Source organism: Centroberyx gerrardi, chromosome 8 (genome assembly GCF_048128805.1).
Source record: "Centroberyx gerrardi isolate f3 chromosome 8, fCenGer3.hap1.cur.20231027, whole genome shotgun sequence".
Taxonomy (NCBI): Eukaryota; Metazoa; Chordata; class Actinopteri; order Beryciformes; family Berycidae; genus Centroberyx; species Centroberyx gerrardi.
Window position 1 is genome coordinate 10,962,553 of NC_136004.1, and position 101,094 is coordinate 11,063,646.

A 101,094-nucleotide genomic window follows, 5' to 3' on the forward strand; every position below is an offset into this window, starting at 1 on the left:
CCTCCTTCTCCTGAAGTCTGCTCAGGTGCAGACTCAAGACAGTTCTTGATTTGGATTTCCCATAATTCTTTGTGAATTAAAGGTGTAAAGCAGCCTAATTTATTTTTCTTGGCTGATGGTGAATATGGAAGGAGGCAAAACTATCTCCAAATGCAAGTGATTTTAATCTTTACTCCATATAAAATACTTCTGTAATGAAATTAGTATGGATACAAATTATTTAGTTAAAGAGCAAATGGCTTCAAGAGACTCAAATTCACGACATTATCTCAGTCAGGTACATTCAGAATAAATCAATTTATTCATTACAAACATATAAAAATGACAAAAACAAACAGATGAACAAGATATAAAATTTTTCAGTTTGTACAAAACATCCAAAACCATCATTAGAAATGCATGCTCACTCCATATGAAGATTTCCAGCTGGATTATTTAAGTAAATATAATACAAGTGTTGACTCTTTCCAAGGTATAGCTACAAAAATTGAAGATTCACTGATGTTCTAATCTCTCTTGGTCACTGTAAAACAGTTTGCCAGGGAAAGTACAAAAGTACAAGTTTTGTCATCTCGCAGTAAAAAAAAAAAAAAATCAGTAGGCTGATGGGCATAAAATGAATAACAAGAGACTTGCAATTCAAACATAGAATTAGAAGTCAGCTTAATGAAATATTCACAGTGTTGCCTCCACATCAATAATGTGAATTGTAAACATTGTTGCATATCATAACCCCTAATAAATACACAGAAATCCTCAATCATGCCAGCAGAACTCATGTAAAAAAGGTGCACATGAAAAAAAAAAGTTTTATCCTGTGATAAATTTTTGTTTTATTATAGCTTGTGAGCTCAACCTCCCTATGGTCAATCAACTAGTTTATTTGTGACATTTACAAATATAAGGCAAAAATCATATTTTTTCCCTGTGTTTCACGAAGGATATTCTCTCTAGCTTTTCAAGTTTTATCATTTCTGATTTAATTATACAGGCGAGGTTTGACCAGTCCAGGAGGAGTAAAGTAGCATTTCTCATATGATGAAATGGTGAACATTTACTAATGGAAAATATACAAGGACAGGGTTGATTGATGTTAGGGTACATATAAACATTTGTACATATTTTTAACAGAGAATACTGGGATGTTATTTTAAGTGATTAGTTTTAAAAAGTCTCAGGAGGGGAATGCTATGGTGACAGATATTCTGTGGAAAACAGGAAATAATTTTAGGAAACTGAAATCAGGTAAATCAAAGTAACAGATAAAAATATTTTTTTTTAATTACAGTAGATTGTTGTTTGGAATAATTAACTTATGTAACATGAATTCCTTTGGAAAGAAATGGTTGTTATGGTCAAAATTTGTATTCTAATGCATAAAAAGTTACCTAATTACGTGATAAAAATCTTTCAAGTCCCACTGTTGAGTGCTTATGCCATTTACAATGGGAGATGGTGGCTCTAAAGTGAAAATGCTGTTGGTGTCAAGTACTGTTTGATTGGGAACGTAGACATTATTACAGATACAGACATTTCAACAAACAGATGTTATCTTGGACCATATACCTACATATTTATCATTACCTCCGTTTTTTAAAATGTTTTTTTTTTTAATTGTTTTTATTACTAAAGGGCAGTGTTTTATGTGATAGGCATTGACAAATTTCAGACATTAAACTTGAAATACAGTTTCAAAGCTCTTCAGCTCTTCACATAGCATCCAGCTGCTTTTATAAAGCATGCTGTTGGCAACTTTGTGTAAACAGATCTTCAAGGGTGAGCTTGTCTTTTCTAATGGGGGCCCTCTGTATGTGATTGTCAAGGTATACCAAAAGCCCCAAAACATTGTACTTGCTTCTTTGAAAAATAAATAATCCCTTCTCATCTTCAGTACCCAAAGCACATTGGAAAAAGTACAAGAAAATGAATATCCAGCATCTGATAAGAGCTTCAATTGAATAACAAGTATCATCGGGACAACTGAGCAATTGTAGTCTGTGGCAATTGATGGCATATAGAATATGGGTATTGTCTCTTTAAATTGGTTGGACTTTAGTCCGTTGTAACAGAGGATCAAATAAAGTTAAACAATGAGGTGTTTCAATATGACAAAGCTCCAGTGAGGTGAAACAGTGTGTCCAGGACCACAGTGCCGTCTTCTGTGCATTAAAAATGTCTATTTGGTTTCTTTCTTAGAAATACCTGTAAAAGAGAAAGACAGAGCAGTACACAATTAGAGAATTATCTTCAGACAGACAAATTTAGTAGTAGCATCATGATTTCATCAGCTTTAATACGCATGTACAAATGCACTGCACATGGATGGTAAAGTAGCAGGCAGGGAAAGGAGAGAGGCAGGCAAGCAGTGAGAGGTGAAAAAAAAGGTCAGAGGGTGAGAGGGCAGGCAGAATAACGGACCAAGGTAAGCTGCTAGAGCAGTGCTGAGTTGGAGTCAGAGTCTGAATCGGGGCCAGGGGTGAGGCAGGGCTCACGGGAACAGATGGATTCCTGAGCCCGCCTGTACTCTTGGTACTCCAGGCGGAGAGCGTTGAAACGCGCCTCACTTAGGGAGCGGCTGTACTGGCAGCGAGGTGGGTTGGAAACTGGTGGGCTGACTGAGGGAGACGGGCCTGGGAAGGGCAGCAGGGAGACGAGATGCATGGATGGGAATGTCATGGGCTAAGCTCACAATAACCACAGCACAAGGGCACAAGATGAACACATGCAATACCAAGAAGCATTACACTCACTAAGAACACATGCAACATGAAGACATTATACAAACAAAATGAGCATGAAAAAAAAAACAGTTCTTACCTTTCTTTCGTCGGTCCTGGAGGCCACCAGTAGAGTAAGATCGATCATATCTGAGCTCCCCCCTGCCTTTCCTAAAACCCATTTGTGATTGATCGAACTTCATGGCCTCCAGGACCTCCGAGTCCACACAGGCATCAGCAGAGTCCCACTCATAACTCTCATCTACTGATGTGTTCCTTCTAATGACAGACATACAAAACAAGCGGTTAGATAATAGCAAAGACAATAGAAATGAAGAACTACAAAATACATAACATTTTGGCAACATCCATAAATCCCTCTGCCAAGAAAACACTCCAGTGTGTTTGGTGTTATTGGCTAGGTGTGGTAGTGTTTCACCTTTTCGCTCTTCTCTCACGTAGCTCCATCTCAGCTCTGTATCGCTCACTCTCTTCTGTGGTTTCGGGGGAGCTGAGGAGGGTGGGAGTGATGGACAGGGACTGTCGGAGGAGACCGACGCTACCCCTGCCACTGCTTTGGCTAGCGTAACTGGCCCTCCCTCCCTCTCTGCCCTCCCGGATCTCAGTCTCCCCTCCCCTCCCTAATACCCTCTCCATTTCTCTGTGACTCTCTACCTCCCTTGGTGGGAAGGGGGCATGGTAGGGTGAGGGCCAGCTGTTACCCCTGGGCAGGTAGGACCTGGGAGGGCCCCTCCTGGGGTCCATGGGTCTCATACTGTCCCCTCTGGAGCCTGGCCTGTGTTGGTACTGGGGTACAGGGATGGCGGAGGGCATGGGGACATATTTATGCTGAGCAGACCTCAGGTTGTCTTGATAAGTGGCATGCCACCTGGAGGACTCAGGGAAAACAGTGGCCTGTCGTCGTGGATCGGAGGGTTCCAGCCTACTGGAGATTGAGGTTTGTCTGGGAGGGTACATAGAAGGAGTGAGGTAGGAAGGGCTAGCTAAAGGTCTTTGTGCATGGTGAGGCCTCTCCAAGCTCCCAATGCTGGGGCGCCTGAATGGAACATATTCCCTCCAGGAGGGGCCTGGCCTGGGAAGGGAAGACGGATTGTGACCCAAACTATAGGACTTTGCCCTGACATCTGGGTTTGGGAACTCATCCCAGTAACATTTCTCTGAGATGTATGTCCTTGGGCTCTCAAAGTGTTCCCATTTTTGTGAGCCTAAACTAATGGATTTCTTTAGGAAAGGACGAGGCTGTCCCATACCTGAGAGGGTTCTACAGGGACCTATGCTTAAGGATTTCTTCAGAAATGGCACAGGAGCTTGACATATTCGTGATGCAATATTATTAGTCCTTCTGCCCTGAGAAGCTTGTCTTTGGGATTGCTCTGTGACAGACTCACAACTGTCTACAAAACTCTGTGAGTGTTTTGACACTATATCTGCCATGCCTTTAGCTGCACTAAACAAGGTGTGGGCTGAACTGGATCCAAGTCTTGACTGAGGTCTGTCTGTGCTTTTAGTGTTATTACCAAGTGGAACTCGTGATTTCTGATAATAAAGTTGCTTGCTAGTTTTTTCTGGACCAAGTGATTGTGGTTTTGTCTTGTCTGGAAATCTTACTTGGACTGAGTGTCTATAGTCTGGCTCTTCACTAGCATCTAAGCTTGCCTCTGCACCACCTACAGAATGAGTTTTCTCAAAGGAAACTGCCTTTTGTCTTGAGTCCGTTTGTAGTTTTTCCTGAAAATGAACCTCCCAGTTAGGAACTACGTCTGGCTTAGCCACCAGAGGTTTTTCTGGCTGTACTTCTGAACTTTGCCCAGTAGTGTCTGTGACTCCCCCCTCATCCACAGGTTCATCCACACTCATTTCAATGAAACCTGGTAGGCTCAGGTATTCAAGAATTGCACTTGTCTGCAGTGGGGACATTTTGGGAGATGGGGCTGCAGGCTTGGCCTTAAAGGACTCTGACATTCTAGGAACAGAAAATTGGGACTGGTCACTCTCACATTCCTCTACAAGAGTTAATGGAGAGATAGGGCTGGGACTATCAGAGAAAAGACATTTATCACTCCTCCTGGAGCGTGTTCTCACCCCCTCTCTCTCTAAATCAGTGTAAAACCCTGAACTCCGACGGTCATCCCTGCCTTGATCCTCTCTGTCTTTGGCCTTTGCCCCTCCTTCATTGTGTTCATAGGGTAAGGTAGAATAACTTGAAGGACTAGGATCCCTTCTATCTGTGTAATCTATTTCTCCTGTTCTCTCAGGCTGATTATATGGTGCAGCATCAGTGTAAGGCCGGGCTGGACTTGCAGGTCTCTCACTGTCTACTGGAGGAGTTCTGACAGCTGAGTCCCGATGCTGAGAACCACAAGCATATGACCTTCTGGGACTTAAAGCAACACCTCCACCCTGTGTCTTTTCCCTCCAGCCCTCCTCAGTCATGGATTTCCTGCGACATGTAGCTGGTTCACTGGGACTCTTTGACCTGGCTCTGTCAGGCGTTCCTAGACAAAGAACAGGGAGGCTTTCTGAGGTAACATTAGGGGAAAGCATGGGTAGGGAAGTGTTCTGAGTGACTGGAGAGTGTGACGACTCAACAAGGAGAGAGTCATCTGTAGTTTCCCTAACACCACGTGTGTGAGGATGTTGGTGCCTGGGTGTGGTGGTTTCCCGTGGGCTCTGTACTGGAATGAGGCTGGTGACAGATGTAACAGGGCTAATGTCCCACTGTATACGAGAGGTAGGGAGCCGGTCCATAGGACTGCTAGTATTCCCAAAGTAGCAGGCCCTCCTATAGTCGGACACCCGAGTTGTCTGACCTGAGGGCCTGTGTTTTTGTCTGAAGGTAACATCTTGTGGTTTCCATACAGGATCATCCTCTGACCTGGCCACATCCTTGTGAGGGCTTTCTGTCTTATTGGACTGACGATCCTCTCTCCCTCGAGTCCTCTGATTGGCTGTATAGCTCTCCAGTTCCCTCTCCATTTCTTCCCTCTCCTTTGCCAGTTTGACACACTTGCTAATACTATCCCTCTCCAGCTCACTGTCTAGTTGTGAGACTAGGGTGCTAGCATTGGTCAGCCGGCTCTCTCTCTCCATAGGCTGGTAGCCTGAAAAATGTGGCCTATCTCTCTCCCTATCTATCAGCCTGGTTCTCCTGCCCAAACTGGGGAATAGGTCTTCAGTGTGGCCAGGTATGCGATACCTTCTTATGGAATCAGTTGGTTTTTTCTCACTGTTGTCTGAATAAAAGCTGGCTCTTTCCAGTAGTGCCTCTGAGCCCTGCTCGTCATCAGAGTAAAAGCAGCCGTGACGGGAGAAGTTTCTGGCCATTGCCTTAACTCTCCCAGGGGAGGAGGGAGGCCTGCTCAACTCTGGGACATCCACAGTAAGTGGAGAATCCTTTCTCTCATCCCTCTCAGAGCTCAAGATGCTTGACTTTGGAGAGTCCCTGAATGATGTCCGGTTGCTCCCTGTGCCACTCGCCCCACCATTACTTTGTAGGATATCCTTTTTGAAGTTTTTCTTATTGGAGGGGCTGGAACCCTCTGGCAAAGGTTGGACAATGAAGCGTCCATCTGGGCCTCTGGAGATGGACTCCAGAGCGGTTGGTGAGGGGGCCTGAGACCCAAGGTGACTCTCAAAGAGAGTGTAATGGGGTGGTGGAGATGAATTGGACAGCAGTTGCTTCCGCTGATCCTGGTATTCCCCACGGCTGCCTTTATCAAAGGAGGAGCGGTCAGACTGCGAGGAGGAGGTGTTAGGGAAGAAGGGAAGGGGAGGACACAGCTTCAGCTTTAGGACACTGTCGGGGCTGTGAGAAGGCGAGCGAGCTCTGAGGATAGAAAGAGAAAAAAACACAAAAGAATCAAAACATTTGTTACTTCAAAAAAAACATGGCTATGAATAAGTACCTGTTAAAATCAAAATACACAAATATAAATGGAAGTTGATTTGTGAGAAGATAGAAAATGTCATGAGGGACAGGTGCTGGCCTGGTAAAGATGGACACTTACTCTGGAGATGAACTCTTCTGGAAGGCTGAAGGGAGATCTGAAAAGGTGAGGGGAGGGTTAAAGGTCAAACAATGGCACATGGCAAATGGGATGATTAAAATGCATTTAACTTAAAACTCAATCAAAATATGATGGCAGTTAAAAGCTTATCAATGGTGCTTTCAGCTGACCAATTGTAGTATTCCTATACATTCAAATATATGTTTATATGTCTTCATTTTATCATCACATCTACTCTTTATGACAAGCCATCAGATATCAAAATACTTGAGATTTAACAATAATTACATTATTCTGAAAAATAATAATTTGTGTTTTCCAATCTTATTCTTTACCTTCTCTTCTCTTTCTACGCCGACGTTGTCTCCTGTGACTCATAAAACATGCCGTCACCAAGGAGAGGATGATGGCCACAAACAGGAAGCACACTCCACCCAACACACCAGCCAATAGGGGCTCAGGAACAAACTCCAGGAAACTTGGGCGTAGGGGGTACATCTCCATCCCTGTAATTAGATCAGACACTGAGTCAGTAATGGTGGCCCACAAATCCTGGTGCTACTGAAATCTAATGATAAATTGTTGAGGATCCTTTTATATAATTATACCTAAACCTTAAAATATGTTGTGTACATGGTATTTTACTGAACTAAGCTACTTACCCGTGGTGGACACATTGACCGACTCACTGGGCTCACTAAGTAGTTTGTTGCTGCGAGACATCAGCCTCAGATCATAACTGGAGTCCTGTGAGGAAGAAAGATCAGGAGTTCAATGCACTCAATTCTGAGGCAAAAAATGAAACAGTATGCTCGTTGTGAGGGAAATGCATATGTCGCAAAAAAACATAAAAAAAATAAAACCCAAAACAAGAATCTTGTAGATTACCACTTTAAATCTTACAGAGAAACTGATCCTTACCCTCAGCAGTCCTTTCACTAGTATGTCACTCTGGTTGGCACTGACATCGCTGCTGAGGATAACCCACTGGCCTTGGTCCCTGCGGGCCTGCAGCACATAGCCAGTCAATGGAGAGGACGGAGCCTCAGGGGGCGCCCACTGCAGGAGAACGCCTCGACCGGTCCGGTTGGCTGACAGGAGTATGGGAGGATCCAGGATTGGGAGAGTGGTGACCACTGTAGGTGCTTCTGTTGGCACAGCTGATGAGAATATCCAAGATGAGCTCACACTTGTGCAGTATATTCAGCAAAACAAACACAGAGTGTTGGATACAGGAAAAGTAAAATCAAATAGAACATTCTTTAACATGCACAGACCTTGGGTTCGCACAGAAACGATTTCGCTGAAGGGCCCAGAGCCGAGTTTGTTCTGAGGTAGGACACTAAACTGGTAGCTGGTGCCAGCTAATAGCCCAGTCACCAGCAGGTTGTTTTTGGATGTGGGCACAGGCAAAGATGCCCATTCATGTTTCCCTCTGGATGCCTGCTTGACCCTGGAAAGAGGAGTAAAAAACAAATATATAAACACCAGGTTACAGAACAGAAAGGGCAGTATGATTGTTTGTTGACAACTGAGAAGATGTGGTATGTGTGGTATGTTACTGACCAAACAGTGAACTTTTGGGTGTATCCACCATCAAAGCCAGGCACCCAGGACACGTTGGCCTGGTTCATCTCAGTGCTGACAGATACTGAGGCCACAGCATGAGGACTGGTTCCTGAAAGGAAGAAAAGCAGAGTCATTCCTCCAGATCAGTGCATTTTAAGTCCATATTTCAATATAATTTATGTAAAATGTTTACCAACACTACATTCAAAATGCTTGTTCTAAATTATTACATAGAGTAAGTGACAATTAATTTGTAAGAAAATGTTAAATTAACATGCACTGAATGATCTAAAACTCTGGTCCTGTAGATAATACATGCATACATGCAAATAAAGTGTCAGTCAGATCTAGTGCCACATATACTGTAACTATGCAAAGAAGAAGTCGGCCCACTCACCCAGCACCATGACCACAGTGCCTGCACTAACAGTGGCTACACGATTAGTGGCCAGGCACTCCCAGCCCCCGTGGTGGTCTTTACTGAGTGGCTGCAGCAGGAGGGAGCCATTAGCCAACACAGAGTACGGGGAACGAGGAGTGGGGCCAATCTGTGAGCAAGAAGACAAGAACACATAAGAATAAATGGACAGATATAATGGGTGTGTATACACAGACAGTTTAGGCAGCTCCTCTAACTATATCTGCGTGGAATGTCCCCTCCTCTACCTTGCTCCAAGTTACATTCGGGGCGGGGTCTCCATTAGCTTCACAGGGGATGATCAACTCTCTGCCCACTTCCTGCAGATACTCAGCGTGAGGGGGCAGTTGGAAGGACGGGGGGTCCTGGGAGGGGGAGAGAGAGATTTACGTCTACCCATGTATCACTGTGCGCATTCATAGGACACGTTTTCTCTCTTACTGAAGTTTGAGTCGTGATGGACAGCCTTACCTTCAGAATGACCTGGGTGGGATCAGACTGGCCCATGGTGCCATAACTGTTATAGGCAGTACAGGTGTACATGCCTACAGCATTATCGTTGGCTGTAGCTATAAAAACTGAGCCCTCAGCATTCACCATCCAACCTGGGAACTGGACAGGCCAAAAGAGAGAATTTGTGATTATAAGTGATTCACGCAGTCTCGGTTTAGTTATGTGTCAATTTTCATTGATTGAGACAATTGTATCCATGCCTCATAACTTACATTGTCAAGGTTCAAATTGTTCCCATCTTTGGTCCAGTTGACATAAAGCACAGGGGGATCAGCCTGGATGGGGCAGACAATGACCCCCTCCATGCCGGCAGGTAAGTATGTTTCCCTGGACATTCGGCCCACCCGCGCAGGGTCTAAGACAAAAGAAGAACAAGGAGGGTAAGCTACAATAAATAGCTAAACAGGTGCTGCTCCTTTTAGCAAACTAAACCCTTACGTTTCACTTTCAGATGAGCGGAGGCAGAGGGCGGGGTCAATATCCCATTAGTTGGAATACAGGTGTAATTGCCAGCATCTTCTGGGATGAGATTAGGGATAAGGAGTGTTCCATCCACCAAAATCTTCACCCGGGACTTTAGGGACCTAAAGCCGGAAGACACAAGACACAGTACGCTTTACATCTTTAACAGGTGATTTAAGAAATGTCCTTTTGGCCATCTAAACTAAAGCATGGACATTAAAATACATACTTTTTTGAGAATAAAAATTGTTTATAATGGTTATATATTAGAGCATGACCTTGGAATGATGCCACCTTAATCTGAACATCAATCTCCTTTGTCTAAGGTTTATAGGGCGGCCGTGTCCCTATCTTATAATTGACTTACAAACAATCTAATTAGACCCCATTGTATTGGCAGCTGCTTTGGAAAAACACCTGTGATTGATCCGATATGCTTGGTACAAGAACATCCATACAATTCAATAGGCTTCATTTAAATATCCTTTACAGCATTCCACTGAAGTGAACTATGTTTATTTATTTGACCACATTATGGACCTTGGGCTTATGGATAACGTAAAGACCTTGACTCACTCAATATGGTAAACATTCCGCCCTTGTTTCGACCATTCATAGGTGAGGTTGGAGGGATAGGCGTCGGCTTGGCACTGCAGAACAGCATCCTGGGACATGTTGAGAGTGGTGTCCTCTGGGGAGATGATGATGATAGGAGGACCTGTTTTGGCAAGTTGGGAGAAAATATGAGTCACCCTGACGCAAACATTACGCCTCTCTATAAGCTATCTGTAAACCAAGCTGAATCATATGAATGTACGTCAATGATGCAGTCAGTCATGGTGAGGATTAATGAAGAGATCAATGCTTAGTGTAGGTAGGTCTTCTGAGTCAATTATGGCAAAGGCAAGGGATGGACTGTAGGTGGCAGTATAGACTATGTGATCCAGATTATCAAACTATTCACTCAGTTTGCAGTAATACATGTCAAGATGTTAAAACCTTTGAACAGGACAGGGGATGAAGAGACAATGACATTTAATCTGTCTGGACAGATTTTGTGTCCCAGTAAAACATATTAGGCAGATGTTGCTTTTTAATAAACTAATGCTTTCTCTTTACCTGCACATCACAGTGCATGCTTAACATGAGATAAGCAGAGATCCCGCCTCTCCTAGATGGCTAGAGGATGGTTCAACACTGACCTTTGACCTGCAGCTGTGTATAATGGGTCAGGTTCCCCTCTGAGTTGGACACGTGGCATTTGTACACTCCTGAGATATTTCTTGTGGCGGTGGCCAAAGACAAGGTACCATTGAGCACCTAAAAGAGGGGGAGGGGGTGGTGAGAAAATAGTAAGAGGACCGGAAAGAAGGTGAAAGAGAAAGGGTGGAGAGAGCTCATGTAGCTGTCATGTAGTAATTAACTTCTGGGCAGGACACATCTAGAGGAAAACGAGATAAGCCCTAACCCCAACCCTAGTACAACAAAATAGTTTGCACAGGAATATCAAAGCTACAACTACAGAAAGTGCTAATTTTATAGTATTTTATCATGGTGCTGCAATCTGTTTATCTGCCTCACCTTTATTTTTTCATGTCTCTCGATTGGGCTCTCATCTTTATGCCAGACAACAGTTGGTCGAGGGTTGCCATGGGCTCCGCAGCTGAGAGTCAGGGAGTCCCCAAGCAGAACTTCCACAAAGGTCGGTGGTGTCTTGATAAACACAGGTGGTGCTAGAACAAGGAAAGGCACAGATGAAGCACTTCTAAAATATACATTTTTAATATATACTCAAAACGGGACACGGAGCACAATTAGAGAACTAACATGATCTTTGACCCTGGTTGCGGTAACTGAATGGTTAAAGACGCTGCGCTTTACCTGGAAGAACCTGATCCCAGCATCTGCCAGTAGGACAGTGTCTTAAATTACATCATGAAGCACATTCTGCCCACGGTCCAGTGGGTAGAGCCTGGATCTAACACTGCCAGGGTTAGCAGTTTGTTTCCCACTGGGGCTATCTATGCTAAACATGTATGCACTCATTGTACTGTGAGATGCTTTGGATACAAGTGTCCACCAAGTGGCCTATATCATGTGTCATCATTCTCTATCTGCAAGTCTCTGTGGCAAGTGTGGCTTTGGGATTACCAAACACATTCTGGGGTAAAATGTATGCAAATGTAACACAATACGTGCACTGATGTAATGCTATTATGTGCAAGAAAGGTGTCCAGTGTCCATCTGCAACCTGGTGCAACACATGTAAGGCTTTCACTCGTTCTAGTACAATCGGATCAAATCCCTACTTCCCACTCCCCATAGAACTTCAAACTATAAAATCACCTGGGGCATGACTGGTGTGAATGTGTGTGTGTGCGTGTGTGTGTGGGAGAGAGAGGGAGAGGGAGGGAGAGAGAGAGAGAGAGAGAGAGAGAGAGAGAGAGAGAGAGAGAGAGAGTATTTAACATTTAATCTTCAGCCCACACAGGCCAGGCCACATTCGCTGTCTGAATCTATGCTTGCTGCTCCTACGTTGACATCCGCTCACAGTGGGCCGGGCACAGACAAAGACAAGATGTGATCACCGTATGCAACACAGAACATTAGGCAGTACCCCCTGACACACTGCAATAATACCCCTCAGGAAATGCTGCATGCCAGGCCCTTCCGAGTCCCAGCCCCATGCTGTGGCTGTTCTAAACAAGGACGGCGCCAGAGACGAGCAGCAAAAGGAGCAGCTCCCGAGTCCCCAAAACCCTGCGGTGCTGCACCTGTGATGGAGAGGAAGGTCCATGTGCCGTTGCGAAACTCGTCGGTTTTGCTGTCCAGGAGCAGGATGCGGCATTCAAACCAGCCCTCGTCCTCCAGGGTCAGCCGCTCCACCAGCAGAGAGGCACCCCGGGTCAGAGACACACGGCCTGGTGGAGGAGGGGTGAGGAGGGGGGGCAAAGAGGAAGGGACAGAGAGAGAGGGAGAGAGAGAGAGAGAGAGAGACCTCGGGGTCAGCACACACACACACACACACACAGCCAGACAGGCAGAGTCAGCACATGCAGGCAGAGGGCTTACCATGCAGAGGACACAGGCATCCAGTGTCACAAAGGCCACAGTCAAAGTCAAACCCTAGAGACTTTATGGTAGCACACACATCCATGCACAGTGTGCACATACACTACGGCTTTCATGTGTGTAGCAAATAACCACATAACGACTTCAGATTTTTTTGGTCACATTATGAAAATGGGAGAGGTGGCGGGCAAATTACGCAGTTTAGAAGATGAGAAGCCAGTGGCTTTGGGTTGGAGAAGTGCAAACACATGAATCACTCATGTGATGGTTGTAATGATGTGCGAGATTATAGCTGAAGAAGATGTCCTATCATTTAGGCTTCATGTTGTGGAGGGAAGAGCCAGGATGAGCATGATAGGAATGCTTGAAGGCAGCGTTATGAAATTACTAAAATAGCAAATGTGTTTTTTTAGTGTAGCGTTTATTCCCTTCATATTTCATAAAAGTTTTCAGCTGAAGATGGATTTCTAAAAGAGATGCGTTATGAAATGAGCCACCTGTTTTTGTTTATCAAAGAGGGACATTTGGCAGAGACAAACACCGCGGAGCACAGCAGATGCACAGTATGAACTCGTGCACGCACACACGCACACACAGAGGGTGCGCGCGCACACACACTCAAACACACACGCCTTTCTATCACACACTCATACCCCACCCTCTCTCCCCCTCTTTCTATACTTCTTACAACTCCTTGTCAGGCTTTGAAACTTGATCTGTTGGTTGCCTGGTGACTGCAGTCTGGTTTTCAGGGTACTGAAGTTACCCTTCCCTACCCGCCCCCTTCCTTTTATTCTGTCTCTCAATGAACTCTTTTTCCCCCTTCAATCTCAGGGCTTTAAACGATAGGAGGATGCGTGCGAGGGGGAAACACACACGTTGCTCATACCAGGCCCGAGCCAAAGGAGTTTGAAAGTAAACAAGGTAGCTGTGGAGAAATCTCCGGCATCCCACCATTCTACGAACAAGCAGCTTAGAGGATATAGGTTCACATGTTGGTCAGAGGCAGACACATTCTTCTACCCAAAGTAAATGAAACACTGATTAAATACATTCAAGTAAAAAAAAAAAATCATGCACATTATTTTGAAAGGGACCTCTCAATAGGGCCAATGAATAACCATGAGTTAGAAAATGAAATTACATTCTGTTCATTGAATCTTTTCTCTGTGCATCTTGGAGTTCAGCACCTGAGGTCATCTCCCCGTGGAGTTAAATGACAGGAGAGATTTCTTGAATGTACTTCGACCTTGAAATTATGCCGCCAAGAATATCACAATAAACATTAGATCCTCACTATTCAGATTGGTTTCCCTTCAGACAGCAGTGGCTGGAACAGAGTCTGAGAGGTACGAAATTCATTTAGCTAAACACATAACCTCAAGACAGGGTGAAACACCGCACTGTGGTTAAAAAAGAGACAACAATGGCTAACAATTAACCCTGCATTCCTGACTGGGGCTGTTGCTGTGCTTAATAGTTGGGTTTAATGATTGACTGACCTCCTAAAAGACAGGCCAAGCCTTTGATGGGCGGTGTTCAGTTAGAGTTTCCATAAAAGACGGCCTCTGATTCCAGGTCAGCATCATTTAAACAACTGGGCAGGGCTCTGAGAGAGGAAATGTGCACACACATGATAACAGGTGTGGGGAAAACTTCAGGCATTTTCTCTTATCTCTCTATGAGGGATCCTCCCTAAGCTGAGCTGCTCATTTCCTATGCGCCCTTTTCCAATCGGACATGGAATTAACTCTACGCTGCGGGGAAGAAGAAAAACACTTTCACGTGCAACACCACACACACCCTCTTTAAAACACACCTAATCCCCATGCGGCTAAATATTGTGGGATATTTTAAGCTCATTATGGCCAACAGTACCTCTTGTAATAGTTTGTAATACGAATAAAATACAACCTATGGAAATCCCAGTGGCTGACTGAGCCTCTCACTGGCCTTGTGGGTTCAAAAGCACGTGGGTGTGTGTACACGTTGATTTTCAAAATTCGGTGTGTGCCCTGCCCTCTGGGTCTCCGCAGGGGAATTCTGGTTTCGCCGTCGAACACTTAACCCTTTCCCTCGGCCTCCCTCCTGTCCATCACTACAAAGAGACGGCAGCCCCCCACTCCTCATTCTCTCAGGTTGCCATAGTGATCAGACCAAGAAAAACCCCGGGCCGGGAGTTTAGATTTGAATTCAGTTGCTGTAGAAACGCAACGGGGCCAAACATGGGTAGGGGAGGGTCGATCACACAGGGGGTGGGTTTGTACTGCCGGAGATTTGAAAAATTACAAGTGGAAAAAACATGTTTAGATTTAAATAGAGACAAATGGCTTGTGACATCCAGCAGCACAAAGAGGCAAAAGGAGAGAGAGAGAAATAAATGAGAGAAAGAGAGGACCTCGTTTTCATTTCAATCTGTGGACAGACAAAAGGTTGACACTGAGTGACAAATGCTGTTTTATTTGAATTTGAATATTGCATCTCTGGACTCTCTGGAATCTCAAAAGGCACTCAGCAGGTGCTCTGCATTGAGGTGGTAAAGAACGCCCTGGTATGCACATCAGCATAACATCTATTTTATCTTCAAAATATTTAACCACATATGCCAATATATTGCAATAACTGAACACAAGAGTTGAAAAATGATTAACTGAATCAATAAAACCAACACTGGTTTCATTCCAAGAGGAATTGAACGAGAGGTTACGGAGAGGTTACCCAGAATGTGTGCATTGATAATCCACTGACGACAACCAATGAGAGGCTGACCTTTCTGACCTCAGAGAGCCGTAACCCTCCAGCAGACACATTCATCACTCCCCCTTGTTTTACACTAGCACAATGTCCACGAGTCCTCTCCAAGAGCCCCACATCACTGGACTATGGGGACACAGAGGTTGAAACAATAGCTTGCTGCTGCTGCTCCTTTCTCGTGCCGATCCTGCTCACTGTTTTTCCACCAGCAGCTATCACATGACAGCTCCAGTCTACCTTAAAATGAGCCCTTGTTCCAACAGGTCTAGCTGCAGTGCAGCCAAGGGTAGAAAATGGAAACGCTAATCCACTAGCGCGCTGTGTGAACCTCTAAGACGCACCCTCTTCATATTAGCAAGAGTCAGGTTCTCTCCCAGTGGGTGGCAGGTTAGGAATCACTCAGCTTTCAGAGCGGAGCCGCTGGCAGAGAGTTGGCCTAGTCTTGTGGTTTCTGTTCTCCAATAACAGTTTTTTTATGTTGACAAGATGAACGAGGCTTTTTATGATGAACTTCTGTGGATGAAATCACTGCAATGCATACTGAGCACAATTTACATCACGTCAATTTTACTCACATGATTCCCCTCAACCTGGGTCGCACTGACAACACTTCCGCTGCATGTAGAGACAGTGTATTGTTATATTGCTTATTGTGGTTTTCCTGAGTTGATCCAGTCCATTTTTGTTTCTGCAGCTTCTCACCAGTAAAGCTCTGAGATAAGGCTTTTATTGTTCCAAGGAAATGTGATTTTTGTGGGGGTGGTTCCCACTGCTACTTATTGACATATAGTAATGCGTGGGGTATACTGAATTTCATATGATACAATAGCAGCGGCAACTATGGAGGAAGACAGATATATTCTGTTTGGAGAGGCATCACCGTTGTTTTTCTTTGTCCATCCCTATGTGCATAAGAGAGCCAGGCAGAGGTGCATTATGGGATGTGTTTTGATTTGAATACAATCATAAGTCTGGGGCCGGCCCCCTGCCTCTGACAGCCCACCCCTCCCTCTCCCCCAAATTTCTCTCTTCAATCCTCCTGTCTCCCTAATCAGTTTAACCCTCTTATGAATAGCTCTTTGTCGTGTGATAGATTACAGTTAACTCTGCCCCTCTCACTCTGTCCGGCTCCGTTAACCCCTGCAACAACAAGCACACACAGCTCACATGCCAGTTCCACTACAGGAGCAACTCAACTAAACACTGGCAGAAGTAGACAGCGTCTTAATAGTATAGCAAGCACAGAACAAGGTATTCATGTGAATACTTTGAAAATACTGAAATATGAAGTGAGGTATGGGTCCAGAGTGACTAACAGGAATGTTTGACAGCATGTGCATGTGTTTCATAAGATTTGTTTTCTATAGGAAGAGATGGTTAATAATTAATTGCCAGTCGCCTAAAACATATGCTGTAGTTACTCAGTTGGATCATCAATCATCAGGAATATGCCTACAATCGCCAAAGATAATCCTTGTCCTTAGTGCAGGTCAAGCACGTTTTACTGTCCAACAAATCATAAGCCATGTTTATTAGATAAACCCCACCTTTGAACATTATTCAATAATCTTGCAGGAGTAGATATGTGAGACCCTGGATTGACAACTATCACCTGACAGTCACACTGCATCCCCAAAGTAGAGCAGACTTTAATATAAATGCATACAGACTGGAACTGATCTCATCCTGTTCCTATGAATCTGGCCCACATGACGCACCTAAGGCCCTGTGAGATGAGGTAACAGGGCCTTTGTAATGACCTGCTGCTCTGAGCAGGAGAACATGAGATTCCCAGGTTGCAGCCATCCATTATTCTCTCATTGTGTCACTGTTTGGTGCAAATCTCCCTGGTCCAGTCGTAGCAGAAAAACTGGTTGGTGACAGATAAAGGTGATCAGTTTCAGCTGCCACCTTTCTATTGGGCTATTTCCTGCTTTCGGTGTTGTCAAACAGACTCATGTTTGCAAAAGCACAGTTGGCCAATATTAAATTCCAGTTCAGTCTGTGGAAGAGGCGGTCATAGAGTTCAGTGTTTGGGTGCGCGTGCATGCATTCAACTGTGTGTGCCTGTATGTGAGTTTGCGCATGTGTGTGGTAAATCCAGGCCTTAACTTCTCCAGTGTTCAGAGCTCATACTGAGAGAGTGATGGAGGCCTGCTGAGATCTAGGGGTTTGCCCATTGTGGTTCTGGCCTCAGGTCAGAGTCCCCTCCTCACAGTCTCTACCGATTTACTTCAGCACACAGGAGACATTTGATCTAGCCCTACAACAGTAACCCGCCCTGACACTGCAAGACTTGACTCAAGCAGACTATAACAGTGTGTCAGTCAGAATTTATTTGGCTGCTGCCTCTTTGTCGTGAGTTGACTGATGTTCAGCCCTCCAGGCCGTGCTGGATGTGAGACACAGACAGAGAGGAAGGGGGATGTGGGTGCTAATACCTTCCTGAGTCACTGTAAAACTGTAGCTTTGCAGCCAGCAGACAACAGAAACACTCTAGGACTTAGACAGGCTGGTGTCTAATGGGGTCAACAGAAGGACAATGCTCTGTGGCACTGACACAGCAAACACTCCCCAAGTACAGAGTGCAATCTCAAATACACCTGATATCATATCGAAAAATTGGAGGGTAAATGGATGACTTAAATGTACTCACTCATCCAAGATAAGGCTTCCTCTGATTCTTTCATCTGACACTCTATAAATGGACAGTAGCATCAGTGAGCTTGAGACAAAGCAGCAGACTTGAGACAGATAGTATTACTAAATGCTTTTTATGGTTTATTTTAGCCTATTAAATGTGGGGTTTGCAATGCAACAAGTGCCACAAAGTTAAGGAAAATACTTAAGGTCAATTTAGTATTAGTCTACTACACTATCTGTGACTGACAACTTACTTGCTGCACTCTCAATCTTAATCAGACCTAATGCTATAAAGGTCCGCAAGGAAGTACAGCTCTCTACAATGCCCATAATTCATTTTCATGATCTTGAAACTGTTGAGCTTTGCAGTGTAAATCGTCTCGGCTCTCTCGTCCCTGATCTCAGGCAAGCCGAGACAAAGATCAAGAAATGGTCGCCTACCCTGCACCCTGTCTCGTGGTTAAATCTAAAATCCCCCTACATTTTAATTTGAGGGTAGAATACATTAGACCCACAGCGCTGACACGCTTCACATGCTGCCATCTGCCTCTAGTGGGAGGGGAGATATGAGGATCTGAGGCAGACAGTAATGCCCACACCAGACAAGTACACACCAGGGATGGATATGAGGTATCAAAACAGTGTTCTACTCCGAACCATGTCTCTAGAATGTTGTTTACTTCATTATGGCTGCTGGTGCATCAGATGACTGCCCTTAAACAATGACATGGTTAACGGCCTACAGCAGGGTTAACATGCCAGACGCATGTATCCCAACAGGCAGGCGGAGGGAGCCTGTTTGTGGCTCGACACCACGCCCCTGTTGGTCTTCAGTGTGAATCCTGAGTCACGAATCCATCCATGTGTTCCTACAGAGTTGTTCGTCATGATGCTGCATGCATGCTGCTGTCTCTCTTAAAATAGCGACTTTCGGTCTCAGCAGGACTACCTGTTTAAATCAAGGTTTTAAGTAAGGGTCCCTGTCGGTTTCAGTGACCCAGTTGGGAGCGTATGGGATTTTGGATGTCCCAGTAGTTGTGTTGGCTTTGGCAGAGGAAGGGGTGGCTGCGATCGCCCTCTTTCTCTTTTGTTCTCCGGTAGACAATGACAGGATTATAGCGCTCCAGCAAGAAAACTCCATTATTCCCAATGCTTCATCCATCCTCCTTCCAGCAAAACAATCTCCCCTTACTGGGTCACCCCTCAGAATACTAATAAAACACTGTCATCAGACCACCAAGCCCCCACCTCCTCCAAGCCTCCCTAAGTTCCCACTCTCTTTAATCCAGACGCACACACACACACACACACACACACACACACACACACACACACACACCCAACCACGGTGTGCCGGTACCCCCCTCTTCTCTCTCAGCCACCCCACCCCCCCCTTAACTGCCTCCATTATTCTCGCCCATCCCCTTTTCCTTGCATTACCGCTGTAGTCTGGAAGCACACAGGCTCAAACACCCACAGTAATTACAGGGCTCGTGGTTTGGATGGATTACCTATTTGGGGTATTGTTTCAGCCAACTCCCCCCCCCCCACACACACACACCCCAAACCTTCATAAATACCTCCTTCTGCCCACTGCTACTCCCACAGGACAGCTGTACGTAACTCATGTTCCCAGCTATGCGCTTGTCTCAGGGCAAAGAAAACCTCAAGAGGAAATAATTGAAAGTTGCCACGTGAACCCCCACCCCCACCCCCCACCCCCAACACACACACACTCACACACACCTACCCACTCCTCGAAATCACTTGAGCCATAATCACAGAAACCTGTCTTTTCCAGGTTTGTCTCTTCACTCCTTTCAGCAACACAAACTGTTATGGTAGTGGCTCTAGGTTACCAAAGTTCAGCTCCTCTTTGTCCTAACCCTCTGCCCTGCTCTGTTAAATGTACTGAGAAATGTTTTCAAAGCCCACACTAGGCTTTGTGTGCAGTCAAACTGCTCCCAATAAAGCAATGGGACAAAAGACTGAATTGCAACAAGGTCTTACAGGTCTAATTCAAAAGGTTTGAACTTTCAATTAAGTTACACATACAGTTACAGATTCACGTCTTTCATCAGTTTTTTGAAAGGCATGTGTGATTGAACACACACAGTTCTTACCCTTGTAGTTTGGATGCACACGAGGAGCATAAACTCCAAATTTGATGAGGATGGGAACGCTGTAACCGAGGCGCACCCACTCCACCACATGCAGAGGAAAGAGGTTTGGGGTGGTGGCTGCTTTGGAAGACGGGGTGAGGCTGCAGCCCAGCTCGGCAGAGCTGCCCACTCTGGAACGCACCAACGACGCCACCCCTTGAGACACACCTGCAAAGAGAACAGCATGTCAACATCATAAAGTACAAGACTTGCTGTGGACATTTGCTGATAGCATCGAAGGCAATAAACACTAAAAGACCGTGCACACACACATAAATCAAGTTCTGCAAGGGCCCGAAAAATGTGGACCATGAAATATGGCCGGATTGACCTCTCTGGAATTTGTTGATTGCTGATTCCAGTGAAAATTGTCCTATTTGCTATGCGGAGAACAGATAAAACTTTAGTTTGGTTGTCTTAAGACAGTGTGAGGAGGGAGAAAGACAGGAGAGGGAGACGCCGAGACACAGAAATGCTGGAGGGAAAGAGATAGTCAAAGGAGAACTAAGCATCTGATGCATGAATGCTTTTATGTTGAACTGGAGCCGGGATATGGCAACGACTACGATCTCCCCAGCGTGTTCTCCGTTTAAAGCCGGCCACTCAGGGGGCATGTAAAACAATGATGCTCCATTTGGTGACAAGATCGAAGAGCTGCAAAGCCCGCAGACACATTGCAATCCCATTAGTGACACCTGGGGCAGTCTCTCCTCTCTCTATCTCTCTGTCTCTCTCCCGGTCATGTGCTCATGTGGGTGGGTGTGTGCAACTGGGTGCCAGTGTTTGCTCTGCAACTCATCTGGCCTGGTGATTACACTCTAATCTCAGAGGGGGGGGGGGGGTACTCTCTGATGCAGGGCAGCAGCAGGCCTCTCTGCACTCCCCTCCCACCCACCTCCCACCACCCCCTGGGGTACACACATGGTCTGCGGACCAGCACAATCCCCTTCCCCCCCGCCGAAGCGTGCCTTGGGTTGGGGGTAGCATAAATCCCAGATTGATCTAAATCCACACCCGCAGTTATTATTTAAGTCGGATTTTGTCCCCATTCTCTCTTGTCCACTTGTGTCTAACCCGTAACCCCTCCTCTTTACTTTCGCCGATGCAAGCCAAGGGGAACGCTGCCAGATGCATCATGGTCTCTCTCACACTGTGTGTAGGCAGTATACATACAGCAACATATGCCCACTGCTTTTAAATGCTTCGTCATAACACAAGGGATATAGGTCTCTTTGATGTAGGTAAACAATGAACTTTTGGTGAAGCAATGCAAACAAAAGACAGAGAGACAAATGGTGGAAAAACAGCTGCTAGCCTTTAAGACTGACAAGGAAGCCCAGTGAGAAAAACATGAGAAAAGCATAATAGGTTTGTTTATATGCCCCGATATCACTGAAAAAAACAAACATCTTATATCATACCTCACACATTTTTACTGTCTGAATTATGGTAGCAGTGAGAGAATGTAAAAATTAAAAACTCAACAAGGACAAATGAATTATGTAAATGCAATGTAAATGTATGTAATGTATCCAGATTAGCATTAGCATACTTACATAGCAGACAGAGGGCTACAGCAGTGGTGACAGCCTGAAGCCACCGTCTCTCCAATCCCATGGCCGTCCTCACACTCCTTCACACATCTCCCAACCTGAAACACAACATCACACATCCCTTTTACTCTGCAGCAGAACACTCTGCACATCACTGCTGCACAAGGACATTCCTCAGACAAATGTAATCCTTCAAGTTAACATCAACCCATAATCCAAGAACCACACGACATTCCAGATGCTTCTTGGTTAATAAATAACTGCATTCTTTGAATACTCTTAATCCACTGGAAAATTGCATGTCTGATGTGTGGCTGGATTAAGGCAAATAAACTATTCCAACAAGTGCTAGGAATAGACAGTAGGGCATGAGAGTGATAGGCGTATGCATGCTGTAGAGGTGTGCCTGTATAGGAGTGTGTGCGTGTGTGTGTGTGCGTGCGTGTGTGCGTGTGTGTGTGTGTGTGTGTCCGTGTCCATACAACAGACCTGTGGGAGGTTCTAAGTGTATGGAACAGATTAGCCTGATGCGTGTGATTGGTCCAGCTCATCCAGCAGGTCTTGTCTCAAGCTAAATAGGCCAACAGCAATGGACAGGTGACATATGCAATAGTGAAAAGACGGGTCTGTCTCCCTGCCTCCAGATGTTATCTTATTACCAGCGCTTAAATGCACTTAACTGATATAAATAAACTGCCATTAGACAATTCGGTTTCAAATCGACTGAAATGACGACTACTACCAACACAGTACATATCAAGCAGCCTGACTATGAAATGTGCAAATAGCACATGAAAGCCCACAAGCACGATTCAATGATTTTCCTCTCATATTACCTTACAAACAAGACTCCACTCACACAGAATGTGGGCCTATTGCAAAGTCTGAACAATGGGAACAAGCTGCAGCACTGTGATGCTAAACCTGTGAGGGCCTAACCTCAAATTGGATTGGAGGCACAAATTGAAGTTATTGCCCTTTAAACATAATGGAATGACCTCCCTCCCTTTAACTCACTCCATTCAAGTACCCCTAATACCAGCTTATTACTTTAAGTTAATTAAACGAATATAAGAAGGAGGCTATTATTAGAAGGCAGGTAGGGTGTGCAATATTAGTTGCTGATAAAGCCACAGATGCATTGGAGAAGTGCGGGATAACGGAATCATGTGACAGACACATAGTGTCTTAGCAGTAATGCTTGCACTTGAGTAAACAAACATCCCCGAATAGAACAGTAGAAAGATAAATTTACCCCCCTGCTCTTGACCGACAGGAGCATGGGACTGTTTCTATTGGGGTCGGTTGACAAGTACAGGATAGCAGTCAGTGTGTGTGGCATTATCATAACTTTTCTAAAAAAGTGCTTCACAATCAAGACAAATAAAAGACACTGAAACAAGGTTACACAAGCAAAGAAGGGGACAGAGGCAAAAGACATTAGAGTGGGGGTTGGGATATGAACCCTGGTTAAGGTAAGGGGGGGTGGAGAGGGGAAGGTGCTAAGGCATAAACAATAGTCGTGGTTGGTAGCTTTTGGATGGCAGAACAATTTAATTTAATTTATATTTGTAAACAGGAAAGGATTATTCCTACTGAGCCAACATGATTTGCTCAGTAGGGGTGTTGGAATGAACAGTTCCATTATAATGGGAACAAAAAAAACACAAATGGTAAATGGTGCTGATATTTTCAGTCTAATAGCTTGTGTGGCACCTCTGCGAGAAAAATAAACTACGCTGGAATTGATTGCACACCACTTCATCATCTTGGCTGCCGTCTTCACAGTCATCCAACTACATGACAGCTAAAGTAATGAGCAAATCCTGTTATATATCTCAAATTTCAGCTCATATCTACAGGCTGAGTAACTTTTGACAACCTCAAGACACAACTAATCTTGTCTTTGCTCTTGTCTGCTCTGCTGCACCGCTGTGCTTCCACACCAGAATATATGACAGGCTTAAGGAGCAGACGCAGACAGGGCCGTGCCCACGGAGAGCAGGCTTACTACAGAGGAAGCCTGGAGGGGGCTTTGTCTACAGGTGCAGGGGAAGACGGAAGACAACCAGGTTATTTCCTCGGGCGGCAGAGCAAGACAAGAGGCCATTTAGTTGACATATAAACAGAGGAGGCCTCAAGAAAGAGCCCTGACATTTAAGTCAGAGCATGGACAGAGAGCACAGTCCATATCAAGCAGCACACAGTGGCAAAATGCTGTTTACCGGACTGAAATGTGGAAAACAGCACTTGCAGACCTACAAGTAAGCAAGTCATCTCATAATTAACTTACAGTGGAGACTCTGAGGCGTTCGCTTTACAAAGAAAATACCTGTGGATTCGAGCTTCTCTTCAACAGTGCATGCACCACGCACTTGTGCAGTGAGAAGGGTTTTGCCTGTACACTGATCTCACGAGGGTATCTGAGGGAAAGTGGACATCATTAACAGCCTTTTCTAAGTCACACACAACCATAATGAGAGCCAGTGACAGTGATCCCCTACTGAGTACATCATAACACTCCTCTGCTTGACTCCAATTCCAGTCCATGGCACAGAAATCACACTGAATGACATAAATTATAGAGAAAACAAAAGTAGTTTTTGAACACTCTGATACATACATACAAGAAAATCACAGCCATTTTATTGCCAATATTTAAATGATTAGAGATATTTAGTACCCAACGGAAAAAGTGGCATCACACAAAGGCTCCTCTCCTGTCAAGCTAATAACAGCTGCATGACAGCAGCCTTCACATCACACATTTATATCCAGTTTGAGTTCAAGAAGGGCTAGTGCAGGTAAGAAAAACAGGAAAAATTTCTAGAGAATTTCTGCTTCTCTCAGTAATGTGTGTGTGTGTGTGTGTGTGTGGGGACACCTTTCACTGGTGGAATGTCTCACTGGATCTCACTGACACAAATTGCTTTGGATCTAGGCATGACTTAGCCTTCTGGACGGTACACTTGTGACACGCAGTCTAATCCTGCCCTGCTGCTCCAAGTGTTAATAGTGTAATTGAATTAGAAATCAAATCGGTGAGACAGATCAAGGGCATTCTGTCATCTGGCTACGCCTGTGGTAAGCATGATGGTTCAGACAGTCGATGCGGCTGCTGCCTCAAATAACCCACTGACTGACAATCATCGATGTGTTTGACTCACCACAGACATTATAATCTATTACGACCGTGACGCCTTCAACTCAACACTAATCACTTGCAAATCATGTAACTAAACACTCCAGATTATTCTGCTTACTGGGATGTTAAGCATGTTGGTGGAATTATAGATAACATGGCTGGTTTATTCCCTGTAAAGCTAGCAGAGCATGTCATCCAGATTTTATTGAGGACAGATGGCACCGGCGACCAAGCTAAGTTGGATGTTGCACCAGTAAGAGGCAGCTGATTGAGGTAGCACACACTGAAGATCCATACTGTGTTATAGAGTTTTTTTTCTCATCAACACAGCCTGGGAGTAACTTTACATCTGCCCCTGACAACTTTGGTCTCATCAGAAACTTGAAATGAATTCACTCACTGTGTAAATCTATACTGTGAAAACACTCTCCAGAGATTACGAATTTAATCTCTATGATGTTGTCACTCTTGTGTCAAATAGTTAGCAAGAAAGTGTTTCCAGAATCAGAGTTAGAATGGATTGATGGATGGATGAAAGTGTCTTTAGACTGACATTAAATTATTTTTTACTGTTTTTACTCATGTGCTACATGCAAGCAGAAGCTGATTCCAAGTCAGCCGCAACAGCTGGTAAGCCTGCGCCCTATATGCATCTCTTCTCTAAACGCAACCTGAGAAACTGCACCACACTAACAGCAAAAGGACTTGCATTGATATAAGCAGGCATAAACTGAAGACTGCAAGTGGTTTAGATGCACTTTGTAATGGGTTACACTGTAAAAGAGTTAACAGGAGCAGTGAAGTGGGCACAGGCCGACAGTGAAATAGTCTTATCAATTTCCCTTGTTAAATACACTTAAAAAAAATGAGTTCAGGCTGTCGTGATTTTCTCTTTGGCACTGAAATGCACGCTCACATAAAACTCATGACAACAGTAAACGTCTGACTTCACGTCCGTGAGAGCGTCAGAGTCATCCCTCAGTACCTGAGCGGGGCCATCGGCGATGTTGGTGACAAACAGGCCTGATAAGCAGCAGCATTACTTTCTTAGTAATCCTTGTTAATCCTGACGAAGGTTGTAGCCTCGGGGCAAACCGGCCTGGCCCCGGAACGCCGAGTGTCACTCAGGCAGAGACTAACACAGGTGCAAAGAAGAGTCCCATACAGAGGCAGAACTATCACACAGCCACAACAAAGACGTCAATTCAGCCCATTCATGTGGACCAAAGTCATTAACAGAGGAATGAGGATGTAAGCCACCAATGCAACCTTGACTGGTTAGACCAGCCTACAAAGCATAGAAATCAATTCATAGATTTTTTTTTCAAAGAGTTGGCATTCCATCCTGATTTAGCTTCTCTATTGACATTTCATTTAACAATAGGAAATGAGCTGGGCATACAGTGATAACAGCAGTGGCAGTGACTGAGTCTCGTGAGGGGGGGAAGCCTGTATGGATTGACATTCTACATCAGTAGTAACCTTACGCATGGCGCTACAGGCTATAACAATATCGACTTATGTGCAATGAATGTATTTGCTGTTGCTCATTCACAAGTAGAAACTGGGACAGTGCTTCATTTCATTTTTTAGCCAAAACGTATGTGTACCGCAATGTAATTTCACAGCAATTGAACATTGAATAAACTCCCTATCCACTTTACACACAAGTGGATTGATTTAATGTGCAATTTTTCTTTCTCCAGCAGATGATTCAGTGTTGCTCTGTCAGGCCTCAGAGGAGTTGAGACTGACATGTTGTCTAGTGAAAGCAACGCACCGTATGTCTGATTCCTGACATCCTCCTTTAAATTGCAGAGCCTTCACAGTGGTTTGTGCTTCCCAACCCCCCCCCCCCGACCTTCAGAGTCAGGTCAGTCCCAGGGGAAATAAAGCTATTTACAAGACATGGCACTGAGGTGAACTGAGGGTCTCAAGGCAAAGGTAGGAAACTCCAGAGCTGGAGGCCGGTGCTGAAGCATGACACTGGTCTTATTTATAACTTGGGGGCAAGCCACTGTCCCAGGTCCTTAGCTGATCCAAAGATAAGCTATAAAACACACCCAGGGTGATATGGATCTCATGTCTTCCTCACTGGGTCAGCTGTGACTGTTTGTGTGAGTGAGGAGTGGTCAACACTATAGACAGAAGACTTGAGCATACAACGGTGCCATTTGTGGTAAGACTTTCTTATGCACTTTCTTTAATCTCATTTAGTCTTTTTATTTTTTATTTTTATTAAACTTGTATAAAATCCTGGCGAGAAACCAAACCTAAATCCAAAACATAAAGGAAATATATGTGCTTTTTATATATATGCTGTATTGGCCCTAGAGGTTCAAGTGTCATCAACCATTATTGATTTACTGGAAGAGTCAATGACAGAACGAGTGTGAGCTAAGGACCTGCAGTATGGATGAAAGGAGCTTCAGGCTACGACTCAACATGTGGGCTAGTACAGCAGATGACAACAGTCAGATCAGATTCCCAGCATCTAAAGCTATACTCTAAACATATCTCTATTTCCTATATATCTATATTTAAAATCAATATACTTTTTGTTTCATTTCAGCGTCAACGTTTGCATCTCTGTACACTCACACTAAAGTCCACCACAGTCTTCCTGGTATTGAGTTGCAGCCCCTTTGGCACAATCCACATCTCAGTTGTCGCAAAGCTTTAAAATCCTTCTCTAACTCATCTACTTCTCTTTATCTACAACTCCTCCTTTGTCATTGGTATACATTTAATAAGGGAAATCAATAAGGGATAATGGCTTTTACCTGGATTCACCTCATCAGTGCACATAATGAAAACAGTACGTGCCCCTAATATTTTGTACATTCAGTGTAGAGGACTACAAACTATCCTAATCACTACTGACACAACAATACTCAGTAACAAATTTCAGTCCGTGACTCATTTGTTTCCCCCAATAGAAGCAACATCGTCCAGCATGACAGTCTATCTATCTGCAGGTGATGAGCATTGATCTTGCCAGGGAAAACACACCATACCATTAGAGAGACACTGTCACTGAGGGACGTCTTTAAGCTGGAGTTCCCATTGTTTTCACCATATTATGAAGTAATGTGTCCTGTCCACTGAACACATTTTAATAGTCATAGGATTTGATCAGCCAATCACAGAATCAGTTTAGTCAACAAATGGGCAAAACTGCTTCTTGTTCATTACTATCACCCTGTAAATACTACAGTGCAATCACACAAACTGATGTAGTGTTCTAGTGTTTTTCAAAGAGGACCGGTTTGAATGTGTGAATTTTAAGGAAATAACTTATGTTAAAACTCATTAAAATGACTATTTCACTTAAAAAGTCTTAGTTGACTAAAGCCTTTAACAGTAGTCGATTAATAATGAAGGTAAATAGTGTCACTTCATCACTCTGAGTATAACACAACACAACAACACAAGTATTTTCAGAGGCTTTCAGAATAATTATGGAAAATGAGAATCATTTGTGGATCAGCTTTCATTTCATAGATTGTACACTCAATAATATTACGTGTGAATATATCAACTACAGTTTAACCACCTTGGATTGGCTGGGGTGTGTGTGTGTGTGTGTGTGTGTGTGTGTGTGTGTGTGTGTGTAGATGCATTTCTCACTTATCAGTATTCAAAAGCTAAACAAAACAAAGGGGAAACACTAGAGGAGGGCGTACAGTGCAAAAGCACAAGAGGACTACAATACACTAACCAAGACTCTGTTCAGTCACATTGGAGTGGAGAAAGAGGCAAATTAACTATCTTGGTCTATAAGAAACGGCAACAATGCCATTATTCCTGAACCCCTACAGTGAACTCTGATGCTTATCCTCCATGTCACCATCCGGACCTGCTGTAAAGCAAAACAGGTGCATCTTTTGTCTGACACGCTCAGCCATACGGACTGAGAGGAGGGATCCATGAATAATAATAATAATATAAAAAACACTACTGTGACCATTGTTCTCACTATTTCTAATCCAGGGAATAGAGTTCATTACTGGGTCGTTACAGTGTATTAAGCTCATTGGGACAAAAAACACACTCACTTGGAGATTACTAGTGGAGCATGTGATAAACAAAAAAATATAAACAAAGGCGCGATAAGGAAAAGCACCATACAACATTTTAGAAGGATGCTTTACTAATATCCCTGCAAAAGTCCCTATAGGAATATTATAGTGATACCATATGAAATAAAATACAATAAAGTGCAGTAATGTCACTGTAAACTCACTATTGAGTAACACAGACACACTAGGGATATAGTAGTAATAGTAGTAGAAGTGATTTTGTGTTCATGGTATTAAGTCCAGCCTGGGGTTGTGTGCTTGATCCATCACAGACTACAGCAGTCTACATGTGAAACACTATCAGCAGCAGATGTTTTGAAGGCCTGTGAGGATGCTTTACAGGCTCTCACTGCACAGACCCTTACCTTGCTTGAGGCACTTTTTTCTTTTCTTGACGCTTGAAGTACAGTCTTTCAATCCATTGATGGTCCTCTTGTTTTTTTTACTCGTCCTGCAGATCAAATTTTAACGTTCATTGCTTTTCTCTTCTGGGAAAAGTAGAATAAAAAAGCGTGCTTTGAAATAAAAGAAAAAAATGAAGGTGTTTCACAAAACGCAGGTGGTCACATTTTTTGTTCAACTCCCAGTCCGTGCATGGATGGATCAAAAACAAGAAATGAAATCCTTAAAATCCACGGTGTCAGACTTCATCAAAAAATACTTTGCAGTTTCAATAAAATCTGTGAATCCAGGCGACCTGACTGAGTCCAAGATCAGCCCATTTAAAGTCCAGTTAAAGTTTACACGCACAGACTATTATTCCCGCACTCTTCTGTGTCCAAAGTTTCTGAAAGTGGCTCTGATCATAACTACGCGTTTACAATTAGGCTAAGTTAATAAATACGCAGAAAAGGCGCTCACGCGCTGTGTATATTATCCCCAAACAGGCGCACATTTAATAAGAAAGCAGCGTCCAGCACGTTTTGGTGGAGCTGCTGATACTACTACGCTCCTGACCGTCTCTCTCCTCCCATTCCTCCCTCATTCCCTCCTCCTACTGCAGGCGCTGCTTGAACCAGCGTCAAGTCAGCCAGAATAAAAAATACACTTCCTGTTAGACCTTTAAAAGCCCGTATTGACGAACCTGTAACGTAATGCAAAGTTTAAAATAAAGGGCAAAATAAAGATTTCAAGGTGTAAATAAAAAATAGATGGGTTTTTTTTCATAAATATCATGATGTTAATAGGCTTTTGCAAGATGCAACATACAGTGTAGGCATAGAGCTGGCAAAAATACACAGACTCAAAACAACAAAACTTCAATGAGACAGCTTTGAAAAGCATCTACTTTCTCGAAAAAGTCAATTGCAACCCATAACAGTGGTATAATTGTTTGTAACGGCTATAGAAAGGGGCATCGAGAAGACAGAGTAGCCTATAGCCTACCCAGTGTCAAGACAGCCAGAAGGAAACTGACACGTCTTGTGCTTTTATTTTGAAGGCAACGTTGTACATTTCCGGTCTTATGCTTCCCATTTCTGGGTGGCTTGACGCAGCTGCTGTTTGAGCGCCTCAAACAAAAGCGCCTTTCCGTGGGAAACACATTGGGACCCTAACAAAAGGCAAAACGCTCAGCTATGGAGAAATTGTGTTGGTGCCAAATAAGTTGTTAGGTCCAGGATCCAGCCTGAAGCGCGATTCCAAGACTCCTGAAAACCCACTGAAGAAAAAAAAAAAAAAACCATCCTGCGATTTTCAAAATGTTAAACCATTATGATACGGCTTGTGTTTTAATTCCCCACCCCCACCTGAAAATGCTGTCTCCCTCTCACCACCTTTCCTAACGAGAAACCGTTATAGCCTGATATTCCTATAGGGAGTTACAGTGTGTCTGCAGTGCTCAATAGTGAGATTATGGTGACCTTATGCCTTATGGTTTGTTTTATATTCTATAGTATCACTATAATATCACTATAATGACTTTTTTTTGACGTTTTGCTGTGATATTTGTATTCTAAAATGTATCATAGGGTTACTATTGCTATTTTTCAGAAGGCTTCATCTGGTGCCTAACAACCTCTGGCTAGATTTCCGTCCTCCTCCATACAAATACCAGGCCAACAACATTTCTTGTGGCAGAGTTAACATACCCACATTTCTGCATATCAGCTATTATATTATAAGCTGTTACAGTAACAGCCTAACCTCAACCACATCATGTCTAGGGACCCACACATCACCGCCCTGGAACAAACTGTGACCACTTCCAGGCTCTCATTTGCTGCCGGATACCACTCACTGAGTATCACATAGTGTACATTGTTTGCCTTTTGGTGGTCTATTGAATCCTGCTCCCATTGAAATAGTCCATCCAGTACAGAAACAGTCTGTATCACCACAAGGTGGCATTATGGAACAATAGAGACTGATTTGGTTCATGAAAACTACCAAAAAGTAGCTTTCAGTAGGCCTGATGGCAGCAAATCTTCACCTTTCTTTTATGAAAGAGAGAGTACTGGCAGGAACAGAAAACAAGAGAATAAAGATATAAATTCGGATCAGAGGCTTTTCATCGTTAAGTATATATGTACAAGGATTTTGCCTGGTGACAAGTTGTGACATGACAGCAAGTAACAAGGTGACTAACTATGTGTAGGACATACAGACAGAATAGAGTGCAAAGGAGACACCGCTATAACATTCCTACAATATTCCTGTTCCTGTACATTCATACTGTGTCTGAGGTGCTCAAAAGTGAGTTTAAAGTGACCTTATCATACTTTATGGTATTTTTTTATGGTATCTCACGAGGTATCACTACTGTTTTGCTGTGATGTTGGTTTAGTATCCCTCTAAAAGTTCTTACAGGGTGGTTCTTTCCTTAAGGGAGTGCAAGGCAGACATTTAAACAGCAGCCCTGTGTACTAGTGGCATGGTAGTAATGAATAGGATTAGGGTCAAGGGTGGTTAAAGCACACACCATTATCAAGGTAGTGAAAAATATTGGATTGCTCAAGTGCAAACAGCTGAGACAATAAAAGTATAGATGCCGATAGCAATAGCCTATACAGTCAATCACTGGCTTTTATGGGTGATAGGGTGTGTGTGTGTATGTTTCCTGAAGAGGTAGGAAAAAAAAAAGCTGTTAAGCTGATGGGAGGTGTTTGACCTGTACTGACTAACAGAGCGAAGTTTCTCTCAGGTTGTTGTGTGAGTGGGATGTTTGGTGGCAATAAAAAGAAACATGGAAAAGTAGAAACTGTCCTCTCCACCAAAAAGGCTATTTTATCAGAAAATATGATATAACCGCCATCTTTACTTGGAACCTTCATTCCCACTGTATTATTTTTTACATATGGCATTATCTTGCATTATAATGGAGCTATGCAAAGAAAATGGAGGATGATGGGTCTGTTCCTGTCCTCATGGGCCTATAACCAGCATACTATCACAGATTAGTGTTGAAAACATGAAGCTGATACCACAGGTTAGAGAAGGAAAATGCATTTGGCATGGCTTAACAGAATCCCAGGTCTCGTGTGCTCTTCGCTCTTTGACAGTTGACTCTCTCAGGCCAGGTGCACCATATGGAGATCAAAGGATTGGCATTAATCAGATGAAATCCTCCAAGAAAGAACACCTCTGGAAAGCAAGGGAATTACCTGGAAGAGAAGGGAAACTTACTGTACTATATATTGGGTCTAGATTGATATACCAGTTTGCCAATATTGGCCTTGTATTAAATATCAGTTGTCAGCCAATCAGTGTCGCCCACATCCAATATGAAGGAGTTTCCTCCCTGACCACAGCTACATGAAAAGTCTCTAAAACCTGCAATGAAATTTGATTTTCTTTACACAATAAATCGATTGTTAAATTGTTTTGTAAATCAATTATCATTTAAAGGCAGTAATGCATCCCAGTTTCCCTATCAACCTTAAAGAGCTGCTAACCCACCTAAAACAATTGCATTTGTATTTGTTTCAGTGGAAAGTTTAAGTGTCACATGATGGTCTAAATGTGGTTTCAGAGGCTTTTCCACCCTGCTAAGAATACAATTCTGCGAGAAACACTGAATCCTTGTATTTGTTTGGCATGAAAATGGTCAAATTTAAAACATATTGAATATCGGCACTAGCTACTGTCTATCATGACTTCAGTCTACAAATATCGGTATTGTGTCCGTCTTCAAAAACCCCTAACAGTTGAACCCTACTACATATAAGCTAAGATAGATGTGTCATACTCAACTGTCACACTCAGCCCAAGTCTATCAGTGTAAGTGACAGTGATACAGGAGGTAAGCACTGACGCTGTGTGGTCTGCATGTGTGCATGTTGGTGAAATTGTGTCAGTGTTGCTCTAAGTGTCAGATGGGCCAAACAATACAAATGTACACAAGATTACACAAACAACAGCACCGCAAAGTTAAACGGAGAAAGAATAATCAAATTACATGTTTTTATTATTTATTTACCAAGCTAACAAAAAGAATAAATGAACAATTGAATAAAGCAATAGCTAATGCAGATGTGGCTTTATACCAGGAGGTTGGCATTAACTATCTCAGAATGAAGATTTATGAGAATAACATCAAACTCCTTCAGAATTAGATGTAATCCGCACTGAAGCCATATTCAGTTCTATTTTCTTCACATCATCACAGCCTTAAAATCAAGCATAAGCAACATATGAGTTCATTTAAGCACAAAAAGAGTGAAACTAAAGCTGCGGGGGGTTGTCTCAGTCATCAAAGTCTGGGATATCGTCATAGGAGTAGCCCCGGTAGCCCTTTGATGCATAGTACGCGATCCGTAGGTGGTAAAACCCAGGCAGGAAGACAAGGATTCCAATAATAAGGACAGGCACAGTTCGGTCTGAGTGCTGAAAGAGAGGAAACATTTCAATATGTTGAACTGGAGCATGTTGGAACTTCTTGTTTGTAGAAAGACATGAATTCAATGGAGGTAAATATACACTCTGTTGGAAATACTGTCTAAAGCACGTGTTCATACTCACTGTGACACCAAAGTATCCAGCCAGGAGAAGAGCGCCGATGATGATCAACAGAGAGCCGATTAAGAAGAGGACAGTGGCGAGTGCTATGGCTTTGTATGGGACTTTGGGTGGACTCCTTTTGAACTGCGGAAGAGGAGAAATCTGTCATTACAACACTTTTGTGACACACTGTGACACAGCCGGCTTTAAACATTAGGGTACTGCCTGTTTTTCACTCATGGCTTATACTGTAGACTAGGTTAAACTGGTTTTGGTCATAATGTACTTGAATAACTTGGGGGAAATGAAAGTCTACTTGACATGACACATATTTTCTATGTCATATCATTGTGTGTGTGTGTGTGTGTGTGTGTGTGTGTGTGTGTGTGTGTGCTGATCCAAATATAAACCACCACATACACCTAGAATAGGGAGTTACAAAAGTGATACCAGGATTTGACTTCATGACTCTGGCAACTGTTGTGTGTTACATGTATTTGAAGATGTGAAAGGGTTGATTAGGAATTATATTCATTGTAAATATTGGGAGTATCCATGAGAAGTCACCAAGGGGTCATGACCAATGTATCTGTGTGTTCATTTATACACATTATGTTTTATTAGTAGTTTCATTGTTTTTGAAGTCCAATCACTCAAAAGTGGTATATCAGAAATGGGTGAACTATGACCTTCAGTCTGTAACGACAATAAGGCAAACAACCGTTATTACAAACAAAATTCAACTATACTGCCAGAAAAGCATTGGTTTCTGACCTTTTCCTCCCAAGTAAAGATCCTATCCTACTATAACGCATCATTTTGATACTAGTTACTATGATGTGTATTCTGAATTTCCTGTTATGTCCTATTAACTATTGGTGTCAGCCTGAACACATGGGTAGTTGGGTGGGTTTACCCTCCACTACAACCTATACAGCCTCGGTCTGACTCTTACCTGTAAATCAATGTAGCCGTCATCATCACTGGCTAATCTGGAGTACCTAACCTTGCTGTTAGGAATCCCATTGGACACAATATTACGAGCTGGCATCTTCAGCTGGGCAGGAACAATGTTTTCAGAGCAGCAGCAGCAGCGACACTGCAGCCACCATCACAACAGAACTACCGCGGGTCTCTTACTCACGAGCTCGACAGTATCAGCTCTCATTTACCAGCACGGTTTAGTAAAATAAGACGCCAATACCTGTACAGCTGAAAGTGATTTCTAAAGCGAGGTTCTGACCTCAGGTTACAGCGGGGTGTTGTCTGTTAACCGAAGATCTTCCGTGTTATCTGCTCGCCACGCTTGCGCACACTCTCAAGCGTGATTATCGGGTATTAGCCTATAGGTTTTTGCAGAGAGTAAAGGTTTTATGAGACAACGCGATGCAGTGTCATATGGACGGGAAATTCCTTTTATCTAACCAATAATCACTTCTATTGAAATACATGAGAGCCTTACAATTCTTTGCAGATTTGGCTTTTTCCTGAATGGTGATTTGCACCGCCCCGTGTCTACCACAAGAGGGCGCTGTCGAGCTTTGTAAAAAAAAAAAAAAAAGAGCAAGTCGCTCCAGAGACTGTCACTCTACTACAGGGATGGGCAACCATGTGCCATGGAGTCTGCAGGTTTTCATTCCAACCAAACACTACAGCAGCTGATTTCACTGCCTCCTCCCTGGTTGAAGGTGCTAAAGAGTGAAATCAGCTGCTGTAGTCTTTGTTTCGAATGAAGGCCTGCAGACTCTCGGTCCTCCATGGCACATGGTTGCCCATCCCTGCTCTAGTGTCAAGTATAATACGCTTTCTGTGTGTGGAGGGATTAATTTCCTGAGGCGCTCTCCCCAGCCAGGTTTATGATCTCACTGGGTTGACTGATCCCTCACCAGGCCAGAGTTATTGCCTAGGGTTCAAATCTTGATATGGTTTCATGTGGCAGAAGCTGGCACATTGACATACACTGGTAGTCTTCCTCTAAAATGTTGACCAATATACATATTTCCTAAATCAAGTGGTTCTCAATTCCGTTTGGATCAGAACCTAAAGTCTTTATTAGCTATTAACCCAATATATCAATATTCACTTTTCTAAGTGGGTGTGTGCCCCATGGCCCCATCAGCACAGGTCATGACCCACTTCTGCATCTAGAGCCACCAGCTGAGAAACCCTGTTCTACACAAGTCAATGCAAAACTCAGCATAGAAAACATTTTATACAGAAAGAAAGTCATCCTTTGCTACTTTGCTACTTTTCCTCCTAGAATCACATATTGACAAGGGCCTGTGATTTCTAATATTGATTAAATTGAATTAAAGTCCTAATATTAATACATGCAATTGTTTAAATTTTTAAGATTAAAAACACACGCTCGGTGAGATTTCATTTTTGGGAGGAACAGTCACATCTTCAAAATGTGTGTGTATGTCACGTATGTCATGCGGTGGGTTATTGATTCTCAGCCAGTGGATTGTCATCTCTCTGGTCATGCACAGCAATAACGTGGCCAGGGAAAAGACCAGGAAATAGATGAAACACACACAAAATGACACTCTCTGACATTTCCCCTGAAATGAATAATTAAAGCTGTTGGGGCAGGAATATTGTTGTTTTTCCAAATGTGTTTTTCACATTGGCCTGCTGGTCCGTGGAAAATTGGACTGTCACACAGACAAATATAGAGTCTCCTGTAGGCAGAATTCAGATAACTGCAAGGCCCTTCAGCTGCAGAAAAGTGGATCGGCCTGATGTAAGCATTCTGTCAGAGTCGTGCGCTACATTTAAGGAGTAACTGTCCGCAGACTGTGAATCATCTTGAAGTACATTGTGTTTTAGGCAGCAGCAGGAATAAAGTAAATTCACATTTCCATCAGATCTGCTTGCGGCATCAATAACATGCTCTTGTTGCCACTGAATGAGTCTCAAGTGATCATTAGCACACTCAGTGACCTTGACTGCCGGTTGCACTGCTGTAGTTATAGGCCATATACTGCAGCTCTCCAGAGGAACATGAGCCCTGCAATCATTTTATTCCTGTATGCTTCATATTCTTGCTGTGTTCACTTCAGTGTAACATTGTCATGCAATTTCGCTGTACGTTCCCTGTCTGATTCATATTTACCACTGTGAACGACTCATCGCCAGGCCTCTGAAAGATATAATCTCTGCAAATCTGCTCTGGATCCGACTGGATTTCATCTTTCTTTTAAGGAGATTAAATATATGCTATGTTTTGTCTCTCGCTGACAATGTTCAAAAATGCATCAGAATGGCAAATTGCTTACAATGCAAAAAAACGGGGAGTGCATTTGGCTCAGCACAGCAACAAGTCCTGCTTTTCCTCTGACAGAAAAAAAGGACTGTGTATAAACCACCTATGCCTCTTCCAATAATTGATTGTGCAGACATTATTTATATGCAGGCTACCCTCTCCACATTACCTGTTACTGACAATAACACAGGTAAACTTTGCCACTGTGTCCTTTGGTTTATTAATGATGCCAATTCTCCTACTCATTACTCACAGTGTGACTGCAAGTTGGCTGTACTCATTAGTTAAGTCATTAGCCAGGCTGCATCATTGCTGCATATTCCTCCATACGCCAAATACGTCCCTCTTATCTGTCCGGCTTCCTCACTTGGAAGTCCAATACCTACGAAACAAGGTCACAGCACAAGCCGCTTACCCCTCCTCACTCTGAATGTAGAAACATGGCATTTGATTTATCTGCCCCATGGCCTCAAAACAATCTGCAACACCAGATAAATCTGCAATATTATTTTATTCACGATTTAAAAAACAAATGAAGTCAAAATGGACCTAGTGACAGAGGGATGTAACTGTAAGTAAACCTGTTGTCTTTGTTTTCTATTGTCCTCTTTCATAAGTTAACCTGTGTGCACATCATCTATTGTCTATCTGTATATTACTGCTTTTTGGTGTTATATAGTTTTTTGGTTAAAGCAAGGGTTTCAATGGGACTGTTCTATAAAGTGACCCAAAAAGGGGGATTATCCACACACTGGATTAAAGCTCCTTTCTAAATTCTTTATTCAACACAGTTCAACTTTATTCAATACAGTACAGCATTTCAGCCCTGAGGTATAAATACACAGAATATAGAGGGCAGTTCTATGTATTTATTGCATAGGTTACTATAGCCTTTGGATCATAATCTATTTTACTGTCTGTAACTTGGTTTGTGTATCACTATGGCAATGCGATCACCTGTGACCCTGCTGTCTATATATACACTTTTGTTCCTCATGGTGCCTGACGAAGCCCTTAGGGCCGTAACATGGTACTGTATTGAATAAAGTATTTAGAAAGGAGCTCTAATCCAATGTGTGGATAATCCCCCTTTTTTTGAATCAGTTTTCATGACTTTTCTCACTGTTCTATAAAGTCACGGCTTGATGCAAATACAATCCAAAATGCAAATAACAATGCTGCTCAAGTGAGAACTGGAGATGTTAATTAATCAGAGGATAGGCCGCACTGTCGCTGGTCAGGAGGAGGAGGCAGAGTGTGTTGTCATGTTAGATAATCCCCACCACTAGAGCATAATGCCTCCACAGAAGAGCATCGCAACAACTGAGCACAGCCCCCGGGGTGTGTGTGTGTGCGTAAGTCTGTGTGTTAAGAAGTCAGCGGCAGTCGCCCCCCTATGACCCTTGGGTATGACACTGAACAGTAAGAGAGCAGCAGTCAGGCCATAATTAGAGTCCTGTTCAGAGTGCGGTTCTATCAGCAGAGATAATTAGGTCTGTCTTCATTACAGCAATTCAGATAGCACCATGACTGGAGCCCAACAACAGGCCCGACCATTACACCTCTTGAGCATCACGCAATCTCCCTCTGGCTCAGCTTTCACTTTTTTAAACTCACTGGGCTTCAGAAATGATCAAATGTGGCATGTGAGTGGTGCACAGGTGCTCCCACAGCAACGAGCCTTTCAAAATTTGAAATAATCTGCACAGATAAATATCATAGCTTTGCTATTTTTAGACTCCTCAAGCAACATGTGGGGGGGGGGGAAATGATTGGGTTGATTTATGGTTTTGCTTGTGTATGTGTGTGCTCATGCAGGTGTGACCAGTAGTATTGTACATATAGGAGAAAGGGGGTAAGGTATAGGACTGGAGGTTTTATTGTGTGTTTTAATGTTTGTTTTGCCTCTGTCTGGTGTATCTCTGGATGACAAGAAAGCAAGTCTTAAAAAAGACTATACTGAAGTTGTTTAAAATGGTTACAGCCTATATAGTTTGTTGGCTCAATAAAGAGTACATCACAAAAAAGGCAATAAAATCGCTCCCTGATTTGGACTTCATTGCTAAAAGCTGCTTGAAACAAAAACAATGACCAGCATTACCTGTTAATGTACTGTATATCCATATCAGTGTCAGAATCAAGGACAACACATGCAGAGGAATTCGTCATCTTTGACTGAATCACTGCACATTCTGATACATGATACAGGACAACAGGACATACAATAATGACAGAGTGATGTGATAATGAAACTTTATTGATCCAGGGATTCTAGGGAAATTTGCTGTTAAGACACTAGACTGCACACACCACTCAGCACTCACCGTTCAGCATTATGTATGTCATATGGTTGCAGCAGAGGAATATTTCTCTTCTTTGCAGTCCTGTCAATTGCCACTGATGAATCAAGCAAGTGATTTATCGTTCTTTAACCTGCATTTCAGGGGCGAGCATCAAGTTAGGTGCGCTTGTGTGTGGGTGGAGAGCTGACAGCTGCTGGACACTTTACATGAAGGGCTTCATCAAAGTGATGACGAAATCTATCACCTTTATTTGAGAATGTCAGCTCGTATTTTTCCTTCCTTTTTCTGACAAAAGCCAATCACTGCAAACCACTGTGGCTCAGTGACTGTACACTTACACAATAGAATCACAGCATGACACACAGAGAAGGTTAGTCCCTCTTTTTATTTGCTTGCAAAAATGTGTAAAACAGTTTGTACCGTTTTCTTACGGTTTTACAGTTGCACACGTAATTGTACAGTATAATATCATTTGGCTGCATATTCCCACTCTGCTGTGTTTTATTAGACTCAATTGTGCCTGTGCTAATTTTAATGGATTTTGTCAAAGTCAAAACCATAGGAGGGGAAATCTCTTGATATGCAATTAAGGTGAATGCCACTGTAAATGTCAACATTAGTGTAAATGCTTGGCTAAGCTAGTTGCCTGCATGAAGGGAAATGTTTCTTCCAGTGCCGAGGTATTGATTTCTGTATCTTTCAAACTCAGCAGCCCACTGCACTGCGTGGCCGACTCAGACAGGTAATTGCTCTTCTCTTTTAAACAGAGAATGTGAAGCACAGAGGAAACGTGCACGCATTATTTCTTTGCCTCATTATTTAGTAATGTTTCAGTTTGGTGAAGCTTAGGGTTGTTTCACTGCCCTGCTTCTAATGCAAACCCAACAACACAGTGGTGCGTAATTGATCTGTTGTGGCAGTGAATACATTTTGGGAAAGAGTTCCATCTGTGTCAATCAATAATATTAGCTCTAGTGTGTATGCATGGCAATCATGAATACACATTAATAAGACATAATCTCCATCAATTTTTATGATAATCATATTTAAAGTAGCTGTGAATACTGAAAATTGTTCATTTTCATTTAAAAAATGTTCCACCCGTGAAATTTGCTGTCATAAAATAACCAATTTATTGTGAACACAGAATAAAGATGTCATGTACTTTTTGCTTAAGTAATTGTACTTTTTGGCAGTTTGGAGGTGTCGCAGTGATTTATGCTTTGACACAATGAAGTGAATTGTCCCCAGGATGTAGCAGCAGGTGGAAAGAGAGAGAGAGAGAGAGAGAGAGAGAGAGAGAGAGAGAGAGAGAGAGAGAGAGAGAGAGAAAGAGAGAGTATTTAATCTTCAGCCCACACAAGTGAATAAGAGAGAGAGGGAGAGAGAGAGAGAGAGAGAGAGAGAGAGAGAGAGAGCGAGCACACTGCAAGATGAAAAGAAGCCTCATCATAAGCAGAGGAGCCGCACTGTAAATTGTCAAATGTTCATTTCACAGATGGTCTTGTCTCTCAGTGGGAGTCTCCCTATAGGGACAATCAGCAGTCTCAGGTATAAAGCCTTTACATCTGCAGCCGACTGGAAGGCAGATAAGATCCCAACTGAACCGAGGATTTACCCACAGTGGGAAGAGAGGAATCAATGTAGTGTGTTTGTTCATGTGTGCTTGTGTGCGTGCGTGTGTGCGCTTCATCTCTTCCAAACGGCTTGAGTGAAAAAAATACAAGCACAGGCGCTGGATAATTAAGTCCTTAGTGAAATTGGAATGCTATATACATAAATTAAAATTGTCACCCTACAGGCCTTAAATGCATATTGACTTGCTGCTGCAGTAGATAGAGTTACACCTGAGAACCCTTGGTTTTGATTTCTTATGTATCCTCAGTCTAGGTCTCCTCTCTGTAATGATAATAATAATAATAATAATAATAATGATGATAATAATAATAATAATAATATGACAATAATAATAATCATCATCATCATCATCATCATCATCATCATCATCATCATCATAATCTTTATTTAAATTGCTCTTTTCAAAACAGTTACAAAGTGCTTCATGAAGGATAAAAAATCTAAAATCAACAGCAAAATCAATAAAACAAGAAATATAGAAACAAGGCAGAGTCATAATAAGGGAGATCAAAACAAATTAACAGTAATTACATAAGTGGAAGTCTATAAAGATGATGATTTAAAAGATGATCCAGATTTAGCCAGCTTGAGCTCCTCAGCCAGGTCGATCCAAGTCTGGGAATATTAAACAAATGTATTGTCATAATATAGGAGATGAAAGAATGCCACGAGGTATCACTATCTGGTATATAAGGGCGCTATAAATATACTGCTGAAGACCACAGACGCACTAAAAATCCTATATATAGGAATGTCATGCCATTGCCATAGGAAATAAAAATACTATAAAGTACAATAAGGTCTCAATAAAGTCACGACTGAGTATAGCCACACTATAAGACTAGTATCGGAATATTGTCGTGATTTTTCTACTGCAACTGCAAGTTAGCTCTTTCCACTTTTATTCACTTGCCATTTGAAAGTCAGTTAGATGAATGACTCGTTTTTATTGGGACATTTTCTGAATGAATAGTAATTTTGCTATAGGCCTGGACAATGACTAGTTTTGATGACGCACAGGGCGTGATGCTGAAGGGGGATGAGGAGATGCAAGGATGGGGTGGGTTGTGGTGGTGTTGGTGATGGGTGGGGGGAGGGGGGTGGCAGGAGGGAAGTGGGTAGGGGAGAAAGCAGTGACTCATTTGGTACTCATCATCATTTCAAGAGAGTTGGAGCACCTGAAGGTCGGGTATTTATCCTGGGAGATGTGAGGACTCTCCATGATGAGCGCACTTGGCTTTCTCTGCGCCGTCTCATAGTGAGAGGCGGCAATCATTTAGGCTTCTCCCAATGTGGCTCAGTCAAGCCGGCGGGACCTGGAAATCAGCTCAAAGTTAGGTGAGTCCCGGCAATAATGAATTTCTTGCATCTCAGTTTTGATTGGATAATTTCTCATTTTTTATCTTAATTCTAATTGTGCCTTTTAAGTGTTCATTAATTGGTCGCTCCGTCTCCTATCCATGCTGTTGTTCCATGCAGACTTTATGCAGACGGACGCAAAAAAGCACCGACAACCACGTTTCACTTGTTTCTGACTGAGCGGATCTGAGAAAAAAAAGAGGGAAAAAATTGGTCTGAACTTTCATAGCCTATGTAAATTTGGAATTGTCGGTGCAGAAATTAGCGAAGAATGACGCGCTGCGCATACTGGCAATTTGGAAAGTAGAGTAGCCTAGCCTATGATTTATCATGTCAAATATGTCTGTGCACATCTATATCTGTCTCACTAATCTGCATGAGTTGTCTGACTGAAATCATAACACTGGGTCGCGCTGATCTATAAATAGTTGACATTGTATGAGGAGATATTTCTCTGTCATCTATGTCAAACTTAAATAGCTCTCTCGATAATTTTAAGAGAATGATGTGGCATCTTATACTGAATTCCGTACTAAAAAGAACTATAATAATCGTATAATAAAAACATTATAAGGAAACTATAAAAAATACCACAGCAAAGCACGATAAGGTCACTATAAACCGACTACTGAGTACTACAAACAGACAATAAGTCCCTGTAGGAATATTATAGGAACATTATACTGATTTTTTAGGCTGCCTAATGTAGTCCTATGCTTGTAGAGTTGGGAATACCGCAGCAGTGAAGAGGTTGAGAAGGCATCTCATCCAAAATGGATGTTTACTCCATGGCCAATTAAATTAATTGCACTTGCAGACAAGCTGCACGTCTCAGGCTGTCCTGAACATTACTTCTGAATTCCAGTCCAATCCTCAGTAACAGCTGTTAGTCAAACCACTTGAAAACATTGTTAATTGTGATTCTGTTTGGGGGGAAAAAAAGCCACCCCCCCCCATCCAGTATGTCTATTCTGTGGTGGAGAAGTGGGCTTGAGACTGGAGGGTCGCTGGTTCGAATCCCAGGACCTGCTGGGAAAATGTGGTTGAGGAAAATAAGTGAATAATGTAACTGTATGAATGTGAAACAATGGCTTTGCTGGAGAAGAGCGTACATGCCCAGTATGTGGGTTATTCCACCTTTTGCCAGCCACTTCACTGCACCTGCAGCCACTTGCATCCCAATCCAAATCCCATATTTCTCACCCCACTGTGACGGTGTGATGAGCTCCTGCGGATGATCATGTAACTCTCACTTAATTACCTTAGAGGGAACCCCCCCTCCCCTCCCCTCCTCCTCCACACGCGCGCACACACACACACGCACACACACACACACCCTCCTCCACTTGAGTGTGGGTGGGATACAGAGGCAAACCCTGCTGTTTCATGAACGCAGGTGGAGCCGCACCATGTCAGCGGCGGACAGGAGCATGCAGGTCTGAGACGGGGAAGTGAGTGGCAGCTGAATGAAGTCCATCAAAGACGTTTAACAGCAGTGCAGCCCAGTGCGGAGCAGAGATTTGTGGGGCGCAGAGGAAAAGGTCAGCCAGTGGTTAATAGTGTGACGAAGAGAGATGGAGGATAGGAAGGGAGGGGAGGAGGGGGGTGTTGAGGCTTGAGGGGACTACATAATGCTTTCTGCCCCCACCGTTATCCCTGCGCAGTCTGTGTCAGTATTAAGCATATTTGGTACTGTTGTCATTGTGTAATTGCATAGAGCTGAGGGGCTGCGGAAAAAGAGCAAGAGCAGATAGACAGACAGACAGACAGACAGACAGACAGACAGATAGATAGATAGATAGATAGATAGATAGATAGATAGATAGATAGATAGATAGATAGATATTTTTTATTCATTAATTACTGTCAAATTTCTACTACTATATCATAAGAGCACTGAAGTGGCTCTGGCTTTGAATGACCCCTTTATGATATTATATAGGCTACAGATAGATAGTAGAGATAGAGTCAATGGAAACGAGGGCAGCTCAAATTAACTTTTAATTTTGTGTCAAATAAAGCAGCTTAACAAAATCCGCAAATCGTCAACACGGCCCCACTACTCTTACTAGTCTCATGTGACCACCTAATCTACGTTTAGTTAAGGAACATCCGCATAACAAATGTCAGTAATCTGCACAGACGAGATTAATTTCACATCTGTCAAACAGTGGGAGTTTGTGCGGGACCAAGATATTGTTTTCAAGTCAAAGGACACGACGTGCAAAAATTGTTTTGAAATCAATGCAATGCATCAGTGAGCGAATCGGGTCCAAATCAGCCGTGATGAAGGATCAGTGCATAGTAATGCCAGCAAACAAATCCAATTGAGCAAGAGAAGATTTCATGTTACTCATCTAAGATATAAATAGATAGTGACTAAGGAAAGAGCCCGATGATCTGGCTTGACATGAAAATGATTTTATTTGACCTTACATGAAAGTTGCATTCTGGGTATTATATAAAAAATAAAAGAATAAAACCAAGCATGTTCAAACTGTATTGCTTTGCAGTTGCAGGAGGAACACTTTCACAAATGTTCAACTGGTCAGAATATGACCTTTTTTTTTAAAGCTTAGCTGAATACAAAAATGTCAAATTGTAACAGTGTGTGTTTCCTTGACCTCCACTTGTGTAGAGGCCACAGTGTAATTACCAAGCATAAAAATACCTACAATGTGGTTTATTGATTTGCTTAGTGGGATGATTAAGAAGGAGGTGGGGCTTAGTGTGATCTAGGCCAGCTGAAGATCATTCAGTCTTACTACAAAAGAAAATGACTGTGAAATCCAAATTTGACCTGACCTGTCTGCTGCGTGGTTCACTGTTCAGTTATTTTGGTTTGACTCAATGCCGTCTGGAGTTTTGTGTGGTGTTTCCCCAGCGAATTCAATGACACAGTCCACCGGTCAGTCCTGATATCGGTTTCTTTATTCCTCAACCTCACATTGTGTTTAGTCGATAAGCGCTAGACGAGGCCATAGTCACATTGATCTGACGGAGACTGTGGCTGAGGCGTCGTCTCACGCCCACAGTGGTGATGGATCTGAGCCACAGTACCATGGAAATGAAACACAAAAAAAAAAAAAACACACAGCAAAAATGAAACAATAGACACGATGAAGATGAATGTTCCTGTGTTTGTTTTTCATCCGCTGAGCATGACTTCTCTCACAGCAGATTCTGTTGTGTTTCTTTTCAAAGGCGCCGCGTACTGTCGCCGTGCCTGCACCCCACTTTGTGTGCTCAAGCTGAATCCGTCCCCGCATTCAACAGCCTGGAGCCTGGAGCTTGCCTGCTGCTGCCTCGTACCCGGCAAAAGTGATTTCTCTCTTCTTTTTTTCTTCGAATGTGAAGGCACTGGATATTACTCCTTGCCACATCCAATATGGATCCACTGCAATTACAGCCTCGATTGAGCAGAAATTCAATATTTTTAAGGATAAGGACTGGGATTTCCGGTCCGAGCTGCAACTTTGCCTAGAATGCTTTAGAGGGCACATAAAGATTATATTAGATGCATACAGCTATCTTTTTGTCAGTAGTATAACAATAATATTCCACGTCTAAGAGTGTTTTGTCCCAGCTGCATAATAACTTTCAGTTTTAACATCAGCAACATTTTCAAGATGGATTATCTGATGTTGCCTCAGTAGGTTTCATCTGCATGCATTATGTTTTCCTCTCAATGTTTCTGCATGCATCCTGTAGTTTTATTTTTCCTGATGCATTGCCAACGTAATGGCTCATTTGATAGAGGCGTCATCATTCAAATTATGTTTTGACAGAACAGACTTAATGTGATCATTACTCTAATGGCTTTTATGAGAGTGCTCTGATGTCCTTTTTCTCCTGTAGTGAACTTAAATAGGTGCTGTATTTCAGTCCACCTTTGCTGTACAGGGCAGTGTAGCGCATCAAGACTGTATTGGAACAGATGGTTCCTGTGGTGGACAATATGACCCCGGCGCCTCTGACTCAGAACTGCTCCAACTGCAGCCAGGTATTAGTCCCAGAGCTCAATGTGGTGAAGGCCGTGCTGCTGGGCTTGGTGCTGGGTATCTTCATCATGTTTGGAGTGGTGGGAAACATCCTGGTAATCCTCTCGGTGGTTTGCCACAGAAACCTACGGACGGTCACACACTACTTCATCGTCAACCTGGCAGTGGCGGACCTCCTGCTGAGCTCCACTGTGCTGCCCTTCTCTGCCATTTTTGAGATCCTGGATCGCTGGGTGTTTGGACGGGCCTTTTGCAATGTTTGGGCAGCTGTGGACGTGCTCTGCTGCACGGCCTCCATCATGAGCCTGTGTGTGATCTCTGTGGACCGCTACATCGGAGTCAGTTACCCGCTGCGTTACCCGGCCATAGTGACAGAGCGCCGGGCGCTGCTGGCAGTGGTGGCGTTGTGGGTGCTGTCCGTCACCATATCCATCGGCCCTTTGTTTGGCTGGAAAGAGCCGGCGCCGGAGGACGAGTCCATCTGCAAGATCACAGAGGAGCCGGGCTACGCGATCTTCTCTGCCGTGGGCTCCTTCTACCTCCCTCTGGCCATCATACTGGCCATGTACTGTCGGGTTTATGTGGTGGCTCACAGGGAGAACCAGGGCCTGAGGGAGGGCCAGAAGACGGAGAAGTCGGACTCGGAGTGCGTGACGCTCAGGATACACCGGGGCAACACGGTGGTGTCAGAGGATGAGGCCCTTCGCAGGCGCACGCACTTCGCCCTGCGGCTGCTCAAGTTCTCGCGGGAAAAGAAGGCCGCCAAGACCTTGGGCATCGTGGTTGGCTGCTTTGTGCTGTGCTGGCTGCCATTTTTTCTGGTGCTGCCCATCGGTGAGTATTCTCAGGGCCATCTTCTTGTATGTGATCCTTATCTTTGTGTGCATTCGTTCTGGGCAAAGCAACAGTTGTGAATTAATTCAGCTCAGTACGGAAGTAACTGTTGGATGATTTCAATACTTATAATAGTTACAGGGTAAAATACTGGCTAAATGTCTTTCTGTCAAGCCATTAAAACCCCTATGAGCACTGAACAGTGTCATTTTCATCAGGTTTTATCCATTTGTTTACATGATAAAGGATAAAGATGCATAAGATAGTTCTGTAAGATTCCCTGCTTTCTATTGTCCTAACTTTTTAACTTAATCAATAAGATTTAATAAATTTGGAACAGGGACACATATTCGAGCACCTGCACGCATACATATGAGGCAGACTATTTTTAGAAAGCTATTTCACATCTGCATTAATTCATTTTACAGACGCTTTTATTGATTCCTGCTACGGCCAGAATTTTAAGTGCTGGTGAATGAAATAGTTTGATGATGTTAATTGAATTGCTCTTCTGGGGGAGCACACAGAAGTTACTGTAATTCAGATGAGCCTTGTGGCTTATTGAGCAGCTGTAGTAAATGCTTTGGCTTCATGGACCAGGTAGCTACTTAGTCCAAGGGCTCCCATTAGAGAAACCCTCTATAAATAGGTGGTGTCTCTCAGACGGCCTCTGCTCCAGTGCTCCTCTCTCTGTAAACAAAAGGCTGCAGTAATACTGAGCACACGCTGCCAGACCACCGACCATACTTCAAACACACACTTGAATTAAGTGTCAAGTCTTTTCTCTGTTCCCTTCTTTCTCCCTGGCATCTATGACTCACTTCATCACAATGCCATCACAGGAATGACAGATAAAGTCATCACATCGATGTCATGGCTTATATGTTGCTGGGCTCCCTCCAAGGACGCCCAGGTTGAAGATGACAAGCTTGAAGAGAAATCACATGGCAAGCCAACCATGTATGTGCTAGTGTCAGTGTAGAGAGGGAATGTGGGAAGGAAATCCAAACCAAGTATTATTGAGATATGGCAAACCCCTCAGGGTTTGTATTTATTGCATACTCTCATGCTCATAAATATAGCTGATACCATAAGCTTTTCCTGATTGGGTTCCTGCTCCCTTACCATGGCTGGTCTCCTTCTGAAGAAACTAAGACTTCAAGCACAACATAAGGACAATCATAGGTTTAGCATTAAATCACCCGGCAGTTTTCCAGTTTCCATATATAGTGCCAGAACATTCATCATTGTTTTATTTGGTTTATTAAAGTAAACATTATTTTGGCATCAAAGAAAAAAAAATTACACATCGTGGGAATTTAATCAGGTCAAAAGTCTAAGAAAGGCGAGTCCTTGTTTTGGCTCGGTGTTTATTTTGAGAAAGGTTTGTTCTTGTCTGTCCTTGACATTTCAGAAGTCCTTCACAAAGGAAGGAAACACAAAGCAAGCCATTGCTCATTTAAACACCAACAAGGGTACTATTATTGTAGTTCTAGATGTTTTGCTATCACTTGATCAGGAATTATGTACATGTACATTATGTATCTGTGGCATCGGGAGTCAAAATGATATTTCACATTATAACCCATCATTTATGTTGGCGATTGTTTCCTTGATACGATGCTTGCACGTTTGAAGCGAGCGTGAAATGTGTTCTTTTTGCCTCTCCCAGCATGCATCATTTTGTCGCTGTTGGGTGAAAACCTTGTATCTCCCAAATTTCAAGTTTTTTAAGGAACTAAGAAAAACCGCCTTGTTTCCAGATAGACCACCATGCATTTTTGAGTTTATTCAATGTGGTTTTGAAAGGGTTTTATAAGACAGAGGGACTCTCAACTCTCAACTGATAGAGAGGCATGTAACACTTAAACCGAAGTTAAATCTTGAAAATCACAACAATTGGAGTTATGAGATTTTCACACACAAGCAGCAATTGACGTTTTATGGCTTTTTGCACAGTAACACATTTATCTGAACAACTGCAATCAAAGCTTCCCTTTTTCACCCCAAAAATGAATCAATCAAGGGTACAGCCAATAATAGAACTGTTGTTTTTGGCACAGTGGGGGATAAAATAGATGAGTTGTACAGTGAGGCACAAAATCATTAGCTTTCTCTCTCCTCTCCTCACCTCTCCTCTCTATCCATCTCTACATCACGATCTCATTTTTTCAAAAGCCCACGTTTAACTGTCTCCAGCAACCTGCCCCCCAATAAAGACTTTCACAAGACAGCTCCTTCCTTTCTATCTTTGAAGATAGATGCTCAATTTTGCAGCCTTCCAAGAAGTCATCCATTTAATTATTTTAATGTGCGACTGGCAGCCACTGGGTATGTGAGGAGTCACCTACATTTACAGTGACAACCGGACCTGCATGTAATGTGCCTGTTAAGCCGTTTTCTCTGCTTCTTCATTAAGGGCCCTGCTCACACTCTCTGCCGCGGATACTTCCTCTAATCAAAAGCAGCACAATTTATGAAGGCAATTTTAATTAAACTATTAACCTTGACGGCAAGTTGGTAGCTATTCTTGAGTGGAAATTGGATAAAACAATTGAAGTGACTCAAGTGGATCTAAATAAGTGTGATGATAGGGTGTTTTCCTCAATGGCTGCTGATCATGTTTGTTTCACATTAACTCACCATTAACTTTGAGGCAACAGATACTATAGCAAGTATCTGTAGCACCCACAATTCATTCAATATTATATATTTTAAAACAGTGAACTATCCCTCAACTCAGACTCAGGACTTCAGACAAGGAACCCAGTGCAGGGTTTAGATTTTATTGCTACTTGTGCTGCTTTGGGTCATAATATCAATCACCTGTCTGTGTCTGATGTCCATACAGGCTCCATGTTCCCCGCATACAGACCTTCAGACACTGTTTTCAAGATCACCTTCTGGCTAGGCTACTTCAACAGCTGCATCAATCCCATCATCTACCCATGCTCCAACCAGGAGTTCAAGAAGGCTTTCCAGAGCTTGCTAGGAGTGCACTGTCTGAGAGTCACTCCCAGACCGCATCACCACCTGAGTCCGGGTCAGAGTCACGTCCAGGGCCACAGCCAGCCCCTCAGTCTGGGCCTGGACAGCAGGGGGGGCCCCTCTCGCCTCAGCCCCTCCTCCTCTATGGCCCTGTCCAGGACCCCGTCCTCCAGGGACAGCAGAGAGTGGAGGGTCTTCTCCGGAAGCTCCGGAGTTGGATCCGGACCAGCGGAGACCAGCAGGGCGAAAGTGGCCAAACTCTGCAGCAAGAGCCTCCGCAGGAGCTGCTGCTGCATCCTGGGCGACGGGACCCCCTCCCAGGAATCGAACTGTGTCCAGCCCCCGCCGGCCGGAAACCTTCCCACCATTAAAATCCACCAACTATCCCTGTGCGAAAAAGGAGAGCCTGTTTAACCGCTGTAATCCTTCATCCCTTTGTCATGATCCTCCCTCAAGGTCCTGCACTATTTATAGGAAACGGAATACATTTCTTGGCTCTGTTAACACTAGAAAGGCCAAGCTGTGGTCAATTGGCAGCTACTTTGAAATTTATAATTGAAATATCTCTTTAGCTTCGAAAATGGTTTTCCTAGACCCGATTTCTGAACAAACCAGTGTTGTAAGATCTTCAAAATCATGCAAAGAAACAGTAGTTAAAATTATATTTATCCCTGGGTGGCATTCTCTCAGATGCTCAAAATCCATTGGCCTTTCTAGTGTTAAGGAGAAAACACAAATGACCTAACTACGGCTTGTGAGATTGGTCAATGTATTACTGAAACATCTTAGAAATCTCTTCTGACTGCGTTTACATTATACAAGTCGTCTCTTTTTATATCATAAAAATGAACCAAATGTGTGTCATATTTGATGGAGGTGAAAGATATTGAGGGTTGTGGAGACATTCCTTCAGACGGACCAAAGAACTTTTCATAGAAGAAACTGTGAAAGAGCTGTGAAAGCATTCCCTGAAATGGACCAAAATATTGTATCATGTTTACATATTTTATACTACAGAAGACTAGAAATATATATATAAAAAAGAAGTAAATAGGAAACTGTTTTGTATATTGCATGATTTCACCAAATGTTACAAAAATGGTGGTCATTCTCTCGTTGTCTTCACCATTTGCCTAACACTGTTCCTGTTGTCAGAATTGTGTTTGTGTACCGCTCTGTACACAGTTAGGAACCCAGGAAGCCTGCAGTCTTCCGTGTCACATTACAATAAAAAAAAAAAAACATATGAAATATTCCTGACAAGGGAATCATAAGAACATTTTTGGAACTTGTGTTTTTTTTGGAGGGGGTCGGGGGGGGGGGGGGGAGTTATTCACTAAATAAATAATCCCTCAAAAAATCCTACTTCAGCCATGAACATTCCCATAATTTCACTTACCTCCTCACAGTGCCAGATGGATGTATTAATATACTTATGTGGAATTGTGACTGACCTTGTGGTTGCCGACCTCAATCCTGACCAGCCCCCAAGCCTCTTAAAAATCTACCAGATTTAGAGATGTCGAGTTCAATCATACACAGTCTCAGACGTTCTTCTCTCAGGCAGCATTCCTTGTTTCTGTCATTTTTAGTTGCCATCCACACGCACTCTCACACACACACACAGGCGCACAGTATCTTTATCTCGGGCTACACGCTATCCTCTATGTGGGCAGTGTTTACCAGTGCAAAGGTGTAACTAATCCCTGTGCTGTTAACCCTGGGTGGGAGCCTGGTGTGCTTAGTGTGAGTTCAAGGCTGCAAAGTGTGTTCTGTCTATGACGAGACGTTAAAGGACAAGAGGACAACTTCTTGCAGACGGTATTGATTTGATTTTCTTGGGGCTGTTTCTTCTGTAGTACCAAGATGCACTGCCTTTGTCAGTGTGAGAGAGGGAGGAGATGCGGCCGGCGTCGTTGAGCCAATCTCCCCTCACGGCATTAAGTTCAATCTCTAAACAAGACCAAGAAGTGGAGTCGACAGCTTTTCCTGAGGGGAGGGAGCAAGAACACAGCCGGCAGCCAGAGTGCGTGTCCCCATTGTCATTGACTGACATGTCTGTGAACCTGTAAATCACACCATCTCTGTGCAGACACCATTAGGAGGGAAGCCACCAGCCGCAGCCATCAAACTACAGATGGTACTGATGACCTAATCCACCCCCCCTTCTCCCTTTTTTACTCCCCTTCTTGGCTATACAGACAGAAAGTGATAGGAACATGAGCAAAACCTCTGCCAAGGAATACCTGCGTGCTATGCTTTTTAAAGATATATCATCTTCAAAATGAGCCAGCTGTAATGAATCCCGTAATCAGATCTGCAGCCCTGCAGGAGTCAGATACAGACTGGAACGGAACAAGTGCGCCCCTCCTGTGTTACCGACGCTCTCTGATTTTATCCAACACAGTCTTGTTTTATGTATTCATGATGAAACATATGAAGAGGTGCTTAAACCAAGCTCCCCCACTATCCATATTATTATTTTTCTGTTGTGAAAGATGCAAAAGCCCACAGTCCTGATATAACCTCTGGATTCTAATGGGAAAAATTGAGCCTGAATGAATAGCTTTGATCTGGTATTGAATTAATGTGCACGATAACATCATGGTGATGACAGTCAGATCAATCCTGGGGGGGGGACTGTGGTCAGAATAATAGTGGTGGCTGTCTTTCAGTGGATTGAATGCTTAGCGAGTGCCGATGACTCACACTGTTTGTACTAACAGCTCCCCAGGAGGTTTTAGCTTTGTAAAGACTTCCCAGTGTCTTTTTTTAAGCTCTCATCAGTGGGTGAAGAAGTTGACATAAGGCTTCCCTTCTCCAGTTTAATCAGTGTGCTCATCATGCTAAGTCCTAATTGGACAACTGTCAAACAGCCACGGGGCATCACTCCAACTAATCACAAAACTTTTGTTGATGTGTGCATTCACTGTGACGTAACTCAGACAATTCTCCCACAGGGACACTTCCACTGAGCTAGACTGAGGAGCTTGTACAATAGAGCTGCTGAGCTACACTACTTGCCACGTCTCTGTCTCCACCTAGTGTCAAGGTACCTCTCTGCATCCTCCTTGCATTCACTCCATCCATATCAGGGAGGGACACAGTGCAAGTCAATTAAATACTTTTTTATTTCAACCCTTATGTATATGATCTAAAACAGTGGTTCTCGACGTGGGGTCTGGGGACCACCAGGGGTCCTTGAGGGTGTTCCAGGGGGCCCCCCAGCAAATTGATGAATTGTTAAATTTCACCATTATTTCACTTAGAAGAAGTTAACCCAATTAGAGAATGCAGAAGAATGACTATTTTGATCATAGTTTCACTGTTATCTCTCTACCTACAATACAGACAGTCACGGGACTCTGCACAAAATCATATCCATAAACAATAAAGATATTCTCAGATTTGGATCCGAGAGACAAAATCAAATGGGGGTCCGTGGCTCCAATGTGTATTAAATTAGGGGTCCTTGATATGAAAAAGGTTGAGAATCACTGATCTAAAATCCTTAGTGGTCAAATTATTCATCTATAAAAAAAATGACTCAATCAAATGCTTGTTTCATTTTTACTGCTTTAATCCATTGAAGTCAACACAGATAGGGTTGAATGCTGTCAGGACCGATGATTCCCCCAAATCCTGGTAGCCTACAAAACATACATGATCAAGAGTATAACACTAGTTGGGAGAGGGGCAACAACAGTGCTCAACATCGAAACTCAAAAACCATTACCAAGAAACCTCCCCAATTGCAGTTCACTTCACATACTAGCTTGGCATACAAAACCTACACTTGACAAGGCAATGAAGAAGAAATAATTCATTGTTTTACAGTATGCAGAATATTGGTCGTACAGAACACTTCTCACAGTGCTGCATATCTAACAACCGGTTGTGGCTTGGTGGACATCGTTACTACCTCGGATGCGTTTGGTGCTGACAGTGTAGGGCAAGTAAAGGGGTAAGAGAAGGAGAATTGGATATCTGAAATTCATTCACAACACTAACAGGACTTAGAGGAGGTGCTAGTCTAAGAACCATATGACCGAGAACAATGGACACATCATCAGCACACTGTAACGGATTTCATATACATACAGAAGCACTTCTCATCAGGTCTCAAAGCTCGTGGTTACAATTCTTCAAAGAACCTTCATAGATGCATGACTCTTACAGTGTGCTATCAATATCTTACAGAATAGGCAGGCAAGTAGTTAAGTTAAACAAATATCCTAAACATATCAATACAGACATATCCAATACAAATAAAAGTTGCAACCTCACATACATATTCACCATTTGGATCGGTACAGGTGCAAAACAAAACCCAATTCTGTCAGAAATGGAGAAATGGAAACCCTGCCCCGGCTGCTTTTATTACAAAGCTTTATAATTGCTGTGTGGAAGTGAAGATACGAGACAGTGTAACACCATCTGCACATATACAGCAATGGTCGTATAGCACCAGGTGCAGAGAGGCTGTCGGCAAACTCCTATCTAGCTCCATACTGTCTGCCAGTATCTTCAACACTAAACACCAGTCTGATTATTGGAAGCTTGTTGCCCTGACAACCCTCTAACAAACTAGAGGAGGAAAAAGGATGAAATGAAGCAAAAAGGTTCATGTTTCCAAGACAAACCCATATGTGCTAATTATTTGTTGTCAATGGTCCCCATAGGGCGGAGTTGAATGAGTGGTTTAACCCTAAAATACCCTTTCAGTTCCTTTCAGTGCAGTCAGTGCATTCCAACACTAATATCGCAGAGCTAACGTTTTACTGTGGCTCAACACATTATTTAAAATGATAAAAACTAATAAAACATCAGAAAACATCAGAAAGATTAAAAAAAAAAAACAAAGGTGAAAGTGCAACTATGAGACAAAAGGAAGACCGAAGTGAATTGTTCAGTTGAATATATAGCTGCAAGACACACAATATACTGTAAGACCAAGAAAAGTGTAATACTGCAAACTTTAAGAGCAAATTAACCAAACAACAAAATAACGAATAACCAAAAATGCAGACTTTACTTTCAGTTGAAGGTGGCAGTGTAACACTACCATCAACACATTCTATCTAGCAATGTCTGGGAAATGAAGGGACAAGAAAGAAATCGTAAACATGTGCTGTTGGTAAAATGCCCGCTCATAATACCTGATCACTTCTTGGACGCAATGTCTGTCAGCTTTCTCACCCAGGAGGCAACTAAATAGCACAAACATGTACAGCAAAAATCATATAAAAATATAAACAAATGTAAACAACTTAATTTCACCAATAGTCAAATTGATAAACCCAGCAAAACAGCCATCTCAATTCACTTGACTCTTCCTTGAAAATGGAAATGGAATATGGCAGGAAGGAAGAACAAAACAAAATGGAATAGTGCTTCAATTTTGCATGAGGTGACGTAGCAGTGTGTGCATGAGAATGGATGGAGTGTTTTTTTTTTTGGGGTGGGGTGCGGGGGAGTCAGAGGCTGTTGCGGGGGACCAGACGTGATGTGACAGTGGTGAGAATGGCCTCTGGTCCCGTGTTGCCCTGCACCCTGGCTCGGTGGAGAGGGGAGCTTAGCCCAGGCTGGTGATGTTGGCTCTTCCGCCGGGGGGAGCCACGATGCGCTGGGTGGTGCGGCGGGGAACATTGTCATCAACTTGGGCACCTAGAAAATTAAGACAGATAATACATTGCAGGGTTGAAAACTACAGGTCACCTTGACAACAGCCTCATGTTAACCTTTGTACGGTTAAATCTGTACCTGGTAATAGGAAATAATGTGCACAGGACAACTGAACAGCGATGAAATTTGCGCTTGCACTTACCAGACAGACTGAAGCCAGACTGGTGAAGATTGCGCACGGGCTGGGGAGCTTGCTGCTGTTGCTGCTGCTGCTGCTGCTGCTTGGCGGGGGAAGTCTTCACCGAGGAGACCGTGGACATCACCTTGGGAGTCACAGTCACCTCACACACTGGCCCGTCATACAGGCCCCTGGGGACTCCCCGCAACTCTGTCAGCTGGACATACAGACCGTTTCATCAGTTGTGATATATAACATCTGCTGGGTGGGCTGCTCAGCAGTGGGATGTTTATTTGATTAAGCATGGTAAAAAACTAGACTACCTGTGATAGACTCACCCTGCTGCGAGCCTTTATCCTCTTGTACACATTGTCTGGGAAGGGCTTGCGGGTGATGTAGCGCCCGCAGCCCTCTGTAGTGTGAAGGTTGCCTTCCTCCAACACAATCTTGCCCTGGCTGATCACCACCAGAGGACCTCCACGCACCTCGGTGCCCTCGAAGATGTTATACTCCACAGCCTGGGGGAACAAGAGTTCTGGTGAGAGGAATACTACCTGAGATCAGGAAGCGAGGGGGTTGTCATGCAAGTTATCAGGGCTACATTGTGCTCAGTGGCATGGCACAAATCATAAAAAAATGATTTGAAAGCACAAGTAGGCAAAAAGTATTAGCCATTCACAATATGCTGAACTGCGACAAATGGCAATAACAGCCACTCATACAGCCTATCCAAGGGGTAGAGAAGAGTCTAACTGGCAGGAACCTTAATTTTCTCTCATTCTCCTCATTCCACGGCCTAACAGCACACACTTTAAAAAATACATTTTCTGAGTTGATAGTCTGTCAAGCAAACTTACAAGTGAAAAGTTGTTTCAATTCCAAAACTAAATAAGCTCAAGCAGAAGTGACATTGATCCAGGGGCAACAATGAGCATTTTTTTCTGCTAGAGCAACTTACAGAAGGGGGACGCACCAGTTCTTGTAGCTACTTGACAGCTGGTTCTGCTGTTTGTACTCTGAGTGATTATGATCCCATGAGGAGTTTCAGCAACCTTAATAGATGCAGGGCAGCATCCACTGCAGTGTGTATAGCCTATACGCAGCAACATTTCTTTTCTACCAGCAACTATGCATGTGAGGCTTTCAATTTAATGGACTATCATCACTTTCAAAACTTTTATCATTTACTAACTCATGTGAACTCTGATGTAGATATGCACTGGAAGACAGAACTCCAGTTTATACATTCATCTGTAAGTATCAGCAACATGAGCCACGCACAATGCTAAAACAGGCTGACTCACAGAAACCAGGGCAGGAGACAAACTTTTCTGACAGTGACTAATGGACTCCAAAATTTACCAGCAGCTTAATTTTTTTTGTTTTAACCAGCCTAACTGATTAAAAACAAAATACAAACAACAAAAACGCTAAACTGGCTCAGCTGACTTCAACCTCAAGAGCCTCTGAGTCCATGAGTAGCAATTAAGGCTATGGTATCATCCAATCATTTCAGCCTGCATTAAGTGCCGGGTCTGGATGCACAAAACTCAGATTTGGCTTACACTGCTATTGAATCTTCAAAACCAGATATAGAAGCGGTCAGGCTCACATTGTTATTGGATATCTATGTAGTCATGATGCAGTCCAGCAGCCACAGTGCACAATGGAAAGATATTGAGAAGGGAGTAATGCAGACAGAGCTAAATAAATACAGCCACAGGAGACGCATAACAGCTATTTTCAGGCCGAGTGTGGACTGACGGCAATGCTGTCTCATGAAATCCAATCTCAATCAGAGAATCAGATCTCAAAGATCATGTTGAAATGACGAGTGCAACCATATCCCAGGACACAGATAAATGACTAAAGACATTGTGAGCAAGAGCCAAGACAAGCAGGTAGTTTAATTATTCTCTCACCAGGTTGTGGCTCTTGGCTGAAATGATCTTGGTGACATCTGGGTCCCACAGCACAAGGTCGGCATCAGAGCCCACAGCGATGCGGCCCTTGCGGGGGTAAAGGTTGAAGATCTTGGCCGCGTTCGTGCTGGTCACTGCCACAAACTGGTTCTCATCCATTTTTCCAGTCACCTTGGGGGACAGAGGGCAACAGATTGTATACTGCAGCTACACATACACAGGTGTACACGGTCATTTGCCTTAGCGTACTTGATGATAGGAATCTTGCAGGAATAGGCGCGTGTGAAAAAGTGAGTCTGTCTAATCTCCCTCACCACACATTTGTCCCAGATAAGGGACATCCTCTCCTCGGTGCCGTTGGTGCCCTCTGGGATTAGGGTGAAGTTATCTTTGCCTACTGCACGTTGAGAAGTTTGGAAAGTGCAGTGAGCACTACCAGTCACCTGCAGGTCCCCACTAGAGAGAGAAAACAAGAACACTGAGGACATGCTTGATAAGTCTCATCTTGACCAGTTAATACAAGTACAATGATTTGACCCATTTGATTTCCTATATTTTAATGATTCTATCATTGTGTTAAGTATGCTGCAAATAGTATTTTGCTGTCCAGCCCCTGCAAAGAACATTCAATAAAGAATGTGGTCTCAAAAAAGAGGAATGAAGTATAGCTGGGTGGAAATAAAATGTAGCGCACATCTGTAACACATTTACTACTGTGTTCCAGCTATATTTAGGCCCTACCAGGACAGCAGAGAGTTGAGGTAGTCAGGGGTGGTGGGATCAGGGCTGAGTGGTGGAGAGGTGACATAGGCTGCCGCCTTGGCCCAGTTCTTGCTCCAGTAATGGGTGCCGTCTGTGCCCAAGCTGGCAGATATGGGCTCTCCATAAACCACAGCACCTATGGGAGCAGACAGGAGAAACATCAGTGTCAACACGTCAGTAGAAGACAGACCGTTCGATCACAGAATAAATTAAGGTACAACATTTAGCTTCCTCCCTCACCCTTTTTCCTGGCAAGGGCAATGACATCAGCAGCACTCTTGCTCATCACCTTGGTGATGTAGAGGGGACAGTTGGTCTGATTGGCTACGGTGACAGAACGATTGACTGCCTCCGCCTCCACCTGCAGAGCAGAACAGGCACACAGAGGTCAGACCAAACACTGGCCTGGCTTTCATAACGGCTTCCTGACAGCATCACTTCTCTTCCATACACTTCCTCACTGAATCAAAGTTATTGGTTCTTATTCACTGTTCATTGTTAAATAGTACATTATCACATGACCTTTTTCTCTTATGGCTAGAGTTATTGAGCAACCAAACCTTACTAAGAATGTACGAGGTCAAGGCCAGTCTTACCTCCTCTGGACGGCTAAGCACATGACCCTCAGGCCCAGTGATGCCCAGCTCCAGAATGCGGCGCTGCTCCTAAAAGCCCATACAAGAACATTATGATCCGAAATAAGTGGCAATAAGCATTTACAATTAAAATTTGACTGGATTTAACAGCGGGTCTGTTACCTCAGCAACGATGTCTCCATTCTCAGCATGCACCTGTGCAATGGCTCCCAGGTCTCTGATGACACTGAACACCTCATACATCTACAAGAGGATGACACAGGCTGATCAGAACACAGGCCGAACATAGGCCCAAAGACAGCTAAACAGCTTAGAAAAAAATATGCTGGGACAGACAACTCAGTACAGCGCGCAGAGCCCACTAATACAGATACAGAAGCCAAGCGTACCTGGGAGTCAGAAAGTTGGAAAACATCCTTATAAGCCAAATAGACCAGGAAAGAGTTGACACCTGAAGATAGAAAACTTATGAGAAAACAGCCAAGGGTGGAATAAAGAGAGCAAAGGGGGGAAAACCCAGAGCAAAGAAGAAAGTAAAATCAAAGGATACAAATCACAAACCAGAAATGTTATTGTTTTATGCTTGGTGCAAAGTGATTACTTTTTGCCCCTTCCGATGCCAGGATGAGGGAAATATACATGATTCTCTTGACTAAAATATGAATTGTTTGTACATGCAACCAGAGGGCAAGAAGCTTGCATAGTCTCAATAAGCACAATAGAGCAGACTAAAATAATGTCACATTTGTTAGCCATGCTAGCAACCCAAGGAATTAACTGATCCCAAACTAGTGTCACTATGCAGCTAATGGGCTAGAGTGATACCCAGCCATTTGTGTTAGAAAAGACATAACGACACAGCAGAGACATGGCAATATTCCACAACTTGACTTGTCAGAGTGGCAGGGGGAGCAGTGACTTTGAAACCCAGCCGTAGCCTTCACATATTTACAGACATGAGCTGAGACCGCTGACTGCGTACCATGATCCTTCACTAGGCTCTCCATCTCTTCTTGAGTGCCTTTGTGCCACTCGGTGATGTCCACATGCAGAGAATAGTCACAGCAGGACTTGCTGTCGGCCCACTCCCTCCACTGGTTGAAAGCGCCAATCAGGCTAACACCAGGCTCCGGCACCACATGGTCAACTATAAACAGAAAAATGCAGGTGGGCTTTAACGTGCACAAACAACTGCACAATTAAATCATACGCTTGACGGCACGCACATTTGCAGTCAATCATATCACACTCGCAACAGGATTACCATGTTTTGTAAACAAGTTGGAAACACGTGTGGAAATGCTACTTTTGTGTTGGGGTCACAATGCGCTGCAGTACATACTGATCATGGTCGTCCCCCCGGCCAGGGCCGCCCGGGTGCCCTGGTAGAAGTCATCGGCTGCAATCATGCCTCGGTCGGGCATCTGGAAGCGGGTGTGCACATCGATACCCCCAGGCATCACCATTCTCCCATGGGCCTCTATGATCTTCACTCCCCCAGGAACAATCAGGTTCTCTCCTATTTGCCTGAGAGAGAGGGATCAAAGAAAAAGAGTTGAAAAGAGAGTTAACAGTCTAGAAATAACAGTCTAGATTCCCAGTATTTCTCTGCCATTTCTGTCAAATGGCACCACTAATAGGGCTGATGGTCGCATTTTAGTAGCCTACTCGAGTCATTATTCCAAAATCCTACATGTGGCACCTTTAAGCTAAAAATTAAATCTACAGAGTCCAGGAATACGAAACAAACTGAACTTACTTGATGACTCCATCCTCCATGTAGATGTCAGCCAGGAATGACTGATCATCGTTCACTATCTTCGCCCCTTTGATTAGGAGACGGTCACTCTAAAAGGAGGAGAGAACATTTCACGTCATCCACAAAGCTGAAATTGTAGCCAACTGCTGAGTACAACTGCAGAGTACCAGAGCAGAAAACCAACTCTTATTCACTGGCCATAGTGGGTGGTGGGTTCCAAAATTGAGGGGTCATTTTTTCCCCCACCATTTTCACAAACAAATTGCTTTTTACAATAGAAAAGAACCTGGTTGATCTCCGGACAAAGTAGCCAGTAGGGTGAGCACACCTACCAGCCATGATCATAATTTGCTAGAATTTGGCTGGCGCTTATTTCCCCAGTCTGCAGAGTACACTGCAAGGAGTATAAAACAAGATCTTTATGAAGGCAGAAAGTAAAGCTGCTAATGGTCACCGCATCAATCATGCTTGTGTGCTGACTGGATAGAAAGCCATATAGCCCTTAGTATGTTCAACTTTCATCCTGTGGGACAGGTAGAGCGATGATATGGGTTATCCTATATGATTTATTCAGACACAGTAGACATTATAGTTTGAAGAGGGGCAGCAATATTTAATGGAGAACCTTGAGTAAAAGCAAAAACTCTTGAGTGGCACAAATAGCTCCATCTGTATGTGAAGGAAGGAGAGCGCACTAGGCTGGCCTACTTCTCCTGCAGGCATCCCGGAGGCCTCTGAGGGGAGTAGGGATAGCTAATGAAGACGAAAAAGGTTTACTCCAAACCCCACAGGAAGAAACATTCAGTCACTAATGGTCAAAGTGGGTGGACACAGAGAGAGGGAATACATTAGGTATGCAAGACGTGGCTGTATTGACGTGACCTAACAGGCTATTATTCTCCTAAGTGGGTCATATAGCTCCTTTCTGTATCCGAGTGGTCAAAATAACATTATTGAGTGTAGGGGTAAGGAGTGATATGTCAATTTCAGGATCATATTTGGTGCCCTTGTAATGTCATATACCTTAGCTCCAAAATGCCTTTGATTACCCAAACATCTGTGTTTAAATGAATCTATTAAAATGTTGGGAATCTGTAGTGTACAGCCATAAAACAGAAAATTGATTACAAAGAAATACATGTATTTAGCAAAGGGCCAGGTGTTGAGTGGTGGTGATCTAGCTACATGAGAATACAAAAAATGGGACTACTTCCATTTTTAGTTATACACTACATAAACAGATGTTACAGCTAAGGTAAATTAACTTGAAAATCTGCATAAATCAAACAATTCCCTAGCTCTACAAACATTTTATTCTTTGGTTACATGATAAGACGCATAACAAGCAGCAACTACTGTTCAAGATGTAGTGATCATGCTTATGATTCACAATGACTAAAATACCTTGCTTGCATTACCACCATAATTACATCTATGAAGCAGGTTTTGATGAGACAGTGTAGAAGAGGGAACCTACAATGAGGGGCCACCCTACCTATAGCACCATCAGGCCTAGGCTAGTTCAGGGCCAAAGCCTAATGTTGATGCTTTGTTAAAAGCCCTGCACAGTGAAAATGTCTGCTACATTCCAAACTAATAGGTGATGTCTATGTCTGTCTGAGGGCCCGGAGGGCTGCTGAGGAGGTGGGGCCATCTGAATGTTGTGTCTGAGATGTCAGGAACTGTGTTATAATACTGCCTCTACCTGTGTGTGAGGGAGACCTGACAGCTGCCAAGAACACTGCCTAGGAGACGGCAAGCCTGAAGTAGGCCAATTCATGTCACAAGATACTTGGCTGTTATTTTATGATCTAGATTAAAGCACTTTATTACACTAACTATATGCTTCACCACTCTGCCTATAAAAGCTGCATGATCAAAGCTTAGGGCAACCGGCTTGGGTGGGTGTTGTTCAGTGACCTACTTTACAAAAGAGGTTTTACTTCTTTTAACTATCATGTCCCCCTACTGTAGGCCCTACAGTACATGTAGTGCCTTCTGGCTGAATGGATGGATCACAAAGCAAATAGAAGCTACAATTTCAAACCGCATTTTCCAACAGTATTTCACAGGGTCAGGGCAAAATAACCCCAAGTCTGTTCTAGCCACAGCATTACTTGAGATCTTACTTGGTTTGCAATAAAGATCACTGAAGGTGACAGACTAAATAGGTGTGAGAGGAGATGAAGGGATGAGACTGAGAGAACCTGTTCCTAAACCTGTTAACTACACCCTGCATGCAGAGGATGCTGACAGAGACAGGGGAGAGCTTTAGCTACAAATAGCAGGCGAGCTAAACTGCACGCAATGAAAGGAATATAACGTTAAGGGCTTGAGGAAAGCTCTAACTGTGCATTTTATCGAAAAATAAAAACACTCAAACACGGGACGAACAATGGCCAAAGAGCTTGCCGCTACCTCCTAATTCATATCATTGTTCATCCCAGTCTCAGTGTCTGGAGCTGATGGTGGGGTGATTCTTGCTAGTGACAGCGTCAATGAATGGATACGACAGCTTAGCGTTGGCTAGCTATTGGTCTAATCCTTTGGCTGGAAGCATATTTAACTACATCAATGTAGGCTAAGATAATATTTTCCAAAAAATGTACAATACTCACTGTAATTCGTGGAATGTTCTTCTTTCCCTGGTAACCCGACATTTTGACGATCCCTCCGACACAGCTGTCCCTTGCCTCTTGGCTAACGCTAGCTAGCAAGACTGGAAACCGTTAGCTGCCAATGAAAGGAATGGATGCTCTGCTTGTTGGCCAGTCGACGCCCTGGGCGAACTGTGGCTATCTAGCAATTTCTGTCAATAGAAGTACAATTTGCACAGTGCAACCGTATAAATAATCTTAGCTAAGCTGTTATAGCTTTGGCTAACAATCCAGTGCTAGGTTTTACTAGACCAGGTCCCTGAAGACCAGACAGGCACCAAGAAGCAAAGGGCCACAAAAAGGAACCGCGCATGCGCAGTGCCCCGCCCTGCTCAGCTACAGATCCATGCTGCTTTGATGTTTCATATGGTTTCATCTCATATGTATGAGGTGAACAGCTTAATTCTCACCTGCCTAATTGACTGGTTCAGTCAGATCATCATGTGTTGGATGTGTTTTGGAGATATACCTGACAGAAAGCAGTCATATTTGAAATTCATTTGCAAACTCTTGTTAGTGAATAGAAATTAAAATGTTGTCCTTCACAATCCAGTTCCCTGACTAGGTTCCAGGGACCTCCGCAGGTCCTTGGAAGGGTTCCCAGCAAAATAACAATTAGTTCAGTTATATCTTATTTTTTTCACTAGAAGCTGACACAATGAGATAATTGTAAGAATGATCAGTGGTTTCACCTTCTCCACTGTTATCTCACCACCTACTATGGACAGATGCGAGTCCCTGGGATAAACACTTCATCTAATGGTGTTTTGTGGTCTAAAGCATATTGATCTAGGTTTTTCTTTACAGGAAAAAAGTTTGGAAAGCCCTGGATTAAGTGACCACATACCTGTCTGTAAAATGACTTTCAAACCCTTATCCTCAATTAGATTAACATTTGATTTTGCTCTACTTCAGTAAACAGGCTACACACAGACAGATATAGCTCATGCTGTCAAGTTCCTCACATGCTGTCAAGAATCACCCATGCTATTTTGCTCTGGACACATAAAAAAAACAAAAAACTAAATCACTATTTGTAAGTCTTGTATTTATCTTATATTGTGCATTGATAATTCATTCTGGCATTAAATACCTAAAGTTATTTATAGTTGTAAAGATTTAAAACACCACCGCATAGAATTGTGAGCAATTTTACATTTTAATGTTAGTTTTCCAATATGATGACAATAAATCTAGCAATTTTAACACACCCTTCAATCCTTGCTACTTATTTTATCACTGCTTGAATGAGATAATACTTGACATTTCTGAGGGCCTGCCCTTCCTATGAACAAGCAATGTTTGGTCTATCAGGTTAAAAAAGAAAAAAAAAGTAGCAACAACAATGTACATATGATCAGAAGGATAAACCTGACCTCTCAGATGCAACACAATGAATCTAGACTAGAAATGTGCTAGTATCAAGTTGAAAGGCATGCAAACAACCAGGATTAGAGGCAGCCAAAATTTCATCGCACCCATCTAATGTTGTCATACCCATTCCGCTCTCCACAACCAGGCAATTAAATGACAGAGGTGGAGTGCTATTGCCTCACGCGCAAGTTTCTTACACACAGTTTGTGCTACGACAAATCCAACCCAGAGTTGTGATTTATGATGAAGTTATCATGATGTCAAAATCAGGGAGTTACTTTGATTTTCTCAAATTTTCTGTGATATATCAAAAACTAAAACTAATTTATATCTCCATCCTTACTCTATGAATTCTACAGACATTATTTTCTCATGTTTGTATCACTGTTTGAAATGATTGTACAGTGAAAACTAGAATAAAATCAGATAACACTCTTAAATGAGACCCCTGGAAGTGTCTTTCTCTGTGGTGGTTTCTACCACTGCCAGTCCAGCAATTATCATATGACAGCTGTTAAACAAAAAGCAAAAACAAACATTACTTACTGCCGCAATGCATTAGATATACTGTGCATGGACATCAAATAACAGTGTATAAACAAATTATACAATGTCAAAAGGTATCTATTACATGGGACAGGTCACAGCTTGAATTATTTTCACATCTATTTAAATATCTCAACATATCAGAAAATCAAAAAAGTCTAAGATAAATCACCAATGTGCAGAGGTGAAAGATATACAAATTTGGCACTTTGCCATCACTGCTGTATTGTATGTTAATGAAAAAGATATGTAGGCAAAAAGAAACAAAAATAGCATATGGCCTGGTAATTTGTCATCCAGCTTAATTTCAACTATCATAAATCTATCCAAACATCAACACTCCCTATTGGAAAATTTTGGAGCTACACACTGGATCATCGTTTAAGCTTCCCAACCTTCAAAAAACCAAAGCTTAAAAACAATCAGTCAATATAATACAACTTCTGCAAGGAAAAATGTGTGGAATTTAAAAACTAATCCCACTGTGCAGCTTTATTTGTTTCTCCCTATAACTGCAACATGAATATTAAGCTCAAGCTCAAAAAGTCAGGGAAATAAAAAAAAATCCCTTCTACTCCCAGAGCCAATTGAATTATTTTGCATCACAGACGCAACGCATATTTTTGGTACAAGCACTCTGCCTACTGGGAGACCAGTGGAGAGATGCATCTTGGGAGAAAGGCCAGATTTCTTATGACATAACATCTCTGTCAAAAACATAAGTATAGAAGTTTCAGAGAAAAATCCCAAACCCTGAAGCCATCTGACGTCAAATCCAAGTCACTTATTTTTTTTTTCGTTGGATAGGATGACTAATATAACATTCTCTAGCTCAGGCAGGGGCTGTTATCTATCGGATTCATGATGGTGACAACTGTTGGATGCGATACTGCCCGGTGTCAACATGTGAAGGAATGCAACCACATTATGCAACGTGTCCTATAACTAAATCTAGAATGTGACAGACTCCAATGCGGATCGGGAGGGGAAATGTAGGCGTACGACAGAGGCGGCGGATGAGAGAAGGCTTGAGCACAGGAGGATGTTTGAATGACTTGTAGACAGGAGAACACGACATCCAGGCACTGCTTCATTTTCTATTCAGTAAGAGCTGGTGGAGGCTGTGGCAATTCTCTTCCCGATGTACACCCTAGGCAAAAAACAATCCACAAAATGTGTGAAATTAAACAAATTCTCACAAAATGAATAAAATGACATTCCTGAAAGTTTAAAAGAGAATGTACAGCTTCTTACCCAAGGCCAAGAGCGAGAATGTGTGAGATGAGTAAGGAAGGAATGAAGACTTTGAGGAATTCTGCGGAGAAGACGCCGCCTTTCTTCATAACCCCGCTCTTTCTCATACTAAGAGATACTGAACGTCGGGGGTGCCTAAAGTGGAACTCCCTGGAAGGAATGATCAAATCAGTCAATCAGTCAATAAAGACACAATTCATTCAGCTAAATATTCCGAGCCACCATCTGCTTCTCAATGGATGAAGCTGGAAGCGTGAGTCTGGAGTCTGCTTACTTTGGGGGAATGTTTTCTGGTCTGCTGGACCAATCGGCAACCCAGTCTACTCCCTTGTTCATCAGGATATCTTCCTCTCTGTCCTTCTCTGCACCCTCTTCCTCTGACTGCAAATGACACACATTGTGTAGTGTAAAAGCAATAGAGACTGAAGGTCAAATGAAAACAACTGAGAGGGGTATAATTTTTATATGTTACCTGGCTGCCTCTTGTGCTTGACATCTCTACATCAAAGGTTATCTGACCCTCATCCTGATCTGGACTTGGCGGCCTGTGGGGACTGAGGCAACAGAAAGAATGAAATACAAACCATGTGGTAAGAACAAAAAAAGAAAAGACAGAAAAAGCCCACATTCCCTCCATACACACAAACACACTTTTCTGCCCTTTACCCCTACCTATCGCAGGAGGAGCTGCTCTGGCTGGACTCATGCTGTGCATCCAGCAGGATCTTCTCCATGTCTCCGTTGTGGATGGAGGAGGACGACGGCACGTGCTCCAATCCTCCAACCAGGCTTTCATCTATCTCCTCAGGCACCACTTCCATGGGCTGTAGGGTCTGACCGCTCCCAGCGTTTGCGTTTATTTGGTCTGCAGCGGGTGTTGCTGGTGCGTTGGTCTGCACGCCCTGTGCCCCTGTGTTCCCATTCATCTCCAGCTCTACCCAAGAGCCTGAGCGACACAGCCATCGAGAGGGAGCAGGACGCATAAATTAGGCTTGTGTTAGTGCAGATCATGACAGTCAGTAGGTCTAAAACCATGCAGAAACACATGATGTCTGCTCTGTCTCCTATCACACGGAAACAGCTAACCTACATTTCCTGCACCATGCATTATGAATTTAAATGAACTGGGTGCGCACTGCATCCAGGGTAGCATATATTTCTTTGTGCCACTGCCCCACAAACAGCTTGCACATCCAGGCAGGAGGGGGAGTTATGTAATCTGTGAAAGCCAGCAGGCCTGGGTGAGCACAGAATGTAAACCTTGGGACGGTGTGAGAAGGCGTTTTTGTCGTCTTGGGCTCGATACAAATGAAATTCAATTCGTGTCATTGGGCAGCATAAGTGTGCATGAGTGACTAGCTACACAGAGAATAAGTGTTTCACATCAGAGCGGTTCCCCTGCGAGCTCTTGCATAACTGCAGGGAAAGTGCAATGGGAGACAATTTAACCAAGCATGTCGCTGTTGTCTGTGTAACACTGTAACGTTAACATGCAAGGCAGACCTCCCGGTTTTCTGCTCCCATTCGAGGCTGCATGCCCTGAACGTTTTCAGTTCTTCCGTTTAGCGTTTCGGTCTGAATTCACCTTGTCCCAGTTTGGTGTTTTGAAAAGCTGTTTAGGAACTGTGACTCTGCAGACACTCGAGCTAACATCCTTAGATTATTTTCCTTTGTTATTTACATTTGATTAGGAAAATTGTGGCATGCTGAATAAAAAGACAAAATCAATCATACAGAGAAACATATTGATATAACGGTCAATTAAACGATAGCATTGAAAGGTACGTTTATTTCGTCTTTTGTCCCAAAGTTGTTTTTATTTTGGCTAGAGCCCACCCAACGCAAATATATGTAGCTGGTTGGCTGAAAATCTATCAATCAAACATTTGGAGCAACTCAATTGGCTCATTCGTGGTGACGTTAGTCAACATCACCCTCCACCCCGCCCAGAAGAAGAGGAAATTCCATACCCGATATAACTTTTACAATAAAATCTGCATTACACGATTGTTCTCTAGGAAAACACGCACACCCATGAGAAATATGTAAACAACGCTTTACAACACAACACGCGGAAAAATCGGCGGTGGTACGTACCGTGTAGCCCCGGTTCTTCGTTATTGTTTTGTTGAGCAGCGGCGGTAGACATGTTGACTACCCAGTTTTCAGCATTCATCAACATGACACGCAGACAAACTACATTGTGCGCATGCGCAACACTGGTCCAGAGTCCAGAACCATGGTCCAGTTTAATACATCCATGGTCCAGACAGACAAGAGACTCAGACAGACTCAGTGATGGGAATTTGTGTCTCTCTCTCTCTCTCTCTGTCAGTAGTACAGAATGGAAATGGGCGATAGAATTTTTTTGGTGGTGTTCATTATGGTGAGTTTTCTGCATGACATGGTTATGCGATGATTAGGTTCTGACCAGCTGATCTATGGGGTGCTGGACCTGGGAGGACTGACTCCCTTGTTTCTATCTGAGCCTGTTCAGGGTTTGAAGACTGATGATAGGAGGCAGGTTTGCCCCATTTACCTCCAACATCTGCTCTTCAACCAGCTGCTGGTTTGGCTAGACTTATACTACTTATGTGGGGAGGCAGGCATATATCCCCTATTATATATATTTTTGGTTTTGTACCTTTACATTGTGCCTGTTGTACATAGGTTTACCATGGCCTTGTTTTCTGATTGGTTCACAACATTGGTCTCTGCTTCCTTGTTAACAGGAAAGCTATACATATGACTGATAAGTGATGAGCTGTCCTTTTACTCCCTGATGAAGCCATATTGCCGGAACATGTTGGAGTTTTTTATAAATTCAGTATGAATTAGCCATGCAATAAAGCCTTTTTAACTTTTTCAATTGAAGAAGAGTTGACTTGCTCCTTTCCTTCTTTTTTGTATATCTCTTAGCAGTGTTTCCTGTAGATTGTTTGTAGGTTGGGGGCATTTGTGGTTCTGAAACCCCGGTTCCCTCCTGGTCCCATACAAGGGTCGGTGTTGAAGTTTAACAATGCTCTTATTTGGATATCATGTGATGTATGGACAGTAGTGCTGTAATTGCTGTTTTTGGGCAGGCTGAGCAAAAAGGCAAGATGAATGTATTTTTTATTTTATAATATACAGTGATAGGCAGTGGGTCAAATGCACAACACATTTCAGAAAGCTCTAACAGAAGAAGAGAGCACTCTTAGAAACTATCCTACTGGACTCCAGGCTAGTGACATCAACCTGTTCCCAAGATTGGGCATCCTATGAGGGTGGAAGGCAGATAAAGACTATGTAAAATTATTTTAGAATTATTTGCTTAGGGGACACATGGATATCCCTCTATGGAGCGTCCATGTGTCCCCCAAGCAAATAATTATCAAGAGCCTGAGATTTCATCATGGATAAATCACCATTGCTGAAAAGGTCAGGGGATTTGCAACGAGTGACTCGTAGTGTTACTGCAGTAAAGGCAGTGTTTCTCTGATAAAAACAGTTTTAGTTAGAGCAGAGGGAGTGTTGCCCCTATTTTGCATTTTATGCGTGTTGATTTCTTTTCTTGGAGATTGTTTTTTAACTAACACATATCTGCCCCCAGCTCTCTTAGCAAGTTGATAATCACATTATATCATACAGACTTGGCTATCAAGATGGCTCTAAGAGGAATGGTGTGGAAGGCCAGCAGAGGGATGTGCAATGTGTCTTCAGGGTCTTGTAGAAGCAAAGGTTAAGGTTGAAGTTCAGTATTATCAGTCACCACTGCAGGGGTTTGAAAACACGTTGGCATTGAATGACAATACTGTAGATTATCTCTGCTTTGAGGATGAAATAAGATACACTGACTTACCATTTTATGTGGTTTCAATTAGCTTACTTTATGTATATATATTTTTTTTTTACATAATGGAGCTTCTCTTTATGAGATGGCTGTTGTATAAATTTGCAGTATCTTCTACACACAAATCATGAATCAGGTTAATCATTTTATTCAGAATTCAGGTTTGAAATTCTTTATTACTTTGCACCTAAATTGTACTTTATTCCATTTGACAAAGACAAACAGAGCTATACAGTGAACCTTTTGTATTGAGTTTTTTTTTTTTTCTTTTTTTCCAACAGATCGCCAAAAATCTCCTACAATCTTTATTCAAGAGCCCCTTGAAAGAAATAAACAAAAACATACAAATCAATGAAATTCACAAAAATAAAAGTGCATTTTGTTTTGACTCCTGTGACACATTATACATGTATATAATGCTGCTGTCGTGGAAAAACCTCATAACTCCAATTTGGGTGACTTTCATGTTTTTACTTGAACTGGAGATCTCATGGTCCTTTATAGGTAGGGCAGGTTTCATCAACCCAGGGCTCATGAAACCCATTGAAAAGCCATGATAAAAATTTCAAAAATGCACGGTCATCAATCTGTAAATAAGGCTGTTCTTATAAATTCCTGAAAAGTTGATTTCTTGAAGATACAAGGTTTTGATCACACAGCAGCTGTAATTCCCCTGAGCAGTCTCCTGTCTGGCGTGCCAGTAAGTTCAAGAAACGTACTTGATTATCGTATTTCTTCTAATGCTATGAGAAAGGCAATAGGGTTCTTCTGAACAACATTTTTGTGGTCTTGCACCATAGCCTTGCACAATAGCTATGAAGACAGTGTGGGGAAAGTGAGAAAAAAAAGAAGATTATTGGTTAGTCGTTTATTTTTCGTAATATCAGTGACTGTTTTTGAAGAAGGTTCTTACATATGCAACGCCCTCATATAGTGTGTGATAACCATTTCAGCTGTGTCAACTGTAGAGATGCACAGACTGGGATTTTTTTAAACCAACGTTAATTTAGTAGATTTTGTTTGAACAGAAAATTTGGCAATACTGATCCAATACCATTTTTGTAATACAGAGTACGATTTTTTCACATATCTAATTTTTGAGAAATAAAAAACAAAAAACAAAACATAAAACCACTTTGGGCAAGTTGTTGAGTTAATCTGAACAGTGAAATTATTAAATGCTTTGCTTTGGATGGATGTTTCAGTCAGAAAAACAGCTTCTCCGCTCTCGTATGGTGATGTTTTTCCACCAGATCGGACAAGGCTGATCACTGAGCTCATATTTTGAATAGATAACTCTCAATATTGGTCAGTGGCTAATTGATTGGAGCATCCTTACTGAACTGCTACCAGCTTGTACTGTCCTGATGCAATGTGTGTGACAGTGGAATGGGATAAGGGTGCCACATTAGGCAGGTTTATGTACGCATGACATGAGGCAAAAAACGTTAACTGACCCTCACATGTTCTTGAGTCGGAGAACAAAGAAATAATCATCTTCAAAAAGTTGCAAAACAAAAACGAGATCAAGTTTCTCATGACTTGAGGACATTACCCAGAGCCCTGAGGAGGTGACACTCACGACAGTAGCATAACACCACCCTATGGAGGCCATTAGAAGTGGTGTTTATATTGGTGGCATTGCTAGTGAGTGGGAATCAATTCTCTAACTTCTCTAAAGTAGGAGTGAAACATGTTAACTTACATAAATATGATCCAGTAGACCAAGAAGTTTCATGCCCTGATCCAATGGCTTAATTTGTCATCCAAAGGTGTTTTAAAGAAAGAAAGAAAAAAATAATTGTGCTATAATCAACCTGCCTGCTCCAGAAAAGAATTGGCAGCATGTGACTGAAGCATAGGGTAGTACAGAAACAGCAGAAAGTGCTGCTGTATGTTTGAAGTATTTTCCCAAGCCAGCACTAACGACAGGTTCCATAAAATAATGCCTGCAAACCAAGTGCTTCACAAATTCTCCTTTTTAACAAGCATTTATAGGAGAACTAGCCCTGCATCACAGGAGAGAGAATACATTTCAATTCATACAATAATTCAGGATCAGTAACTCCAGCTAGTCAATTACCTTGACTAACTTCAGAGTAAACCAGAATTTAACAGTTTAACACATTACAAGTTGATTAAAATGCCTTTCCCATTTAGGCCTACAAGGGCCTATTCTTTCACAGCGAGCAAAATGATTCATAAACACAACCATGGCACAAAGACGGAACTTTAAAGATCCAAATTAATTTCCAAACTAACTCAGAAGCATCCAAATAAGTTCTATATAACAGTTACAGTAAGCCAAATTAAAAAATAAACGTTATAGTGCTTATGACTACAGAGGTACTGACACCTGAAAATACTTTTCTTTGGACATCCAACATTGGAAACAACAGACTTCCTTGATGTCACATAAACGTTCTCTAGCTTTCAACCAAATACCCGCCGGAATGAACAAATTGTTCCAGAGTCATATGACAAAAGATCACCAAACCAGGCAACCTTTGTTCCGTCTACAGATCAGTCCAAGATAGACAGCTAAAGAAACTACAGTGATCAGACTGTAATCCTATTGCCTTAATTCATACAAAAATAAACCAGCTATAGTGATTATTCTTCTCTTTTGCCAGGTACAGTACAAAACATCATAAAAAACTTCTACAAACAAAAACTAGTTCCAGAGGGTAAAGCGATCGATCAATCAGCGACAACACTACGGGCTTTGTGGGGAAGTTGGCAGCAGGACTAAACTTTGGTGCCACAGACCATGAGAGAACTCCACTGACCTTCCACAGCTGTACGTAAGCCCTCGTTCTGAGCTATCGTGCCTTCAATCACTTCAGTATGTTTCCCACCATGCTTACCAGACAGCTTCACCGCGACTATAACCTCAGACTGTATAAGACTAATTTATTTTGCCACGATTAGTCTCCATTCTACTCCCAAAGCCCACAAACCCTGCCGACCGTGTGCATGCCAGTCTCGTGTCCGCGTACTGTACATTAGGGAAGAAGGGGGTAAGTCAACATGGCAACTTGACACATAATTGGGGCAAAAATGGAGTGTTGACAGCTTGTATTTGCAGTATTCCAGGCCAATACGAAAAACAGAATTTTGTGACAGAATGATGAGAAAACAGAAACAAATCCCTACCCAAACTTAGGAAACTTGGTAGCTACAAAAACATATAAACACTTGGTAGGTATGACATACAAATGAATCATGTCATGATGGCACCAAATAATAATGAAATAATAGAAAAATAGCCAAATAAGTGTATTCAAAAAACATCGTTTCCCTTTGGTTTGGGATGTAGTGGACAAGAGTTGCAGTATGGTAGCATGGTGAATGGAGTGCTCCTACCAGAGGAATCCCATAACACTGAATCCCAAAGTCTGGACTGAGAAGTACGGACCCTGGTCCTGCATATTTTGACTGCACTTGGAAATGCGCTTGTGTGGGCCTGATGGGGTGTATTATGCGATTGCAACTATGTTTGTTGTTGACAGAGTGCATCGGCCTGTCACATATGCAATACTAAAATAAGCAAGGGCAGATTCCGTAGTCAAGACAAGGGGATTCAGCCTAAGATAGCCATCAAAACAGATCATGTTTTTAGGTGTGTATCAGAGCAGTGGGGCTTAAGTGGAAACTGGGATCTGAGCGGTTCATTGAATGCTAGTTCAGTTTGTCCTGGAATATGTACAGGTTGTTGGTGGTGGCCACAGCAATGATGTTGTCCAGGGGATGCCAGGCAGTGTGGAGGATCTTCTTGTTAAAGTCCAGACTGTCTACACTGATCTCATCCTTTTTGCGCTTCCCACCTGTGCACACTTTGCGAGGTTTCAGGACAGACCGTGGCTTGCTGTTCTCCCGCGACGCCTCCAGGGTCATGTCCTGCCGGTAGCCTCTGTCAAACATCCTGAAGAAGTTGTTGTAGGATCCAGTCATCACAACGCTGCAGAGGAACAAGGTAGGAGTGAGGCAGCTGTATGAGCAACATCAGTCTTAGCTATATTGCTGGATGGTAAGCCTCATCCTCACAGGGAGAATGAGTGAAAGAACAAGCAGAATCATTCTACCATTACGAGCAGATAAACCCCTCTGCCACCCACTCTGAAGCAAGGGCAGCCTTACGCTCTGCAGGGAGCAGATAACGACAGTAATTGATAAGGCCCGTGTTGCTGGCTTGAGTGGCTTCAAATGAGGGGACAACCCAAATAATCTTGTCAGTATGTCATGCTTTTTGCAGGTCTGGGGCATTGCAATGGCATGATGAAGAAAATGTGACACATATGTCACAAATGCATGCTAGGTTTGCTTTTACAATGGTGACCACTATTAAAGTAACAACTCTTCTCCAAATGGTAACTATAAACCCTGATGGTACATATTAGAGAAAAGGTGCCCACCTGTCGTTCCCATTCCAACAGCACTCAAACTTGTCAAAGATGCAGTCGTTCTCATAGAGTGAGCACAACTTACTCCTGAGATATTCATGCACCTGTTAGAAGAAAGTAATGCTGTAGTTACAGAGTCAGCAATTATACAAGGGTGAAAACATCACATAACAAATGACCTGAATCTTTTGGTTATGCCTTTTGTAAAACACCTCCCCCTTGTGGAGGACCAACGGACTGACTTTGGGCAAATGAATCTGCAGAAACTTGCATCTGAAGCAACACAATTATCTTTCTCTTAACATGTGGACAAATACAGACCTGGTATGTCTCTACTGGCCGGGTCTCCATGTTGAGATCCCAGATTTTGACAGACAGGTAATCGCGGGTCATCATGTAGCGTCCACTGTGGCTGAACTTGACATCAGAGATGGACGAGATGATTTCAGAGAAGAACGAGCGGTTGTTTGGATCCTCTGGCTCTTCAAACACTGACAAAAGACAAGGATGTGTCACGTGTGCCGTCAATATACTCTGCCATGAATAGCCTGGGACAGGTTGGAATTTTTGTAAGGCTGTGCTCCATTTCACACGACATGTACAACTTTTATCTCACCCTCCAATATCCCCTTTCCTTAACCTCACCACATTCACACCTCAGCAGTCGACACCTCACCTGCAGGCACAGAGCGCAGACTAGATCGACTTACTTTTGGAGTGCTGGTCACACAGCGCCGATGCCCTCATGTCACACAAGCGGATGGTGCCCTTGCTGCTGCTGTAGACAAAAGTGTTGCATTGGTTGGGGTGGAACTCCGCTGCTGTGATCACCTCCGTCAACTCCTCCATATTAGCTGGCTTTATGTCAACAATATCTGAAGAAGTGAGGTAGGTCAAGGGGCTAAAACGAAACGTTTTCCCACTCTTAGCTGTGGAGCCACAGCAATTCTTCAGAGAGAACAAAATATATTTTGAAGTTTTTCAAGATCAAGCTGGTATTAAGATAGCAGCCATCACTTCAGAAAAAGAGGTTGACATGAATCATAAAGCCTATTGAACACAATGTCTGCATGGAATTTGAAAACAATAAAGGATACTAAAGCTGCGATCAGTGATCTCCAGATGCCATAGGTTAATGCGAAGGTCATCTGCAGACAGGTAGGTCTCACAATCACTGTTGACTGAGATGGAGTTGATATGGTAGGTGTGAGCATTAGCAAACACTCGTCTGGGGCTGGCCTCCACCATCAGGTCCATGGGCCTGAACACTGGCACCTGAGGAGAGGGGTGGGGTTAGTGTCAAGAGAAAGAGAGTAGATATTTCCACAGTCCTCCATCACAGATTTTTGTGACTGTGAATAGAAATCAGGAGTCCATTTTTTCACCAAGTACAATAAATGCCCAGGAATTTGTCTTTGTGGCACTGGTGCAGAGACAACAATTTGCACTGGATCATGATGCTTACTGATAATAGTACATGGACAACAGGATCTAACAGAGCAAGACATACGATAGACAGTGGAGTAGGGATGCAACGGTTTGAGATTTTGATGGTGCAATTATAGTGAGACAAAATTATGGTCACGATTTTATGATTATTATGCAGTAATTATTTATTTTTACAACACTAAGGACGGGGAAAATCAAATGAGCATTTTATAATTTAAGGTTTTATTGTGTTTTTCCAGAACATTTCTTTTGGTCCTGCAAAAAAAACAAAACATGTACTCTATATTGAAAACACATTTAAATATGGTGGGAAAAAGTATGGGAATGAGCAAACGGGAAGTGAAGATTGCACTAAAAAAAAACTTCTGACGGCTGAGACAGACAGCCCCGCAACGACTGGAAGACACGCTGATGAGAATAAACAATGGAATACTTTAACTTTGTTTGAACGAGATTACAGCCGTTTTGGTTGAGATTTTTAAAATGCAAAGTAATTAATGGATGCTGCAACACTGCAGTTACTGCTTTGTTGATGTTGGCTTATGGTACATTGAAAGCCCAACTCTTAATTCACTGCTACTTCGTTGATTGTAAGTGGCAATTTTATATTTAATCCCCTACTAGCTTTACGTTTCATTAAGCAAACTGCCACCAAGCTAAACAGATTTCAACTTGCTTTTATTACCTTGACTTGATCATGCATGGATGATGGTGATCTGGAAGATGCTGTTGCAAGTTAAATGTGTTTGACCCATTGGCATCCACTCTTCATTGGCATGTTTTGCAAATTGGATATCAGTTTTCTTCAACAAACCCCTGGTAATCTTTGAGGTATCCAAAATGCTGATTTAAGGCACTTTTTGGTGGATATAAGACTGGGACGTTGTGTCCTCTCTGTTAGCTAATGTAGCCCCCATACAAACCCACAAACAACGGGATTCAGAAGTTTTGACAGCCGCAATTTCATTCGAACACAAGGCTGCATTCACGACCATAGCTGTAGACGGAGATACCGTAGCTTCTAAAATGCTTACGGTTAGAAATCTGTGGCGTTTTTAAAACGTGGTTAATAGTGACACTGGTTAATCGCTGCATCCCTACAGTAGACATAATTCTACATGTATATGTTCAACATCACTGGGACAGTAATATAGTTTATGTGTGAGGATGTAGCATGTTTAGCGTGGATATGTCCATTTCTACACACCCGTAGAGTTGTGACAGTGTTGGGATCTCTAAAGCGCCCATCTTCTTCCTTCAAATTGTAGCCCTCTGGTCTCTTGTCTCGCTCACTGATTTTCCACAGCTTTATGGTTTTGTCTGCCAACAAGAAACAGCAGAGATCATGGCAAACTTGTGTTCGGTGACAGATGAAAAGGAGTGAATATAATTGTTATCACTTGACTGCCCACTAGTGCCTCCAGAGGGCAGATGGACAGGTTTTAGCTGAAAATAGCTTAAATGCCAACAAGTCATTATAATTACTCCAGTGAGTCCCTTAAATTAGAATACAACAATATTTCACTAACCATTTGTGGACAAAAGGAACTGCGCTGCATTCTTCTGAGGCAACCACCGAATCTTGTTGATCTTCTCCTCAATCTCAAGGCTTTTCAGGTAGTCAAACTCAGGCTCGTGGCTCTGGAAGGTGCTGTAAACATTGTACTCTCCACGGCACTGTGGCTGATTCTTACTCTAAACAATGACAGACCACAGATTCTGAGTCACATCATGACAGAAATAGACCGATGCTGAGAGCAAGTGTCAACCTCTCAGCTCCCATGTATGATGAGCAGGCTCATCAACAGTATCTACTGACATTTTTTTTCTGTGGTGTACAAACACCTTCACTAATATAAAATCATGGATTTGTCTATATGAAAGCCAATACTTGATGAGTCCAGATTTAGTTCAAGCCTGATGAGTCACACCAACTTACCTCTGGCTCCTGCTGAAAGATGACGACACGACCCCCCTTGTCCCCAGTGGCTAGTAGCTCCCCAGAGTGGTTGAATTCAACAGTGGATATGATGTCAGCTGTCAAAGAGGTATTGCAATTAGATTATCTTCAAATTATTTTCTTTCTTTTCTCCAGTTGTGCTGGCATGTAGTAAAGCACATGTTGACATGCCCTGCTTCTGCAATGAATCAGTATTGCACTATGGAGCCTATTGTGTCCAACTGATATGACTTCATGTACACACTAATAGGCTATATTTGTCTTTTTCAGTATTTTTGTCTTGAGTTTTTTTTTTGTTAACAGTGAGTAAGTTTTTGACTTCCTTAAATTATTTTGACAAAGATTCTTATGACTTTCTGCGATCTCAATCTATCAAACCATTTTGCCGTGTTGCCGGCTTGAAGTGATACATCACTTTGGTAGAATACTTTCACGTTTTTGAAACAATAGGCTACTCCTACAGCAGTTCATAAATGGTCATCCACCTTAATTGGACGATCTAGTCAACCCACCACTCACTTTTGTTTGGAAAACGTAGTCTACAAATCTCCCTAACACAGATATAAGCACATTAAATCTACTTAGTCCCACTTAATATTACTCCATTCCATATCCAGGATCATGCATTCCTAGAAATAATTTTGCCTGTTTGCAATTATTGATTTTGAACACTGGTTAAAGGAAAGCTGAGTTCTAATGTTGACAGCTGAGCCCAAATGCTATAAGTGAAAATATTACAATGTGAAATATTCTTTCAAGTGCGAGTACAATTCCTGATATATGAACCAATTGTGTACTGATTTTTCCTAATAACAGCGTTGATAACCTGATAGGATGTTCAGCTAAGATCTAATACTGAAGAAGTGTAATGTAAGTGAAACAGTCTACAACTCGCCTTTAGCAGGGGAAAAAATAACTTGCCATCTGCAGCTATTCAGCATTATCGCTTCTCCAAGACGAGCATTCTCATCAGATCCCACAATACAACAATCAATCCTTTATCAGAGGCTGGCACAAATCTGAGCTAGTGCTATCCTTACTATAGGCGAACAGGAGTTGTTCTGCTTCTTACAGAGCACAAAAATTGCCTGATACGACCTGACTCCATACACTCTCTCATACAAGATAAAGGGTGCAAAAGAAGGGGGGGTGAAGGAGAGTATTTTTGCAGGAGTCAAACAAAACTACTGCACAATTGTAGTGTTGAGTCTTGCGATTAAGTCTATGTATTGCTTTGTGTATTGACACAATAAGGAGAGGCTCACATTTATGCTCGTTCTCAGGCAAAGCTTACTGTAAACAACCATGTAGTCCTTCACACACAAATAAGTCCACCACGTACTGTAAACAGACGTGTTTCAGCCCCTTGTGAATATACTCATTGGACAATGGGACAAGGGGCGGTTGCCACTCCCTCCTTGGCAAAAGTCTTCCCCCTCATATGGGGGAAAAAAAAAAGACAAAAAAAAAAACTTTGTATGCAATCACCTCTCCTGATCATGGGTACTACTTTCGTGTTTTCTTTGTATTATGCATCACCGTGAACTGTATGAACATTGGCTATACAACTACAAGTTCTATCATAGGCTAGATGACTTCGACGTCTCAATTTCAAGATGGTTATTAGAAACATAACAGTGCAACACGCACTGCAAGGCAAGTTTCATTGTCATTCCACCTGCTAGCTAAAACTAGGAGGCTCACTTGCTTTGGTTTTGTATAAAAGTATTTGAGTATTCATTGAGTATACATGCTCAAATGCTCATCCTTTCCCTGTAAAAGCCCAAAACTGGCACTATCAATCAATTCTGATTTACATTTCTCTCCCAAAACTGTTTACCTTATGGCAGGCAAACAATGGAAATACTAAACAAATCCACATTAGTGAGTCTTTTCAATTAACTGACCCGAAGGACATCTCCAACTCTAAGGAATTTTACAAATAGAGATTTTGCAGTTCACTGCCATAATGCCATTCAACCAGCTGCTGTGTGCTGAACACAATCCACAAATTTCACCTGTTTAGGAAAGGCCCATTGAACTAGCCACCAGCATGGGCCAGACCACTGACTCGTTTCACTCAACCTGAAGTGGTTAATGCTCTAATACCAGACCATTTCCTGTCACCGAAACACCAATGACACCCATAGTTTTGATATGAAGGCCTACATACAATCACTCCAAACATAATGTGTTTCACAGAGTACAATCACGCTACCTTAATGCAAACCTGCCCAGGATGCAAATCATCAGACAAATCAGACAATGGATGCTAGCAATTGATCAATGACCACCACATGGACTTACCTTCAGCCACATCGTCATCTATCGCTCCTTTGACTTGAGAGAAGCACCACTGCACATCATTGCTCCCACCACCGGCTCCTGCACGAAACACAAACCCCAGTTTGAAACACCAACATCAGACAAGTTGCACGCGTTAGCTTGGAGCTAACTTGGCTCAGTTATTAATATGAGAACAAGGCCACATCTGACTTCAAACAAACTATAAATTATCACTAGTGTAGCAAATCCCCTAGTCTAGGAAATGGGTTGGGTGTGTTGAGATATCCGCGCGGGACACACTTACACTACTGTCAGTGACACACAAGCATCTTGCTAGTAACCTAGCTAGCTAGGTAGCTAGCTAGCGTTAGCTAGTTAGGCATCGTTAGCCACAACAGAAAAGACAAACCCATCATCGGTGTGCTAAACAGGGTACGCACTGTTGTACTGAATAATACCTAAGCCTCAGACACCATAACAGGCTTTGCTTTGCACTTTTACCTGCCATGGTGAGCGACTCAGAGAGAGGGGATCTTAGTAGCGGGCTTGGGCCCTGGACTGGAGCTGTGCTGACTCGGGCTGGCTGGGTGGTTCTGACCGAGGAGCAGTGGAGGAATGAAGCTGTGAGTGCTGGTTAGTAACTCGGAAGACCTTACAAGTCCTCGGCACAAGCCAGACAGATAGCACGAAATAGTTTTCAACCAAAGAAAGTAAACTGCAAATCCTTAGTAAGGGTTTCTAGACTTTGTACTCTACTTTGAGATTTCCCTCGCCTCTGCCTCTCCCTGCATTACACTTTCAAAATGGCGCAACGCGGGCGGCGTTCAGCAAGCATCAAACAGGGAGAACGGTTGGATTCACAGTGAGATTTTAATCAATTAGACTGACACCTGAACCGTTAGCGCCACGGGTCCCCTCCCTCAGTGGCCGGAGTGTTGATTCATTTATAGCGCGTTTGCTTTTCAACAAAGAGCATGTAAGACCTTTAGAAAACCAATAAATGTCTGAACTCCGCCCATCCGGATTATTTTAGTCAACGAAATCGAACTCACCCATACACAGGGTTTGTTCAGTCGACGGCAAAATTAGCAAAGCCACAAAACGGTGAACTTGTTTTTGAAATCGAGCGTTCCTGTTAAAAGTTGTCTTGTTCAGTGTAGAATTAATCATTATCATGACGTACTATATAGTAGGCTATATTCACTTTGTCATGGGGTAACCAGATTTTATAATCCCATAATATTTTTTATAAAAATATTAGGAAAAGATATGTCACAGCAAACTGTAGTAACTATAAACTCACTACAGAGTACCACAGACACACCATAAGTCCCTGTGAGAATATTATAGCTATGCTATAGAAGAAACAATGACATAAATTATAGGCTACCATAGACACACTATAAACACCTACAGAAATGTTGGGAATATTTCTGAATGGGGTACAAAATGAAAAATGAGATTAAAAAGCACAACAATCAAGAACAACTGCCATTTTTGGAGAAGGGGTTGTGAAAACCACAATAGTCACTCTATTCTAGAAATTGGAACAGGAGGGAGTCTTCATGATAATATGATGGACAACTTTATCCACAAGATGGCAATATTGAACTACCGGTCCATAGGCTATGCAGTCTGGTTCAAAATTTCATTGCTCATTAGGAACTCGGTTAGATCTCATTTTTGAACTGGTGAGAGGGACAAAAGACAAGAGAGTGGGTGTGCCCTCTCTCTCTCTCTCTCTCTCTCTCTCTCTCTCTCTCTCTCTCTTTCTGTCTCTCTCTCTGTCTCTCTCTCTCTCTCTTTCTTTCCTCTCTCTCTCTCTCTCTCTCTCTCTCTCTCTCTCTCTCTCTCTCTCTCTCTCTCTCTCTCTCTCTCACACACACACGCACACATAAAATTTGGTGGAAGTTAGTGCAGTCAGTAGATGGTGCACAATGACACCTGTCAGAGTTGATATTTTTGGAAAGCTAAAATAAAATAATTAAACTCTTAGTAGGTTTTGAGTTATACAAAGGATAAATACAAAGGTGTATGTCTTATTGTACAATTTCTACAAGTCACAAGGGACTATTGTTTCATGATCATTTGAAAGGACTTGGAAAATGACTTCTATAGTAGTCTTTACCTGGTATGCTCTGATCTGATGCAACTATCCTTTGAGCTATTTTGGGAGGGCTCCTTTGTAGAAACATGGCTTGGATGTTAGAGGGAAAAAGGATGAGAGCAGCAGGTATCATTGGAGTTATCAAGGAGGCGCCTCCCATCACAGATGTTTCATTGAATTAGGCCCACAACAACTCCAGAAGGCTCAAGACAGAGGAAGTTCTGGCATCCCAGAGAGAGATATCTTTTGGATATCAAATTGTCTAGTGTGTAATCAAGCACACCACCAGCCTCTTACAGTAAATCATATCAAAGTAGTTAGCTGTATTAAGAAATTGCAATAATACAGCCGGCATTATGGTTTCTCTGCCAGCTTGATGGCTATTTGTGCCGTAAAACTCAACAAGCTGAGCTTAATCATCATTTAGCTCTTACTGAAATGGCCGTGCTCCCATGCTTCAACATCTCTTTTCTCTCTTCATTTCTGTATGTTGTTTACAAGTTTTTGTCACAAATTATGTTTGGATGACAACTTTTTCTATGATCTAAAACACAGCCACACCTCTGTGTCCCATTTGAAACAAATTTCTTCCTCCGTCTTAATGGGGGAGCTAAGAAGAAAGTCACCGAGACTCCTGTGCCCCCAGCCAATCTCGTGCTACCTTGGAACAAGTCCTTATTAATTAACATATTGAGCCGCTCCATTTTCAAAAGGTCACTTTGTCTACCCTTCACAATTCAAGGATTTGTGCATAACTTCTATTTTGGAGTCAAGTCAGTAATGTCCTTACAGTCTCTCTGTTTGAAATTCACAGAGTATGTATGACACAATGTTTCTATTTTCAAGTATTTGTGTGTGGAATATCTTTAGAGCCGGATAAGCTTCCGTGCTGCGGCACCTTTTAATCATCATGAGACCGCGATGGGATGATTTTATTCTCCTCCTGCCGTTCTATTGTTTCTGTTTGGCTCTTAATCACGTCTGATAGATTACCGCAGATAAACTTATTGTGCCTCGTGTGAGAAATGACAGACCTCTGTGTACACTGACCCTGACTCAGCTTCCTGCTGCTTACTCAGTGTCTCTAAATGGATTAAGTTGTCAGTTGGACAGCCCATCTGAGATTTTTAATATCCAGCCTGAGGTATATCAAGCGACCGTCTGCCAAATGGTATCAGAGGGATTTACTTCAGTTTTATTGCAACTTTCTCCCTCTCCCCTTTTCTCATCTAAGATATGGCCATGCCCTCCGTGGTTCCTTGAGGGTGTTTCACTTGTACATTAATAACACATTGAGTAGAGCGAATAAAAACGTATTCCATGAAGACCAGTGCAAATGTTACATTTTATAACGCCAATATACCACTTATGCAGCAGATGCGAAGCAGCGAGATTGAGACCGTTGTCACATTTTACCCTTTGCCTTGATTGGTACCCTACTGGCTTTACCTCTTGGATGCTGTTGACATTAAAAAGGCCAAGTATGAAATCAAATGAAAATGAACACACGGTCGTTATAAGATGAAATATCAAGTGTCTTTTTCGTGGATTCATACATGCCAGCTTGTTGTTAGATCATGGCAGCTATCCATTTGATCAAAGCTGCAAGGTCTCTTGTTAGTCTGCGTACGGAAAGCCAGATGAAACTGAGATGGTGAAAAACGAAGACTGGAGACTCCTCAGGACTTAATGGATTCGGAAAGACAGAGAAAGCTGACCAGAAACTCATTGACCTTAAGTGAGCAGACCTGTAGCTCATCGGACCGCAAGTAACACCCACCTCTCTTTGTATGCAACAACTGCCCATTTGAGCCTCTTTGCGAAGATTCAATCTCTTTGGATGAGGCTTGAGCACTTCCATGACAACCTCTGTCCAGAGTGCAGACATTTTAAACACCGGGCTCAAGTTTGCAGCAATGCATTTGGCCCATATTTCATTATATCAGGCAACCGCAGAGGCGTATTATGTCAGCTGCTTGTGTGTGCTTGTGGTTTTCTGTTTCAGGAAAACAAATTTGGTTCATTAAGTCTGTTTATTTGTGTGTGGTTGTGTGTGTCTGAATGGATTGCTGGACCGAAAGATCAAAAGTTTTCAAGTCCCTAATGACATTTCCAAAAAGAATGAAAAAACATATAAAATTTACACATATGGAGCTGACATTTCTTTCACAAAAACTTCCCTAAGCCTTTTAAAATGTTTGACTTACCCATAGAAGACATAGACTATAGCATAATTGGACTGACATACATACTGTATATGGTCTGTAATGTAGCCCAAATAGAGAAACAATATGGCATATATGGCCTATACTACAAAATTGGACATAACTCTATGACAGTTTGTCCAATTACCCTGAACATTTGTGCATTTAATGAATAGATGTAAGGGACTATGTCTGCAAACATATTCTTAAAATAGTCCAAAATTGGACAACACAAATTCCAAAAATTGTATTCCAGTCTGGTTAATTGAGTTTGATGCTCTTTGGCCAAGTATTTGTTAAAATTTAGTTTGTTTTTTATTGGTGAAGTTGGTGTGGCTTATCGCATAATGGCTTCTAACTCAAGGTGGAATTGCACTGTCAATTACACTCGGCATACATGCCATGACCTCTATTTTGAACAGGTACACATAGGTACACAAAGTCCCACTGAGGGAGAGAGTTTCACTATTGGCTTTTTGAGTGTTAAGCCAATAAAAGAAAATTTTACACAAGGATAGGTGCAAATTTCAGTGGGCCATAACTGTCACGATATTATGGGATGGGTGTCTTTATCACAGTTAAACTCGCTTTGAGTCTTAAATCTAATCTTTGACTATTCCCATAATTCTGTTTACCCCTGACAGTGGTAAATCTGTAACATTCACACAGTCGCCACATGTCATGTCTGTCTGTTTATGCAGGTTGTTTATGTTGTGTCATATAATTTTCCACCTTACGACCCATCAATATAGAGCCATGAAACAAAAACCAGAAAGCTCAGTGGGGATGTGGGACAAAAATGAACACTTGACCTTGACTTTGAAGGAAGTTGGTCATGGCCAATGGAGGCTGTCAGGAGTTATAAGGGCTTGGGTGTTGGTGGGCACACAGGATGAGTTAGAGATGGTGGAGTATACTCGTTTTTACATTGTGGCAATTGGACAATGCAATAGTTCTCACCCTTCACCTAATTTGTGTCTATTAAATGTACAGGTTCATAGTTTCATCTATGGTACGTGGCAGAGAAACCTTAGTGAAGAATGCAGTATCTGTAGAACTTAGGGGAATTGAATTACAAGGGATACTACAGGCAAAGCTTCGTTGAAAATCTTTTTGAGCTCCATAAAACAGGGTTATTTGTAATGGTCTATTTTGTGTTAATCCATTGTGCATCTTTCTTGTGTTAAAAACCTCAAGGACACCTTTCTCCAGCTCCCACCCACAAAACTGCATTCTCCTTGTCACAACACTCAAGGTAATTTATTTAATACATTGCAAAATCATTTATCATTTTTAAGGAGTGACAAGAACAAGGCAGTAGCAAAGGCTACATGATTCTTTATGGTAATAAAAGTACTTTGAGCCTGATTAGCATCTCCTGTCTTGCAGTTTAAAAGCAATGTGAGAAAAAACCCCAAACATCAGGGATTCTCACCATTGCAGCCATGGCAACTCAGACATTGACGGTAATCTCTTTCAGGAATGTGAGTGGCTGTTTTCAAAGTGACTGAAGCTTTGTCAAGCTTCTCACAGTTGGAGGTTACCTCAATCTCTATGATGAACTGAACTGACAGCCTCCAGTTACAATGATAATATCGTCAGCATTGTACTCATTTCCTTTTGTGAGAAAAAGTATTGTACATGTCTGTGTATTTATTTTGCACAATTTTACATTTAAACACGCAAGCTTTTTCACACAAACATCGCTATGCAAACACCATTCTGCAACAAAAGATCTAAAACTAAAATAAAATAATGTTTCAAAGATGTTTGTTTGTAATATTTGTAATTTCCCAGGGTTTAGTGAGAATGAATCAAGGTGAACTACAGGCCTGCTAAAAAAAAATATCCCTAAATCAGCTGTTCTAGCTATCAACACTTATGTTGCTCCCATTGTCCTTATGTCAGGATGACATACCGTCTCACCTGTCCAATTTCAAGTCGACCCATCGGATATCATTATGGGTGGTTTGACAACTGTGAAACTGTCAAACAATAATTGATGTCATGGAATGGGAGTTACTCAAGCTATACATCATCCGAGCTCAACCAACTTACCTTTCTTTATGATAGTACCATTACAGGACATAATAAAGCAGCACCATCCAAGCCACACTGGCTGTCCACGAAATTGCTTGCTGTAATTAAAAAGTATACTATTATTTATTAATTTAATTGAGAGTGAAAGGAGTGATTTTGAGATTTTTTTTATTGCATGGCATATTATATAGCTGATGATAGCAAATGAGCAAAGAAGCGAATGCCTTGCATTTCTAATCACTGTCCAAACAGCCCTTCTCTCATGCTGTTTTCCATGTGAAAATGTTTGGGCATCCTTGTATTTAAGCATTTACTCAAACAGATTTTGTTATACGAAGTATTGTGGCTCTTCAGGTAAATTGCCTACATAATTGCAACTTATAAGCAGTTGTTTATGGTTCTAAATGTCATCCAATGTTGGAGTCTTCCGGTACAGGTTCTTTTTCTGCTGCGCCAGCTTCCCTGGGAATGTCATTAAATGGAGCTGAGCCATTGGAAATTATCTCTCCATTCTGCTGATGAACTAATTGTAGTCGTATGCTGTAATAATGCCATTAAAATGTAATACACTAGGGATCATTACTCCACATTTTATATAGTTGTGGTTTGCAGGAGGAAGTAAGAACACAAGTGCTTCAGTTACAGCAGTGTTTATGCTCGCGATGAAATTCACTTTTCAAATCAGGAAAATCTCCTCTCAGTGGAATACGCGACTACAAAGGGAACCGTCTTCTTCTTCATTGTTGAAAATTGTTCTCCATGGGTGCACTAACTAATCGGATTAAATAGAGGGAGAAAACTCAGTATTATGTTGTAGAACTAAAGATAAGCATTAATCCAAGGTTCATGCAGAAAAAGGCACATCCAGCTGCTAGGAGTGAATGATACAGTGCTGTCATCTCAGGCTTTGATGAAAGATCTTTCATTTTCCTGGCCACTAATGGGAATTCTCACAGTGTCAGCGAAGCCTTCATTTCAATTCCTGTTTTTAATTCATCATATAATTTCTTCAGGGCCAGGATAATGAAATGTTTGCCAAAATATTCTTCCCTTTTCAGGGATTTCAAATTAAAATTGCATTCATTTATCTTAGCTTATTCAGGAAATTAAACCGACTATTTTAGGAAAGAAAGGCTGTCATTGCATACCTACATACACACACAGACACACACAGAGACACACAAACACACACACACACACTGCCAGAGACAAATAAATATAACATGGCTTCAGTAATTTTCCCCATGAAATAAAAAAATAAATATAATTATAATAGCCAAACATTTAGCCTTTGACACCTCTGCATATCTATGATATCAGCTATGTAATATTATGAGAAATAAAGTGGCCCTTTCCCAAACAATACAGACAATCTTATTTAATCAGATCATGTCTGTAACTGGATCACTGTCAGAATTGTCTGTTTTTAAGCACCACTATAGATCAATTCAATTTGACTTCAGTTCCGACAAAAAGCAGAATAAATTACATTTGTTTCCCCAAGCTGGCCAGATACCCCGCCATTGAGAGACGTTCACTGACTTCCAAAGCCTTTGAACAATTCTTAGTCACAGTACACGGATAGCGGTAGTAATAAGGTGCTGGGATTTTCAAAGTGTAGGTTTAGCTAGCAGATGGGAGGGGGTCCTTGCCAAGCCTAACGAATTCAAATGTGAAAAGACTTTGGTTTTGACTTTACACAATTAGACAAGATGCAATAACACAGTGACCTTGGAGTAGCGCACCTGGCTAACAAGTGATCAAACAGCCCCATCCATCCACACTTAGAGAGTCCCAGCTCCTCCAGCTCCCCATTAAAGCTGGTCAGCACCTTGAAGCTCAAGCTCATTAACTCTTTCAGACATTGCTACTTACTCCCTCTTTGATAGTGTACACGTGTTTGTGTGTGTGTGTGTGTGTGTGTGTGTGTGTACAGACTTACAAGTCCCCATGCTATCAATTTGCTTCTCTTTTACATGATTCAAACAGTGTGAAGGGACAATCTCTATGCTGCCAATATCTAAGTGTGAAAATAATAATAATAATAATGTTTCTTCAGTTTAAAGCATAAGGCTATTGGGAGTGATTTGCACTCACAGCACTTTTCCCCACTTTTCCCTACATCTACAACCCTATACATCTGCATACAATGACCAAAACATTACAAATTACAAAGCGTCAAAAACACGAAGACCCACCTGACTTGAATATCACATGAGTGCAATTGATTTATAGGCTCTTATCAGTTGAATTATGCTCTTTTTCTGTTTAGGGAATCCAGGTGCAATCACTGGAGGGGGTAGAAGTGAATCTGTTTCTTAATTTATTTATGTAAACTTGGCCTCCTTCCAGTTGCAGCAGATGATTTCATTTGTCTGAGCAGTGCCTGATATAATAAGATTACAATCTGGCTGTTGGAAAATTGTCTGTGGACCTCTGTGTTTCTGAAGGCTTGAGCAGGTCTATTAGCCCGTGATGGCATCCGCATGTTCTATCCATTTTGGGTGAAAAGCCTAAATATAGGACTCCATCTTTATGTGGCGGCAAAGCACACTTTGTATCAGATAGGTGTAATGCGTAATGTTTTCATCCAAAGTCTAGGATGATGTTGGACAGACAAAGTAACTGACCTCTGGTTATTGTTTTGGTCATACTAAACTTCAAGCAACATTTTGTTTAACATCCATAACTCATCCATCTCTCTCTCTCTCTCTCTCTCTCTCTCTCTCTCTCTCTCTCTCTCTCTCTCTCTCTCTCTCTCACACACACACACACAATAATATTCACCATTGCCAGCGAAGCCATAGCAGAGAGGATAGTACAGGAAAATTGTTTAGCTGCTCTCAGCACAAAGCCAACATGGAAATGAGATTCTGTAGAGGAGTTCTCATCAGAGGCACGAGCCCATGTCTCCCAGGCATATTCAGCTGAGGCGTTCCCCGGAGACATTTGGCAGCTTCAGGAATGTCCTGGAGGTGGGATTGAGGAAAAACTGTTTCACACTAGGGACACATCCACAGGGCTGCACATGCCACAGTATGAACACAATACTAACACCGTGTCAATGAGGAAATATATTCAAATGCACTCGACTCCTATTCCAGATGCATTATTTCGGTATATTAGTTTCATATGGAGACCAGATATAACAACAGAGATATAACAAATTAAATATGTATTATTCTGGACCCTGTTATCATTTGCAATGGAAAGAATATCATCATATAGGGACAAACCCTTCCTCTGCTGTTTTTTTTTTATTTAACACAACCAGCTTGCGGTTATTCCCAAATTATCCATCACATATTGTCTGGGAGTGTTGCTTCTCCTGTGTAGCATGACAGTGATTGATATGTAATTATTTACAGTTCATTCTGAAAGCCTTATCTGCCTGTCCGTCTAAGTCAGACAAATCCTATTTGGGGTGCTTATTCATCTTGATCTTTTTGTTTAGCATTTTTTTAAAAAACAGTAAGCAATTTAAATGTAATGTTTCAGCCATTCATGCCTCCAGTACACCCTAACAACATAGCACAATGTCACATAATGCTTGAGCAAATACATAAGTCAAAGAATATCTAGAGGGATCTGGCATATACCTATATGTTAAAATTAAGCACTGCTGTCATCTTACAAGCAACACACTGCACAGAGCTGCACATGAGTGAGTGCACACAGTACCAAAGGAGACAGGAATCTGCATTTTATTCCCTAGGCTACCTATTCTGAAACACAAGCTCAGATACTCAAACAGGGCGAGACCCGAGGAGCAACGAGGGTGAAAATATCTTGCAGGAGGAAGATATGACATGATAGATGCGCTAAGAACAGAAATGAGGTGCAAATAGAGGAAAACAGCTTGTAAGCGTTGCTCTCTAAATAGACTGAGGGGCCTGCTTGCTATTTTCTGTTTCGCTGCCATGTGAATCTACAACATACCGTGAACGTTAGTGCCGTTTCATCCCGGTAGACAGCAGATCCTGGATGACATGGCAAATTCATCCATCAGTAATTAGTACGGGGACACAGAGAGATGACAGTTTGTTCTTTGACTTTAGGCCCGAACACCTACACACGAGCTTATATGGCTCCTCTCTCTCGTCTGGTGTTTCTAAGAGCCCACTGAGAGCTCCCCAAGCACTACTTCATCTAGTAGGATGTCAAACATAATGCTGACAGTTAATGTGGTCATTTGGTGCATGGCTGGCAGTGATGGCTTTTCAATTAATACAGCCCAAATGGCAAATATGCTCAATTAGCTTTAATGTATTCTACTCTCTGATGAATGCTGCGCAAGTGGATGAGGAAAAAAGTCATTTATCAACTGCATTTTACCTATAATGACTTACCCTAAAGTTTCAATGTTCAGCACTGCACCAGGACCAATGTTTTTTTTATTTTTTATTTTTTTTAACACTAAGCCATTTTTTTCATTTTGTGTCAACTTAAGCCATGGACATGAGATAGATTGTTGTCTGGAAGACTTACTGTAACCTCTGGGGGACGGGCAAGAGAGAAAGACGCGTTGGCAAAGCCGGGTAAATGAAAAGTGGATCTCGAGCCACTGCACAAAAAAGTTCTAATACCCACACAGACAAGAGGAACAGATGTGAACATACTGGTAAATATCAAACACTGACAGCCTCCAGAAGCCTTGTGAGACTGCGGGCCCCCTGAGTGTCGACTACAATTGGATGGCACATGCTGCTTGTGCTGTATTGAGTTCTCTCTTGCTGTTATTCCTCCGCATATTTTCATCCTATCAGTCCTTCATATCAGTGGTGATCCCGGAAAAAAAAAAAAGAAAGAAAAAAAAAAAAAAGATTCTGGTTTGTGGATGTCATCGACCGGAGTTTTTGTTTGGCTTTTCCATACAGATTAAGATACGTTTTTGACTGTGAATATGCATGCAACAGTGGCTCTGGCCCAAATGTAGCGATGAGTGACTGCGGTGTCTATAAGACTCCATAGCTGTATAATCCTCAAACTGCCTCTGAGACCAATCTTCAAGTCTGCCACTCCGAGTCGGATTAGAGAGTGCTAACAGGATTGCCTTGGAAACATAATATTAATTTTAGGCCTCAAAAACAGGACAGCTACACATCATGTACTGCTGCTGCTCCGGGGCGATGTACTGCAGATGTCGAGTCGACTTGCCCCTTTCTAAAGTGTCTGCTAAATAGAGTTCTTCTGGGAAAGAAACTAATTCAATAAAATCAGAAAGACTCTCCTTGAGCATCAGTTCCAGATGTTTGGACTCAGATGTTTGGACTCACGCTGGCAGTTTGAGTGCGTGTGTGTGTGTGTGTGCATGTGTGTGTGTCAGTCCGTGAGATTTATCTGCCAGTGCTGTTCACTTGAGCAAAAGCCAACAGCAGGTGTGAGATTATGGCTTGCTCTTATTTTGAGGTGAGCAGATGTGGTGCTATTAAAGCCTTAGCAGATACAAAAGCTGCTCTTTTGTATCGTTCTCATCATCCGTCTAATCACATATAGGCCTCCAACAAGAAACCAGTCAGCGTGTGTTATAAAAATGCAATCTTTGACCTCAGGACCGGGGCCAGATTCACAGAAGATCTCTTAAGAATTTACCTAAGAAGAAATTTAAGGAAGTTCTTAAGAGGGCTCCTAAGGACAATTCCTCAGTGTGATTGGAGTTTTTGCTCATTTCCTGCTTTCCCTTACTGTTTTACATCACTGTAGAGCATTTTTCAGTGCTTTTATCATGTTATTATGAGATATTTGGTATTTTTTCCTTTTTCAAAGAACTGTTTTTTTCAAAGAACTTTGCTTTCTCAAATACACTTTATTTGTAAGTTTTTTTATTGGGGAGCAAAGTCAGAAGAAAGTTAAGAAAATACTATTTTGATGAATATCAGCTATCAGGTTTTCTTAACTTTTTTTCTCAAGACTAAAGTAAAAACTTGACTTAACAGTGTTATAGATTCCATTCATTTGTTCAGAAAGATCCAACCAGAAACTGGGAGAAAGGCTGATTGGTGCTTGGCCTCAGACAGATATTCTCTCTGCCACTTGGGGCCGAGCAGTTGGCAGAGGAACTGGGCTCAATGCTCTGGTCATTAGTTCAAGACCATTGACTTGATAATCTCACCTGGGAAGGACAGGTAATGGTTCCTATCGGCGCAATTACGGCTACTCACGCAAACAGCCATTCATACCTGTCATGTACAGACCCACTCAATTTGCGTGACCTCACTAGTTAAGTGGTGGTTGCCGAGACCTGACATTATGGGGCCGGTGTCAGGTCTTCTTTGGAAAAAAACATCTTGTTATGTGTATATTTTTTTGTAAGTTTAATGCTAAGAAAAGGCGATATTCATCAAAATAGTTCTCAAGTGTTTTCTTAACTTTCTCCTTATTTTGCCTCCTAGGAAAAGATTTAGGAATAAATGGGATTCTTGAAAGCAAAGTTCTCAAATTTGTTCTTAATTTTTTTCTTAGGTTTAACATAACCTTCCACTAAAACTGTTCCATAAATTACTTCGCTTAAACACACATTTTAAACAATTAACTAGGTATTTATAGTTTTACTTCTTACTTCTACATCTTAAATTTAAGCTTAACAACCCCTGCAGTCCAACATTTAAGCTCAACAAAGGTCTACATTAGCTGATACCGTTCATTAACCTTTTCTCCTTAAAGGTCTCACTAGTGGATTTCCTATCCAATAATGGTTCTATTGCTGCAGCTACCAGACAAAGTGCATTCATTATTTGAAAACATGCTAATTTAAATTAGTGTAAGCCTATTTGAGAAGTTCCTCAATAAGAAATCAGTTTGTAAGAAATGAGAATAATCTTAAGAAAATACTGCAGAATTGCACTTGTGAAGAACTTGAAACTCTCATATTGCTGGTGTTCATAGGCACACAGAAGGAAACAAATGAGGTGTGTTGAGGCAGTCTGCTTAAACAGTGTCAAAAGGGTAGTTTTAATAAAATAAGATAAGAATGCAAGAAGAATAGAGTGGGAGTATAAGAGAGAGAAAGAAAGAAAGGGTCAAACAATGAAGCAGGGAAGGAATAGAAGAGGGGGGGGAAGGGAGGGAGGGAATGAGAAAAAAACAACATATATAAACAAAAGTAAATGAAGTAAAATTAAAGAGGTACAAACAGCAGACAAGGACAGAAGGAAGTGCAGACAGCAGGCAGATAATAGACAGACAAGGACCTGTACATACCGACAAGGACAAACAAGAGTAGGCAGAGACAGATACGCACATAGGCAGAGCAACAATTAAGCAACAGAAAAGACAGGTAGGCAGGTAGGCAGGGGTAGATTTAGGTAAACAAAGAGACGAATAGACAGATGTACTGTATGTGCATAATAAACTGCTGCGTGGGGTGAGCTATGGAAGTGTTTCTATGGATGTGCTTTGTTGCATTGATGATAGTAGTTGTGGCAACAGTATTAGCAGAAACAGTCAGTCAGGCTTTGTTCATATGAAGAGAGGAAGGGGGAAATAAAACAAAAATAAATGAACAAATAAATACTTAAATAAAACAAATAAATGAATAAATAAATAAATAAATAAGAGGGGGGAAAAGAGAGTCAGACAAAAAAAGATCAAAAATGTATTATATTGCCATCACTATCATCACCAACAATGCTAATAATACTAATAGTAATGATGGTGATGCTAACAACAATAACAGTAACAACAACAACAACAACAACAACAACAACAACAACAACAACAACAAACAGCAAACAAGTAGATAGATGCAAATAATGTGCCACAGTCATTGAGGCCTTTGTGTTGGATTGTTTTATGGGAGAGTGGGAAAATTGTGTGTTTGAAAGTGTGTGTCTTTGTGTGTGTGTGTGTGTGTGTGTGTGTGTGTCTGCTTGTGAAAGAGAACTAGAGGGGAGGTCACACCAGGTAAAGACCCAGCAGTGCTTCTGATCTCTTCTCTAATTGTCAGTGTATCTCTGTTATTCCAGAGATTGTGCTTTGAAATAATTTCAGTACATAAATAGACAAACTTTTTTTGGTTTTGTTTCAAAATGCAATAATATAGACACTCAGAATGCTCTTCTGACATTTTGCAGGTAACTGTTGGTCTTTTCCTCCACTCACATAAAGGTCAAGTCCACTGATAAAGGAAATCAGTGCAATGTAAGGCATTATTCCTGGATGAAATTCATCAAAACAAAGGCTAAAAAAATCAGGAGAAAAGCGATCAGTCTTGTTATTTAAATCTGAAAACAACAACAAAACAAAAGAAACCCTAACATTTCCACTTTGAGACAGTTTAAGTGCTTAGGGTGTTAAATCACATGCAGTTTAAAGGATAAGGCCGGTGTTTTTTAATGCATTGCTTACCGTCAACAAATCCTATGAAAATAACAAAATCAACAATGCGTTTGCTCTACTCCCGTTACTTTCTGACATCCCACGTACCGTTTTTAGCCGTCAACCCGGAAGTCATTGGCTCCAATTGTAAGCTAAAAACCTTGAAATACAGCTCACAAAGACATAGTTTCGATTTTAAAAATCACTAACTGTTACCACGAAAAGTCAGACTGTTGTAGTTATTACCAAATCACATTCAAATGGGAACAAATTCTTCATTACGCCGGGGACTATTTTCGGTGCTACGGAACTACTTTCCTGAGATCGCAAAGTGTTTACAGCCGGCTTATTAAGTTGTTTGAGGAAAAAGTCAGCTGGCCCGTTGCATTGCGAAGATCAAATATGTTGCCCAGAGCAACAGCATGGCTCTTTGACGTGTTTTTAATTGTTTTTTTAATACAATGGAGTTCTATGGCTGCTGGGACATGGCTGCATTGGGCACCGGCTACATGGACGAGATTTCATAGAATTTGTTGATGGTAAGAAATGCATTAAAAAACCCCAGCCTTATCCTTTAAGCAGTTCAACTATTTGAATTCAATACATTTTTGCTCAGATATAAAAGTGAGCCTATAAATTCCCTATAAGCCAGCAGTGTTCAGGAATAGTTAAATACATGTGTTTTGATGATAGTTTTCTGATTAAATGCTGTTGTCCATTACCAAAAAAAGAAGCAATTCTCAGATTGGGAAAGGTGATTACATGTAGGATTACTCTGAATGGGTTGAAGGGGAAACGACATTTTGATTGTGAGATTATGGGCACAAATATAGTTTCACACAGTTTGAAATATTACTACTGGTGGTAAATATAAAAGATGTTAGTGTCTTAAAAATGTTTTGATTTCATATTCTATGAAATTTAGAGGCAAGTAATCCAAAGATTACAGAAAGTCAACAGATCATTTTGCTGAGTTTTAGTAATCCAATAGATGACATGACTGAAGTAACTTGACAGGAGCCTGTAACTGCTACATTTTAAAAGTAACCTGCTGACTTCCAAGCCAAGGTGGCATATTCTTTTCCAACATGACTGAACCTTCAGAGTTCGAAAATTGACTCTTGCTCAGTTCGGTGCCCTACATTTCCCGCTTTTCAAATGGAATGTTTCGGATTTGATTGATTTCCAACTTGATCTATCTTTGCACCTGTACTCCAACCACCTCCATCAACTTGGCAGAAATGCAACTAGAGAGCTATTGATTTTTGTGCCCCTGAAATCACTTAGAAGTGGATATACACTTTGCTCTCACTGTACCAAAATAATTTTATCTCTCCAAAATGGTCTCCTATATTCTCCATTGCACAAACCCATTTAATTCAAAGGGACATTACTGTGGGGAAATTGAACATGGACCGGCTGCACCCAGCTCAATGAAGCCTTAAGATATAAGACCAGCGTTTACAGTATGTGGAGGAAACCACTGTGATCAGTGAGACTTTAATGAATAGGCTGTATTACCTATAGGTATTCAATGAATCTTTGCAAGAGAATCATAACTAGGGGATGGCTTGGTTCACACAGTATGATTGCCCTTTTAATAAATGCTATGTCACAAGTGTGAAAACTCCAGTGGGGTTTGTAATGGGATCCTATGTAATTGCAATGACAATATGATGTATTGGTCCTGCAGATCGGCCCATTCACTATCACTTGAAATCAAAGAGATTAGATACAGCCATATTTAGTTAGTCAGACATTTAGTTAGTTGTGGTCAAAGAAGTGAATAGATTTCACAAACCTTATATATCCAGAAGCATTTCAGGCCCTTTATTTAAGTCCATATTAGCACAATGAACATACCTTTTGGAGAGTACACAGACTGATGCCACTCTGTTATTATGTGTTGTTGAGCTGAAACTGACCAAAAAAAAATAAATAAATAAAAGCTGCTCCCACATGACAGAGAGTCATCCGCAGCTCTACTCTTTGCGTCAAAGTCACCTTTCGTGTCACTGCTTCATGGAAAGCTGCCCAATGATGAGCTGCCAGGTATTAAGCATTTTTAATCTCACTTAATCTCCCCCGAGTTTCATCCAACCTTCCACTTTCAAGGAGTTAAAACTTTATGATTTGTGATTCACATTTATGATCCTCATCTTTCCGTCCCGTTCCTTCGCTTCCCCAAAGTGACATCAAGTAACCTACTGTACATATCCCTCATTATAGAGTCACTGCGATGTAGAGGAGAGCCGCCCAGCCAAGAAGCACACAACAAGCATTTTCCTCGTTATTAAATCTTGCGTGTCGTACAACACTTGAAGCAAGATCAAAACTGATTAGTGGTAAATTAGATTTGAAGAATAATCCCATCTCCAAGAAGAATAATCCCATCTTTTTTTCAATTGCTGGGTATTTGGTATTTTGTGTGATGCCCTATGCCCGAACATGTCACCCTCATAGAACTTGCAGACAGAAGACTTGTAGTCCCAGCAGCTGAACTCTACACATGAACAGCATGATCCAAGCTAATTTATTTTTAGGGAGCTGAGTTCAGCCTACACTACACTGATCCTTTTACACACCACATTAAACAGTCAAGAACTGCTTTATATCTCTGTGGTAGGTATATGTATGGTATGTTTATATATGCACACACATGCTGTGCATTCATGTGCATACATATGTATGTGCACACACGCAAACAAGTCTATATACATATGCTATATACTGTACATACATATATGCGACATGTCAGCATGTGTATATATACAAACACACATAAAGGCGTGCATGCAAAACACACACACACACACACACACACACACACACACACACATATACCTGCTCCCACAAACCTGAGGGGTCCTTTAACAACTGAAGATGGTGGTCTGTAAAGCCCATTAATCAAATCATTTGTTCATTTTCGTTCCAAATGATATTACTTCCAGGGGATATAATTAAGTAAATGGATTCTAAAAGAAATGAAATTGTTGAACAAATACAGACTTGCTGGCTTCAGCGACAGCGCAGCCTGTTTTCTGCACAGCAATGCTGATCCGCCCTTTCTGCCTCTGTCCCCCGTCTTCCCTTTGCTTCCCTCTCTCCTCTGCTCTCCATCTCTCCTTTGTCTTTCCCCCTGTAACATGCACCCTAAAGAGAGGCCAAGCAGGGGCCACGCAGACCTGTGCAGCACACCAGCTGAGATTTATGTATACTTTGCATAGGTCAGCCCAGTCCTAGATGCAATCGGGAAAGTGGATACCGGCCCTGGCAGGGAAACGGAGCTTGAAGACATTCCTCAGATGAGTGAAAAATGTCACAGAAAAGGCAACATATCCCACACAGGTTCTGATAGACATATACAGGAGATGAGGTTTGTATAATAACCCAATACAGCCAACAAATATTCACAATTTTCTGTGTCAAAAAAAAGAAAATAACTGTTTATGTTTTGATGCGATGCTGATGGTGAATAAAGTAAACACAAGCAACACAAATAGATTTTGGTCCTAACATCTCTACGCGCTATCTTCCTTCTCTGCATTTCCACAGCTTACTGAATTAATGGAAGCATTTCTTCTGCGGAATAGTCGGTAAACAAAAGAAACACAAATAGATTTTTATTCTTCCTGTTTTGTTTGTGCGGCATTGTGTAGAAGAAAATTGGTGTGATGTTCTTCTGCTCTGAAGTGCGCAGAGCTATTTGAATTCCTGCTGTGCATAATTATGATGGATGTGCATGGGTCTGGGTGGCAGTGGAGGTGGTGGTTTTGTGTGTGTGTGTGTGTGTGTGTGTGTGTGTGGGGGGGGGGGGGGGTAGTTGCCCACAGAGCCCACAGAGCCAGGTAGCTGATGAGCTATAACTCAGGGCAGACAGACATCTTGTCAGAGCGATTCCCGGAGCTGACAGGTGTGAAAGGTTCTGTATAGCTTGTATAGGAATATTCTTTATATACAATGCACAGTAACAGTACTCAAAAAGTACTGACAATCTCCATTTCCCTCCTGTGACAGAGCAGCCTGCATTTGCCCTCATTCATACCTCTCACCGCTCCGTGGCACTCTGGATGAAAACACTTACTCCAGTAAAGCGTAGGCATTTCAGCAAGTGTGGACATGCAGTTAATAGCACACCTGTGACATTGTTTTATTTTATTTGTTGGTTTGTTCTGCTTCGGGTTGGCCTTCCATGCAAGCCACTGAAGCACTGCTGTGTGTTTCCATATGATCGCTTGCACGAAAAAGAGGAAATGACTGCATTTTTGGGCCAAATTATTTAAAAATGTATTTGTAAATAACACCCATTTCACTTGATAGGGTCACACATTATGTTTGCTGTTCAAAATCGTTAATATTTTTCAAAGTATTACCGAAAGTCAGAGCAAAAGTTGAATTTACTGACTTCTCAACTACATAAAGTGGCAGGGAAAACAAACTAATATGATAGAAACACAAGACAATCAGAGCAGAACATTTTAGTCAAAATCATCTGGAGTTCACTGCTCTTAAAGTGGTAATCCTCAAGATTATTATTATTATTATTTTTTTTCATTTTGTTTTTTGTTACTCAGCGCTCATTGCTGTGGTGTTTCTGCACTGCACTTCCCAGAGATCACCTGTCAATCAAACAGTGTGTCCAGTACTGTGACCTGTGTCTTTTTCCTTGGATTTTCTGTTGATGCAGTTTGTTTGATGTAGTTTCTGTAGGCGGCGCTCTTTTCTCTGTCTGTTCAGCCATGGTAGCTATCACAGCTCATGCTAAATACCCAGTTCTTCACATTGCTTCTTGTGTACCAGAGGTCCCAGAGGTGTTTAAAGCAGCAAGCATAAAAGGTTTGAACTGAGTATAGGTTGAATCACTATTGTGTTAAATCAATCGGCAATAGAGAGTAGTAAAACAGATATTATTACTTAAATTAAATTAAATTATATCTTCTAATAACGTGTAAGGCCAAACCTTGGGCATGCAGTGCACAGTTTAGAGGCTGAAAACCAACCATCTTGTTCCTTAATCTTCCACCTGGCTCAATCCCTATAAGGCTTGTTAGGGGAAAACTGAGTGTATATGGGTCCCAGGTGTGATGCAACAAAACCATAGTAACAATTCTGGCCTACATCCCTATATCCTATCTTTTATGTCCTGCAGCAGAAGTAAAGCAGAAGTGTTTGTCTCTTTTTTTTTCTTACTATAGACACTAAACATACTGTATAGCGCTACCAGAATGTTTCTGTTCACGTTTCTGAAAAGGTCTTTTGGAAAAGAGGACTTGTTTTTAATTATTTTTTTCTGATTCAGTCAGAAAAACTGATTGAATGAAACAAGAGAATCAGTTAGTTTAACTTCTGTTAATTAAATCAATCGCTGGTCATTAAA

General features: G+C 42.2%; 6 protein-coding genes across 6 annotated transcripts; 1 reads left to right on the forward strand and 5 right to left on the reverse strand.

The window, feature by feature from the left end:
• Nucleotides 1-3,435: 3,435 nt before the first annotated feature.
• Nucleotides 3,436-21,472, reverse strand: igsf9b (immunoglobulin superfamily, member 9b). The gene is made up of 19 exons (XM_078285160.1): nt 21,433-21,472; nt 20,300-20,506; nt 12,482-12,628; nt 11,289-11,440; nt 10,910-11,027; nt 10,284-10,425; nt 9,684-9,829; nt 9,458-9,600; nt 9,204-9,344; nt 8,981-9,097; nt 8,712-8,862; nt 8,312-8,423; nt 8,023-8,198; nt 7,667-7,905; nt 7,408-7,492; nt 7,081-7,251; nt 6,746-6,782; nt 5,132-6,564; nt 3,436-3,524 (listed from the first exon to the last, which is right to left on the reverse strand). Exons 1-19 carry the CDS (start codon nt 21,470-21,472, stop codon nt 3,436-3,438), a joined length of 3,846 nt encoding a protein of 1,281 aa, XP_078141286.1.
• Nucleotides 21,473-33,392: 11,920 nt separating this feature from the next.
• On the reverse strand, nt 33,393-35,352 carry tmem230b (transmembrane protein 230b). Its single transcript, XM_071927869.2, has 3 exons — nt 35,012-35,352; nt 34,078-34,200; nt 33,393-33,942 (listed from the first exon to the last, which is right to left on the reverse strand). Exons 1-3 carry the CDS (start codon nt 35,105-35,107, stop codon nt 33,802-33,804), a joined length of 360 nt encoding a protein of 119 aa, XP_071783970.1. The 5' UTR covers nt 35,108-35,352; the 3' UTR covers nt 33,393-33,801.
• Nucleotides 35,353-46,546: 11,194 nt separating this feature from the next.
• Nucleotides 46,547-50,995, forward strand: adra1aa (adrenoceptor alpha 1Aa). The gene is made up of 2 exons (XM_071927875.2): nt 46,547-47,459; nt 50,311-50,995. The coding sequence occupies exons 1-2, from the start codon at nt 46,562-46,564 to the stop codon at nt 50,859-50,861; spliced, it is 1,449 nt and encodes a 482-aa protein (XP_071783976.1). The 5' UTR covers nt 46,547-46,561; the 3' UTR covers nt 50,862-50,995.
• Nucleotides 50,996-55,982: 4,987 nt separating this feature from the next.
• On the reverse strand, nt 55,983-63,949 carry dpysl2a (dihydropyrimidinase like 2a). The gene is made up of 14 exons (XM_071927792.2): nt 63,908-63,949; nt 61,290-61,378; nt 60,873-61,057; nt 60,513-60,677; nt 59,920-59,981; nt 59,693-59,773; nt 59,531-59,599; nt 59,175-59,295; nt 58,914-59,070; nt 58,487-58,628; nt 58,173-58,343; nt 56,589-56,768; nt 56,275-56,467; nt 55,983-56,114 (listed from the first exon to the last, which is right to left on the reverse strand). The coding sequence occupies exons 1-14, from the start codon at nt 63,947-63,949 to the stop codon at nt 56,023-56,025; spliced, it is 1,749 nt and encodes a 582-aa protein (XP_071783893.1). The 3' UTR covers nt 55,983-56,022.
• Nucleotides 63,950-65,086: 1,137 nt separating this feature from the next.
• bnip3la (BCL2 interacting protein 3 like a) lies at nt 65,087-69,295 on the reverse strand. The gene is made up of 6 exons (XM_071927822.2): nt 69,218-69,295; nt 67,793-68,066; nt 67,593-67,674; nt 67,395-67,501; nt 67,121-67,270; nt 65,087-67,016 (listed from the first exon to the last, which is right to left on the reverse strand). The coding sequence occupies exons 1-6, from the start codon at nt 69,267-69,269 to the stop codon at nt 66,968-66,970; spliced, it is 714 nt and encodes a 237-aa protein (XP_071783923.1). The 5' UTR covers nt 69,270-69,295; the 3' UTR covers nt 65,087-66,967.
• A 1,820-nt stretch (nt 69,296-71,115) lies between these two features.
• ppp2r2aa (protein phosphatase 2, regulatory subunit B, alpha a) lies at nt 71,116-81,830 on the reverse strand. Its single transcript, XM_071927799.2, has 10 exons — nt 81,552-81,830; nt 81,072-81,149; nt 78,744-78,841; nt 78,334-78,499; nt 78,012-78,124; nt 76,453-76,630; nt 76,066-76,230; nt 75,677-75,846; nt 75,368-75,459; nt 71,116-74,913 (listed from the first exon to the last, which is right to left on the reverse strand). Exons 1-10 carry the CDS (start codon nt 81,556-81,558, stop codon nt 74,634-74,636), a joined length of 1,347 nt encoding a protein of 448 aa, XP_071783900.1. The 5' UTR covers nt 81,559-81,830; the 3' UTR covers nt 71,116-74,633.
• Nucleotides 81,831-101,094: the final 19,264 nt, after the last annotated feature.

What these genes read in the sequence shown, in the direction of transcription:
- bnip3la (XM_071927822.2), bottom strand. Translation starts at nt 69,269, where the DNA reads ATGTCTACCGCCGCTGCTCAACAAAACAATAACGAAGAACCGGGGCTA. An exon ending in AGCAGCTCCTCCTGCGATAG is followed by an intron (nt 67,675 to 67,792) that starts GTAGGGGTAAAG and finishes CTGTTGCCTCAG; the next exon opens with TCCCCACAGGCCGCCAAGTC. An exon ending in CCAGAAAACATTCCCCCAAA is followed by an intron (nt 67,271 to 67,394) that starts GTAAGCAGACTC and finishes CATTCCTTCCAG; the next exon opens with GGAGTTCCACTTTAGGCACC.
- tmem230b (XM_071927869.2), bottom strand. Translation starts at nt 35,107, where the DNA reads ATGCCAGCTCGTAATATTGTGTCCAATGGGATTCCTAACAGCAAGGTT. An exon ending in ACGGCTACATTGATTTACAG is followed by an intron (nt 34,201 to 35,011) that starts GTAAGAGTCAGA and finishes CCTCTTCCGCAG; the next exon opens with TTCAAAAGGAGTCCACCCAA. An exon ending in CTGGATACTTTGGTGTCACA is followed by an intron (nt 33,943 to 34,077) that starts GTGAGTATGAAC and finishes CCTCTCTTTCAG; the next exon opens with CACTCAGACCGAACTGTGCC.
- adra1aa (XM_071927875.2), top strand. Translation starts at nt 46,562, where the DNA reads ATGGTTCCTGTGGTGGACAATATGACCCCGGCGCCTCTGACTCAGAAC. An exon ending in TTTTCTGGTGCTGCCCATCG is followed by an intron (nt 47,460 to 50,310) that starts GTGAGTATTCTC and finishes ATGTCCATACAG; the next exon opens with GCTCCATGTTCCCCGCATAC.
- igsf9b (XM_078285160.1), bottom strand. Translation starts at nt 21,472, where the DNA reads ATGCATCTGGCAGCGTTCCCCTTGGCTTGCATCGGCGAAA. An exon ending in CCACCCAGGTCATTCTGAAG is followed by an intron (nt 9,098 to 9,203) that starts GTAAGGCTGTCC and finishes TCCCCCTCCCAG; the next exon opens with GACCCCCCGTCCTTCCAACT. An exon ending in GGTCAATGTGTCCACCACGG is followed by an intron (nt 7,252 to 7,407) that starts GTAAGTAGCTTA and finishes ATCTAATTACAG; the next exon opens with GGATGGAGATGTACCCCCTA.
- ppp2r2aa (XM_071927799.2), bottom strand. An exon ending in GATCACTGATCGCAGCTTTA is followed by an intron (nt 76,231 to 76,452) that starts GTATCCTTTATT and finishes TCACTTCTTCAG; the next exon opens with ATATTGTTGACATAAAGCCA. An exon ending in GTGTGACCAGCACTCCAAAA is followed by an intron (nt 75,847 to 76,065) that starts GTAAGTCGATCT and finishes GTCTTTTGTCAG; the next exon opens with TGTTTGAAGAGCCAGAGGAT.
- dpysl2a (XM_071927792.2), bottom strand. Translation starts at nt 63,949, where the DNA reads ATGTCGGGTTACCAGGGAAAGAAGAACATTCCACGAATTACA. An exon ending in CGGGGGGACGACCATGATCA is followed by an intron (nt 60,678 to 60,872) that starts GTATGTACTGCA and finishes TTCTGTTTATAG; the next exon opens with TTGACCATGTGGTGCCGGAG. An exon ending in TGCTTAGCCGTCCAGAGGAG is followed by an intron (nt 59,296 to 59,530) that starts GTAAGACTGGCC and finishes TCTGCTCTGCAG; the next exon opens with GTGGAGGCGGAGGCAGTCAA.